Genomic DNA, 136,979 nt, shown 5'->3' on the forward strand with positions numbered 1-136,979 from the left:
CTAAAGGGTATCAAGAGAAGCTTATATTTACCAAAGATTGATGCCAAAGTCTTAGGTTAGATCTAATGGACCAAAGAGGACAACATCACTAAACTTATTGAGAGATTTTTAATAAAAAAATTAAAGCCGAAAAGGTGTGATTGCAAAATGGTATAGTCCTATCCTATGGTCGTTTTGGAACCCGACTCGAGTTGTCTACCGTTGGAATATTCTTTTAAATATGTACTTTTTGGAATTAAATATTTTACTCCATGTTCAATGTTGACATAGCGTAAGCAGATCAATGTGTATTTTAACTTAATGCATGAAATACGTAATTTAGCAGTTACTTCGTATTAGTTACAAAATATCTACATACATATGACATAGAAACAATAGTATTCTTGTGTGTTTAATCAATCAATTATTATTGTATAATCGAATTTTTAAATTTAAATAACTATATTTTAAGTCAAGCGCTGGCATCGTTTGAAATTTAGCTTTATCCATTTCCAAAGACATAATTTATTTGTAGCTACTCTTATAGAGTTTCTATGCATATTAGAATTATCCTTTCACGAAAGGTCCTTCAGTTAGTTACCTACGCAGTAATACATTATTACACATTCTCGGAACTTTTAAACAATGGAAACTAAATCCGTAGTCAAAACGTATATCCTGGTTTCCCTGTTCGACAAAGCCTGTTCTAGTGGACATAAGAAGCTTATTTCCAGCATTCGGTACTAGCAAAACTATATTCGTAGTTTTTAAAACTTGGATTTTATCATAATGTCTTTCGAGAAATTTAATCCTTTTTCTAGAATATCATTTTATTTTACCATATTATTACTTTGAATTGTATTTTGTACATAGAAGTTATTTTTATTATATTCTATGTTAAACTTATTTTTTACTAGCGGCCGCCCGCGACTTCGTACGCGTGGATCCCGTTTTACCCCCTTCATTTTCTTCATTTCGCAGTTTAGATCTTTTCATACAAATGTTTTTTCCCGCTAACTCCCGTTCCCGTGGGAATTTTGCAATATCCTGTTGTAACTAAGCTTTAAATTTACTAAGATACCGCATGCCAAATTTTGAGCGACATACTTAAGCGGTTTTGATTTTTTCATACAAATGTTTTTTCCCACAACTCCCGTTCCCGTGGGAATTTATCCTGTTGCCAAAATACCTGCATGCCAAATTTCAAGCGTCTAACTTAAGCGGTTTAGATTTTTCATACAAAAGGATTTTCCCCCTAATTCCCGTTCCCGTGGGAATTTCGCAATATCCTGTTGTAACTAAGCTTTAAATCTACTAAGATATCTGCATGCCAAATTTCAAGCGTCTAACTTAAGCGGTTTAGATTTTTCATACAAAAGGATTTTCCCGCTAATTCCCGTTCCCGTTGGAATTCCTAAGTATCCTATAACCTGCCCAGGAGTACGAAGAATAATTGTGCCAAGTTTCGTTAAAATCCGTCGAGTAGTTTTTGTTTCTATAAGGAACATACAGACAGACAGACAGACAGACAAAAATTTTACTGGTTGCATTTTTGGCATCAGTATCGATCACTAATCACCCTCTGATAGTTATTTTGAAAATATATTTCATGTACAGAATTGACCTCTCTACAGATTTATTATAGCTAAGTATAGATAAGTACGAGGACATTATGTTATTAGTTTTTTATAAGTACATTATGTTAAACCAGCTAATTGTAAGATTTGTTTGTAAACGATGTCAGTGATTCATAGATAATTTTTAAATGTATCTAAGAAATAGTCATTAAAAATATGTTCGTCGTCACATTGATGTTATTCAACGATTTTAAATGTTTATGCAATATTTGTCGTGTATCCATAGACGCAGACACAATATTAACATAGTATCGGGACATCAATAAAGAATATACTTCTGATGTTGTGTGTTGTATCATTGATTACCCTAAAGAAAATACGATGCAGCAAAAATTTGGCTGAAAATACCAATATCTTCAGGAAGGAGGCTGGCCAGTTGTAGTGTATGTAGGTATCCATCCTTTTTACTCGCGCTGAAATGATGAGCGGACGACGTCGCGGGCACAGCTAGTTCGTTTATAAACATTTTTGTGCCTGACTGTATAGTTAAAAATTGCTTCAAATCAAATTTCACTGACCGGGGGCGTCGACCACGGGTGCGTCGAACACTGGGGGACTCGGCCACGGACCCAATATTATGTGCCAGTGCTGATAGAGTTGTAACCCGAAATCTTAAAATTAATCTTAATTTCGCCAAACAGTATATCTACATCGGATTCGTTGACATGAAAACAGGAGAAATTAAGTCCTCGTTTCCACCTCTGTAACTGTATCTACAGTGAGGTTTAAGAGTGTTCTAATTTAGTAGAATATTTTATTACTTCTGAGAAACAAGTATTGATGAAAGAATGCGTGCGATAAAGTGTTCTAAAGTCAAAGTCAAAATTTCTTTATTTGTTTAGACTAATAAATAGTTCTTACAAATCGTCATTTTGCTCTTAAGGAGCCTCTACATGTCTCATAATCTTTTTACCCTACCAGCGCTTCGAGACCAACATTTGGCAAGTGTTGAGAAGAAGCGCCGCAACAAACTCAGTCACCACTGTCTGCCGGTTAATATAAATAAATAGAAATATCAGTAGTAGGTACATTCGATTCAGGAGCAGTTCACTGAATTTACCATGCATTCTTGTATAGTGTATCTTATAATGGGTATACAAAATTGCGTGGTATATTAAACGAGGTAGTGACGTGCTAATATCTAGACTTACAGATTACATACCTAAATACTAGTAGAAATGACTCGCATACATAAATTGGAATAATTTGGATTGACCAGTCCCCGAAAGCAGCGCCTGTTCACAGACATGACGAGTGAACCAGCCATCGCTTCACTCGACCATATTAGAGGGAATGTAACGACCCGCCTCACTACGCCTTCTACTGAAGAACCCTACCTACATTTACTTACATAAGAGATGAATAAAAGAGTCCAATTCAAGCATTATTTTCTATCTTTTCTTGGTTTCTGAAAGTAACAAACCATACCAAAAGAAACATTTTATATAGGTACTCGACAAGGTGTCTTGTCGCAAGATACATAAAGGTAGGTATACTCGTAGGTACGCAACATAGGCTGAGCACAGTCACAGGTAGGATAAACTAACTTAATTGTAAAAAGTGGCGGTTCTATTTATAATTGATTTAGTGAATTTTCGAATACAGCTAGTATTCATTGAAAATTATGTACTCGTATTATCGTTAGTTTAGGAGTTCTTAAAACATCATTAAAAGGTAATACGATCTCAATAGATTTAAGGCAGCCCTTTGACCCGAAATTTATAAGTACCTAGGACGAGACACTAATCCGATCGGGACTTTCCTTGTTACCGTACACCTCATCCGCTGTAATTAGTATTTGTAATAAATGTTTGAATCCGTTTCTAAGCAGCTTCATTTAAAAGCAACTTAAGTACTTCTAGTACTATCCTCCTTCCTACTATCCTACAATCCTACTACATAATATTATAAATGCGATGTCTGGATGTTTGTTACTCTTTCACGCAAAAACTATTGAACGGATTTTGAGGAAACTACAGTAATATTGTTTATTACCCAAAATAACTTTATAGGCTATAATTTATGACGATCTGTGATAAAATACATTTCACGCCGATGTTTAAAAGTTATTGTAATCTTGAACTATGAGTGTAAGTCACTAGCAGACTAATTTATCTACTTGTAGTTTTATAAATCTTTTAATGATCAAGAAATTTTTTAAATAATAAAGAATCGTGGTTTCATAGGAATGGCTCGATCCACTTTATATTTTTGTACTATACTGAACGATCGAAATGGAGTCCCTAATTGGAAAATTTAATCATTTTAAAAATTAATTAATAAATTGTTTCTACGTACACAAGGCCAGTTGAAAATTATGTTTGGGTATAAATATTAACATATTAATATAAAAATTTACAAAGAATTGATTAGCCATAACAGTGATGGTAGCGTTGCTGTTATATTCTCTCACCCACTCCTATCCTTGGAATAAGTATACTATTATATTATTAATGTACACTCGGGAAATTTACATATCTGTTAGACTCATAACAGCCTTTATACTTAATAACGACTCACAAAACGTTCTCAAACGTAATAATATTGTCGTCTTTTATCTTTCTACTGTGAAAATATGTGTCACAAGACAACAAGACAAATAAAATAAGCATTTATTTTATGGCAGCTATTTTAAACAAGTACCTACTTGTGTATAAAATACTTTTTCAGTTCAGACAGGTTTACTTAATAGATAACATTCAGAGGACTGCGTTATGAAGAAATTCGAAATAAATTCAAGGAAACTCCTAAGTATCTCAGGACATAATGTTTCGCATTGAATTGAATCCAATGTTTAGCATTGAATTGAAATAATACGAAGTTGTAATCTATGCTTGACTTTTGATTTAATTTTAACCGCCGCCGTTCTTGAGTACGAGCAATTATTATTACATATTATTTGAGAAAACAAGATTCTTTTCAGGGAAGGGAAATATTAAAAGTAAAAGCAAACTCCGGATAGGATAACAGCTGTTAGGTCAGCTAGGTATAGATAAAGAATAGGTACAAATTCTTGTAATTATGTCAAGTTTTTCCGCTATTAGTTTTCGAAGGATTAATCAATTTCATATACTTAACTATACTATAATGTAACTATGTATTACGAAGATTTATGATGGATTCACCAAATTGTAGCAAAATAGGTTAGCACTTACTATCAATTTATAAGCAGACTAGACAAAAGTAATAATACGTCTTGCATAAAACAAGTTACATCTTTTGGAAAATATTTTTTTAGGTGAGCCCTTCCTACCTCCCCGCCTCTTGAAAATAAATAATAAATAAGTATCCTTGGACATTCTTACACTGCACTTCTAGTCCCAAACTAAGCAAAGCTTGTACTATGGGTACTACGACAACGGATATAAACATACTTAAATACTTTTTTTTTTGTAAATACATACTTATTATACATAGAAAACACCCAGTCCAATACAAACAAATATGTTCAGGCACACAAATGTTTGTACTGTGCGGGAATCGAACCCGCTACCTCCGGAATAGTAGTCCGTTTCGAACCACTACACCAAACGGCCAATACTTTTAATATGTTTGAATTTCATCCATAAAATTTGGCGTTAATGTTTGGTGAAAGCAGCATCAAATAGCGTATTAAGGCCCGGCACGATCTTACTCCAAAACCTAATCCTCGTGCCAACTACGGATTCACGCCTCTTCTAGCCTATCTTACCGTCCGTATTAAGAATTTTAAGTGGATCATTATAAGAAGCACTGCGCCTTATGGGATATAGTGGATTTTTAAAAGGTAAAAATAAAGTATCATCTTTCGACCGACAAAGATAATTTTTTTTAGCACAAAGTTAGACACGCATTCTTTAACTTTTCTTTCTAAAAGTTAAATATAAACTGTTTAGAATAGAATAGAAAAAATACAAAACTAGGTAGGTTTTCCTTATTGTTTTTGTAAACAATTCCTTTTTTCTTTTCGTTAGGGTCTTTGAATTTGATGTGCGATAGCTTTAAAATAACTGGGCACGATATTGAAAATTCCAAAAACATCAGGTTTGTAGAGTGCTCGTTTTATAGAACAGTGGGAATAGCATAACAAACAGCGGACCCATGTAAATAAAAACAGAACAATCATTGTTGTGCCCTCCGAAAACGGAACTGCAATGGTATTTTTCAAACGATCGTAGTATCTCTAATAGTACAATGGAGTTGGCAGGAGCAAAACAGCTTTATTTTATACTATTTAGAGCTTTAAAAATCAGTAAAAAATGAGATGTAGGACATTGTCTTCTAAAAATACTTATTATTATTAATATAATTAAATAATATCAGTAAGTAGTATTGACTTAGCAATTTTATTACGATTACTTAAATACATAGGTAATCCCATGACATTATGAGTAAAATCAGACAAAAACACATTACCTACCTATTGAACACTTTTGAGTGATATTTAAATATAGCTCGTAGGTACAACTCATATAGTAAAAGTATAGTAAAATTACATTCTTCTTGACGATAAAGGACATAAGTAAAAGTACACGTAAATGATAAACATTATGATGAGGTAGGCTGTACTCCTTACGTGGAAACAAAATTCTCACAATAAAATTACGCTATAACTCTTTAGAAGATTATAATAATTTGCAGTAATTTGATATGCAGATTTATGAATCACGTATTTTGCAACAATTTGATATCCAGAAATAGAGTTACATTATGATCATGTTAATTAAAGGTTGTTGCGTGGTTGGTTTCCTGCTGGTTAAGTCTTTATTTTCAATGTACGAGTATGTTACGATACGATACGATACGATACGATACGATACGATAATGCAGCTAACTCTGCCAGGACGAGGCCTACTCCGTTCAAAGTAACACGTTATTTTAAAGCTAATAATATAGAGAAATCTTCTTTGACAGGAAAGCCATAGGGGTTCGACGACATGACTCAACTGAACCAACGCTTGTCGTGCCCTACGAAGCACAGAATCATTGTATTTTTGAACTCAAGTTTCAATTTATTATGTTTGACTCCTGGAAATCAAACACAGTCTAGGACTCCAAATCGGTCTTTCTAACCACCACCACCACGGAGGTGTTCGTCGCATAATTTTATGTTACGTATTTATTTATTTAACACACAAGAAGATGCTATGTATAGGTACGAGTATCTTGGTTCACTTTTTCACTTTCCCTTCTCTGCTCCTTCCCTTGGATCACTTTCCCTTCTGCAGATATCTTCCTATTATAAAAATAAGGTGTTTCAGGTAGTACCTAAATAAAAAAAAATATTTAGAGGAACAATATCAAAATACATATATTAACATTATTAGACCTAGCCAGATATATCTGAAGCAAATATTATTCTCCTTGAATTGTGACGTCTTTGCTATAACTGGAAAAAGCAAAAGCAATTTTGGTCTTACTTTTGTCGCTGAAGAAAACTATACAGGTATACGGTATAAGGAATTGAATTAGTGGCAGACTGAGGACGTTCTAGGGACAGAGGTAGGTAACCTGGTAATTGCAAGTCTTTACCAATTTACCATTTTACAGATAATACATCCTATTACAAGTATAAGTATACGTCATGTATTTCAGGCGTAACGGGTGTAACATACTTAAAGGCACTGGGTCTCTATCAGAAGGAACTCTAGGGGTGGAATCTTCATTGGCGTGGGTTAACGGGCAAGGAGATAATATCTTGGATGGTTGACAACCACTTTTCCTACAATTTAACGTTCCACCAAACTCAACACGCTCTCCAAGATAACCTCGCAGCCGCCTGCTCACACTTGACATGACACAACTGATTGACAGTTATCTTTTTCTGCGCATCAGTCGGGTGTTACGTTTAGGAATCACAAACCTTCCGCTCTACAGATTTATACAGATAACATAATATTAAGATTGGTATAGCCTGACCAGGAACATAAAAACCCTGGCATAGAGGCGCGTCAATTGCATTTGATAGTGCAACACTGAGTACAGTCGTACCTGTGTTAAATTAATAGGCTAACTTTATGTATCAGGAATCAGGATTCAGGATTACGGGCTAATTTGATATTTTCATAAATTAACGAAAAAATATTAATATAGGTAACCTGGTTTAAATAAATTAAATGAAACCATCAATCGAGTTAGTAGGATTTATTTTATTATTCATCAATAATCAAATTCAGAACTTGAATATTCAACTGCAATGTCTGCTCATGAACGCTTCAAACTCGGTACTTCTTTCCCAATTCCATAAAATTCAACACTTAGAAAGTGACAAAAAACTTTAAAATAGTTAGTTGAAATAAACCACAGCTAATTTTCATAGTGGACTGTACTATACGATAAACATGTCAGTCAATTTGACAACCTTTGTCGAAAACATTATTCAATGAAAATATTGTCCGAACCCTTAGTATTTCTCTTCGACAAATACTTTAACACATTGTATAAAAATATACACACTCAGCAGTTGAAAATCTCAACAATCCAAAACAGAATAAGTTTCATACATAGGTAAAACTTTCAGCAACAGAAACAATAATCACCATAATTATTATATTGATGCAACATGCAATTAGTACCTAATGAGTTATCAATTGTTAATTAATAAAGTTAATTAATAGTTAGTAGGTAGTTGTTGATAAATTGAAACGCAAGTTGACATGTATGAAACGGTTAACATGAAATTAGTTGAAGTTTAATAATTATGAAGTTAGAGTATAGTTAATTAAACTATATGAAGTTAGAAGTAGAATAAGAACAATAGTACAATTTTATAAATATACAAATACACTGACACAGGAAATCAATTTGAACAGTGCACTATAATGTTCAATGTTTTAACGTAGTAATGAGAGTCAAACAGTGGGAGGTTATGATTGTGGTACTTGCGTGACTGCGGTGCTGATGGACTGTCTTTGGTTGTACTTCACTTGGTTACTTACTGAGATGGTAGTACTTGTTAGAGTTCAGTTGTTAAGTATTAAGCACACTAAACACGGTTTCACGCACAAATCACACAATACACCCATGCACGATGGACGACGAAGAAGCAGGCATGCGAGTGGCGTCAGGTCAGGGGCGAGGTAGTAGCTCGTTGTGTAGATGCCGCGAAGCGTAACCGGGATGATTTGTGTTCGGGATCTTGATGATGATAATCCGGGATCCGTTTGGAACGTACGGTGGTCACCAGTTTGGGGATTTATGAGGCGGCTTTCCCCGAGCCGAATTAAACTCCGGTTAGTGTTACACACGGCGTGTATTAAAGAAGTTGGTAGCAGGTATATACAGTATTTTACACAACGGTGTCACGTACAAGTGACTTTATGATGTTGACACTAGTTTACGAGGCGTATGCACAAGTGCTTTACGAATAGTTTTTGTATTTACAATTTGTAAGACAACGTTAGCGTCGTTGGTTCTGAAAAAGCGCCAAAACCAAGTGTCGTTCGGAAAAGGTCATCTGTCAAAGTCAGGTTTTGACAGCTATGTTTGTGGTGCGTTCGGAAATCTAAAATAATCGAACGCCACACAAGTGTTTTTTTTTTTTTATGCAGGACAAGGCAGGTATATGACAGATGTAGTCTAGGATGGTACATAGGTATCTGCCCTGTAAGTGCCTATTCACTCTCGCCTTGAAAAGGCCCGGATTATAGTGTTCAGGAAAGACAGCAGCAAGCAGCAAATTCCCTTATAAAAGAGTCATCGAAACGCTTAGTGCGAGCTGGTGGAATGTTTTTACATTTATAACCTTTGCATGAATACTCGTGAAGTTAACACTTTCCCTGTGAGAGACTAGAATACCTCTACAAGAGCTTTGCAATCGGAAACAGGAGCCTAATAGCTCCTGTTGCTAGTGGACTAATGTCCACTTTGTCCAGCCTTACTACTCAGGTACATACTTACATTAACTAAATACACTGGACCGCAAAGAAAAAGGTTCTGTTAGAAAATCTTCTTTATCTTCAAAAGTAACCTAATAATATAAATTAAACAAATAACCTTATAAACAAAACATACTGGAAAAATACATTTTTATTTATTTTACATTTATTAACCCGGCGTCAATGACGCTGGGTCATATTGACCCGAGGCATTTTCAAACGTTCATAATTTTTTTTTGTGTCCATTTTGTGGTTCGAGCGTTCGTATAGCTGGAGATAGAACCTCCCTAAGTCCATTCCGTTAGTTAACTCATTGTGACTCCGCTTGCGTAGCGAGATACACAGGCTTCAAATAAAAACGGGTCATTATGACCCGGCGTCATCGGTGGCGCGGTGATTTTGTGACTTACTTTTATTCGCTTATTTTGTGTTTAATGCTAGCTTATGTTGTTCTTTTTTAAGTTTTAGTCAAAATGTCTCTGTTAAATGACCCAGCAAGGATGAAGCGTTGCTAGAAGAGTCGGATTCCGAGATTGAAGAATTTCAGGCTGTAATAGCCAGAACTTAGAAATGGCAACAAATGCAACAATTGTGAAAAAGACGCAAGTAATGTGGACTCAGTCTTCGGATAATCTCGAACTTGCATTAGTACGACGCCGGCAAGTGCGTCATGTCACATTTACATGCCCAGACCATTTGATTACATACTGCACCAGTTGCAGCAGTTCCATGACTCTGAATGATGAAGTAGAAGACTGATCTCATTGTATTTGCATATAAAAAGTTGATTTTATCTCTTTTTCACTATATAACATTGTTGATTCCTATTAATACTAAAAATCTTTACCAAAAACAAAAAATATAGACTCAAATGTGTTTCTATACATGATTTTTTCATGTTTTGTTTAAAAATTCATAAAAAATTATTCATTTCATGTATTCGTTTTGTTTTTGTTTTATTAGCTCAGTAAAAAACCCTACATTCATAGACAGTAATTAAATTTAAGATTACTTGTAACATTTCCTGAAAAATGATCGATGAAATGTGGGTCAATATGACCCAGGGTCATCGTCTTTGCAATTATTTTCACGTCATTGGCGCCGGGTTAAAAATGAAAAGCTGAAATTATTTTGCTCTTTATTTCATATAGCTACGTAGCATACTTTTGAAGATATTGGAGATTTTCTAACCGACCCTCTTTCTTTGCAGTTCAGTTTTAAGGATGTGCCAATCTTGCAAAGTCTTGCACGATGCAAGATTGGCACATCCTGTGCCAATCTTGTATCGTGATTCGTGAAACATTCCATCAATACTGATATTCCACCTCCTTCCCTCAAATAAATACCAGCTGCACTTACTAATGCGAACTCACGCCCTAACACGCTCACAATCTATGTCTCGGAACGTGAGTAAAATCCCAAACCACTTAGGCAAACCCGTGAAAAACGCTGAGGCACGCTTTCATTCCTTCAACGTGATACTAAATTTCATTTAAGCAGTTATTAAGTATACCTATCCTCGAGTAACTATAGCTGATGATTAAAATTTCTGCTGATGATTAGGAATGTATTGCGTAAGTACTTACCTATTTCGAAAGACTTTGTTGCATAAAATAGGTAATTCATTCTTGGGGAAATGTATTACCATATTTAACAAAATACCACACAACCTTGTCGAATTGCCAATAAACAAATTTAAGATACATATAAAAAATAGGTACCCTTATGTCCAAAGGGTACTACAAGGTTCGAGACTATATTGATGACAAGGATGCGTGGTCAGTTCAGTCTGCACATATTTGATGTACTTAAATTTGGCTATTCTTATCGTTAGATAATTCCTGGCAATAAGTGGTGACTGGGTTTGTTCCGGCGTTTCTTCTCAGCACTTGCCATATGTTTGTCTCAAAGCGCTGGTAGGGCCCAAAAGATAAGGAGACATGTAAAGTGCCCCATAAGGGCTACCTTTTCTTTTTTATTATTTACATTTTGACGTTCATAAGTGCCACTTGTGGTCTAAACTGAATAAATATTTTTGATTTTGTTCAAATATGTAGTTCGTGACCATAGCTNTAAGCGTAGGCGCAACATGTGTCAATTGCACTCTCTTGCCGCTCATATCTATGGTGCGCCCCTCCCGGTCCAGAATTAGCGGCGCCGGGCCACTGCCCGTGTTTGCTAAAGCGCCACCTGGTGACAGAAACACATAGAATATACTTTGGTATTACGTATTACTAAATTTAACTAAAGTCAAACAAGAGACTGATGCCCGTTTTCACCATCAATCTCTAATTTTTAAGTGACCCCTAAGAAAACAAAATGCCTGTTATGTGTTACCATAGGGGTCACTTAAAAATTTGGGATTGATGGTGAAAACGGGCATGAGACCGCGACCGTTACTTCACTTAAGGCTGATTTACACGTGTTAAGTAGATAAGTAGGTAACTTAATTTTAAGTGATTAATTGCGTGTAAACACATAATTAAGTAGTAAGTTGCAAGTTAAAATCTAGTTGTCAACTAAATTTTAAGAAGCTAGTACTGTTTACATCCAATTTAATCGCTTAAAATTATGTTACCTACAGACCTACTTAACTACTTAATACATGTAAATCAGCATTTAGGTCTATGTCTACTGTCTCGCTCGCGAACTAACGCTTATAGCATTATAGATCGTTTCATCCACGAAGACGCGCCCCACCATTCTTCGTTAATGTTTGAGTGTTATCGGTACACGCTAAATGCTCCATGAGTGCACACGCACACTACAGTAATGCCTTACGGATTGCTCGGACCACACTCCCCGCACCCCGCGCGACCGGGACCAGACATTGCTGGGGCGCGGCCTAGTCGATGAAACAATCTATACCTAAAGTCGGTCGCTTGTTGTTGATGTTGACCTTAGTTTTAATATCTTTTAGGACAAAAAGGATTAATTTCTGTACTGTATGTGAAGATACATACCAGCTAGTTTCCTCTGTATCCTGGCCTGCAGTTCAGCTATCTTCCTCTGCTTTTCAAGCTCTTCAGCCGATATTGGAGTCACTGAAAAAAATTCCAATGGTTACAATCTTTGCTTTATCATCAGGTCATTTAGTGCCCACTGCAAGAAAATAACCCTCTCTGATCTAATTCACAAGGTGAACCGACGACCTTATATGGTGCTGGATGCAGGCCGCTACCAACCGATGTGGAAGTCATTGGGGGAGGCCTATGTTCAGCAGTGGACGTCCTGTGGCTGAAATGACGACGATGAAGGGAGTATAACCGTAACGTAAACCCTCGCCTGAGTTGACAGCTCGCGAAAGGCGATACGGTGTTGATCCCTTTCAGAGTTGATAAGCTCCTTTACGATCACAGACTGGAATATATCATAGGCTTACCTATGATATATTCCACTTGTTGAACTACACATAGACAGACTAAATAACTTGATAGTAATTATAAATAAATTGTGGGATACGAAGGATCGACCACAATAAGGAAGTTAAGGTGTTAGTGCTTACTTCCGAGCGGGTGTTGTGCTTGAGGACCAAGGTCCAATTTACACCATTTCCGACACCGCGAGGCAGGATTGTACGCGCGGTGGTGTATGCCATAGTGAAGTCGTAACAGCGCCATCTATTGGTACACTAGTTAGTAGTGGCGTATCGTAGATGTCGCCACAGAAATAGTATGTAGTTATGAGGGGTCAAAAGTGGCTCCAAATCGTTCGTGTAATATTAACACAGTGCTGCTCGCCAGTTCTGTTACTTGAACTTGGCTTGTCACGCTACTGCGTGTCTATATCCAAAAGACAGGACTACCTAGTTTGGGGACTACTAAAGCCCAGTCTGTGAGCACGTAGAATTTTGTCCAATGACCCCAAGCGCGTCGCACTCGCACACTCACTGCGGGCGCCCGTCGCACAGTCGCGACAGCAACATAATTACGCGCGAGCGATAAGGATGGGTAGCTTGGGGTCATTGGACAAAATTCTACGTGCTCCAGACCGCGCTTTAGTAAGTCAACTGAAATCCTATTAGTATACCTACGTAACTAAAGTGTATTTTTTTTTAAATATTCTTTATTCTTATATGACAGTAGCATGGCTTACCAGGTTTAGAATAAAGCATGGGTTTAATAACGCTCGGCGGTGGGATGGCGTTCTGCTGTTGCATCTGAACCTTAATCTGCTGCGCGGTCTGCGCCGCGGTCGTCACGTTCTGTTTCTCGCCTTTAAGCGCGACGAGCGCGCGTTTACGCTCTTCGATCTCTTTTTGTGCGTTGGCCATCATTAGCTGGAAGGAAACTGGATATTAATGGAGTTTCTTTTCATTTATAGCTCAGAGGTGGAATTTTGTAAAGCAATCGTTATCATTTGTTCTTGGTAATCGGTATCAAGTTCTTGAGTGGCGACCACGAGCTGGAAGACGTAGCGTGGGCAGGCCTCCCACTAGGTGGACCGACGATCTGGTGAAGGTCGCGGGAAGTACCTGGATGCAAGCGGCGCAGGACCGGTCTTTGTGGAAATCCTTGGGGGAGGCCTTTGTCCAGCAGTGGACGTCTTTCGGCTGAAACGAACGAACGAACGAACGTTATCATTTGACAGTTCATTACGTACGATTATTCTGTCAAACGCTTTGTTTAACTGACTTTAGTTAGTTAGTTAGTTTTGCAGGGCAATCGAATACCGCACTTAGCCTCATGATTGGGCCATTGTGCGCGATTTGTGGTTTATCTTCCTACTCCAACCACCCCAGATCCCCCCAGAAGGCGAGCAGCCCGTCTAGGCTGCTGCAGGCCTCCTGTAGCGACGATGGTGATCGAAGAAATTGAGCCCGTTGTTCTTCCACGCTACTGCACTCCATGAGCACATGCTGCGGTGTTTCCTCTGCCTCCATGCACCCCCTGCATTAACTGACTTTATCGTACGTTATGAACTGTCAAATGATTACGATTGCTTTACACAATTCCACCTCTGATTGGGGCCTTTCAGTTATTACGTAAGACGATTTAGAGGAGGAGGGGGGTCGACCATGTCTTATTTTTTCTTAAAAGAAAGCTCCTTCCTTTCTTTTAAGAAAAATTAAGACATGGTCTTGATAGATCTTACGTAAGATCACAAAAATGCGCAAAGTTAATATAATACTTTGAAAAAGCGCTGGCAACCGCGAGAATGCAGAATTTTCCTTGGATGCGTATAGGTGAACGATTTCTATTTCCATGGCAAAGGACTTTTTCTTTTCCGTCTCAACAAAATCAAATTAAAGACAGCGTTTAGCAATGTTTTAGGAACAATAAATAAGTAAAAGGATAAACTAACCTTGATCCTGTCAGCGCTTAACACAGCAATCTTAGACCCAACGGTCTCTCCTTCCGGCAAAGCCGCTGGCAGCGGTAACGTCTCAATACCGTTCCCTATTTTTTTATCTTTTTCCTTGTCTTTCTCCTCATGCCTATCCTTGTCTCTGTCTTCATGCTTGTCTCTATCATCATGACGGTCTTTCTCTTTGTCATCGTGTCTGGATTTCTTCGAGTCCTTCTCACGTTCAGGCTCGTGTTTTCGTTTGTGACTTTTTGACGATGAGACTAGTTCTTGAGCGAGTGCGAGCACTTTGTCGGCTAGTTTGCTCGCTTTCTTCGAGTCGATGTGAGAGGATATCTTGTCTATAATCTTGCGACGCTCATAGCTATAAATAAGTTAAATAAAATTAACACTTTTGTTAGCAATTTTAAATATTACAAGGAGACAAACTGATTCAAAACATATTTGTTATAATAACGCTTTTTAATTTTTAGTTGTAAGTATAGTGTTCTGCCTTTTCAATATTAAATTAGCAGTGAAATCTTTTAGGCTTATTAAGTAAAACTTATTTTCATATGCTATCTGTACTAAACTGCTATCATAACTGCTATGTTTTTCAATTACAGAAAATAAATAAATTTACACATGCATTTGGTTTGAAACATTTCTATCTAGATTACTGGTATTAATTTTTAACACATACAAATATATTTATTTCAATATATAAATAAGATTAGCATGGGTTACCTACACTGTACACATTATTTGTCATTTGTTTGAAATAGTCATAGCTGGGCACCGTTAATCAAATAGTTAACTTCGTTAATCGTTAAACCGTTAATAAAAAAATTAACTTCGTTAAACGTTAAAACGTTACATTTAGTAAGATTTAACGCAAGTTAACGTTAATCGTTAATCCGTTAACACCATGTTTAAAACGAAAAAGTAATTATATGCAAGGTTCAAATCATTTCGAAAGCAAATCAGCTTTTATGGTATAACGTAAGCCTAACTTTTACGGTGGCTTTTTCTGTATATTTGTTACGGTTAATGTGATGAATTGAAAATTATGAATAATCTCCGGTTATTATGAATAATTACCGACAGGCGAAGTGAAAGTGATATTCATTCATCGATTATCAGTGATTATTTCATAATGTATCCTTAGTACCAACGAATATCATAAAATAGAACACCGGCTCGTGTACAGCGCTCATGTACAGCCTCACACTTTAAACGTTTTGATATCATATTTTAATATAATTTGGCAAAATGAGTTTGGACTGTTTCTTGCGTAACATTACCATAATGCCTATAACACATTGTTTTGATTTAAAGTGAATAATAGGTTAAAGTGCGGCGGGGGTGGCCCTAGCCGCCTATTTAATTTTATACACACATAAATGATCTCATATTAATCACATTTACCAAATCATGTGGTAATTATTCATAATAACCGGCGATTATTCATAATTTTCACATTTATCACTTTAACCGTAACATATTCAATAGACTGTAATTCTTCTTACGTTATAGGTACCATAAATTCTGATTTTTATGTATAATATTTGGGCAATGATTAGAAGTTCATCAGCCGCACAGTTTTGACAGTTCCAACTCCTTGCCAGACAGTTTTTTTAGGATAGGTGCCAAAGCAACGATGACCCAAACTTCATAATCCACCAACATTCTAACCTGTATTGGGAGCATACGCTGACAAATTTTCAGCTTTTATAAAATGACGTAGGTCTGGCCTTCACCAGCTCTTAGTCTATAGTATCTCAATCTCAGAGCCTTGGTTTAATTACAATACAATTTAGCACCAAAGTGCTCGAAAAGACAAATCCAACGAACCCAAATTAGATGCGATGCCGCTGTTTCATTTAGGAGTTCCTATGCCCACCTCCTGACTCCATCATCAGACCAGCTTAATGGTACCATAACATTGCATTTTCATCGTACTTACATAAGTGTACCAAAATTCAGCTCTATCGGTTGAGAACTGGTCTTAAAATCAGTTGCAAGATTTGTCCCACACATACTAACAAACCCAAACTAAACTGTTGGCTTTAAAAATCTAGTAAAATTCGTAAAGATACTGCTTTTCATGAACTTTCAAGGAAAACTGTAGCGGTTAAGATACATCAGTTAGATTAAGAGTAATAGTCATTTAACTCATGTATTATAAAATTCCTTAACTAGTGAAAATTCCTTAGAAGAAAATATTAAAAGTGACTTTAGATGAAGTAATTGCTTGCTTCTGAAATATATTGTGTTAATGACGGACAACTACGGAACCCTACACTGCGCGTGGCACGACACGCACTTGGCTAATTTTTATTCTAGTGTTTTTCAGCGTGCCTGCTGTATCTTTTTGGTAAATAGTAGGTACTGGATTAACGATTAACGGACTTAGGATAATTTAACGGAAGTTAACGAGTCCGTTAACATTTTTTAAAGTTAACTTAAAAGTTAATCCGTTAATAGAAATGTTAACTTCGTTAATTAACGATTAACGGATTAACGAGTTAATGCCCAGCTATGTTCGTGACACCAAAGTGGCCAAATACAACACTAAGCCTGAGTTGCACCACCTAACCTTGACCATACCTATGACGATAACCGGTGTTTTTGTATGGAGTTTGACAGATTTTTAACGTTTGTCAAAGTTAAAGTAAGATGGTGCAACTTAGCCTAAGAACCATATTCCAATTGTAACAAAAACGTGTTGCGAACTTTTTGGCTACTTTGGGTGTCACAAGTTATTTAACGCTAACTTTACTAGAGTCAATTCTAATTCAAGTTTAATTGGTAAAAAAGGGTCGCTATGAATTACAATTTCCTGAACCTAATATCATGTGCTTCTAGATAATTAGCTAGCTTATTTAATAAATAATGTTATCTCCCATTGTCAACAGCTGTCATCGAGCGCCAAGATTGACCGGTGGTTCTCTCTTCTGCCCTCCAACGCACCCGCTCTCTCCAGGCCAGAGAGCGGGTTCGTGTCGGGGGTCGACGACGCCGCCGACGCCGCCACGTGGGCCGAGGTCCGAAGATTCCTCCTCCAGCTCGGCACCAAGAAGAAAAGACGCTTCCTCCCCATCCGGTTCACTAGGAAAAAAACTATCACCAACAAACACACTTTACTATAATGATCAAAGTAGATAATACGTGGGCGCTGTTCAATTATATTTGGACCAATTTTTTTCTTTGAAGATTAGGACTTTGAGCGTTTTTGTTGGATCGGATAGATGATTGACAGACCAATTCTTCTAACGTTTGACTTTGAGCTGCGACAATTTATGGGCTAATTCTTATATAAAGGGAATTTATTCAGTCACCACATTTACTAGGAAATCCGAATACTTATAAAATGACTACAGACAGATACAAATATTGGTGTATTCGAAAGTATATAACGACATCAGAAGGCGAGCATGACAAGTAGGTACTCATACGAGTACGTACTAGTACCTACTAGTAACAAAATGATTCTAAATTTAGTTTTCCGGTGTTCAATCCGAGGATGAAGCCAATAATAAATTCACACCATATCGTTCAGTTAGTAGTCGTTTAAGCGAAGTCGGTGTATCAACTTCGCTTGAACGGACACTCTCGGGCATGACTTGAATGTCTTTCCCATTATTACTCGACTATGTGTACCACACTACGTTACTAAACAGCTGTACAAGGAGTCAAGGACATACCTAAATAAAATTAGTGTAATCATTCAAACCCATGTCAACAGTCAGTATTGCTTTGTAAAACTTTTTAAAACTGCCTAATATTTGGTTTCGTTTTCGGTTTTTTTTAAACTTTTACAGACTTTTCACTGATTTTAGCTCTAAAAACTAAAATCTTCAAAAGTTATAATGCCAAGCAAGTGAAATTGATTTGGTACTTCTAATCTAAGTTGATAATTGTATTAATATTCGGCATGTGCAAATATTATGTTGACAGTCGATAGGTATTTTAGGATTTCAACATTATGACTGAACAGGTGGCCATTGACTAGTAAGTAAATGAAATAAAGTAAAAGTTAATTGGTATGTTTAGCATTGTGATTTTAGGGCACCAACTTGATGAGACTAAATTAAATCAATCTTTTTGGTTGAGACAGCGCCCCTATTTTGACTGTAGTGCAATTCTGTAATGTCAAATTTAGTTTAAATGGTAGGTACATAATGTATTCTTGAATAATTTTAATGGAATTAGGATATAAATTGAGCTGTTTACGTTTAAGGGTTCATTTGTTGTTGACCTTTTACAGAAATAACACTAAAATCTCGTTAATTAAATACAATATGAAAACGGTTTTCCTTGAAATTTAAAGACATTCATCTAATTTTCTACTCGATGAGATTTTCGTTCGTCACCAAAGACGGCAAACCAGTTTATCACCAAGGGACCCTTATAGAACAAGTTTTCGTATGATCTTATATATCACGTATGTAGAGTAAATAAGTATCTAATTCAAAATTATATTTGCTTGTGGTGTGTAATATTATGAATGCATTTATTTTCTCGATATTTTAGTGACATTACTTATTATTATGTAGCTGAAAATGTATTGTTGTAAGTTGTTTATGATGTTCAATTGTTCATTATGAAGTAGAGAGATCAATTTATTTCTATCAGCATAGGTGTGTGCTATGCTAACACTAAGTTTAAACATCTACATCTCTTTGAAAAGTGTAGGATAAAAATGAATCTAAGCAGTAAAGCTTAAAAAGTTAGCTGTCGTGTTTTATTTTGTTATTTAAATCTAATGTTGATTAAGAACACAAATTCAATGCATTTCTAAGCTATATTTAACTATAAACGCGGACCAATATCGCGATCTAGTTATAAGTTTGTTTAGTAGTTCTAAGTTACAATTACATACAGCGACCAAATATTTTAACGAAAATATTTAAACTGGTCTAATAAAACCTCTGCTTGGGGTTAATTAGTGATAAGTAGGTACTTAATTTTACACACTTAAGTATACAGGGTGGAAACGATAAGTGATCTCACTCGATTTTTTCTAAACTATACAAGATATCAAAAAACTAGTTACAGATCCTGAAAGAGCTTCATGAGCTCTATACAACGGTACTAATATTAGGTTACATAATAAACTGGATCTATCCGAAAATTCAATGTTTCCAGTTTCCATACATTTGGTAAAATCACATTATTTTAAAAACTACACATGATATCGTAAAACTGATAACTGATTCTAAAAGTGCTTTACAAGCTCTATCCAATGGTATCAATAATAGGTTACAGAATAAACTGGATCTATCCAAAAATTCAATGTTTCCTTCTTCCATGCATTTAGTACTACCACAGTCATGACATTCATCTCTTGACAATATTGTAGCAAGTAAAGCCTAAAACCATTGTTTTCTATAATTATGTTTAAATAAGAATACAATTTAAGAGTTGATTTTAAGAGTTTATTATTAAATAAAAAAAATACACTTCTAATATTGTTTGTCTGGCATACATTTAGTATGGAAGCTGGAAACATTTAATTTTCAGATAGATTCAGTTTATTCTGTAACCTATTATTGGTACCGTTTTAAAGAGCTCATTAAGCACTTTCAGGATCAGTAACCAGTTTTTCAATATCTTGTATAGTTTAGAAATAATTGAGTGAGATCACTTAACGTTTCCACCCTGTATAGTTTAATACTATTTGAGGAACATCAATTGCGTCTAACTAACAATCAGATTCAAGTAAAATGAGCTAATGGTTTAACTGTGATTTTTAAACCAATGGTTTTTCCCTGCATTCTCCCAATTCATAACTCGTTAACATAGCTGGGCACCGTTAATCAAATAGTTAACTTCGTTAATCGTTAAATCGTTAATAAAAAAAATTAACTTCGTTAAACGTTAAAACGTTACATTTAGTAAGATTTAACGCAAGTTAACGTTAATCGTTAATCCGTTAACACATGTTTAAAACGAAAAAAGTAATTGTATGCAAGGTTCAAATCATTTCGAAAGCAAATCAGCTTTTATGGTATAACGTAAGTCTAACTTTTACGGTGGCTTTTTCTTTATATTCAATGGACTGTAATTCTACTTACGTTATAGGTACCATAAATTCAGATTTTTATGTATAATATTTGGGCAATGATTAGAAGTTCATCAGCCACACAGTTTTGACAGTTCCAACTCCTTGCCAGACAGTTTATTTAGGATAGCTGCCAAAACAACGATGACCCAAACTTCATAATCCACCAAGATTCTAACCTGTATTGGGAGCATACGCTGACAAACTTTCAGCTTTTATAAAATGGCGTAGGTCTGGCCTTCACCAGCTCTTAGTCTATAGTATCTCAATCTCAGAGCCTTGGTTTAATTACAATACAATTTAGCACCAAAGTGCTCGAAAAGACAAATCCAACAAACCCAAACTCGATAAGTTTCCACCGTTTCGTTTAGGAATTCCTATGGCCACTTCCTGACTCCATCATCAGGACCCTGGACATCACCTAGTACTAAAGTGCTCGAAAAGACAAATCCAACGAACCCAAATTAGATGCGATGCCGCCGTTTCATTTAGGAGTTCCTATGCCCACCTCCTGACTCCATCATCAGACCAGCTTCCTAACATTGCATTTTCATCGTACTTACATAAGTGTACCAAATTTCAGCTCTATCGGTTGAGAACTGGTCTTATTTGTCCCACACATACTAACAAGTGAAGTCAATATAAAGCTTGTAAATAAATAAAAAAATTGCATTTTTATATCGTTTCGTTCTGGTTCCAAAAACTGTTGTTTTGGGTTCTGGAAGTTCTGGAAGATCGAACATACCAGAACGCGTTTTTAGGGTTCCGTAGTCCTGACAAGTTTCGATATGTCTATCTGTCTATCCGAGGTTTTGCTTGGAAACTATTGTCACTTGAGAGCTGTAATTTTGTGGAGGTATGTATATCTTCTTCTTTTCGTGTCGAGAACAAACCTACACAGTGTCAGCCCAAAACTCCGTATGTATATTAATCACGCCGACACGTGCAAACCTCTTCAGTGAGTGTTCTTTTGCGCTTTCTAGATTTGCTGATGGTATCGACGTTAGAGGTCTTCCAATAAGAAAGTGCCCCGGAGTTAGGGAAAGGAGGTCATTGGGAGATGATGATAGAGGATACAAAGGACGACTGTTTAATATCGACTCTATTTGGGCAAACAAGGTTGTGATTTCCTCAAATGTGAGGTGACTATTACCGATTACACGTTTTGCATGATATTTTGCAGCTTTTACCCCGGCCTCCCAGATGCCGCCAAAGTGAGGAGCGTAAGTTGGAGTAAAAATGAATTTAATACCTTCTTGACTTGCAAAGCCAGATAGAGGCTAATGTTGGCATTTCATCTAGCGTGGTTCGAAACTCCTCCCATTTCAAAAGCGTTTGACCATCCAACTTGGAAGTCATCATGTATATGATCAGTGTATCCCACTTGTCCGTTGGCTGGCCTAGGCTGCTCAACGCGCGCAAATTTTTTGTTACGTGATCAACCAAAAAACGTAAAGATTTTTCTGATTCTGTATTTTGTTTATGTATGTTAAATAGTGAACCAAGATGCTGATTTATTAGAAATCTTTTGTTATTGTAGCGGTCGCNACCGTGCCCCCAGATTTGTTCCTATATCTCAGATAAAAGGTATTTCACTAAATTACCGTATTCTCTCAAGTTTTATCTCAATCATATCTAATTTAGTAGTAGGTAGCTAATTAAAAAGTGAGCCTCAGTTAAGTATTTAATGGAGTAGATAAGTGCCATAATTGTTCATTAGTTTCTCTTCAGACAAAGCTTGGGTGCTAAGCTCAATTGCGTAAGGTATTCTAGACATTTCTAATAAACCCCTAATTTATTACAACTGGTAGATGTTAACTTGCAATAACTAGTATACATGGTGACTTTGAAATCGTTGGCATCCTTTTAATATAAGACTCTGCTCATGATACATAGTACATTCCCCAAATATGAGACAAATCCAACGAGATTTTTGTCATTATATTTACTATGTATTCGTATTAGTGTGCTCTTATAGAGTTTAAAACTTTTGCACAGTCAACAGCACCTCAGCCTATACATTTTATTGCAAAATAACACTTAATACATCGAAATAAGATGCTACAGCATTAAAATTGTTGTGTTGTCGTCTGTACACGATTTTAAACATTAAAATTTTAACTCATTGGATTTGTCTCCTATTTGGGGAATGTACTATGTATTATGAGTAGAGTTTTATTTCAAAAGGAAGCCAACGATTTCAAAGTCACCCTGTATACATATAAACTATGTATTTCGTACTTCTTGTTTCCTATACATAGTATCGTAATCATTATCATATAACCTACATTAAATAAGACGCAGCTTTCAATAATTGCATTAATATGTGCATTTTTTTTAATTTTGCCATTCTACGGTAATAAATAAAGGAATTAATAAGTGGAATAGTTTGATGACGAACTATGAAACCTAGAAAGGAAACCTACCTAGCAACTGGGTCTCATTTGTACATTTTCTGATTGTCATTGAAGATTTACATGCTGTTGAGTTTAATCAAACTCAAGATAAATCATTTACAACTGCAAGTAATTATTTTATTATTTTATTTTATTTATTTATATTAGGGAAACAAACAATTTTGATATACAATTATAATAAGGTATTATCAAATATCCGTTTTAAAATTATCATCAGCATGTATGTAGGTACTGTTCCTTCAGATCTCAAGTAGAAATTCAAAATCTCTTATTGAATACCTAGGTACCTTTGTACTTAGTCACCTTTGTTTGACTACTTAAACTTTACTTATAACTCCCACACAAAGAATCACTTTCACAGCAATGTGGCATTGTTAATTAACTATAATTATATAGAGAGACAATTTTATTCATTTGGACTAAAAGTTACTTTAGTTAAGAGATGTCTCTATTAAGTATCTATTACCTAAAATTATATTCTACTTAAAATTTAATTTGGAAAAGCTTTTAAGGACTGACTGATTTAATTATATTTTTGTGTTCCGTAGAATACTATTACGAGTTGCGTAAGATAAGTCTAGTTTCATAATTTGTATTAACTACTGCATTAATATGTGAATAAACTTTTATTCTTAACTTGTTTTTGTTGATTAATTCCTTAACCTGTTTTAGTGTAAGCGCTACACAAATGAGGTAAGCATAACATATTAGTCATCATCAATCCCAATCCTAAGGCATAAATATGGTAGGTATTTTGCTCGTTTGTCTCTGACAAGAAAAGGTTTCAGGAATTACCTATACTAACGTAAAACAAATAAGTAAATAGTGCAAATAAATGTACACTTGTCTTAAAATGAAAGCTTTACCTATCAATGCAATTAAATAACAACGAAACTATTTTTACTTTAAAATTCTTACTCTGAAGTAGGTACCTACTTACTTCACGCTAATCATTATTATCATGAAATGTTTGCGGTTTTCAAGGTTTGACGACAAGAAAAAAGAAACGAGAGAGATATCCAAAATCTTTCAAATATCGAATCTCGTGTTGCACTTTTTCATTTTACTTACTTATGAATCTACTCGTACCTACTTACTTACATTTTGGAGGATATCTATGCAAATATTAAAGTGAAATAACTTTTTTGTTCAGGATTAAGATTAACAGCTTTTAAGAGTTAAATCAACAAAATCTACCAAGGTAGAGCAAAAAATCCAATGCTAAAAAGTTAAAAAAATATTTTAAAACATGTTTTCTCAAGTGGATGAGTAGACTTCACGTAGATGATGATAGATGATCAGATTTGATACCCTTTAGTTGAAAATAGAATGATGTAAGCAGGTCCCAGAAAATGGATTCATTTAACTGGATTATCTATAAAGGTGAAGGTAAAGTTGTTAGTAAAATATACGTATGAATCCTGTTAAGATGGACTTTACGCAACCGTTAAATATAAGTCGTCTATTCATATTGTAGGACTCCGCTAGGCCTTGAGAACCTGTCAGTAAATGTTTATAACTCGGAATTATAATTGGTAATACACGTAGAGCAAACAACGTCCACATGTAACCTCGCGCGAACAAAATGTTTGGTTTCCACATTTTGATCACGGTTTTTAAAGAGAGAGATTTAGAAGCAATTTATGTATTTAATATGAATTCTACATCTGGTATTTTGTGGTTTATCCAAAGACCAGCTCAGAACCCGCCCTTAGTTCTTTATTCAATGCAGTAAAATAATATATTTTATCATGCTGATACTATCAACAACTCCAATATTATAGGATAGCCTTAAAGCTTTTATTTCTCTGCAGAACACGAGCCAAGCCCCGTCACAGCCATTTTAGCTGTTTAAAGAACCTATTTTTCTTAAAAAAAGAACTTATTTCTCTTAAAAAAAGAACCTACGCAAACGCAAATATTCAAAGACTGCTCGCCACAAACTGCTTTGTTGACGTTGAATTTTTGGAAGCAGCAAGCAGCTGGCTTTGCTGCTTAGCTTTTGCTTGATTGTAAGAGCTCTATGTTTGATTGTTGTGAAATCAGCATTCAGTTGTAAGAATTTGTTTATAATTTTGAGAAAGGTTATTTAGAAAAATCTTTCAGGAACTCGCGTCGCCTTGACCACCTCACGCTCTATAGATGATTTAGCGTCGGGGATTTAATACAACAAAGTTAGTTTATTCGCTATATTCCATGAACAAAACTTGGACTGTTCAAATTAGTCGTATGTACCTACTCGTACATTAAGCAGTCATCATAACAAATTGGCTAATAGGTTACATTGTTAGCAACCATTTCGTGGAAGGACGAAATATTTATTACACAGCAATTTGAGCGCCAACTGAACAAAAAATGAGCTTGTTTGTCAGGATTCAATTATTTTTCTTATTGTTTGCTCTTGTCGTCTATAATTACCACTTATTTGCTGTTTGCTTGGAAACTGTAGGTTCTTATATATATAAAGTAATTCATAGTGGGCTGTTAACTGGAGGTCACATTTTTCAGTCCAATAGGCAACTGATGATGTGGTAGAGCAAAATAATGTATTAGTTCTTGCAAGTCGCACGAAGGCGAGTGAGCTATACTTGTGTATATGTACGTGTACAGGCACATAACGATAGTGTAATGTCTGTCAAAACTTTTGAGAAACGAACTGTAGGGAGCCACCACACATGTAAGGCTCACTCGCCTTAGCTTCGCCTTCGTGGATTGCAACAACTATACACAAAATGGTTCTCTTTAAGTTACACGAATATTTACCTTGATCACCCTCTCACCCATAAGAATAACCATTGTCACCACAATGGTTATTCTTATTTATAAAAAAATATAAACAGAACCTTTGCGAATTTCATATGAATTTCTTTTGTTATTACCTCTAAGTCAGATGAAATCTTCCATTAGCCTCTCATGAATCAGGGTCAATAATTCAATATCAATATAGGGTCTTCTCTTGCAGCTGATGATGATATATGTAGTTATAAAACATCATTTACCTATTGCTAATCTGTCCCATAAAGAAATGGAAAGTTGGAAACCTATGTATGAGTAGGTAAGGTATCTAAATGTACCTATGTAAGCCTATATAAAAATCGTTATGGTACTTATGTAAGTAGGTATAATTTCATTTATAATAGGCACTTATTAATTTAGTGCTATCCATACGCTTCAAGCAAAAAATATAATATTGTTTACAGAAAAAATAGACTCAAAAGGTTATGATTGTGATATTTTGAGCCATGAATAAGCCATCTTGCCTGAGTCAGAAAAAGATGCTTGACCCCTATGTCCTCATTCGTTTAAGCCATTATATTCGTTAAAGATGACGTAAGTAAATAGCTGCATTTATATAGCGAAAGTTGATCGTGAGTATTGGGACCATGGGCATGTTAGTGTGCGCGAGATTTGATTCAGAAATGTTGCCAGACCAGAGAATCTTAGAAGGTACTATTTGTGTAAGGAAATTAGTGTACACAGAGATTATTACAGTTATCTACCATCAACATACTCGTACCAGTCCAACATAATGAGGATTAACCCAGCATATGCAATAGATAGTCTGTAAGAACTAGTTACTCCTAGATATTTAATATAGGAAAATTATCCATATTATCCCTGGATAATTTTCCTATATTATATATCTAGGAGTAACTAGTAAGCCGTCATTAATGAAAACCTTAGGCAAGCATCTTAGAAATGCAAAAATAATTTTGACTAATGCAAAACCTACGCGATACACCATGAAAACTATGCTCGTAACAAGTGCCCTAAACATATCAAAGCAAATAATAACTCTAGGCAAATGTAAAGAAAATTACGTCCCGCTGTTTGACGATGTCTTTAATAAAATTGTAGCGCTGTATATGAAAGAAATGCTCTCTTGATGAAAAGTAAAATATAGAAATGAAATAACTTTTAAAAATTAAATTTTTGTGACCAACGTGGACATAATATGTGACGTTATAGATTAGAAAATTACCATTCAAGATTGGCTCATGTTCAAAAATCCACGTCACTACCGACCGATCATTCATGTAAGTAGTACGACAGGTATTCTGGCAATACCGTTCTCCACATCAGTTTCCCGCCGCTGAATCAACAGCGCACACGCATGCGGGCACGCACGGCTACATCGAAAAAGTACATGCGTGGAACGCTCCGCCAACCGCGCTTTTACCGTTCCAAACTACATATGTGTTCAATAATCCCCATTGTGTATTCAACAAAGCTGGTTTAAAGTGAGTACTTAGCTGCATGCGAGTTTATTATCACTTATTTATAATCGAGATAGAGTTCAACAAGTTCAAAATATCCTTATTGACGTTCGCGACCGTCTTGACCTAGTATAAATGCAGAAAGATAAGTGCGATGTGTATCATATTACATTTTATTAATGTATGTCATACTTACCTACCTAGTACGTAGAGTGGTACTTATAGAAATGAAGGTAAGTTCCTGTTTAAAAATAGGAGGTAATCGATAAATTGAACTGAATTTTGGTTGTCAATTGTTACTCGATAACGTAAAAAACATATTTGGGTATTTCTCAAATCGTTTTTTATTTAGTAAGTCCAACATATCTCACACAATTCATCAATTTAATTACCTTATATTAGGTTCTACTCTTTATCCAATTGGTTAATATTGTTGAGGTATTTGTGTACAACCTTATTATAATAACATCCAGCACGCAGGTGTTCTAAAGCATTTGAACATTATACATATAGATTATTCTATAATATCAATAACACGAGACAAAACGTTTGCTTCGGTACCTGAGTAGGTTATTATAGATGACAATAGAAGCAATTTGTCGATATGTGTATTACTAAACCTGCAGTATTGTGGAATAATAGCCTACATAGGTATTATGTTACATTGTCGTGTGTGACAACTACATACGTGTTAGTTACGGTAGATAACTGTCTACCTGTCGATTAAGCAAGAAAAATTGCACGTTTCAAATTATCTAAGTAAAATAATTTCACTCCGTCAGTTATCCACGACACGTGACTATCATGCACACATGCATATTAAAAACATACGGGTCGAATTGAGAACCTCCTCCTTTTTTTGAAGTCGGTTGAAATGTATGTTGAAAACTCACATTTGATATGGCTGACTTCTCAAATGAATTCGTTCATATTTACAATAAGTGCTTTGCAGCTTTCTTTCATATGAAAATAAATGTACTTATGTAAATATTTAGCCCCGATACATGGAAAACCTCATTCGTAGTCCCTGTTAGTAGAAAATTTCTAGGCTTGAGTTGCACCACCTTAGCTTTAACCGTAACTATAGCTTCGTGTCACAAGAGCACTTCCCTTTGAGTGACGTCATCAGCAAAGCCATACATCATCACCCACCCATGTTCCTTTCACGTTAGAACCATGAATCTTGATGACTTTGGCCTTAGTCGTATTTCAGTAGTTCCCTGCCTACACTCACGGGGTTAAGTCATGGAATGCAAATAGCATCAGTATTTAATTTTTCGCCCTCAACACCCCAGAACACGAGGCTGGTGACGCAAATTAATTAACAATTTAATCTCATTATGAATTGGCTTTGAACTTACGAACTTAGACAATACATGATGATACTGATTGCTAAATTGATATTATAATAAAACCAGTCATCTACTCAAAAATTTTAACATATAACAGTTAAACTATCAGTCACAAAGCTTGACTGTTACAGTTTATTATTATGTGTTTCAGAAAGAGTTTGCTAAAAATCTAGCACTCAATTACCTTATTAATTTGTATAATAGCGTTAAAAATGCAAGCTCCCATATCTCAATTATATTTAGTTTTAACTAAGTACCTATTGCAAATAAAAACAGATTGCAAGGACAGCATCATCGATAAAGATAAAATCGATCGATAAGTAACGAATATAGTGACAAATTAACAAAAAGTTGATAGATTACAGCCATCCATTACGATAAAACTTAAGTGGATCGATGATGATAGATTTGACATGAAGATTCATCTGAGATTTTATTAGTCATGCAACTGTTCACGCATATAATCTAACATAACAAAGACAACGCCTACACATGTTATCAATATTGGTCCGAAATTTTCATTTATCACCTTAATTTTCCAACTTTACTAATAACATAGTATTGACCTTTTTCATTCTACCTTAGCATTAATAATTTAAAATAAAGGATCAGGTGGGTAACATTCATATTAATACGGTAAAGTAACTTAGGATCTACAACAAAACGAAACACAAAACTTTTAAAGTCTTTTTTTTTTCATGACATCACAAATCACATGACAAATCTTTGTTTTCGATTGCATCGAGTTTAGTGCATTTATTATTAATAAATACTGGCCACAAGTAGGTGTAAACTGTAGGTACTATCTTAAAATACGCTTCTAATATTTTGTTTTGGTTTTATGAGTAGGTAGGTCTTTTAGGTCTATTGTATCTGTATATACTTTTAGATGCCGTAAATTTTTTTAGTAAGTAATTGGAAATCATGACGTTACTAAAAGCCCAGAGATGCATTAAAATGCAGTCGATAAAAAATGAATTTGTATCTTTTTTTATTTGCTTCCGCTTCCGGCTAATGTTTATTTCAATTCGAATGCAGTGATAGGATTTTATTTTATGGTTTATTTATAATTATACAGGGTGTTTCTTGTAAGGTGTCAAGCCGAAGGCAGGTGATAGGTGAGGACTAGACCTATCGATTTCACCCCCATGTATGTTTTACGATTTTTCATAGTTTAGAAGTTATCTTTAATTTTGTGATTTTTTCAAATTGTATGACCTAGTAGGCTTTAAATTTTTTNTGTATAGTTCATTTATGTATTTTAATTTGCTCGTAATGTCTTCACTCTCGTAATAAAATTGAAACTTCAGGGAGTAAAGTAGTTAATTGATTGATTAGTTAATTATAAACGCGACAGTGCTCAACCAGAAGTAATGCGGATGTGCGACTCATTGTCACATCACAACACAACAGATGGTCCGATGGTGAACACAGTAATTACTAAAAGAAGCCATGGCAGGGGCCAATTTGTGTCGTAAATGTACTTACCTACCCGATTATGCCTTTAAGTAGACTCTAGATAGATCCATTCATTAACGTCTGTTTTGAAAAATACCCACAAAAAATCGACTTACATTATGGGTACTTTAATTTTCAACCGACTTCAAAAAAAGGAGGAGGTTCTCAATTCGAGCCGTATGTTTTTTTTTCTATGTTTGTTACGCGATAACTCCGCCAATTATTATGAACCGATTTGAACAAATCTTTTTTCGGCGTATAGGTAATACCTCAAGGGTGGTCCCATTTAAATTTAATAATAAAAAAAACAACCCCCAAGGTTGGAAAATTGGGGATGAACTTTTTATACGCAATATCTCCGCCGATTATAAACCAATTTGAACGATTATTTTTTTGTTGAATAGGTATTATCAAAAGGGTAGTTTCATGCGAATTTGAAGAAAATATTTCACCCCCAAGGGTGGAAAATTGGGGATGAACTTTTTTATACGCAATATCTCCGCCGATTATGAACCAATTTGAACGATTATTTTTTTGTTGAATAGGTATTATTTGTGTTCACGCATTTGTAGTCGGTTTTTTTTTAAGTTATATCTAGATTTATATAAAGTCAATTTATTGAGAGCCTTGACATTAACTTTAGTTTTTATTTTTCAGCGCTATCACTCTGGCCCCCATAAACAAAAAACCAGCTGCCGGTTCCTCGGCCAAACTTGGGACCGGCAGTATAGGGAAATCTACTTCTGCAATAAGCAAAACTTCAAGCATGGGCAGTGGAGGCAAAAGTAGCAACATGATGGGCTCCAGCGGCAAGAGTGGAATGGGAACCACCGGAAAAAGTAATGTTTTTATGTCTTCAAGTCCGAAAAAAGAAACTCCAGTCATAACTAGCAGCAAAAGTATGAATGTCTTTGCATCAAACGCAAAACCCAGTAACATGGACACTGCAAAAGCTGGCAGTATGTATGGAACAACTGGCAAAAATGCCAACCTCTTTGGATCCAGTGGAAAAAATTCAAGCCCCTACGGAGGTGACAAAATTACTAAAGCAACAGGCTCAAGTGAAAAAAGTAGCAATTCATTGCTAACTAGTGCAAAAAAGACAAATATGTTAGGATCAGATGATAAAAACAATAAACCCAAGAATTTTAGCGGGACTTCCGTCAGCCCAAGCCGAGATTATCCTTCTTTTATTAACCCGAAAGACAATAAATCAAAAACTACTTTTGGAATCATATGGATACCAACCAGGAAAAATAAGAAAAAGGATTTAGTTTTTAACTCACATAAATATGAACGCTACAAAGAAAAGTCACCATCGATGTATTCTTAGTAAGTATTTATCTGGGGGCACGGCAGTGCCCCCACCAAGTCGAGCGAAAAAGCGGCACGGCCGTACCATCCTTTTCTCGAAGCAATTCAGGCCATTTTCGACCCCCTGTATCATCGTTGTGGATAAAACTAGAAGACTGAATTTTCAGTATCTATGCAGGCATTGTAAAGACACGGTATATTTCAAATTTCATTCAATTTGAACCAGTAGTTTAAGAATTATAACGGGTCAAAGTTTCTTAATTTTGTCACTCACTGACTGACTGACTGACTGACTCACCGATCATCAAAATTCTAAGGCACTTCTAGCAGACTTAGAAGCTTCAAAGGATAGTGCCAGGGTCTGGACCAAATGTTGCCCAGAATCAACCTATAGTGCATTTTGTTCCTCAGACCTATACTAATGTGTAAACTGAAGCGCACTGAAATCTATCCCTGGAGTTAAGAGAAAAAAAGAGTTTTGTTTTGAATTATTTACTTACAAAATATCATCGATGTATACGTACTACGCATTAGATTTCGCGATTATGGCATTAAATAACACTCGCTTTGTTGAACTTAACCATAATGCATCCGTAGTATCCGTACACGTTACTTTAGTGCGATTTAGACATTCTTTATAAACGATCTAGCGCTGTTTTAATTGTTTGGTAAGTTGAAAAAATTCATTATTTCCAAAATGAAGCAAGAAGTTTTAGTTTTCTATACTTGCGAAAAATCAATTTATTGGTGTATTACAATCGATTATTGAAGTTATACCTACAAGGTGGACCGACGACATCGTAAAGGTAGCAGGGAAGCGCTGGACGCAGACCGCTGCCAATCGATCAACATGGAAAGCATTGGGGGAGGCCTATGTTCAGCAGTGGACGTCATATGGCTGAAATGATGATGATGATGATGATTGAAGTTATTGTAAGCTAAAACTTCTTGCTCCATGTTGGAAATAATTAATTTTTGTCAAGTAACCAAACTAATGCAACAGCGCTTGATCGCTTATAAAGAATGTCCAAGTCGCACTAAAGTAAGGTCACAGAATAAGTAATAGTAGTAAGGTGTACGGATGCAGTATGGTTAAGTTCAACGTAGCAAGTGTTATTTAATGCCACAATTGCGAAATCTTATGCGTAGTACGTATACATCGATGATATTTTGTATGTAAATAATTCAAAACAAAAATCTTTTTTTCTCCTAACTCCAGGGATAGATTTCAGTGCGCTTCGGTTTACAAATTAGTATTGGCCTGAGGAACAAAATGCACTATGGTTTCATTCTGGGCAGCACTTGGTCCAACTTCCATACATGAATTGGCACTGTCCTTTGGAATATAAGTAGTGTTTGGTGTATGAATCAAGGAAAAACTAAAATATTTGGGGGCACGGTAGTGCAACCGCTAAGTCAAGCAAAATTTTTCAATTTCGGTCCAGTTTTATAAATTTATAACTACTTACTTTAAACTTACTTCAATAACTTTGTAATACCATATAAATATAAAGGCGCACGGTAGTGTCCCCGCCAAGTCGAGTAAAATATTTAAATTTCGGTCCAGTTTTCTAGATACATAACTGCTGTCTACAAAATACAAAAAGAAATGAGATCCCATCAAAAACAATACTTGTCAAAAAAAACAAGTCTCGCAACTCAGTTGTTCTACGGTAAAAAGTTGCGAGATCCATGTAATTATTACATTTACCGTAGAACAACTGAGTTGCGAGACTTGATTTTTTGGACAAGTATTGTTTTTGATGTCAAAAAAAAATGAAAAAACAAGTCTCGCAACTCAGTTGTTCTACGGTAAAAAGTTGTGAGATCCATGTAATTATTACATTTACCGTAGAAGAACTGAGTTGCGAGACTTGGTTTTTTTGACAAGTATTGTTTTTGATGGGATTTATTTTAACTGTTCTGAATTTCTGATCTCATACTTTAATACTTACCTAAGTAATAGGTACTTTGTAGACAACGAACGTCTAGTGGTATTTATTTCTATCTATTTCTTAATTTAAATCCAACAAAGTACATACATAATGTAGTGTGTAAGGATCGGTAACTAAAAATATTAGCGTGGGATACTTTAATGTTTAATAAGGTAGAAAGAAATCTTTGCTGCCGCGATTCAGGTTTGTAGGGCTGGAGGCGTGCTAGATAGAGTAACTTGTATCAGCGCCATCTTTTGAGTGAAACTTGCCATCAGTTTATAGTTACGAGTCGATAGGTGTCTCTACTTATTGTATGTAGTAGTTTATCAATTCATTTATTAAATTGCGCGGGAAACTAAAATTAATACGATGTATGAGCACCTCTAAAGCTGTAAGCAATATTAGATGCTAAAAAAAAGTAACTAAAATCTGGAGTCAATGTCAGTTGAGTTTCCGAACGAATATTCAAAGCAGGATGCCAAGAGCAATATGTCGTTTGAGCAAGCGAGATGCAAATATGGCAAACCCCGCGATCAGTCTGATTACTGTCATGTCAAAAAAAGAAAACAAGTAGTCAAGGAGGTGACATCATAAAAGCTGTCGTGAAGCTTTGTGTTGTGATGCATTTTTACTGTTTTTGAATAAATTTACCTCAGTATTCATTCTCAAACGTGAATTTGATTACTTAAATATTTGAACCAAGTCTCATATGTATCTAAATCTAGTGTTTTTGTTCTCATTACTGAGATCGGAGGGTATTTAAGTTGACAAAACTTGAAAAAACTTTTTGGTCACTTAATGTTTTTTACTTCAAGATGCAAGACAACAATAATTTTGAAACAATCATCAGCACATGGCGACGTTTGTCTGGAGAAAGAACTGAATCTCCCATATTAGCAAGGTGAAATTTCTTAATAACCAGCAGCAAAAGAAAATGAAATGTTGCATTTTATCGCCCATTGTTTACATTGTGTAGCTACGCGTATTGAGTTCAGAACGAAATAGGATCCCTCACTGCAACGTTTGGCATTTCGTGTTGTTAAGCCTTGAAAGTATTTCGTGTTCGTAAATCAATCTTAATTTAATATTTCAGCATGTCTGGTGATTCTCCTGCTTACCAACCACAAAAGAAGAAAGAAGAAGAAACAGATTTATTGGTACCTGAGCGCCCTAAAGTGACAACAGTGGCAGTAAACACAGGAATAACTGCAGCCAGTATTGATATTGCATCAGATGGCTCCGGGCCTGTACAACCTGAAGAAAAGCAAGAATTTATCAAACACAACCCAGAAGAAACAAAGGTAGAAACTTTGTCACTTATTTACTCTTTGATTACATATTGAATTTGAAAAGTAAAAATATGTATTAACATTTTTTTTACTTGGAAAAATGGTGAAATATTGCTTTGTTTTTTGTGAGTCATAGCCTGTATTGTTTTAGTATCTTATAAACTAATTAAGAATCCTGATAGTGCGATTGTATCAATATGCAATTTCTGAGTAATAACTGCTGATAGCAAAATTAACTGTTCCTAAAATTTTTGAACTCTGACCCTATTTTTATTCTGGTTTTACATCTCATCATTATTCTATGTAACAAAAAAATTTTTATTTGTTTTTAATACAGGAAGCTGCTGGTGACACAAATGATAGATCAAGCAAGGAGGACTGCGAGTACTTGGAAAATAATGAAAACATGGCAAAACCACCAGACAACAAATGGGATAAAGACAAACAAGTTGACAGGGTTGATAGCGTATACTTAAGAGCACCACCTCCACACAAGGTTCATTCCACTGCAACCACAAACGAAGAAGAAGATTGTGGTATCAAATGTCTTTATTATACTCTGCAATGCTGCGACTGTGTATTACAGTAAGATGCCATAGAAGGTTGACTGTGACATGTAAAGTGTTTTCAATAGTGTACAAAAAACATAAATATTTTAAAGTTAAACAGCTTTACTGACTTAGCTATTATCCAAATGTTGTTCTTGCTTTCAAACTTCCAAACAGTGGCGTAACTATACCATCTGAGGCCCATGACAAATTCTGTGCACGGGGCCCTTGGCATATCAAGGGTTATTTTTCAAGGACCATCGTGAGGGGGATGGGTACGATTAGGGCCTTGGGCCGGGGCTGCCTCAGGTCAGGATCCTGTGGCATTTTGCCAGCTCTGCCACCCTATAGTTACATCACTGCTCCCGCCCTTTAGGCAAGTTTGAAAGAGAACAATATTGTAGCAATCAAACAATCACTTTAATACTTACTTTATATCACTAATTCAGTTTTGTGAAGACAGTCAACCTCTCCTTAACCACTCAAGAGTTATGATTGATAGAAGCTTATTATGTAGCTATAATTAACAAATGTACCTATTGCAAAGCCATTGTAGCAATCAAACAATCACTTGAATACTTACTTTATATCACTAATTCAGTTTTGTGAAGACAGTCAACCTCTCCTTAACCACTCAACATGTATGATTGATAGAAGCGTAATATGTAGCTATAATTAACTAATGTATTGCAAAGCCATGGCAGCTGCTTTTTAGTTTTATTGATAAATTGCCATTATTTTCTATCATATTTAAGGATAAACTATCAATTTAAGATAGTTACTTTATGGTTTATAAACGAATTTAGCATTAATGTAGATTTCTACTTGCAACATTTACCTCTTGATTGTTTTGTTATTTTTATATCCACAGAATTAATGGCTAGTAAGGCAGGCAAATGTAGTTGGTTATACAAAAAGACAGTACATTACTATTGAATCAACTGTGTAACTTTTGATTGCACCATTAAAATTTTTGTGCGTAGTGGCATTGAAAACCTTTTTGTATAGACATTCCACGTTTATTACTTATTTTCTTCATGAGATGATTATTTGGCACAAAAATGAAACTATTACCTCAATAAAATAGACAAGTTCTAAAATGAAATTAATATCGGAAAAAGAAGTTATTTATCTAATTTCTAATACATTGTGTATTCTTAGTATTTGTGGAATATTTATGAAATATTTGTCGAAGATAAACACTAATTTCATCATTTTCAATTATTGTCATTATTACGGAATGGTGCTCAAAGATAAATGCCTTAAATTTGTCATTGGTAAGATGCCTCCCAATATAACTTGCTAAATCTTTACTTGCTGTAAATCCACTACGTTTTTTAAAATAATTTACATGTTTTTGTCTATAAAATTTATTTACATAAGACTTATTGCGTGACCAGTCTCCGTCCAGAGACTTTGTATTTTGGTAAGAAATGTAGATGTATTTTTTTATAAAAAGATCTGTACACAGTTTGTACTTTATTAAATAAAAAAATTCATAAAACAGTGTTATTTTATTTATCTACAGGGTGTTAGGTAAATGGGTATATGAGCCGACACAAGCCCATGTTAACATGGTCATATAAATGGTATGGTGAAGTCAGAAAATTGATATCTTCATTTTAATTATTTTAATTTTCATACAAATCGGATTTGATGAATTTTTTTTTGTATGAAAATTAAAAAACATAAAATGATGATATGAAATTTCTGACTTCACCATACCATTTATATGCCCATGTTAACATGGGCTAGTGTCGGCTCATATACCCATTTACCTAACACCTGTAGACTGCTTGAATGGTTTAGTGAAATGTGTATCCAAGAACAGATAAGAATAGATTAAGGGCCACATTTCTCTTGGACCAAAAAGTTAAGTATACCTTGATTTTTTAGAATCCAGCAGAGATGTAAACAAACATTTTCATACACAATTACACCATAATCACTTACGTGTTCATAATATCATACACATTATTTAACAAGCCCATGAAACCAACTTTATTTTCAGGTTTATACAAGTTTGAAATCAATCTTTGAAACAAATTATTTTAGCAAAATACGTGGACGATGAAAATTTGTGAGACTTGTCAAATTGACTTGACGTTTAAAATCATGTGTTATCTCCATATTGTCTATGACTTGTCTCTGACACATCAGTGCTGTAACCTGTGAGTCATAGACAATAATCTGTAAATTTAATCGATATTANTGATGTGAAGATAGTATTATAGTGCCGTACCTACCTATAATTATTTTCTATATTCATTATAGATTTTTTTATAATATTATAGATACCTAGGCTAGGTGACAAGCAATGTTTGCCACTTAGTGCGGTGGGACCATGGTTAAAATAAATTACCCGTAGACCCACTGGCAAACACTGTTCAGAACGGTCATGGGACAACGGGTAAAAAAAATTACCCGTGGACCCACCAGGGGGACATGTTGGGGGGACCACGGGTAAACGCCGGCATTAATGAAATTACACTTTAAGCACTACTTCATAACTAAAAAGCTGAATCAATTTTGATGAATTTAGTTGAACGAGTTATTCAAAAATTTGCGAGGTGTGAAGTACCTATACGTTCGGCCGCGCCACTTGATTTCTTTAACTTCTCATTTTTTGCGAATGTAGACTAAAAACGTTATTTTTGGACAATATAATTTTGCCAAATTCATAGCGATTGCTTTAGTGGCGTGGCTACGGAGTATAACACAGAATCAATCCGACAGAAACGGTAAAAGACATGCTAGAAAAATAAAATACCCAAATATTGTGAATTAATATATAATTATTATTTTAAATTGTACATTTAATACAACCAGTATTATACGGCACAACATAAGAGTCGGATTGGAAGTCTTAATAAATAATCTTAAAAAATAATAATTATAGTCGGATAATTCTTCACCGCTTTTTCCTTTCAACTACTATCCACACGATCGCTTCCTAGCGAGTACATCGCCTTAATTGTGCTATTCCAACTTGTATTTGCTTTTATTTTGTGTGATAAACAAATAAGAGTATCCATCTATAATTATTTTACACAAGGCTAATCTAATTTCACAATCTTTTGATTAAATTCAAATTGAAAATATGTATTATTCTTTGTTAATTTAAAAAGGTGTACAAAAATATAAAAATTAAAATCTAATTAATATTTTGAATTTGGGTATTATGACATGATCGAATAAAATATTAAAATTTAAAACAATGAAATTGAAAAATATTCTATTGATGTAGACAATTAATTAAACTACTACTGCCTGCCTATAACGCTAACATTTAAATATCAAATAGAACCTACGTATTTAAGAACCAGTGGCGTAGCTTGGGGGGGGCAGGGGGGGCCATGGCCCCGGGCGGCATATGAAAGGGGGCGGCGGATAAGAAAAAAAAACATTGCATGAACAAGAAAAAAAAGGTCGACTATGTCTACGTTGAGACTAACAAATCTAGCTATACTGGCAATTCAAAATGAGATACAATTTGATATCGACGATTGTGTAAAAGATTTTGCTTTGAAAAAAGCACAAAGAGTACATTTTTTTAAGTAATAGTAACAAAAATATTTAAGGAGCTTACTTACCCCTCTAAAACTTGCGCCACAGATAATCTTTCGTGATTTCTCTTGTTACAAACCGAAATAAAAAAGTGGTTTGTAAATAGTTAAAGCCATCTAAGCTACTTTAAAAACCGTGTATTTATTATATTCTGCAAGTTCGAAATTCAAAATTAGCTAAAATGGTAACTTTTAGAAGTAATTAAATCTGTAACTTGCTGCAAATATCTAATGAATTCAAACAAATTATTTTAAAAAATAGCTTCGATACATATTATACATTTTTCAAACCATTTCTTTTAATTTCGGTCTATAACAAAAGTAATCAAGAAAAAATATGGTGGCGCTGGTTAGCTAGGGTACAACCCTTAATAATATTAAGCACATTGTTATTCCTTCTAAGTTCAATAAGCACTATACAATACAGGGTGTTTCTTATAAGGTGTCAAGCCGAAGGCAGGTGATAGGTGAGGACTAGACCTATCGATTTCACCCCTATGTATGTTGTACGATTTTTCGTAGTTTAGAAGTTATCGTTAATTTTGTGATTTTTTCAAATTTTATGACCTAGTAGGCTTTAAATTTTTTTATCTTTTTTTGGGTTGACTTTTCTCAGATTTCTTTTTTTTGACAGATTCCCTATTAATTGCAGATGTTTGAAAAAAATAATCACCTTCCTATCTTTGATTTTTTATTTACAAAATTTTCGCTAGAAACATAAAAAATATGCTTTTAGCAGAACATTCTAAAATTTTCAACTTAAAAGTTTGAAAAAAAAATGAACTCATACGTCCAAAATAGTTTTAAAAACTGCGCAGTTTTCTAAACTTTCATAATAATACAAAAAAACATGTAACAATACGCCATTTTTTCTGTAATCGCTCCACTAAAGTGGTAAGTCGGAGATTCAATAAAAAAAAATCAAAGGCAAGAGCTTCCTCGTTGTGGATAAAAAAATGTTCTGTTCACTTATTGTCTCTAAATGTGTTCTACGTAACGTAAACTTAGGGGATTGCAAACATTAGTTAGTCCTAAGAAAGTCAAAAACATGTAACGGAATCTCCGACTTACCACTTTAGTGGAGCGATTACAGAAAATAATGGTCTATTNGTTATACACCTAGTGTTACATAATAAAGCTGAGCTATTTAAGAAAATCAAACTTCCTGTGGGTTTCAAGCAATTGCTTCTCTTTAATGTATTTTCCTTCTGAAGCAGTGCGTGGTAGTTTATTTTGACTTTCAACAAATAAGGTGAATAGTGTACCTGAAGTCCATTCAATATAATATTTACACTTTAAAATATTTATAATTAAAATAAAGGGCGGCGGATTTCCGGACGGCCCCGGGCGGCGAAAAGCCACGCTACGCCACTGTTAAGAACACGGAGTACTCAGTAAGGACTCCGCTTAAATGCCTTACTATTGATTAAAATCCAACTGCAAGTCGTCGCTGTATAAATCCATAGAAAAATGAAACTAGTTTTGGTAACTAAAATAATTATCGTCGAAATTTAAACTTATAAAAATGACTAAATAAAAAAGAAGACAGAGTTATATAAAACATTAAATATTATCATACAATGTATTCTTGACATCAATTTACTACAATATTTTTCTAATTTTTTGGTACATTTTATAAATTTCAATTACATTAACATACTACTGATAGTCATGAAAACAATACAATACACATTACACTGAGATATCTGCAATGCAATCTGTTCAAATCTAAGACACCACGCTTCATATAATCAGTTCCGCATTTCCTAATATTACAAATAAGATTCCAAAATCGTTAAATAACGATATTGCACTTACAAATATTACGCATTATTATATAAATGCAAGTAATTTCATTATTACATAATATACACATACTTTATTCTTGAATTCAATGTCAAATTATTAATTAAAACAATAAATATAACAAACAATACATATTAATACTTATTTACATGTCGTCCGTTACCTACTTACAAATTATAATAAACAAATCAATTAAGTAGTGATAGAAGAAAAAATATAAAGCAATATGAATAAGCAACAGGTGGAAATTGTGTAAAGCAATCGTTATCATTTGACAGTTCATAACGTACGATTATTCTGTCAAACGCTTTGTTTAACTGACTTTATCGTACGTTATGAACTGTCAAATGATTACGATTGCTTTACACAATTCCACCTCAGATTTTTAAGATAAAAATAACTCCTTCATTATATCAATAAAAACATAGTTATTTTAAAGTACATTTTACTAAATTTAACTACAGCTCCAGTAAACAAGTGGACGAAATCTTATTTACTTTACATAAACAAAATGTAAGTATTTTCATCAAAGATAAAATCTACTTAAAACTATAAACAACAATTTTGATATCCTCTCCATAAGTAAAACCATAGACTAGGATTATCAAAAACAAAGATGTATAACAAGTCAGTTTTTTATGCTACACGATTACGAACACAAATAAAATTGTATTATTAAAATAAGTATATTGGTTTATACTTTATTCCGCTCGTCAATAATATCGCAAATAAATCAATATGAATATTTTTACGAGACTAAATAAGTCTCAAAAGTAGGTTTTTCTTAAAAAGAGATATGGCTCGCTCTTTGGAACGAATAATTTAATACAAAATGGCGAGGCATCACCTTCGTATACAGATTTAAATTAATCATTTTATATTTACACTAGCAATATGCTTAAAAATGTATAATTTTATCGTCCTTGTATCGCAATCTTTACATTAAATTAGAAAACATACTGAATCCATTAAACGATTTGGCCGTTCACTAAAATTATTTGTGGTAATAAATTATAACATATTTAAGTAACTCAATTACGCACTACGCACAGGTACGCATTAAACCTTTCAAACGAATAATTATATTACGGAGTCATCAAGAGAAGTTACTGTGGGTGGACCATAAATACTGATTGTTTCCTACTAATTTATTGATTACATTTGAAGGAACAACAGATATGACAACTAGCTGTTTCTATAAAATATTTAAAATTAAGTAAAAACCAGACCAAAAGTTTTAACTTTTGATTTGTAAATAAATAAGATCTGAAATACCAGTACGAAAATGCAATACAAAGCTAAAACGGACTTCACATAACGTACATTAATTGTACTAAGTACAATAGTTACCACTACTTAATGTATTCCCAAGGCTCTTGCCACTTAGATTAAAATTTGTTTCACTTGAAAATAAATTGTCGTAGTACGACTAAATAGACGTAGCGTATGCCTCAGTATGGCCAATATAATTAAGCCAGATTGAATTGATTGTTAAGTTCGAGGGTTTTTAATTGGTATTTCATCAATGTCAAATTAATAATATTATGTATTGACTGAAGTCAAAGTCAAAGTTCAACTAGAACAAATACAAACATCAAGTGAAGCCATTAGCTTAGGCTTAACATATCTAGTCTGTGGTGACGAAGGCACTACGTCACGCAGTCGAAAGATTAAATTGCACACACTACACACCAATAGGTATAGTTTAAAACATAGTTCAGTCATTTCAGTCATCTAATTTTTGTGTATTGGCAGAGGATGTGCTTCAGAGTTGATGACGTACTTATTTAAGTCAATTATGTACCTGTCGTCGCTAAATAGTAAGTACAGGTATTTAAGCGTTTCAGAAAGGAAGAAGGTCTCCATCATGTCTCGCTGTAAAGGTTTCTCGGATTTCACGTTGGCCAGCGATGTGTAACCGTTGGGCACCTTCGCATATTTTTCTAAGCTCTGAAATGATAATGAAAACAGTGGATTAATTTATTATTTACATGTATAAATCGCAATAGGCTAGATGACAAAATTTCAATTATTTGTCCGTCACACAGATAATTAGAAAATATTAGACTCATATTTTTTATTTTCTTTCATAATTAAATAATAACAGTGTTACATCGAGTTGAAATGGCGCGATACGTCACACTTGAGTAGAATTTTTACTCAAAAGTGACGTCACGCGACATTTCAACTCATAATACTGTAATTATTCGATTATGGAAAAAAATGAGTCTAATATTTTGTAATTATCTGTCTGACGGACTAAATAGAATTTCGATTTCATTACCCAGTCATCATCCTTATTTTCAAATAATAAAGAAAATTCGTCTGACCTGGAAAATTTGCCATCCCCAATCCTGGAATGTGGTGTTTCCAGTAATCTGGTACATATACCAAAGACTCTCGACGAACTCAGGACGCAGTAAGTTGTGGGAGTCAGCCGTTTTCGTATACATATCGTCAGTAGCACTCGCCTGAAATAAATAGACAGTTTAAAAATTTATTAAAGTTAGTGTTTTCCTTACGTCAAACTTGAGTGAGACTTAGGCCGGGTTGCACCATCTAATTTTAACCTCAACTATAACAATACCTTACCTGGTGCTTTTTTGTATTGAGTGAGCAATTTTTGACATTTCTTATAGTAAAGTAAGATGGGGCAGGCCAACATGTCAAACTCCACACAAAAAGATTGGTTAAAGATAAGGTGGTGCAGTTGAGGCTTAGGATGTCCTTCATAAATGTCCTTCACAAACCGCGTCGTGAGTTGTGCATTAATTTTTACATAAGTGTCTGCATTCTACAGAAGCTGCGGGCCCGCAACCGCCGCGGGCGCGGGTGAAAACTCGCCATGAGTTCATAGCCTAAAATGTCAACACCTAAAGGAAGATCCTCTATTAAGGTCTATGCCTGCAAATCCTGAAGTTAATACTAACCAGGTTGAAATGTGTTATCTCCGGAGCCAGGAAGCTGGGATGCGCCGCGTACGTCAGGTAGCAGGTGTAGAGGAGTTCCTCCGCCATCTTCATGTGCCAGTCGGGCAGGCCGTTAGCGTGGCCCAGCGCCAGCGTGCCTGGTAAAAAACACGTCAGGTGGTCCATCTTTGGATTGAATGACTGTAACAAAAAATTATGCTGGGCTAATGGCAGTTTGGGGCTGAAAAGACGTAGTGTGGGCAGAGGGCATGAACATTTTAGTTCTTGAAAGTTTCCGCTAGGGGCACTGCACAATCCGTCATACATTTAATATCTTTTTTTTTACGCGCTCACTAGTGAGGACGTTTATGTAAACTCACACTAAGCCCTCAGGTGTCCCACCCACTAGCTAGATGGACGCGATACTGTCGCGCTTCTCTTGCGATGCAAACACGATGCACAAAATTAATCCGATACGGTCACGCGTTAGCATCGATACAAACGCGATGCTGTAGCGTGTTAGTAGCGCGTTGGCATCGCTTCTGTAGCGCGTTGCAAATGCGACTAACGCGCTCGTTTACGAAAAGCGCGACAGCATCACCACTAAGCTTTCACATTAGGGCGTTAGAAGCGCGACAGCAGCGTTTTTATAATGCGAAGGCATGCATCCACTGTCACATAGTATGAAATTTTCGGAAGCGCCTCTGTCGCGCTGCTAAATCGCCTAAATGTGAAAGCGCTCTTAAAGTCGCCGTGGGCGAGGGGTCAGTACCATACTAATTGAGTAATACTTTAAAGACGCCTCACCTCTGACCCGGCCGATAGCTCGCCAATAAACAAGTGTTTATTAGGCGACGACCGCTTAGCAAGAAATTCGCGAACGCCCTCTATCGCAGTCATGTAGTCGTCCAACAAACTGAAAAGAAACAATGTCTTGAGACGTTGGTGCTATATTAAACACATTTGTTTGCGAACAAACAGTCGAAACCAGCAAAGCTAGACAATCGCGCTTGAGCCGCTTGGAATTCGCATAGCTTGCTTATGTACATTTTATATGTATAATAATAAATAATTAAAGAGAACGCACAGCATAGTAAGTTAATTAAAATAACTGAATTCTTGGACAAAATGTCATTTGAGAATACGCAAGTTTAGCACAGCAGTTGGAATTAGTCATTATTATAACCTTGAGTCGGAACAGTTGTATCGTCAATATTAGGGAGATTTCAAAATAATTATTTTCTTCGCGTATCACAATTTTGTACATTACTTTCACCCACAACTTTGTCATATAAGCATTTTGAAATAACCCAGACATTCTTAATATTATTTTCAAGAGGATACCTAAAGATTCCTTCCATATTGTTATCGATTTCTCGAGCAAACTCATCTAGACGCGGGCGAATACACCCGAACGAGCACGAACACGCCCGAACGAGCGCAAACACGTCTATCGAGCGTAATACGCGCAGAAAATACGCTATTCCGAAACCGTCACGGATTTCCACTTACTAATTGATGGTCTTCCCGGTCTGTAGCCACTGCTTGAGTAAGTACTCGTAGTAGCTGTCGCCACGAGCGCCGAGGGTGATGGTGGCGTGGGGCAGGAAGTGGCCGGTGTTCGGGTTTATGAATATCGGCACCAAGCCGTGCTTTTTTGGCAACTGATGGATCTTCTCGGACACTGCTGACGCCGCATCCTGGAGTTCAATTTATATTAGAGATATTGAACTGGCACGATCTTGAACAATCTATTGTTAAGTCGACACTCGACAGTTCATCAGACTACACATTTTTGTTCCAGAATAGCTACATTACAAATCATAACTCGTTTAGCTTGATATCGTAACTCTAAACAAAACTATGTGTACTGTATTGTGCTATGTGTAACTAGCGAGAATAGAGGAGATGCAGAAAGTCTCTCAAGTCATTAAAACATGACCCAATGTAATCCCAACTAATATTATAAATGCGAAAGTAACTCTGTCTGTCTGTCTGTTACGCTTTCCCGCTTAAACCTCGCAACCGATTTTGATGAAATTTGGCATAGAGATGGTTTGAGTCCCGGGAAAGAACATAGGATAGTTTTTATCCCGGTTTTTGTAACAGGGACGCGCGCGATAAAGTTTTTCTGTGACAGACAAAATTCCACGCGGGCGAAGCCGCGGGCGGAAAGCTAGTAATAAATAAATAAATAAAAAGTTAGTGCACTAATATTATAGCCTTTTATCTTCGACATAGATACTTTTTTCTGTACAATTTGAAACTTTGAATGAGATTAAGCCCCAATTTATTATAAACACTTAATATGCAATAAAAAATTTAAAATTGAACATTGAAAAACATTTAAAAGGATCCATTATGAATGGTGAATTCCAAAAGTGTACCTCAAACACAGGATTGCCCGATGCCCTGGACAACTCTCGGAACTCTAACTGAACAGTGGTGACCTCAGCTGTGGTGCTGTAGTGGGACCACTCAGGCGCGTGCGCCATGCGAGTGCCAAGGTTCACGTCGGAATACGGTATACCGGACGGCGAGGAGAACGCCGCCATCAAACGATCGCCTAAATCTTTCTGTAAATATACAATTTTTAAAATTAAAAAGGGATGAGGAACAGAACAAAAATTCACAATGAGGGCTATCGTTTTTATACTTAACAGTTTTAGGCACCACTGACAGAACCTTACTCCACAATAGCGCCATCCTAGTGAATGCAAATGCAATAGTCTTACCACTTGCTTGCCAGTTGGCATCACTGTCTAAGCCACTGGCGAGTAACAGTACCACACTCTACAATGGCGCCAACTGGTGAAGCCAAAAATGCAATAGCCCTCATTACAGAAATCAATGTTAACATACGGCTTTTTCAAGGAACATCTCATCTTGAGTAAAATGATAATTGGTCAGCAATGCACCAAGCACTCGTATAGTAACTTCAAAGAAATTTACATCCTTATTCTTTGTGAAAATCAATTGATCTATAATCCACTGCTTGCCTTCCTCAAATTCTGTAATAAAATGAATAAGTTTTTTTAATCTATCTTAAGTTAGCGTTATAAATCTCTGTATACTCATTAGAAAAATTAACAGATAAGGAGCATATTAAATCCAACAAGCAAACACAAACCTTGCTTAAGTCCCATTATATAAGCTGTGTCAAGTCCATCAACAATAGTCAGACCAAGAGAGAACCAGTCCGAGGCCATGCCTGAAACTGGTTTCAAGTTATCGTGGCCCCATGCATGTTCCTTGTAACCTTTCCAAGCATGTTTAAAACTCTGCACGACTGCCACTTGACGTTCCGTAGTTGGACCTAAAATAAATAATTAACTTTTAAATCAAAACCAGATAGGGTAAACCAGAGAGTGATTGCCCACTGGTAGTGATTGCCCGCTTTAAGAATAATATTGTCAGGTGCTGACTTTGAATCACTCTAGTTAGATTTGAATTTACTAAGTAGATGGCTCCGAGATCAATGTACAGTAGATTTAAAATTTACAATAGGAAACACAAAAAAAAAACAGTTATGGCAGATTTTGTCAAGACGGGTGAAAATGTTACTCAAACAGGTAAAGACTTTAACAATTTTACTAAGGAATTACTTGCCTAAAGGTTAAATTTTTTTTGCAAGTTATTTAATATTCAACTAATGGTGTATAGTCATGATNCTCAATGTGTTTGAAATCTTTAAGTGGGCAATAGCTATACGGTTTACCCTACTTTACGATTAACTAGCTGTGACTGCTTTACAAGTTTGAAAGAAAGAAAATATTTTATTTGGCCCAACATATTAAATTATTACAGTATACAGTTTACAATACTTGCACATTTGTGGAACAAAATGGCATCCGCTCAGCATTGTGTCCTGCTCTGAGGTAGACCCAGAACAGGACGCTGTTATTCTGCGGAGGCCACTTTTTTAACAGAGCGTCACATTGGACGCCATAAACATTGGCATTTTTATTTTAAAATTATATAAACTTATACAAAACTTCAACGATTACATAAATTTAAAGTTCTTATGTGTTCATTTCATATACTTTTAGCCCCAACAGCCATCAGTGTTAAGTGCCCCGCCCACTGCCACTTATGTTTGGCAGTTCTGTGGGCTATTTCAGTTTATGCAGCATAGAAATGTACATTGTAGTATTGACTTACCGGTGAAAGTAGGCCTTTCATTGTGTTCACTTTTTATAATAGTTTTCACGGGTTGAACAATAGCTGCTGGTGCTGCTATTGGTTCTTTGACTAGAGACACATTTTTCACAGGTTCCTAAAACAATTGTATTAGTAAATTAGATAAGCAAATATACATTTTACTGTCTAAATTAAAAATTTCAAACACATTCAAAACAGGAAACATGATAGCTGCTTATCAACTAATTAGAATGCGGCTAGCCAAATTATCACTAAGTACATACAAGGAGACAACAGTAGCGGTGTGAGAGATAAAACATATTTTTAGAATTCATGCATTACAATAATATAAGACACCACTTTGTTTAACTTGGTTTGCTGTCGTCCATACATAAGAACAAAGTACTGAAATTATTAAAAGCATTTAGAACTCACCGGATCCACTTTGTCTTTATCACTTTTATTTACATTTTCATCCCTGAATTTTGAAGAGTATAACAATACTAATACAGTTATAATAATCACAAGTACAGCATAAACTATCGACCTTTGCAGGCGAGACAGTTGATTCCATCGCTGAAATAAAAAAAGAATTGGTCACTGCAGAGTCAATTTCATGGGACTCCAGCCGTGGAATTGTGTAAAGCAATCGTTATCATTTGACAGTTCATAACGTACGATTATTCTGTCAAACGCTTTGTTTAACTGACTTTATCGTACGTTATGAACTGTCAAATGTTTACGATTGCTTTACACAATTCCACCTCAGAAGTGTGAACTTGTATGACAGTGGTAGAGAAGTTTCTCCCTATGTAAGGCAGGCAGGTATGATCCCTGTGCTCACAACTCACAGTACACCAAGTAATGTGACTGGTTTTGTTTATGGTCAATTAATTAGTCTACTGGAATTGGCCATTTGGTGTAGTAGTTTGTAACGGACTATGCCAGTGGTCATGGGTTCAATTCCCGCACAGTACAAACATTTGTTTGAATGAACATATTTGTTTGCATTGGTCTGGTATGGTTTCTATCCACATTATAAATGTATGTCTTTACAAAAAAGTAATTTATCTGCTGACTGGTACCTATAGTACAAGCTTTGCATAGTTTGGGACTTTGGGACTACATTTAAATAAATAAATCTTTGGACAATTTCACACAGCGCCAGCTAGCCCCAAAGTAAGCAACTTAATGCTTGTGTTATGGGTGCTAGCTTAACGGATATACTACTTATATACTTTTTTTTTTTTATAAATACATAAATATTATACATACTCACACCCAGACCCGTCACAGAAATTAAAATTCATCATTTCAATTTCTCTACATGGCGCAGTATTAATTCTTTTTCTTATTTTGTTTAAGGCCAGGTCTGGTACTTATTTAAATTGATATTTTATTTGAACCATATAATCCAATACATGTTTTAGAGTGCAAGGTTATCTTCAAATTCAACTGACACAATTATTAAAGGCTGATATCAGGACTGCAACCCTGTACTCGTAAATAACTATCAAATCACAACAAACACTTACCCTCAAAAATTTCCTATGTGAAGACGCTTGGGTGTGATCTGTGATAAATATTGAAGTATCATGTTTTAAGTTCCACTTCTCCTGCATACTGCCTGGAGTAACTCCATGATGGTGTCTGCCTTCTTTGTAAACAGGGTGCGACTGGGCGAGGGACACCTTCATTTTGAATTCAATGTAATTTATACTTTATTAACCACCCATTTTATTATTCTGAAACACGTCCACAATCTGCTGTGTTATTTATTCAAGTGCTTCTTGTTTACTAAGCTTTTATCTTTTTAGAAAATAGGTAGGTGTGCAAGTGCAAAAAGAAGCAACAAGTAATTTCAGAAAGTGCTTAAATTATTTTAAAGGAGAAATTACGGATAGTTACATGTTATTTTAAGTAAATTTCATGACTTCTTTGATAGGTTTGAATCTTCGATTAATCACCCAAAGCTACTTAAGGACTTGTATATAGAGCAGACTACACATTGTGAGATGAATCATTTATGAGATTAATTGCAGTAAATCTCTATTTAAAAAACTTTGTTAATTTCCCTTAATATCGTTTCGTGTAATGTACCACGTCTGCAGCTTCGATAAAATTTCAAAATGTCTTGATTTTTTTCATTTTAAGACCCAAAATTTAAAGCAATAGCGTTATGTATTAGTATGCAAAATATTTGTTGGTCATCATTTTTAATTTAACGATATTAAACTTACAGATTTTTTTGCAATTTCACAGATTTTTTTCTGAATATTCGGAAAATTTGCAAATCAATTCCAAGCACCCCGTCTTGTCAAAATCAGTCAAAATCTTTACCTTTTTTTTTAAAGTGCAACCATAATGATGTATGATACAAAAATCGATATCTCATTCATTTGAATGAGATATGGGCAATTGTACAATCCGTATGAAAACTGAGTGGCGTAAAATAAATTACGATTATTCGTATCATTTTTGCCATTTTTTAGGGTTCCGTAGTCCAAAAAAGGAACCCTTATAGTTTCGTTATGTCCATCTGTCTGTGTCTGTCTGTCTGAGGTTTTGCTTAGAAACTATTGGCACTAGAGAGCTGTAATTTTGTAGAGGTACGTATATTAATCAGGCCGACAAAACGGTGAAATAAAAATAATAAAAAATGCATTTTTTTAGCCCCTATAAAGGGATGTTATGGATATACGTAACCGTAACCGTAAACGAAACTCGGATATCCGAAATAAAAAATATCCGAAACCGTAACCGATTCAAAAGTTTTGGATAGTTTCGGATGTAGGCAGTTTAAATTGTTTTTTGTTATCATCATCATCATCATTTCAGCCATAGGACGTCCACTGCTGAACATAGGCCTCCCCTAATGCTTTCCACGTTGATCGATTGATGTCGTCAGTCCACCTTGTTGGTGGACGTCCCACGCTGCGTTTTTCGGTACGCGGCCTCCATTCCAGAACCTTGCTGCCCCATCGGCCGTCAGTTCTGCGTACTATATGCCCTGCCTATTGCCACTTTAGCTTGCTAATCCGTCAGGCCATGTCAGCAACTTTAGTTCGTAATTGTTTTTGTATAGCATTTTAATAATAACTTCTCTTTAATTATTAAGTATCTTACGTTTACATTCTGGATACCCCGACAATACTTCTAAAAGATTTACTGAATCGTATTAAGTACAATCTATCACTAGAGTATTACGATAGTAATTGAATAAACTGCGGCACGTCCCTTTAGTTTTTTATGTCGGCAACACTGAATAAAAGTGACGTTTAAAAAAGTTGTTTACGTTTTGACATTTGATTTGTGGAGGTTTTTTTCGCTTCGGTCGCGGTACTCGCGGTAATCTGGACAGGCAGATTACGAATTTCAAAACATAGAGATTCAACAAAACTAAAAAGAATCTTTCAAACTTCTTCCAAAGGTACGCTGCTCGGGCTTTGTGAAATGGTTCTCCATCCTCAATCTTCAGCTTGGTGGCTTTGATTGTAACACTCTTTACTGAATACTTGTGAGCCCCTTGTAAGGTTTACCGCCTTCTCTAATTTGTTCTGGAGTCCGGCGTGAAGTACCTAGGTGTTAAACTAACTGCTGTCTATCTTCGAAGAATCAATTTTTGTCTTTCTTCTGTTAGTTTGTCTCGCATTTTCTGTTAGCTTAATATGCGGTTATTTGTGTCTGTATTCGTTTTGTCTTCGATCGCTGGACGCTGGATTCTAATACGAAAATCAACGAAATACATTTCAATATAGGTAGTTTTGGTTGGTCAAATTTTTGGTTTTAGATGTCATAATTACATATAAAAGTGTAAAACCAATATGAAAGTTCCAGTCAACAGTGTGGCTTATTGTGGATAGAAAAAAAATACAGTTGTTTTTGTCAATTGGTCTGTTTAGGAAAATCTTGTTAGAATAACATAATTATGTGGTTTGTTACATGAATACAAATATGAATAGTAATAATTTCAAATTAAATAGTATTTAAATAAATACTGGTATTGTTCTGACAAAATTACTATGTATAATTATTATTTCAGTAATTCAGTATCTCTTACAACAAAGTCTCATAGTTTGATGACTTTTAGATAATTTTACACAATCTGAAAATTCTGCAATTTTTTGCATGTTGCGCAATAAGTTCAAGTTTATTGAAGTTGCAGATTCATAGGTACTACCGTAAGTGGTCCACATAACTTAAATGTAACTACACAATCTTCGAAATTGGATTGCTTTGTCTCAATTTTTCATGAAAGAAAATGAAAATTGAATATAGAAACTTCAACTTTTGTCATAGGTTGAGTAAATATCTTGATCCGAATGGAAGCAAGACTACTATGGACAATTTTTAATACAAATGATTCATCTTTAAAGTGCCCTATCTAGGGCTCTTTAAATTACTGTACTATAGATTTGCTATTAGGCTTAAATTGTTAAAAATCTAATAAACTGTGAAAAGTTAGACGCTTGTTGAACACTTGTTTATATTGTTATTTATTATGGAAATGCCATTTTGTTTGTGTTTTACTTTTTTGTAATAAGGTCTGTTTTGAACTTGTAAAACAGAAACATAATAACTACCAAAAAAGAGCTGTTAAATAAGTAAGCATAACCTTTAGGAGCCAAATATTAAATATACCAACTTGGCTCCTAAAAGTTATGCTTACTTCTTGGGATTGTGCAAACTCGGATTACTTACACGCATTCAGGATCCAGATGAAAGTATGATTTCCAGCTTGCTGAAAATTAATTATTTGAAAAGATAAAGCTACTTAGTATTTTACCAAAAAAAAGTATTACCAACTAGTTCTAGCGCGCAACTCAGTCAGTGCCTGAGGGAGAGGAGGGGTGGTTTTTGTTACGTCAAATGTCTGCGTGACTTCAGATTTTTATGCTCTGTCATGTCATAATAAAGGGTGTCCAAGGGGAATTTTTATTAAAATACAAACTGGAGATTTTTTTTGAAGATAATGTCGTCTAAATAACGCCCGTTTCGCTCATGGCGCTCTTGCAACTGAACCCTTAAATTTGCAAATTAATTGTGAAATTCCTGCAACTTCAGGGCGGATATTTTCTTGCAGAGCCTGAATCGTTTGAGGATTGTTGTTGTAAACCTTTGATTTGAGATATTCGCAATAGCTGATCAATTGATTTGAAAAAATGCGTCCTCAGTTTCTTCATCGAGAATCTAGTCGTGTGTGTTGTGTCAACATTTTGCTGAAATGGCACTCTGTTTTTGTAGCCGGGATGCAGTTGCGGTAGCAGGAATTCATCGATTATTCGACAATAGTATACCTTAGTATACCTCGGCATTTACCGTTTTGTTGATTCACGCGGATTGACGGACTTGGGCCGCGGCCCGCGGCTAATGTTGATGGGTTCTGGAAGAATCCTGTTGACGACTGTCCCTCCTTGCCTTTGCTTTGGCTCCTACGACGAGATAAGTTGTGTGCTTGGACAATCATTTAAGTAATCGCCGAATATCTATAAATGATTGTGAATTGCTTCAAAGTGATCTTAAACGGTTATGTGAGTATTACTCTCGTAACGGACTTTATTTAAATGTAGACAAATGTAACCTTTACTAGGAAGAAAAAAGTTCTAGAATTTGACTACAAACTTTATGATACATCTTTAAAGAGGGCCACCGAGGTGAGAGATCTTGGTGTTCAACTGGATTGTGGCTTATACTTTGAACCTCATATTAATATAATTATAGCAAAAGCGTATAGATTACTTGGATTTATTTTGCGTCAAAGTACCGATTTTAAAAATGTTAAAACGTTAATTATTTTACTTTATAACTCTTACGTTTGCTATCAGTTAGAGTACCTATGCATCGCCTGTTTGGAACCCGATGTATTCCAAGTGTACATAAATATGTTGGAGGGAATTCAGAATAAGTTTGTAAAACGTTTAAAATACAGGTTTAGGAACTTTGATTCCAATAAAATTGAATCCTTACTAGTTTGCCGAGAGCACAAGGATCAAATATTTTTATTTAAAATACTCAACGGATTAGTTGATTCTCCTTTCTTACTAAGCAGTCTGGCTCTGGGTTTCGGCTTGACACTACTTTTTGGGACACCCTGTATATGTCCAACTGTACTGATTATTATATTTGTATAAGTAGTCTTAAGTTATAGGTTTTGTTAATATCTCTTGTATGTGGCGGGGTATTTCATAAACTTCTTATCTGAATCTGCTTCTATTACCTATGCAGCTATGTGATTTAAATCGGCTACTAATATAAGTCTTTCCAAGTTAAATTTTGGGCTATTCTGAACCAGATGTTCCAAATCAGCATTAGCCTCGTCACAAAAATTGCACGCACTGCTATTAACTTCCTTTATTCGCATAATATCAGATTCTAAAAATATAAGATTATCAAAATAGCAGATTCTCAATATACCTAGCCAAAGTACAATCAAGACAACATTAATTTTTTAAATCAAATTTATTTTTAAATATGAGACAAACATTTATTTAAAACAAAAATTATCCCCACATTTATGTTAATTGTTATTAAATTAGCATTCTTCATATTTGTTTAATGTCGATAACATGTCTAAACATTTTTCTACAGTAATTTTGTTGGAAGTGCAGTCAGATAATTTGTTGCGAATTTGTTTATCTTTTTTTACTTGCTTTCTTGCTCTTTTTTCCCAAGGCAATGATATGAACTTCTTTCTAGTCTTATGCTCTGTATTTCGGCTTCAGCTTTTAATAATTTAATAAATTGAAATGGAGTTGGTTTGGCTGGTATTTTTGTATTTATTCTACGATGACCCTCGACTGCATTTGCTGTTCAATGTATCTCATTGTAGCAGCTAAATGTGTCCTTTTATGTTTTGCAACCAAAGGCTATGGAAATATTAAAAAAAATTTGACAGTTCCGTGTCGGGTATGACAAATATGCTTCAGGAATTAAGTTAAGTGGCGGCAAAGCTAAAAGTGTACACGTATACGTAATTTTGCGGCCTTCTGTAGTTCTATCGTAAGCAATTTTTAGCCAAGCCAAAGAATAGTTAGAATTTTTACTTTATTTTTCTAGTGAATGCCATGGCCTAACCTATCACCCGATTTCGGCTTGACCTCTACTTTCTGGACACCCTGTATAGGTAATACAAATGTATTTTTCACGTTGAGTGTCCAATTTCGGTTATATTGAGAATCTGCTATTTTGAGAATCTGTACTATGCGAATAAAGGCTTTTATACGCTGCAAATCGGAGGGAGATGAGCGAAACCTATTGCCAGTATTGAGAAAATATACGAGTAATGTAATGTGTAATTTTAATTTAGCATATAATGCACATCGCATTACAGTTAGAGATGGGTAGTGGGTAAAAACCCATTTCACCCGATTGGGTTTAAACTGGGTGATTTGGGTAAAAACCCGGTTTTTACCCATTATCACCCATTCTGGTGGGTGAAAACAAAAATAGCGTTTTTTTAAAGTGAGAAGTGGTATTTGTTGCTAAGGGGGCGTTCTAGTGTTACGTAATGCAATCTGGGGGAGAGGAGGTCTTGAAAAACGTTACAATGCGTTACAGTGGCGGAAGGGCGGTTCGATTTCAAGTTTTTAAGCAGAAGTACTTTGTAGTTGGTGTTGTTATTTGTAACTTTATACCGTAATGTCATCAAAGAGAGAGTTTGGCATCTTTGGCATCCCCCCCCCACCCCCCCCTTTCAAATCCTTGCCTTGATCACAAATTATTGATTTAATTGGTCACATCATCATAACGTGATCAATTTTACGATTTGGCCACGATATAATGCATTATAGTGTTAAATTTGATTTATTACTTATTAATCAATGAACTTAAATGAGAAAAATTCAATAAAAATAAAGAAAAGATACCAATTGAAATAATTATAAAATTACTAGCTTTCCGCCCGCGGCTTCGCCCGCGTGGAAATTTGTCTGTCACAGAAAAACTTTATCGCGCGCGTCCCTGTTTCAAAAACCGGGATAAAAACTATCCTATGTTCTTTCCCGGGACTCAAACTATCTCTATGCCAAATTTCATCAAAATCGGTTGCGAGGTTTAAGCGGGAAAGCGTAACAGACAGACAGACAGACAGAGTTACTTTCGCATTTATAATATTAGTTAGGATTAGTTAGGATTTGTTTTCACCCGGTGTAAACACCCACGGGTGGAATGAAACGGGTTTTTATTAGGTTTTTACCCTCATGTGGGTTTTTACCCGGGTGGAAACCCATCTTTAATTACAGTATCTTCTGTATTTCGTTTTCCACCTTGGGAATCTTTTGTATTTCGTTTTTCACCTTGGGAATCTTCTGTCATCCTTATCGTATAAAAAATATTCTTGTTTGTCTTCACTAACAATACACTTGCGCCGTACTCTCGACCAAATAAATGAATATGAATATGAATTTCTCACTCACAATCTTAGTAATATTTCTGTGGTTATTTCATCTTTTACTTCGTCCAAAACCTCGATATTAACAAATATTATGCCATTTTAAATGGTTTAAAATAATTACTTTTTTTGGTAAAATACTGGCTAAATTTAAAACCAAAAATGACAAACTGACATTATTTGACATCGCAAGGATTTCATAAAATTGCCTATTTCAAAACTGATGCAAGCTTTGCTATATTTTTTACAGAAATTATAAGAAGTTTAATTTTAAAAGATATTTGTGGTTAATGCAAGAAATAAATGTCATTGATGCCGCAGTCGGAATTTTGGCCGTTTGCTAAAAATAAAGCTAGCGAAGATGTCGACTATAACGGGGAGGCTTCGTTACTGGTATATTTTAAAACATAATTTACTTAACTATCTTATGCCTCGATAAATATCCTAAACTGCGATTCAATATTTAACTTGATATTCCACTTCTTGCTGTCTAACAAACAGCAAAAACAGTTGGGGGATATGGAAGGTGAGGTCAAGGAGATACAGATGGAGTTGGCAGCCATAAAGCGAGACCGCTTAGATCTTCATCAGAGGAAACAAACTAGGGATCCACTGATGGTTAGTTTTAAATTATTTTATTTGATAAGAATTGCCTTGGGTAAACATCCAGTTCTAACATAAGTTACAACTTACAACATTTATACAACATTTTAATTGAAAGACATTTCACATCGTGTAATCTGTATTTAACTTTCTGACAAGGGACACTTGTTGAATGTTGTTCATCGTATCCATAATGCGTTAACATGAACAAACTAAACATCCTAGTATCTCTTGTAATAACAAAGAGCCGTATTGACTTTATGTCGATAGTTGTAGTATATTCTATTACTGATACTAATTCGCGCCTTCATAGTGTATTGCTGTTTGTTTTCAAGATCATTATACTTGCATAGATCCTTGGTTTGAAGTTTGTCACGATTATGAAAACGGCTTTTGAAGCTCTGGAAACGTATTTTTAAAGCACTTATCGACACAAGCATCCTTTGACCAATTTTGTGTTATACAATGTGAACAAATCCTATTATTGATTGTCGATCGTGCAATATTTTATTACTGCTAGTTGCCTAAGGTTGTTACTTGTCTCAATCCTACGATAATATGTCATTTGACTATGTTTTCCTGTTAACTGATGTTTTCTGCCACAATAACTCCTTTTACAATGTTCGCTGGTGAGCGAATGTCACCATTACCTATCTTGAAGGGCCCGAATTGAAATGCAGAAACACTTAAAAACACTACAATTTAGTTTTACTTCCGCACTCATGACGATAAAATTACACATTTAGTACAGAGCGGTTACAATCATGCCGGGTGGCCAGAGAAAAGAGAGCTCAGAGCAGAGCTACAGTACCACATACAAAATTATTTAAAAATAATCTAATAAAACATGCCGATAGTTGGCGCTCTAGTCGGGTATACTATACTTGGATAAACTAGCGTTTTACAATGTCTTTTATCACTAAAAGTGAAATTCAGTTGACAGTTGTTGAAAGTCAAATATTCGCACAAATGTAAGCATTTGATGGCACAATTTTGTAGTCCTATGTTAATGTATTTCAGAATTCAGAAGAAGCTACAAAAGATACTGTACCATATACTGAAACTAGAATCCCAGAAGAATTAGGGAGGTATCCTGAGGTAAATAAGTAATCTCTACTTGTTTTGGATTGTTCTTTCCTTAGTTCGTTTTAGTCAAATTACGTCCACTACTGAACAAAGCCTTCAAGGATTTTCGTAATCCCCGGTCCAGCGCTGCCCGCACCCAGGTGCTTCCTGCAATCTTCAGCAAAAAATGGTGGTTCTGGTAGTGGACCTCCCAACCTTAATCCTTTTTCAATTGACTGTTTGTCTGTTTTCTTTCAACAATAGCGGGTAATTTTTATGGCACGCTTTGTTTTGTCATCGATGTTTTTGTTAAATTTAAGATTTCGAAACTTCGAGAGGAGCTTATCAGAGCAAAAAATGCTGCCGATGAAGAGAGGTTCCAAAGAGAGAAATATGAAACTAAACTAAAAGATTTGGAACTCAAATTGAACAATATTTGCTGCGCTGAACTTGTAGCTGAGAAAAAGGTATCTTTGCATAGACAATATCCTTTTCTTATTTGAAATGATAACATAATAGGTTCACAAACGAAACGTCAGACTTGAGGTGAAATCATTTAAGGAACTATTTATTGTTACATTTACCAATGTTGTTAGTAACTCTCGTGGGAAGGGCGTAACGGCAAGATTTGTAAACAACGGCATTGTTGTAAGGCACAATGGCAATCACGATGCATAATTAATAAATTGCATGCTGTTCATAATAGGAGCATCGGAAATTTTCCGAGGAGGAGGTCAATGCTATGAAAATACAGATTAGAGACATGAAAGAGGAGATGGAAGAAATGAGAATAACACTTGTCGAAAAAACTGAACAGCTGCAGGAATATCGAGTGAAGGTACTTTTGATGCCTTTATTGATTCAAGTTGTTAAACAAAGATTTGACCCTTTGACTGGTCTTGAAAATATAGTTTGTATTGTATTGTATTTAAACTTTATTTTCATCTATGTAAAGTTCAATATGTGGCAATCATTCAGCCAGTAGGTACCATTAAAAGGTGATATCGTACGTTTAACTGGAAATTATTAATTAAGTTAATAAAATTAAGTAAATTAAAATAATTAAGTTAATAATTCCAAATTGGGAAAAGGTATTTATTTCTACATAGCTTAACCCTCGTATTGATTACAGTATCTTCAAGCACAACAACAGGTAGAGGAATTGAGAAGACAATTGGATGTCATAGAGTATGACAATAAACAAGTTTCAGATCAAATTCAAATTGAAATACAAAAAATGAAGGTATTATCCTGTTAATTTGTTGCTAAATAAGTGAATGTGTCTAAGAACTAGTTCTAATCCTCGAAATTCAGATGCAGTTCCAAGAAAAACTTCAGGAATTGGCTCCTTTACCAGATCTATTGAAAGGCGCCCAGATTCAGTTGCAAGAAGCCAAGCAAATGCAGAGGCTAGCCGAAGATAGCTCCCAGCAATTATCTAACGAGTTGCATCGCGTAAAAGAAAAGGTTACACTCACGATTTTAATTTTCTACATAAATCCGAGAAACATAGGTATCACAGATTTTTCCTATACGTGAACACGTGCGCGTTTGCTGTTGCTGTTACATTGTTTTCAGGAGTAAAACACTCCGAGTATGCGGACAAACTATTTGAAAGTATTCTTGTTATTGTATGAGCAAGTCTACATGTTTACTATCAAATCATTGTTTATAAGAAATAAAATGTAAATGCGTATTGTTATTCACTGAAATTTGCAGCTGGTGGTAGCCGTGAATAATTTAAACCAGGAAAAAGCTGATAGAGTCAAAACACACGACGAAAATAAGGTTTTGAAAGTAACGTTGGATGAGAAACAAAAGGAAGTCGATGATTTATCAAAAAATGTAGATGATTACAAGTAAGTTTTGCTGAGTAGCCTTTCCTCTAATTAGTCCCTTGTGATTTTTATTGGAACTAGTGAAACTTTTTCTTCTCACTAGTTCCTTTGTACCTATTGCTATCAACTGGAGCAAATATTACAATTAAAACTATATTATTTTTAGCTATAACTTAATTATATTTACTAAAATGATGTCAACTATGATTGTAGTGGCTGGCTTGAGTAAAAAAAAACTGTGACGTCTCTTATAAAATTATCATTTTCAATCGATTTCGTTCAAGGTCTGGGTTATCTGTCATTCATGATCATTATCGCCATAGAAGACAGATAAATCGGCATCATCGTATAAAATCTTCTGGGCCATCAGTATGCTCGTTTCATTTTTCAGAACTTTATTAATACCTACTATTCCCGTTTCCTCCTATGAAGCAAAAAGGGAAAGATCTCCCGCTTTGCCCAGCTTTTCTTGAGGTCGTTGGTCCATTGAGCCACTTTGTACTTTACCTCTGCTGAGATGTGGTCTCCACTCGCTAATCTATTTACCCCATTTTTAATCTAATTGGCAACGGCTACTTATGGTCCGCACTGTCTGTGTGCGGTTATTACATTATACAGGGTGTTTGGCGCATCGTGTGCCAAAATGATTTGGCGGATAGAATGGGTCATTTTCTATATTTTCAGCCCCCATAACACGTTCCATGCCAGGCGGCTACTTTTATATTAATTTTTTTAGTAATTTCACCAAAATACCCAAATCGCATCATTTAATTTCGATTTAAAAAAAACTACTAGGCGTAGCCTCAAAGTAAATATTTTGTTTTGATGTGCATTGATGTAGGGTTGCATCAAATTTAAATTTACTGGCAAATATCATCTAGTTTTTTTTTAATTCAACTTTGAAGTTTTCCGAAAAGTTAAAAATGGACTGAACATTTAAGTTTACATGGCTATAAAAAAATAAATAATAGACATAGCGATCTTCGGATTTTATCAAAACTTCTCTAGTCTATCCCCATTCAAATGGTATACTAATCTTGTTGAAATAATAACAACAACTTCACAAATTCCTTAAATTAGTGCATTGACTCTACTCGGACTGATTTGCGAAATTTGTGTTTATAGCCCCTTTTTGTATGAATAGCACGTTAAACACCTAACAGGTAAAAATTATTTATCTTATGCAATGTAAAAACCTTTTCCCTATCGTTTTTCAATGTGGATTTCTTGAATTTAAGGACTAAAATAATTATTTTGATCGTTTATTAATAATTACAAATTTTGTTCAAAATGTCCGCCTCGGCAACGTATACACTCACAACATCTTCTTCTAATTTCGAATGTTGTCGTATGCAGCCACATTTCTCTTTTTATTACTACAAAGGCGTTTTCTATTCGTTGTTGTAGTTCTTCTATTGTTTGAATCCGTTACGTACACCAGTTCTTTAGCTCGTTCCCAGACGTAATAATCTAACGGAATTAGGTCTGGGGAACGTGCAGGCCACTGTATAGGGCCATCTCTTTCAATCCACGAGTAGATAACGCCTTTGTAGTAATAAAAAGAGAAATGTGGCTGCATACGACAACAGTCAAAATTAGAAGATTTCGTGAGTGTATACGTGTTGCCGAGGCGGTCATTTTGAACAAAATTTGTAATAATTAATAAACGATCAAAATAATTATTTTCGCCTTTAATTTCAAGAAATCCACATTGAAAAACGATAGGGAATAGATTTTTACATTGCATAAAATAAGTATTTTTACCTGTTAGGTGTTTAATAACGTGCTATTAACACAAAAAGGGGCTATAAACACAAATTTCGCAAATCAGTCCGAGTAGAGTCAATGCACTAATTTAAGGAATTTGTGAAGTTATTGTTATTATTTAAACAAGATTAGTATACCGTTTGAATGGGGATAAACTAGAGAAGTTTTGATAAAATCCGAAGATCGCTATCTCTTTCATTTATTTTTTTATAGCCATGTAAACTTAAATGTTCAGTCCATTTTTAACTTGTCGGAAAACTTCAAAGCTGATTTAAAAAAAAACTAGATGATATTTGCCAGTAAATTTAGATTTGATGCAACCCTACATCAATGCACATCAAAACAAAATATTTACTTTGAGGCTACGCCTAGTAGTTTTTTTTTAAATCGAAATTAAATGATGCGATTTGGGTATTTTGGTGAAATTACTAAAAAAATTAATATAAAAGTAGCCGCCTGGCATGGAACGTGTTATGGGGGCTGAAAATATAGGAAATGACCCATTCTATCCGCCAAATCATTTTGGCACACGATGCGCCAAACACCCTGTATTACGGTTTTATGCTATAGGTTAGGTACGTTATGTCCTTGGTATACTGTATTGTTGGAGGACCATGTTGATCTTCTGTCGAATGACCTGATTACATTTCCGAATATTTTTTTTGCTAGATAAACAGATATTTATAATATCATAATTATTTGGCTCTTCACTGTACCTATTTCAATTTCTCAGGTCAATCTTATGCCTATCTTCTTACGAAGGCCTTAAAAGGTATGTGGCTCAATGAGAACGCACGTAGGCACACTTATAAATAGGTACTGTATATTATCTCAAATAAAAATATTACAATCAATCAACATCTTATAACTTTACGTCTCTCCACATAACAAGAATCGGTCACGATGGCAAACGCCGTAGACTAATGCAGGGTGCAAGAAGTTCGGTTATACTGATACAGGCCTCATAAAAAAATCTCGCCCGTACCATCCCACTGTCTTAAATAATATTATTATGATTTAAAATTCTTTTACAAGTGAGACTTGTTACGGTTAAAAGTTGATCAATCGAGTCGTTCTAAGCTGGCCTCAATAAACATAATGTAAATTAAAATATAAGTTGTTTATTATATCTCTGATTTAGATTTAAAGTAATTCCATACCTTAGATATGTCGCGCCGAGCTATCAAGTTTATTTAGTGGTAAAGTCCTTAAAGCCTAAGTCTCTTACGTTACAAAATTGCCTGTCGTTTGTGTGTCGGAATGACAAGCAATCTGCACTCTACATTGATATAGCGTAATTGATTTCTGCATTGGGCAGGTGCAAAATACTGCGATTGGAAGAGAAGCTAACTCAACAGGATATCCGATTCAAGGAGAAATCAACGGAGTGCATGACATTACTGAAGGATCTGGACGAGTTGAGAATGGAGAGCAGCCGGTCGTTGAGCCGGTGTAAGGACAGAGCGGACTCCATGAGGCGGTACCTTCAGACACAGATATCTGAGATGGAAAGGCAGCTGATCCAGAGCCGAGCACAGTGCAGAGCATGCCAGAAGGAAAGAGATGAGGTATGTCATATGTGTCGATGCAATAACCCACTCGGTCATTTTGAAAATGACAGTATCAATATCAAATAAGCCGTTTTAGCAGGTAAACAACGATAAATTCTCAATTTAAGGGCTCTATTTTCTGTTTAACTGGTTTAATATACCCATATTCTTATCGGTATTAAGTAGTTATTTTGGATATTTTCTACCTATAGGTAATAATTGTTTTCTTATTAGCATGATTTACGTATAATGTGACAGATTATTTTTACCTCTTCAACCATAGTTATTGGCAGATCGTTAAAGCTTATTGTACGATTATTTATGTTTATTATTTGAGTTTTAGCAATTACCTTTGAAAATGATGTAAATTAGGTACATATTTAAATAACTGCTATCGATACGCCGATAAAACCATATTACCTAGTTTTAGAAGGTATTACATTGTTAAGCTATTAGAGATACGTAAGTTAAAAAAAACGGAATAGTTTCTTAAAGCGCGCATGCATTCTGTGATGTTATGTCGATATAGGTTTTGTCCTGTAGGCCTAAGATGCGCGCCGCGCCATTTTATCGAACTTACGCGATAAGCCCATAATTATGTGTAGGGGAGACCGGGGATAGTTGACTAATTTTTTACTAAATCATACATATTTTTTGTGTTTTCATCCATACAGACAAATGTCAAATCGCATTAATGGATAGAAAAACTATTAAACTAATAAAAAACAACAAAACAGAGTTCATTATTAAATATCATCATCATATTTAAATGCATTTTATAGAACATCAACTCTTAGTCAATCTACCCCGGTTCCGGGGTAGATTGACTATATGCCCGGGGTAAGTAGACCTACGTATCATTAAGCAAGAAATTATGAGAAGAGTCAAGTAATAAAACGCTATTTTCAATTTAATTGAACTCTTTATTCAAAAACAATTATAATCAGGTACATACATCTTTAATAAGTCTTTAAAAAAAGTATCATCTCTTAGTATTTAAACTTTTTAAACTAAAATCTTCTGTCTCATTTTAAATCACATATCACTCTTTATATACAGGTTGTCCCAGATAGGTGAATCAAACTGATAGGGGAAGTAGTTCTACTAATGTACTATCCCTAAAAAATATGAAAAAAAAAAACAAAGCACATAAAGAACCAATTTTTTTTAAGTGAAAATCAATAAACTTTGCCTAAGTATCTGGCCATAATTGCTGAGTTTGGAGTTTATTTGTACTTTTTTCTTACCAATATTAATTGTGCATGATCGCTTCGTTTATCTGTAAACAAAATTTTGAAAATAATGACTAGATTTCGAGTTTAGAGCACTTTATTTAAAAAAAAATCCGAACTCAAATTTTTTTTTCATGTTTTTTTGAGATAGTATATTAGTAGAGCTACCTCCCCTAGCAGTTTGATTCACCCATTCTGTGACACCTTGTATAGTACTTTTACGTTTTCGAGTATTTCTTCTATTATTTTCTAAACGTGGCGCCGCGGAAACGGTCTTATTTCTTCATCGTTTAGTCGTCCGTTTATAGATCCTCATCGTGCTGTAGCAATAAAAAGAATGTATGTATTAAGAATCGAATAAATAGATAATTTTAAAGATATTTTAAACTCAAAATGTTATTGGGGTTGGTTTATTCAACCAGCCCCGGAAGAAATTAGTCTACCAACCCCAAACGACATTTTAAGTTTCGATGGCATGGATAACCTACACACTGCCACCTAATAAAGAAATAACACAAAAAATAATATCAATGTGGACTCATAAAACACTCTGACTAATAGGCAAACGGTTAACATAAAATGTGTAGGTACCAAATCAAAAAATTTGCAACACGAAAATATTACTTACATGATATGAAAACAAATCACGGGTCACTACTCGAAAACGGCGTGTGCCGGCGACGCGGTGCTACCGACGCCTAAGCGGAGGGCGGAGAGTGATGCGCGGCTGCGCTGGGATGACGCAATACTCGAACCGTTGGCGAGTTTTTGGCGGTTAGTCTACCTACCCCTATAGGCAACCATCCCCGGTCTCCCCTATCGTCCAAAATCATGGATAAGATTTTATCACGTCGCGCATTCTAGCCCGGCTGGAAGGCATCCACGCTCCAGTATGCTGCGCAGAGGTCGTTACCTTATTACAAGTGTCATTATGTAGTTTTGCGTTTTGTGTTGCTTGGAACCCCTTCGGACAGGTTCGAGGTTATTTAAGTACAGTTCATTTTATTGTCGTTTTATGTTTAGTGAATGTTACGCTCTGTTGGTAAGGTTGTTTTAAATTCCAATATAAGTTAATAATAAAATTTTAATCAATGCAAATATTTATTCTGACATCTGCGTTTTTTAAGTAGGAAACGTAGATTTAATTTAGAACAAAAAAAAAACTACAATAAATCTATTTAGCAGTTATTAATTACCTAGTCAACTACCGGTCCACATAATATAAATAAATTACATCCCAAATCAATAAATCCATACTTGGGCAGTAAGCCTTTGCAAATACTAATATAGACAAGAATATCACCTTGTTACTTGCTACGTATTACCTTGATAGCGATTTTATTTTGTCCTTACTTATTATTTTCTGACGTGTAACAACTCGAACTAAATTGCAAGCAAAATGAAGGCATTTCAAGGTATTGTTATACAGTGTGAGTCACGTTAAAGTGTACATATGAAAATAGATGAAACTAGACCTATTTTTATCGACAAAAAAGAGGTCAAAAAATTTTTGAGATTTTTTTTTAATTTTTTATAGATTTTTTTTCTTCCAATTACTTATTGTAAAGAAAACATAATAACTTTTAAACTAAGCGGTATATCTTGATAAAATAAAAACAGTAATAATGCTAAATAACAGGCAATACTAAAAAAATACATAAAATACACAAAAAAGGCCAACAAATAATAAAAAAATTATACTTTTTGAAAAAAATCCGCTTAAAAATTCGTGTTTTTTTGGTTATTTGATAAATTTCTCTAAAAAATGCCCCTATAACCGGTAGTTTTTATTACTTTGTATTATTCTCTATCGTATTACCTTCGTAAAACGAAAAATCGCATGTCTCTATCCCTATCACAACGTTTGCAATGATCGTTTGAACTAAGCCTCTCCGGGCGCGCCATTCAACGCTTCGTTAACAACAAAACTGAAAATGGCTCTAGATTTGTAATTTTGATAAAGACAAGTTAGATTTCAAATAAAAACAAAAGATTTCGAAGTAAAATAAGCATTTTAGTTAAAATTAGAATTGTCTCTACCTGTAGCGGAGAATAATGTTGTGGCAGGCCTTTGTTCAAACGATCATAACAAATGTTGTGATAGGTATAGAGACATGTTATTTTTGGTTTTACAAAGATAATACGATAGAAAATAATACAAAGTAATAAAAACCACCGGTTATAGGGGCATTTTTTGGAGAAATTTATAAAATAACCAAAAAAACACGAATTTTTAAGCAGTTTTTTTTCAAAAAGTATCATTTTTTATTATTTGTTGGCATTTTTTGTGTATTTTATGTATTTTTTTAGTATCGCCTGTTTTTTAGCATTATTACTGTTTTTATTTTATCAGGATATACCGCTTCGTTTAAAAGTTATTACGTTTTCTTTACAATAAGTAATTCGAAGAAAAAAAATTCTATAAAAAATTTAAAAAAAATCTTAAAAAATTTTTGACCTCTTTTTTGTCGATAAAAATAGGTCTAGTTTCATCTATTTTCATATGTACACTTTAACGTGACTCACACTGTATTTGATCTTATAAATTATGCTAATGCAAATTATATTAAAAACTAAAGGTTAGTTTTTAATATAATATTCTCTGCGGGTATATTCACGTAACTCCGTCCAGAATGTTGCTAAAATTAAGTGACCTAATAACCAGTTTTAATAAATTTTATTTCCAAAAATTACTACTATTTATATTTGTCAAAAAAGTATTATTCAGTCACTTAATACAGCTAGCGACAGAAATAGGCAAATTATGGTGCTGATCCTACTGCATCTTCCTAAGGCTCTAACCTAAGGCCTTCCCAACTAAAATGGTCACGTCAATTTGTTTATAGATTCGCCAACGGATGCAGATACAGATAAATAATCTTCAAGAAAACTTTGAACTGGTGGAAATTCGGCTGCGGGCACTCCAGAACCAGGTGTCTTCCCTCAAGAACAGCTACACAGTGATACTAGCTGACGAGGACGACGCGGCTGACTTCAATAAAATTGCGACTAGTTCAACAAATTGAGTTTCAAGTGATCATTATTATTAAAGTTTTATTTTATACCTGCTGAATTATTCTTACATAAAAAGATTCTTTTATTTATCATAAACACTACTTTTTACTATTCAGGCTTACATGAAAATTAATGGGCAGTTTTCCCAGCTTGTGCATAATAATGTTGCAGTAGTAAGGTAGGTACATAAATGTGGATAGAGCTTTCCCGTTCTTGGGTAGAGAGCACAAAATTACAATTTCTTAAAAAAAATAGGAATATAAGAAAAATATTAATTGAGCAATAAGTTAATTTTATTTTAGTAAATACGATTTAGACACTTATTTTTTTCGTGAATGTTTGTCGTTGTAGATGTTTTTCTATAGATTTTCCGCCAAGAAATTAGTGTTGGTGTTTGTTGTCAGTTAGTGGATTTTCGTTAGTCACCTCTTTCTTATCAGTTTTTTAATGTTTTCCTGGTTAAAGCTAGGACATCATTGCCGATTCCCAGAAATAGATTTATCAATTTCAATTGTTTCGGTGTTCAATTGTTTTTCCCATGTCAAGGGTTCTTTGATTATCATTTATTTTGTTTGTTGAATGTTCACAGTCATGATTTTTATGTTGATGAACGTTTCGAAGAATTTTCATTACTGAAATTAATTGATGTAGTCTTACAGTTTTGTTGCTGGATGGGTACATTAATGTCGATCGCAAAATTATTCTGCTCGTTCTGAGGGCATTTTCTGCATATCGTTGGGTATATCAAATTACCTACAATCTTCTATAAAGACTAAAGGCAACCTCGTTTTGGTTCTGTTAAAATTGACCATAATGCAACGGCAACGAATAATTCACCAAATTAAGAATACGGAATAAATTCGTTCCATTTCAGTCGAAACATAAATGTATAATATTATTAGATAAGCTGTGTTGATAAACGATAACCAATTTGAAATAATAAATTAATTCGTCTGGCTGAGGTTTCGAAAAAACTTTATTAATATCAATAAGTACTATAAATGAATGAATTAAATTTAAAAATAAATGTTGTTTTACATTTTTCTCCAGTTTTTCAAAGTGCTTGAATGAAATTGATCCTACTTATAATTGTTGTCATTGTCTGTGTGTGATTTGTGTCGAGCCTACGTAAGTTGTGTACTGGATATCATGGTGTTTTCCGTTCAAGGGTTTCTGCGATGGTTTTTACGTCTGTTGGCTACGTAGTAGTACAGCGAAAGGATTCCTTGTGAATTACTCTTTATGCATAGTATGAAATTACTATTACCAAGTTTGCCCACTTGTCTTCCCCAAATTCTGATATAATACATACTTAATTGGGTACATCTATAAGTAAAAACAAAATAATTTGCAGAACTCTTGTTAAAAGCGAAATGTATGGTTTTGTGAAAGTATGAAACAATACTAGTATAGTCGGATGATGAAAAAATAAAATTAGCAAAATAATCATTTACAACTTATGGTAATTGTCTCCGATCGTCTGTTACTAAGAATTCCTGCAGAAACTACAAATCGTAGCTACCTACTAGATGGATGGTTGAACTTTGGTGTCATAAATTTGATGTTAATTCTGTGAATATTTACTGATGATGAATACAATCAAGTCGTAGGATAATTTTATTATCTACCTACATACCTATACTTTTTCAATATTTAATTAAGTTAGACCTTGGTACAAATCTCTTATTATTCACTTTATTAAATGGTTTATAAATCTAATTAATAGGTGCTTGCGCCACCTATTGTAATCCACGATACAATGAAATATGTAGATCGTTAGAAAAATAAGAACCAAGATTTTTTTACGAGCAAATGCCTCACAATTCCCTTTCAATATCCTACTTCCTACTAGTATTATAAATGCAAAAGTTTGGATGGATCTCTGGATGTTTGTTGACTCTTTCACGCAAAAACTACTGAACGGATTTCGATGAAACTTTAAAAAAATATTGACTAACCCAGAATAACATATAGGCTATAATATGTGACAAACTAAACACGCGGGTGAAGCCGCGGGCGAAAAGCTAGTTAATTCATAATTTAATGTACTCATACTCATCCTTTTCGTAAATTAAAAAGACGATGTAAATTCCTACATAATAAGCTGAGTCCACTTTGTCACGGAATTTAAGCTGATCTAATATTACGTCTGCCTATGCCCGAGTTTTTAATGAGGCGCAACAGCGGACAGGTATGACCTTGTTGACGTTCCTCGGATTCCTGTGGCTAAATACCTGCTTAGCAAAAGATATGTAGTGGCCAAACTATAAATAAATAAATAACTTGCAATCTTAGCTACACAGGCCATGCGCCCGCGCCCTTGCCAGGTGAGGCCGAGCCTCTCGGCTTGCCTCGTTTAATGTCAACGCACAAGTCCGACCTTTTTATTTTAATAAAACATACTATACTTCATTGTTAATATGCGTTTTTGCTTGTTTTAATTATACGCGCGACTTTGCTCCATATCCGATAAACCAGTTCTTTGTTAATTATTATTCACAAAGTTTTTACGGCAACCGCAACACTAATTATATCGAAACAAAGGACTTTTTGTGACAATATTAATTTGAGACTCATTAATTATAGTTAACTAGCTTTCCGCCCGCGGCTTCGCCCGCGTGGAATTTTGTCTGTCACAGAAAAACTTTATCGCGCGCGTCCCTGTTTCAAAAACCGGGATAAAAACTATCCTATGTTCTTTCCCGGGACTCAAACTATCTCTATGCCAAATTTCATCAAAATCGGTTGCGAGGTTTAAGCGGGAAAGCGTAACAGACAGACAGACAGACAGACAGACAGACAGAGTTACTTTCGCATTTATAATATTAGTTGGGATTATTCGGGAAGTATCCGAAACACCTTAAAAATATGTCTAAAATGTAGATCAGGAGCAAACTTTTTTAGTGTTATGATTTAATTAAATGGATATTGCTTTTAAAGTCGATTAGTAGACGGGCAACTGTATATTTCACAATCCTATTATGTAAGAATTGATCATATTCCTCTGAGACTGGGGCAAATCTTATTACAGGTGCGCGCCGTCGTCCCGGCTCCCTCTGCTGATTGGTTCCAATCTTTATTTCATTTTATTCTTTAAATTACTTTAAAAGTATTCCAAGAAAAGGCTTCTTACTTGAATATTGCGGCTTTAGATGCTCAGTCAATTTAATATGCTACATAACTACCAATGTTATTATACCTACTAAGACGATATTCTAAAAATAGTATGAATATCGTCTAGAGTATTTTGGTCGAATTTTAATATTATTTGGCGTAGTATAAACAGGTCAATTAGGAAATAAAACTTCGTAATACACTCAAACACATATTTATTGTTTGATTTTTTGCTTTTTGGTGCTCCATTTTCATTTCTTGTGTTTTTAAATTATAAATAATACTAGTAGTTAAGGTCTCGCAAAAGCCGCACTGCCTCCGTAAATGGGCAATCGGGAGGCTTGTGCAGTTTCCCAAGCCCGGGCAATGAACTCGGCAATAAATAATACAATAAGGTACAAAAAGGTTTTCAACGTAGTTCCATCAGATGGTTTCCACACTCTCAAACACACCATACACACACCAACAATAGTCTTAATTCTATAATATCACTAGCTATACAGAATGCGGCGAGGCCGCGTGCACTGAACCATGTGTACTAAGTAAGGTATTCACTCGAAATGCGAGCTCTTGAGCTTCTTGACGGCGTTGGTGAGATGTAGCATCTCTGTGTTCAGCTGCCAGATGAGAGTCTCCAGCTTGTCCACGGAGTCGAGCACCTCCACTCGCTCGGTGTGAGGGTTGAAGCGCACCTCGAATGGTCGAGACATGGTAGATACCCAGCGTCTGTAAACAGAAGAAACATTAATTTCTGGTTTAGAAGTTTCATAAATGCATTCAACAAAATCTTTAAAATATATAGGTATTGTTTTGTTAAATGGAACACACCGTACCTGAATTTATCTTTGGCATCTTCGAAGCTTTCGGCAACGTAATAGATTGGCTGGTACTCTTGGTCTTGGTAGGGCTGAATCGAAGTGGAGGCAGGGTCGAAAGGCCTGTGCTCAGGCTTGTCACTGAGGGCGTGGAGCAGTTCACCAATGGAAGAGAGCACAGCCGCACCATACACTTTCAGTTGTTGGTTCTCCTTGCAGAGACCGAATTCAACGGTAAACCAGTAAACCTGTGCAAAGAAAATATTCAATGGATATCGTTCGTACAGTCATTTACATATATAAGTTGATATATGAATGAGTTCGCATGAGCTGGGCCCAATATTAAATACATACACAACTTCGCATTGCAATGATTCTTATACATTCAATTGCCATTATTTAAAAACATTAACTTACGGTAGACAGCTTTTCGATCTCAGCATCAGAAGCGCCTAGTGATGCCAAACCAATTTCTTGTGAGAATTGGGCGAAGCTGGGGTCTGCCAAAAGTGGGATGTGCCCAAGAAGCTCATGGATACAATCTCTGGAAAAGAAAAAAGAAAATTAAGACTCAAAATTGTCCACTAAGTTTACTACAGCCCGTTAAAACTGCTTTTTAGCAAAATATTGGTCTCTAGTAAAACTAGCTTGAAACTCGATAAAATATCCTTTGACGTTTAAAACTTTGTGCAGAAACGCAATAACTTTGAGCAAATTTTAGCGGGGCATTTAACTACGTTACAGCTCCATCAACCGGACGGGTCTTGTCCGCTCCCGGATGTTAAAGCAAATTGTTATAGATAGCTAGAAGGAAGTAAGTGAACAAAATAAGAGGAAGTATATTTAAACTGGTAACATAATTAGGGCCGTTCCACATAAACCATGATTCGACCTAATTCACATATGATTCAACAAGGACATATTGCGTAATATTTCCGTCAAGAGAACAGACAAGGTGAAGTAAATAGAAATTTTAATCGTTAATTTTGATCAGGCTTGTATATTTTTGATTCTGACGTCATGTTTTATTTTATTTAATACTAGCTTTCCGCCCGCGGCTTCGCCCTGGGTTATCCCGGAAATTATTCGAATTTTTCTCGCCGTAAAAACCGTCCTTGGACTTTAGCGAACGTTAAAAAAAAGAATTGGTAAAATTGGTCCAGGCGTTGTTGAGTGATGCGCTTACCAACACATTTTGCGATTCATTTTTATATAATACAATGAAATTTAATCTACAAAATAAATTACTATTTAAAGATAGAAGTTATACGTACGGTTCAGGGGTGTGGAACGGAGAGTTGGCGTGGCGTACGTATTGTGTAGACTGGAATACACGGAAGGCCAAGGAAGCGAGGAAGTCACGGGCGGTCAGCAGACCAGCCGCGGGACGCAGAGTGAAGCCAGTGTGCTTGCGCAAGAAGTTGCTCACATCTTCCAGTTGCGGAATTCTATGGGGCACAAAGATATCAGCCTCTTGAAGTTTTTCAAATGCTGCCTTGTACTCCCTGCAAGCGTGTTTAGGCATCAGATCGACCACGGAGTTGAACACTCGCTGCCAGGTAGCGTTCTCGCTGTCCTTGTAGGTGATCGATGGGATCGGGTCACCATACTTGTAAGCGAAAGCAATTTCTGCAATCTGTTTCCTGCGCTCCCTGTAATCTTTATCCGCGAAACCAGGGTGGTTCATGTCTAATTCAGGTTCGAATTTGGTCATAAGATGGTTGCAGTTGTCGAGATCAGAGGCATGGCGGGGGAACCACGGGGTCTTGCTGGAGATGTTGTTATCGGACATGAGGTTGACTCCGGCAAAAGCAGTTGACTGACGAAGAGATCTGATGAGTTGCAGCAGGTTGACGCGGGACATGCTGACTTTAACGAGCGCGTCGAATTGGACGTCAGCGAGTTGTGACGGACGCGTTTCCAGGTGCTGAACGGAACCCTTGTAGTTGTCGATGGTCTTGAGGATGCGGGCTAGAGATCCCATGCCGTCGCGCATGCGGAGCAGCAGAGCAGCCTGCTGGACGGCCTGCTCAGCCTCCGGGGACTCGCTAGCAGCGTTCTGCAGGATAACCTCCTCTTCGGTTAGAGTGTAATCTGCATAAACAAAAATCAAAATTAGTCAAAAATCTTAAAATTACCAAAATAGTACCTGTGTTTAAAATATCTTTGGACTTCAGACAAATATTTATACGCATTATACTGACCCTCATCATTAGAAGCATCGTCTCCTACGTCAGCATCAGCTATAAAAATAAAAAATAAAAATAAAATGAAAATAAATTCACAAAGAAACAAAAATCAAAATCAAAATTATTTAAATTTACCAAGCTGACCGTTCTTCGTTTCGTCTTGCTGAGTGCCATCTTCAACAGTTGGTGAGTTATCGCCGTTTCCAATGTAAACTCCATCTTGGTTGAATTCGGAGTCCAAGCCAGAGTCTAAATTAAATAAAATAAACAAACAATAAACAACAAAAAAAAAACAAATAAAAACAACTAAAAATAAATTGGTTTTGCTCTAAATTGAAATCAAAAGGGCTCTTGATCAGTCATCGTTTTAACGAGAGGATAACCGCGCAGATAATTTAACCGCTGTAGAACCTTTCTATGGATATGTCAAGTACTTTGACTATAAGTGCCTTCAGGTTATTCGATTGCATGTAAACGCATTCGGAAAGTAAGTAATTACCTACTCGCGGGATACGTAAGTGTCGTAGTTCTATTGTATAAAATATTCTACGATGAATATTTACAAAAACTGGTTTACAGGAAAACCATTGTTTTGAATTTAGGTAGCGTTATCCTACCTGTTCTTATTATCAATAATGATGCTATGTCCACTGGTACTCACCATTGGCGCGGGCGCGAGCCTCTTCTAGAACGCTCTGCTTGGTCTGTTTGACTACTAGTGTTTCGAAGCGTGCATCGTCTACGAGGGAACGGCGGCGAGATGGGTAGCCGTTCTGTCAAAAAGAAAAAAATAATTTAGGAAGGCGTCATGTGAAATAAATAAGTTAGAGCAGCTATGCTTGGACTATCCACGCTTTCCTCTGACGTCATTACTCGAGTCAGCTGTCTATGGCGCATCCCTATGGGTTTTTGCGTGTCGCGTAACTCAGCGTAAAACCCCGACATTTATTTGTTTGTTCTCCTATGCTAATTTTATTAGGTAGGTAAATCTTACTACTGGTTACCTTTATTATATTAACTTATCTCTAATACCATGAAAAAGACAAAGGTTCACTATGTTTTATCAATATTTTTATAATAGCCAAGCGATTTGCAATTTAAATAGAATTCAATATTTGTGCGCCCAGAGGTCATTTGATCCGCCACGCTGAACACAAAGGGATGGCTAAAAATAGATTCTCTAAATCCTTATAAATATAAAGCGGTCACATCGCATTATATTTCATGTGCGAGTAGGAATTGCTTTTACGAAGTTCCTAAGCTTATTTCCTGCGACGGGCGTAAAGTGCTGCCATTATCCCCCCGTTCCCGTCCGGAAACTCCATCTTGTGATGGAAATCTCACAAAGGAACACCAGTTTCTGGACGAATGAGCTCGAAAGGCCAATTATAAGTTCCAACTTAAAGCTGACGCACTATCTGGCACTCGTTTTAAGTCTTTAGCTGGCTTAGGTAATAGCTTAAACTTAAATCAAGAGTTATTTCTCAAAAGGTTCTTTACTCGTAAATCTATCGATTGTCGACTGCAGTGTTTCATTACAACGTGTATTCGGTAGGTTAAACTCTTTCAGTTTATAATTAGAGCAATTTGTTTCAATTACTCGTGATTACACAAAGTGGCGAGTAACATAACATTTATATTCGTAATAAACGCATTGTTATCGTATTGGTCGGATTGTCTACCGTATTGTCTGAGCAGCGGTTCCGTCGCGAGCGAGGTGCGTCAGAGGCGCGGGCGTAAGGCCTAGCATTTTCCACTAGAACGGCCGCGCTGGCCTATGTGTGTCAAGGGTTGCACTAATCACCTTTGATTGTTACTGAGCCCCTGTAACGTAGCCTAGCACATAATTGCACCTGAAAACTTTAACGCGCGTGCAAAATAAATTTCGCGACCGTCAACAGAATTGCGGAAACGCCAGTCGTATTGTGAAGTTAAAGGTCCGCCTAACTGGAGCGGGCAGGACTCGGAATCCGGTTAATATAGCCTTGGTTTGTCCGAGTGGCCACTTCACCGTTCCAATCGGTCGGCAGATAATTAAGCGGGGCCGAGAACCGCCAACTGACCTGTGTCCACCCTACAATTATCTAAACCAAGAACGCCAATTTGATTGACTAATTCATCATCACTAGCCGTCAACATGTCTACAACTAATCAAGCCATTAATGAATGACTTAAACATATCTTAATTTATTTGTTACATAAACTACAATGTCACCGACAGCGTCAGATTGGTGAGCAAGACGTGGATAGAACGACCGCGGCGAAGAATCTGTTGGTCAAGGGCATAATTCAACCTCGAATTAGTTTTAAGCAAATTTGGCGCGGGTCCTTTGTTTTTGCACGTTGCTATAACTGATTAAAACGGAACTAATCGGCGTAAAAACGAATTAACTGTTTTTTGTTTGCTCGATAAAGGATTTGAATGAAGGTGACTGTCGTAATTCGTTACCTCTATGTGCACTTGCTCGTATATGCATGTTAAAGTGCTGCGATCGTGTCACATGATTGAATTTTAACGATCTTAGCTCATTGCAGTAGGCTGGTGAGCGTCGCACCTCCATGCATTCCGACCTTCGATGGTCAAGGAAATACAATCATTCATCCGCCAATTATAAAATACATGATAATTATAACACGTAAGTTTAAACCGGGCTATCGCACAGCATTGTGTGTTAAAAACACATTAAACAAACAAAAGCATCGCAGTTCAGAATAGGTACATCTTAAATCAACTACACATTAACAATTTAAATTAGAATTTATACAAATACTTGTAAAATTCGCAACAATCGCTCAAGCTTCGTGACCACGAACCATTGGAAACTGCCATGGAAACGAAACTGCCATAGTTAATGCAAAAACAAATTAATTGAGATGAGGTAACGATTACGAGTTGCACCTTGAATATTGACAATGGTAATTAATCTCGAATAAGACAATGATGAGACCGTTAACGGAATATTTTTCTGGGGCGACTGAACTATTTAATACGCGAATTGCATTTTCGCCGGGGAATCTCCGGTAGCAAACAATGAGTTTATATCATTTTACGGTAATTGTTGCGCGAGTTGTTGCGCAATTTGTCACACGACGATTGTGATATTGTCGAGAAAGCGAGCACGGTGTCACTTAATTGTGAATTAATTACGCGGCGGAATAATGACATTACGGGTGTCTCGCGCTGCGCCCGACGGCGACCCGCCGAACTCACCAGATTTGGGCAATTAACCCGAACGTACAGTGAAAACATTTAAATTCTTTAACCAACTGGTATCATCTCTGTACAACGCTTTCACGCGATTTCTTCGGCTGCCTTCAACTCGGAGGTTTTGTCTCTTTAAGTGTAAACAATGTGATTGTCAGTGGAGCGTTTAAAATTGCTGTCGGTAATTTGTTGATAATTATGATAAACGCGTCTGTTTTATTAGCCGCCTATTGTTACCTTATTCGTACAAGGCCGATGGGATTTGACAAGCAACAAGTAGGCAATTGCGATTACGGAGATGACGTGCGACTCCGGGAGGTCGTGCTGCTGCACTTAACGAAACTTTAAGTTTCGCTTCAGTTTACTCTACATTCAATTTGACTAATGCATTCACTACTTCCTAGGTCATGTCGTAATTGCACGATAGTTATTATCTATCTTAACAATCAGCAGTTAACTAAAATTAATCATTATTTACGTTAGTTACCGAGCTTATTAAATCCGTTATGTTGTATTAAAATATTTATTTTTTTAATTATGTTGTCATCATTATTAATTTACTCAAATCAATATTGTTATTCAAAACAATGTGTTTTTAAGAAATCTAAAACGTGCAATTATAATATTGAACAGGTAAATAGTGAACTCGAAGTCGTTTTAAGGTGAGACTTTTTGTAATAACAACAATTTAAACTAATTGCTTTTATGGGCGGTCATTTAGATAATTATGAAGATTTATGATGTAAACAAACTTTGTTGTTGTTAGGCATTTAAAACTTTGAATTTACCGCCAATAAAAACTTTTGAAAACTTATCCCGTAATGGTAAGCAATAGGCGCAGGGTCCTGGAGGATCCAGGGGGAATCCTGCGAAAGCAGCACTCCTCACCTCGATGCTGTAGGACTTCTTGATGGCGAACATTTCGCGGTTCTTCTGGGCAGCTGCGACGGCCATATCGAGCTTCGAACACACCACTGGGTACTGCCTGAACTGAAGTTCACTGCGCGTTTAGCTAGCGTAAGTCTGCGAGAGCTTTTTGTCCCGACCACCGGCTGTAGCCTGTCTGTCTGCGACTGAAGCTGTCGGACTACTAAGGCTAACTAAACTTTGGATTGCAAACAGACCAATGCATGATGACCGTTCGTAAGAACAGTTTAAATAGTGTTAGGCGCGCGCCTCCCACCCCGCGGCGCCTTTCGTCGCGCATGCGTCACGCCGCGCCCCGCGCGCCGCGGCCCTCCTGCCTCCTGCGGCGCGGCAACCCTTAGCACCCTCAACGCCTACTCCACACCATCACCACTATGGAACATAACTCGCATTTAATTGACGAATCTCTAGAGTTAATTTAATAGCCCAACATACCGTTATTGAGATAGCTATGGAATTTACAATAATAATGATCAATCTCGGTAAAAAGGTATTGAATTTGCTTGAAATTCGCAGGTACTTTGAATCATGGTATGGAGGAAAGTTTCAGAAAATTGGGCTTTACAGTTGTTAATATTCTAATATTTTTGTGACATCTTTAAATTAATACTCAGATTATGGTCACTTAACGGTTCGTTAGTTTTTGTCATCGCCTTCGCTCTTAATTTTAAATGTCTATCTGTAAGTTGCCTGGAAAATATGGCTTTTAGCGACAAGGCCGCCTAAATTATGCTGCTCCAATTTATTGACATTGTAAATTTTTACACTTAAATTAACTTGAATGTATTTGGATCAGATAGATTTCATAGCGAAAGGGTAAATTGAAATGGATTTACGTATTTACGTTTGATGTTGATGGCAACCTCATCATAGGCTATTAATCTCTCTAAGGTCAGATTATCAAAATCTGTGATTTGTAATTTATTGTAGAGTTCAGATAGTGATGAATAGAGAATGATTTCCTTTAAAATATAATAATACTGTTGTTCCATAAAGTTATTGTTTTGTTTCATAATTGATAAAAAGCGGGAGTAAGGATACTACATAATTATATACTTCCTTGTATGTCATTGTTTCTGGATTTTCTAGTGGTTTTTTTATTAGTTCATGATTTAATTTTAGATTATAGGTACTCGTAAACTATATTGGGATATTGTATTGATAGATACCGAAATTGACATAACGCGTCTTTTCATTAATATTAAAAAAAATGTTCTTCTTACATTGTCTGGAAGGTATCACTTTTATGATAATAATTATCGTCCTATTCCTATTGCATTCCAATTTGTTGGGTCCTCTTATGTAATTGCTTATGCTTAGTGCTGTAAATCTATATAAATAAAAATGAATTGTTGTTCGTTAGTCTGATTAAAACTCGAGAACGGCTGGGCCGATTGAGCTGATTTTGGTTTTAAAATGTTTGTCGTAGTTAAGGGTAGGTCTAAACGGTGAGCAAATAAGGAAAAATTGCGATGGCTTACTTATTGCCTTTAAGGCGGAACAGAGTTCGCGGGGTTAGCTAGTAGTAAATAAAATCGAGTATCGACTCCATTAAAATTAATAGGTGGGTAAACTTACTTAACCCATCTTCATAAAGAGCAATTATTTTTCTGTTCTAAATGAAATCTCAGAATAAATTGTATAAAATTTAATAAGAGTTGTTGGCAGCGTTTGTCCGTCGTCCTTGCTGGCCTGTTTGGCTTATCTCAGAAACTACTGTAAGAATTTTGACACTGCTTTCACTACAAGACCGATTCGCGAGTATTGCACGTGCTCTACAAAGTGCTATACTCGCGCAAAGCCAGGGCCGGTTGCTAGTCTCATAAGACTTTACTACCAATAAATCACAAGATCCGTCATTATTTCCTTCATACTTAATACATATTCAATGATTCGATATCATATATTGGATCATGCAGTGCAAATTAGAAACATGAGTCTTCTGTCAACATCAACTTAACTATAACTCGATGATTTTAAACCAAATAAGGTTATTTATACATAACTAGGAAGTGATTAAGTTTTGTACGATTGTATAGCTTCCAAAGCGTTTATTATTTCCTGAAGATATATTTTTATACTAAAGCAGATGAAAACAATAACATTGCGCAATTTATTCAATTGCACAACATAAGATTAAATGGACTAGGTTTATTCTACTTAATATTGACTAATTAAGATAAGGTCAAGTTTACTCTTTCACAGTTACTAGCCAAATAAAGAAGTAATATATGCATCGGACGTCACACTAACATCCCCCGACTCTAATTGGCAGCTTAATTATTATTCTCCACGACTAATATGGCGATGTATCGATAACTTTTAAATGATAATAATATACTTAGTAAGTCAATGAAATACAAGTCCACAGTTAATCGTTAATTTACTTCCTATAAAATTCGCAATATATAAATTTAAAGCCGGACATTGCTTTGTCGTGTCGTGTTACGGATCCTTGGCGTGGGTCCGGCATTATCTCAGGAAGTGAATTACTTCACTTAGCTCTACTTGTGTAGGACATTAATACAATATTCTTAACATACCTGTCAACAATGTCAAAGAATACTAATTTACGATACTACAACGTTAAATCATAAGTGACAAGTCACTGGTTTGCAAGGTATATCATTGATTGCTAGCACCATGCCGTTAGAAAAATGTGCGTTAATTGCTTACTCGTAGTTAGGTTAGGTTAGGAACTGGGAAACCCATTTTGGTTTTATTTCAACCCTTAATTTTCCATATTTCATTGATCATTTATTTACTAACGCAATGTGAGGCATTATGCTAAGTCATCATACGTCATATCAGGTTAGTTTCTGAGGGTGACCTCAGAATAGTTTCTGAGGTTTCAGGTTAGTACCTGATATGACGTATGATGACTTGGCAGTGATGCCAGAAATCAACAGCTTATCACAGAATTTTAAATGATACGTTAACTTGTTTCTGATTGGCTGACTGAAAAACCGAGGATAAGTGACTGTCTAACATGAAGTGATTTCGAAATAGGCATACGTTTTTTTTTTCAATTTGACATTGAGTTTGGGAATCCCTTTAAGGACAAAAAATATTCTAGATAATTCTGACAATTCGGTCGTTACTCACCGTACTTACCGGCTCTATGTCCGTATTAATTACGTAATAGTAGGCAGTACCCAATAGGTACAAATGTATTACCCAGCTAATTAATATTCGTCGTGACAAATTGATTTACAAGTAAGGCAGCTTAATGAGACACAATCCGATTTTTACATCGTTGGATTTTACATCCGTACTAATCTCTACTTAATATAAAAAGCAATAATTATGACGTTGATGTAGGGAAATATTCAAGTACGCGCCTACTCTATCGCGGGCCATGTTATGTATTTATTAAATTAAATGTTTATCATCTAAATGAATTAAAATAACTAATTAGGTTTTTTTGAACTTTAAGACATAAATTAAGTATTAATTATTCTGCAATATCTAGACAATAATTATAGTGGTCCCCTAATTTTAGCCTATTGTTTATTTCCTTAAACGAATAAAAAACCGGTTTTATACTATATCCTGTCATTTGAGATACCGGTTTCGATGATAGGTAAGTATATACAACTAAACTCACATCTGAATTAACTCCTGCATATTTAAATATCCAATACGACCATATTAAGGTGTTTTAATAACTGAATTAGTATTAATTAAATACCAGTCAATATAAAAGATACAGTCGACTTAACTTAAAAATGTGGTTTTCTAACTTCCTATTGCCTCCTTGGTTTGTCAATATATTTGAACGTCATCTGAACTGTCGCAACTTCTTTCATCAGTCGTCATGTGTTTTGATTAGAAGATGTAGAGTCAAAGAATATTAAATGCGATTTCGTTCGCTAATTAGAATTCTAAAAGTTCAAAAATGTTTACGCCTCCTGGCCTATATCATCAAAAAATACCTTTGTTCCCTTTTTTTCTGTGTACGTTTTCTGTGTTTTCTGCAACTCGTCATCAAATAAAAGCATTACATCTTTTAAGGTTCTATCTAAAGTCTCCAAAGATTTTTTATGTGCCATCGTGCTTTCATTCCAAACAATCAATTTACATTGCTTCAAAACCTTTGCCATTGCAGAGCTCTTCGAAATGTTGCAGGTAGGAGTTTCATTGCTTTGCATCGTCGTCGTCGTCGTTTCAGCCGAAAGTCGTCCACTGCTGGACAAAGGCTTCCCCCAAGGATTTCCACAAAGACCGGTCCTGCGCCGCTTGCATCCAGGTTCTTTGACCACGACCTACTTTGCATATTTAATGGAAATTTTAGTGCTGAATGGGCTGTTCGATCACCTTCAAGCAAAGTTGCTACGATTCCCGACGAAGTGAGTGCAAGTGCAATTGTAATTTGTGAGCAAATTGTTGCTTATATCAATGAAATTAAAAAAGTTTTTCCATTATTTTGTCCATTATGTTAGTTCATTTGTTTTTACTTTGTGGCCAAATTCACGTACGGCCAAGAGTACAGCAGTTAAAATTTATTTTCCACTGTACCATCAAGGGAACAGCCAAGGGTACACAGGAAAAAAGGGCTTGATGCTGATTGGGTTATGTTACATGATATTAGTCCAATTTTTAATGATGATTTCAAATCTGTGATTGAAATATCTGTATCAGCTCTGGTTAAAAAAATATGACACTTGGGTCTTTTTGTAAAAAAACACTCTTTTTTTAGAGATGATCCTATTTTATGAAGTTGTTAAGTTGAAAAAACTTTCTTTTATTTGACTTCCTTGCTGATGCTGAAGGCAGACAGCTCTTCTGAATGATTCAACAGCAGTCAGCCATCATGTGTGCATTCCAGTGGCCCTGATAGCGTCCCTCTATCGTACGAAGGCCCTGGTGGATTTGCTCGCCATGTTCTTCACTTAGATCCTTAAGAGTTGTGATAAAATTGTTCAGGTGATTGCGAAGAGAGTGTAATTCGATGTTTATATTACATCCAACCAAAAAAACATGTTTGTAAGTGACTCATACGTTGTTCGATGTGTAAAGAATAGTAAGATTTTTTCGGATTTTCCAAAAAAAAAATTAAAATGCCAAAATAACTCATTCCATGTCTTTTCGGAAGACTTGAAGATCCTAAATCTCTAAAACGATCGTTTAAACCATCTTGGCTACATGGTTTTGAAAATTTCGGGTCACATTCAAAGTCTCTACCACACTGACAGTTTTCGCCTCAAAATCCTCATGTGAAGTATCAACATGAGGTTCAGGTGACTTCTTAGGGTTGAAAAGACGTCTACATGCCAAACGTATGCAAGGAATTACTATTTAGTTCAATATTTTTTGGTTAATACCATTTTTGTTCAAAAATAAAAATAACAGTCGTCGCGATGGTTCAAGGGTTCCTTTCAGATCATAGCGGTTTCGTACCTAAATCTACACATATTCTTATTTGTTTATAAACGTAAAAACTCAACGCATCTTTTCCACGCCTTTTGCGGAATTCAAGACTTATCTTTCATTTCCACTGGGTCCCCAAACAATTTTTTTTAAGCCAATTTTACGAACTTTGTCACATTTAAACGGATTATTTAAACATATCCTCTCCGCAAATGAAACAAAATTGATTTAGATAATTCACACAAACACTTCTTAATGCTACCATATTAAATTATACAAAGAAAACATAGTATTTTTTGAACTGTCGGCGAATTAAGACTGAAATTTAGCAATTTTTGAGTGAAAGCTATAACACGTAAACAAGAGCTGCTACGAAAAAATGGACGGCAGATTCAGAATCAGCGACGTCAAATTAGTAAACATCATGTAATGAAAGTCAATCATCAGCCAAAAGTTGCAATTTTGTTGTGCAGTGTTATAGATGGAAATCCGTGGAACACAATTTCTGACTTCGGGACTTTATTTAGACTAGTTAGGAGCTGAACATAGCAAAAATCCCCGCTCTTAGCCCTTGAGCCGGCGGGGAGAGGGGGGCTTAAAGGTACCACTTTTCGGTTTTTCGCTTAATCCTCGGAAACTATGCGTCCTAGTGACATGACTACTATGAACCAAAAAAAGCTTAGTACCTACTGTGACTGCCCCTTTTCCTTGTATTCTCCTGCACGACTACGTTGCCTAGCCGTATGCCTGGTCTAAGGTTCGACGCCAAAAATCAACAACAACAAGTTCATATTAAAACGCTGAAGAGTTTTTTGTTTGTTTGTTTGAACGCGCTAATCTCAAGAATTACTACTTTGATTGAAATAATTATTTTTGTGTTGAATAGCTCATAAATTGAGGAAGGCTATAGGATATATACAATCACTCTACGACTAATAGAGGCGAAGCGGTAAAGAAAAATGTTGCAAGCACGGAAAATAGTATTTAAACTATTTTCACGCGTACGAAGTTGATTTTGTGGCGTCAAACCTTGGACCAGGCATATGGCTAAGCAATGCAATCGTACAGGAGGATACAAGGAAGAGGGGCAGCCACATTAGGTAACACAGAGTCGTTCAGGAGAGTGCCAGGAAGAGGTGCAGCAACCGCAGTTAAGGAACGTCTGGGACGAACAAGGATAGGCGCATCCAGCTCGTAAGCCTTGGTAGGATTACACTGGTTGAGGCGCTCCTTTTCAAGACTTGGAAGCCTGCGGGTAACGACCCATTGGACGTGGAGAGGGTCATTAATTATACACATATTTTCTACTTTGCCGAACATTTGCACGAGAACGGTTTGTCCAAAACATATGAATTTGGTCTTATTTAATGCAGGATTAAATGCCCTTTAACCGTTAGGAAGACCACTTTTTGATAGGGTAAGTCCTTTACGCGGTATAACCGGAAAACCGAAAAAGCGCCCCTTTCGGGGGCCCCCACCACTTAAGCACAACTCCGTCGAAGTCGAAAACCTAGGAGAGTCTTGATGGGCAACCAATGAAGCCATTAAAGCAATAAAATCTTTTGTATTTCCGATTTAAAATCTAATTCTACTGGCCTAGTAGCCTGTACCAAAATAATTATGTGGGTAATAGGAGGAAAAAAATAAGTATTCTGCTCTAAGTCACGGGAGGTAACTACTTTAATTCGTTAACCTTTAACTCGTTACTTAAACGTGGCATTAAGTAGGCATTTCTGAATTAAATCACGAAGAGGCTTTTAACAGGAATAGTTTGCTTTACAATGAAAAATAATTACGTCTCACCTTGATTTTGATTATAAAAGGTAATTAATGTTCTTAGTTGATATTTAACTTGGCAACAATTTTCAACAAAAAAAAAGTATTTTAGACTAAAAGTTTTATTGCAAAACACTTATAAAGGCTTGATTAGAAAAATATCCTACTTATATTATAAATGCGAAAGTTTGGGTGTCTGAATGGATATTTGTTACTCTTTCACGCTAAAACTACTGAACGGATTTTGATGAAACTTGCTTTAACCCAGAATAACATAGGCTATTATTTATGACGATCTGTGACAAACTAAATTTCACGCGGGTGAAGCCGCGGGCAAAAGCTAGTATGATATAATTTTTTCGGCTACTTATATTTTCTGTTATAGTTTAATCTTAATTATAAGGCTCCCCTTTATCTGGCAGACTCTTGTTACGCAGAAATTCATTTGGCATAATATTCTTTAACCGAATATTTATAAGGCATAAACATTCATAAGATATCTTCAACAGTGGATTTTACAAAATACAAAAAGTATACAATAACGTATCAATTTATCTAAAACCGATCGTTAATATCATCAGGAAAATGTATAATGAACAGTTCCTATAATTTTATCCTTGTGAATCTTTTTACCTGTAACTCATCTAATTATGCAATGAAAATTGTAAACGATGTCACAAAACCGCAGTCTATCACGAGGTTGACGTTTCAATGAGTCGTAAGGTAAATCACAGAAACCAAGATCAATGACACACAATTTGACGGCAGCAGCCATGCAGGCTCGTACGTCACGAGCCGATTGGGTTTACCGTTGATGGTGACAATAAAATTTACATAAACAACAAACCTAACATTTAGCAGAGTGGCGCACGCAGTTCTAAGATTACGTACGCCTATGACGCAGTCCGCGCCAAGGCGGGGAAATTATTTTTTTTTGTGATACACATTACGTAATATGATTTAAGTATATTACGCCAAATGTTTGTATAAGAAATCTGATTACTACGTCATCTTGAAGCTTCGCAGAAAAAAATGTTTTAAGAAGTACATTCAATTTTATATGTATTTAAAAACTAAGAATTATCGTACCTATAAATTCTGTGCTCGTACGGCTATAACTCGGCTCAGACCTGCATACACTTACATTGTATTAAACATTTTGTAAATATCTGTCAAATACAACAAGAGATAAAATTTTATGATCGGCATCCATTAGGTCATTCATTATTATAGACAATTAATATCTAATAGTACCGTTTGAGACATTAAAAAACGAATAAAGTTAACTGATTGTCTAATGTCTTATGCCTTAAAAATCCTATTAATCAATCATTCTGCGGACAGACGCCGACTTAACGATGCTATCTAAATTCTAATTCTTTATCTAAATCTTTTCAAAAGCATTGATGCGAGTTACTACTTATACATATACTATGTTTACTACTAGTCCCTTTTAGGGAAAGATAATACAATTCTAAATTGAATATTATGTAACACTAGCGGCCGCCCGCGACTTCCTTCGCGTGGATCCCGTTTTACCCCCTTCATCTATCTTACGCGGTTTAGACTTTTTCATACAAATGTTTTTTTCCGCTAACTCCCGTTCCCGTGGGAATTTTGCAATATCCTGTTGTAACTAAGCTTTAAGTTTACTTAGGTACCGGCATGCCAAATTTCAAGCGTCTAACTTAAGCGGTTTAAATTTTTCATACAAAAGGATTTTCCCGCTAATTCCCGTTCCCTTGGGAATTTCGGGAATTATTTTCTTAGTGCACCTCTACGGTACCTAAGCTACGTCCTTTCCAAATTTCAAGTGCCTACGTTTAGCCGTTTAGGCTGTGTGTTGATATGTCAGTCAGTCAGTTTCTCCTTTTATATAATATTTAGATATCTAAATTCTAGAGTTCTAGTTGGGCCAACTTATGTATGCCCAGGCTTTCCATAAATAAGAAATAAGTTACGTTTATTTATATTGCCATCAATTTCTGGAAATCACAATTTTATTGGACTCTCAGTGATGATTATGTACCACCTGAATCCTACATTTACCTATGTTTTACAAATAAATGATTTGATTTGATTTGTTAAAACAGTATTAGGTTGGGATAGATAAAATGATAGAATAAAAAGTAACGGCAGAAGTCGGCATCATTTGACGCTTCAAAATCATTAGTCGCTCAAAGATTGTGTTACTAATCAATTAAAACTTCTTCGTGAGTTGGGGAAGCCTGATTTTCGCCTATTTATTAGTCGCCTTTTACTGTATCCACGGAAATACTGTAATACATAAAATATGTTAATAAGGTAAAGTTTTTCATGCATAGCAAATTGTAGGCTTTAAGGAAAACGATACCATTAAGGTAACTCAATTTGTGAGATATTTGCAGGGAACTTACCTGCATTTATTTCGTAATGACAGCAAGTGCGTCAAAAATGCTAAGATACCTATCGTTAAATAGTGTATAAGTAATTGTTCGTAAAATGCCAGTGTATGCGGCGTACCTTGGAAGATTTGCGCTTGGGTATTTCCACAAATAGGTTTTAATGATGGACCCCGAAGTCATCCGTTCAGAGGAACCATTAAGGATTCCTCGTTTGTCTAGTCATTCTACAGTTTTAGGTTTAATTGGTCTTGCACTTTTGTATTTAATTTGTGAGGACTAACCTTTAAACATTCCTTTTTATAATTTCTACAAATAATCTTTCACCCTATCAGACCCTTCATCTTTCCCTGCTATCTAAATTTTCTGACCATGCCCATTAGTCTTCAATTCAATGAGGATTTTGGGTGCATGTTATTAGTTATTACTAGCTATTAGGTTTAAACATAATGAGATGTGCGCAATTTTGTTCCATACTTCATACAAACATTCTACATAATTTGTAAAAATGTTACTTAGGTACTTAAAACATTTTGAACGGTGGTTTTTCCGCGCACGATCCGTAATGTTTAGAAAGACTTACCGTAGAAAGTGGTCATGTGCGCGCGGGAATTCCCTATGTGGGAGGTGGAGGAAAACAGTAATGTTTCGTCTGGCCGAGTACCAAATTAATGGGGATGACGTCTTTGCAATGACGTCGTTGTGATTCACCAGAAAGTTTACAAACTGATTTGAACCCGTTGTTGTTGATTTTTTGTGAACGTTTACTTGGAACCTGACCTTGTTTCGGAAATAGGAAATTTTCGCGAAGAGGAAGACTTGTCTGCGCTCGTTATTCCTATATTTTCCTTGATGTAAGGGCCTCACTATTGATTTGTGTCTAATGTATTGGTCTTGGTTGAGTTTTCTCATATAAATTATAATTTTAACACACGACACTCTTTTGCAGTTATCAACTGAGACATCTTTGTCAATCATGTCTCTCTACATTGCACCGTGTTCTCCAGCTCGAGCACGACGATTTTTTTTGTCAATTTTCTTAAGGATTCCGTTTTCTGCTTCACTGGTGATACGGTGTCGGCCAGTTTTCTTCAAGCAAGAAGTATTTCCATTCTTCTTATAGTACTGAATGATAGATTGCACTGTAGATCTGGGCAGTGTCGAGATTTGGTAACTTGATTTGCCCGCCTCAATCCTACAAACTATTCCCTTTCGGTTGTTTTTTATAATATCACTGATATAATATAGGTAAGTCATTACGTGATATTTAAAAAACTCGTTGGGTATTTGCAATCATTTAATTAGTAGGTTTATTATCAGGAACTCTATAAAATAATATTTAGTTAGGGTCAGTGTTTTTCAGATTGAGGTAGCTTCCACTGTGAGTCATTGCACCGCCTCAGACGCAGCGACGCGACGCGTGTCTCAGGCGCCGCTACGCGACAGTCTTACATAGGTTTGGTTCCGTGATAAATATTGGTCATTACAAATTAATGTATTTTTGTTACTTCTATCGTTGAGTGTTCTTGTGTGTGCGTGAAGTGTGAATCTTGTATATCTTGACCTTTAACATCTTCATTTGTTATACGTTGGTTATAGCTTGAGTGATTTTAGAAACATGTGATACTAAATATATTAAACGTAGATGAACAAATAGGGCTTTAACGGTTGTCAGCTCAAATAGGGCTGTGCGGAGACTTAGTCCATTTGATAAAGTACTTACTTAGTAGTAACATCGCATTATTATGAAAATCTCTTTGGGCATGAGGCGTCGATTATAAACTGTTTTGTTTTCGATTAATAAAATATCGATTTATAAAAAAATTCACCATCATTTAATTTTTGGAACGGTTTATTCTTTCAAATAAGTTCGTTTTCACGTACATAGTCATTCCCTTTTTAGGGTTCCGTTATGTCCGTCAGTCTGTCTGTCCGTCCGAGGTTTTGCTTGGAAACTATTGGACTAGAGAGCTCTAATTTTGTGGAGGTATGTATATTAGTCACGCCGTCAGTGATAGATTAAAATTTTGAAAAAAAAAAGGGTAGCTCCCCTACATGTAAAGTGGGGATGATTTTTTTTTCATCTTCTACTATCGTGTGGGGTATCGTTGGATGTTTCTTTTAAAATGGTTTTTTATACTTTTTTTTGATTTAGGGATCCGTTTGCAAAATATTAAAGTTTAAAGTGCCAATTTTTATTCAAGTAGGGCGTCCCCCCCTCTAAACTAAAATTTTGGCTTGAAAAATCTGGAAAAATTCATAATAATGGTGCTGTTTATGAACTTTCAGGGAAAACTATAACGGTTAAGATAGATCAGTTAGTTTACTCTTAAGTCGTTTATCTCATGTATTATCAAATTTCATATACATATAATGAAAATATTAAAAGTTACTTTAGATAAAGTAATTGCTTGCTTCTGAAATATATCATGGTAACGACGGACTACTACGGACGGAACCCTACACAGCGCGTGGCACGACACGCACTTGGCTAATTTTTATTTAACTAGAGGTTTTTTATTGCTGGCCCACCGAATGACAAAATATACACCTTCAGGCAGCCCTATCGATAGGGAAAATCCAAGTTATGCACCAGTTTAGTATACGAGTATGTCATTAACGACCATATTGACTGGTTTTAAACGGTTATGTTGATTCATTAGATCATTTATAGTGACTACTGATAACAGTTATACAATTCTTATGGTAATTTACGCATATGATAGATTTTTAAATTACAATGAGTACCTACTTTTTTCTAATTAAAAATTAAATATTATTCCGTACTTATTGAAAAGTACCCTGAATCAACAAAATAATATTACGAATATGCTCAGAGTAGTTCTGAACTTCTCTTGCGTTCTAATGCTTCAACCACACCAACGCGTGCAGATCGCCATCGCCGGCGCGATCAAAGGCGAATGACAGATCGCGCGATCCATGACAGTTCACGCGACCTGTCATTTCCCTATTATCGCGCCGTGTGCCTGCAGAATATTTGATGTTTGGTTCGATACAAAGATTTGTATTTGTTCGTACCCATAAGCCTGAAATGTCAAATACAGTCGGTGTAGTGAAGTGAATTCAGTTTTTCAAATGTGCATTTTCATTGTTCGTGGAAAGTGACACGGCAACAATATTTAAGTCATTAGCTACGCACGCTTTTTGTAACAAATTATCGTAACGAAATTGAAGTTCACGAGGTCAAGAGCAACAAAGTTAAGGGTACAGCAGACGTGCTATTTTTGCAAAACCTGAACGACTGTTTTTATCAATTACATGCTCTGGTTTTTGCTTAAAAATGACTAAGCGTTGAGCGTTTTGATGTATTTTTTAATATTATTTGTGATCGTAATTCGTCGGAATAAGTACTTTACTCGTACCAACGAAAAGTTTGTTTACTGTGATTGTTTGTACACGCGTAAACAGGTGGTAAATAGGTGGTACATTATGCTTAATTTTAAATCTGTACGTGCGTGGCCTGTTGTATGGATATTCTAAAAGATGTTCTATTTTCTCTAATAAAAATAACACTCTTTTTTGATAACCTGTACCTTGTGAAAAAGTATTTATGTATCGTCATATTTAGAATATAATAGAATTCTTTTATTCAGCATATAACAGGTGCATACATGTTTAACTTTATTAAGGCATGCTGAAAAGGCGCCCGCTCAGTAAAAATCGTGGCATGACAAGTCGTCAAGTCACGAAGCTGGTTTTCTGGACTTTTTGACTTCGGCGGTGGCGGCGTCGGCGGCGTGACCTTTTATTCATTATTATTTTTAAATCTGCTTGTTTAGAATCTGTCGTCAAGACTTATCAGGTGATTTGCAATTGGTTGGAGTTTGACCCGGTAGAGCCACATGAGTGACATGCGATCATTATTGTTGACTGAGTGAACTTCGTCTATTTCCAGGTTTTCATGGATTTCCCAAATGCGAGCGTCCAAATGCGCCGATAAAAATTACCCTTAACAGGTATTTTTGAGTTCTTTGGAGGCACATAGAGGTTAGAGGACGCATTTTTTCCCCGAAAAAAAAAAGGTAAATAATCATTAATGCAAATCGTCCATTCATAGCTTTAATTAGGAATCTTTTTGGACACAGCAGACTTTATTTAATTAGGCAAAGTAATGCACGCAAAATAATCAGTTACTAATGTTAACAATATTTTAAAGGTAACAGAAGTATCTCAAGGTTGCATTGTAAAAATTTATTGTTTTGTATTAAGGTACCATTATGCAAATGATTTTGCAAGTAATTATTACTAACTTCATTGCATCTATAATATAAAAAATATTGTAATATTTCTACTATTTTAAATCATTTTGATTTACTTCAAATATTTTTACATAGTTGAACAGTTGTAATAGTCCTACATGTTTATTATGTGTGTAGGGTGTGTCACCATGTTTCCTGCCGACCTCGCATACTCTTCCTTCTAAGACTATGTGGTTATTTGGAATTTTCACAGCTGTGTCATATATACCATTACCGTCAAACAAAGGTTGATATTAAGCTAATATAACTTTATTAATCAGATTATTGTGGGTATGAACGTTCATCGCCATCAATAAAAGAAGAAGAAGAAGAACTGTCTGCCCGTCTGTCAAGGCAGTTTTCTTATAAAGTAATTACTATCCTGTCAAAACAGAATCTACTTTTAGAAATGTCGTCTACTTCATTAGAGATTACTTCTCAGGCAGTGAATAGAAACACTTATCTCCCTCTCTTAACTTGGAGGCCGTACAATTTTGAAAACATGAGGTTGGTCTCTTGTTTACAGAAAATGATGGCGAAATTAGTGTGTGCGCCTACCTACTAAGATTTTTTTTTTATTTGCTTAAACCTCTAGGAGATTTTGCAAATAACTTTTTCTTGGGAGTGTAACTCGCATTGGGTCCATTTTTCAGCCCTTGCAAATTAACCACTAAGTGCATATTATTATTTAAAATTATGAAAAAAGGTAATTAAAATTAATCATTTCAATTTCTACCCGGCCGGGAATCGAAACCTCTCGGCATACTTAGTAGTCCGTTCCGAACCATTACATCAAACGGCCGAAAAGTTGTGTGTGATAAGTATATTACTGGAAGTGGAAAGGTATTTATTTATTTATTTAGGTATGATAGACCTTATTTAACTGTGCATATATTTCCGGCTCTTTTTAACTGCACGTAGCCAATGGTGTCATCGCCATAACTCTATCTTCCTGATCTAAAAGTAAACATATTTTTTGCAATAAAAATTGATGGCTTGATTTCCAAATCCAACCTCACAAACAAACCACAGTCCACAACCATACACCAGAGTCCATAATCTATCTAATGCTTACTTACCTCTGCATTTTTACACCACGGACTTCAGCTGCCATGTAGTCATTATTTGTCAAGAAATATTCAGCCACCATGAAACTATCAATAATAGGAAAAGATTATTGGATTGAGCTTTTTCAAATCCTTCCTCCATCTTTGCAGAAATTCCTCTTTATAAAGGGTGTTTTTTTTTAGAGGTATACAACTTTAAATTGCTTACACTGTTTCTAGTGACAGTTAATTTGATAGTTGGTGGTACATTTGTGGTCAGTATGTTTTGGCATTTCATAATTAAATAGTATTACTTCGGAACAACGCTTGCAAATTATGCAAAAATATATTTTGAAAATCATGGTTCAGTTTTCCATACAAACGCTATTACGGTCGACGTAATTTTCGTAACTTTTTATTCCTCAGATGAATGATATCGACGTGGAAGAGCTATGGTTTCAACATGATGGTGTTACCATCCAACCAGCACGCGACACATTCAATTTATTGCGGGAAACATTCGATGAGCGCATAATTTCACGTAATGGATCTTTGAATTTGCCTCCACAATCGTTCTTGGTAATCGTAATTGGTGATCTCACACACACCTATGGATTATTTTCTCTGGGAATATATGAAGTCCACTACTGAGCAGTCAATGTCAACATTCATCGCGTTATTTTCGATGTATGGCCCCAGTTGCTCGAAAAAGAAATTGAAAATTGGACATCTCAATTAAGTACGCTACATTTGAGCCAACCGTGACGCCCCTAGGCCCGAAATCATTTTGAAGCATAAATGGCATAAGAACATCTTTTAAACAAAACCAATACCATGTAAATCAAACATATTTTGACATATTTTATTTCATTTTAAAGTTGTACACCTCTAAAAAAACACCCTATATTAAATTTGTTCAACACTGAACCGTCCCAGCAATGGGATGACGGCGCTACTATCAATACTGGGTTACTTTTCTGATTTTTGCCACTTGACATTTCAGAAATTTAATGTATTGTATAGGCCTATTAAACAAAATGCATAGGTACCTAAAAGCAACAATGTTGATATATGGTGTGATCAGCCAAGGTTAGCTAACTGCAGTTATTTAATCCATAATGCATGAATACAGAAATATGCACTGCACTGCAAACTCATTATGATTCTTTGCAATTGTACTCTATTATATATTTATCAAAGATATCGATACATGCGTTAATAACCATGTAGTTCGGTATGTAAATGTAATTAAATATTGTTCTAACGTCTTACAACACACCTAATTTAATTATTGTTAATTACGGGTATCTACGTAAAAAGGCCAGTAATAACTTACTTATCTTACTACCGGTTAACATGACAAGACATCTAATAGATGACAATATGTTTTGCATAATATAAAGACTGCTAATAGTCCTATCCCATGGTGGTACAGCTTTCTTTTTTTAATTCTATTTTCCCAAAATCTGTATTATTTGGGAATAAGCTATTTGGGCCATACTTAAAATGAAGGACTAAGTTACCCAGATTGATTGTAGTACTCGTTCATAATTGTCCGAGTCAATCTTGTCGCGAGAGTTTTGGCAATAGCAGTAAAGTGATGATGTAACCCAGTTTATCTCCGCAGTTTTAAAGTATATTCATGACAGCTTGAAGGGTCTTTTATAAGTTGATATTGAAATATACCTACAAATGAAAAACGTTACATTTATGGGAATTCCAAACCTAAAAATTAGATTGATCCAAGTGAGCGTGATGATGCATTTCATATGTGTGTCTGTGTGTGTTTATAGCCAATGTGGGTCAATAACCCATTGCGAGGAGAGCTCGATCTGTCTGCGGGACAAGGAAGTGAACTCAATGGCCGAAAGCGTGGGTAATTCTCAAATCGCACAATGTATCGTATGTGCACTATCCGTGGTATTTGTAAATGGTTGGCGACTTTTGTCTATACTTCGCAGTTCTGTACGATTTTTTGCATTCGTATATTTCGTAGTATCCTCCTACTTGTTGTTGCAGATAGCTGGTTTGGAGCGTGCCAACTCGGAAATTAAACCCACTAATGGGAAATAAGTGAATTTATTTCTTAAATGCGCTGATTGGTAAGGAAATAAGGCGCTAAGACAGCAGCAGCTATCGAAATAATAATAATACAAAAAAAAGATATAAAATATATTATACAACTACTACTAAATAATAATAAAGGTAGTAAGTAGATCTATGGGTTCCTAATACCCCAGTCATCTACCAGTAATCCAAAATGTTAATCATTAATGTGACTGATAGTTGTATCATTAAGATATAATTATTTCATGTGTTGTTTAAATGTTTGGCACAAGGAAATAACAAGTGAAATTGTTTGTGCTGACTCACTTCATTTACTCTTGTATGTAAATGCTTCAGTCTAACTTTGCGGTTTGGAATAAACCTGTAAAGCGTATGGAATAGTACCGTGATATACTTGTTATAAATGTGTTTTGCTATCGTCTTGCTATCTTTTATATGCGTCAATATAAATTCTTGTCAACCTTTTAAAAAAGATGACTGACACTCTTATTTATAGTCAAGACATTACTTGTTATTTAGCAATTACCAAACGCTGAACGGACGACACTGAAGTGTCCCATATTTATGAAAACAGGAAGGCGAAAAACGCTGAAGGGCAAAAATTTAGATGTTTCAGAATCGTTTGACTTTACCTGTATAATTGCTTCAATGTTAGGTATGATTTTATTCAGCCTAAAAGTTTTGNCCTCATAAAAACTCCTTAGAAGAATAAAAATATGAAAAGTGACTTGAGATGAAGTAATTGCTTCCTTCTGAAATATATTGTAGTAACGACGGACAACTACGAACCCTACACTGCGCGTAGCACGACACGCACTTGGACATTTTTTTTTAATTTTTTTTTCGTAAAATTTTATTTTTACCCAGTTTTACATTCGTGATTATTTACGAATCTTAGCTAGGTAATCTGGGTTCATAAGAATATTCTTTTTAACTCTTCTAGTGGATCGGCAGTTAGATTAATTAACTCGCAAATAAAATATCTATTTTTTCCTATACGATTTTATGAAAATTGATTTATTTTGCACAGTTGGTACACATAAGTTACTTAAACAATGAAATTAGGAACTATTACTTGGTCAGGTATTTTAACTTTTGACAGTTCTTACGTATTTTATTAATTAAGTATAAAACATGCACCCTTCAAGGGCATAGCAAGATGCAGATAGTTATTATCTGTATAAAATTTATAAATACAAATAAAATTAAATCTTCGTAACCACATTAATTTTATTATAAGAACTTATAATGTTCTACTTCATTATGTCTGCTAAATTATTCCAAGATTCTTTAACAATGCTTACCTAGTAACCTTGATCGTGAACACTTAACATAGATTTTTAAAGGGATAATTAATATTTTACAATAATAAACAATTCGCTGCGATACTTATGTTCTTTATGGTTGGTATTTAAATAGATAATTTCATTTGTATTTGTGTCACGGAGCTTATTATTATAGAAAATTGGAATCATTACGTTTAATAATAAAATACTTAGTTTAAATTATAATACTTATGTGGTGATATTGACTTTGCATGCAGTTTCACACTCTTTTTGGTTGGTTACAAAATTATTTAATATAAAGTAGCTTAGACAAATCCGTAAAACCCTCCCTTATAGGAGTGTGTGTGGAACTGTGGAGTGTGGACTTAAATCACGTACTAACTAGTCCAGTCATTAAAGCATTATAGAGGGAAATGCGTGGAACACAATTTCTGACTTAGGGACTTTTTAGACTAGTTAGGAGGTGAACATGAAAAGTCCCCGCCCTTAGCCCTTGAGCCGGCGGGGAGAGGGGTTTTTCGGATTTTCGCTTAATCCTCGGAAACTATGCGTCCTAGTGACATGATTACTATGAACCGAAAAAAGCTTATTAACGCTACATGTACGAGTATACTGCTTATCAGCAGAACTTGTAAGCTTATGATAAAGAAATTAGTAGGACGAGTATGTCTACTTACTAAGATTTAACGTTTAATTGATGTCAAACATCGACGTAAAGTAAAGTTGCGTAGACTGAAAATGTTTTATAGCTATAATAGCTCTTGCCCGCGACACTATTAAAAGTACTGTCTACTTTAAATGTTTCATTCACTTAGACACCGATTTATAAACACTTGAGTTTAGTATCAGTAGATGTTCATAAATCGTACAGTATAGTGGTCAATTTACGCCACGATTTCTCTGCCTAGAGTCGACCTTGAACTCCAGACTGTGGCCTACCTAACAGGTTTAACAGACATTATCCCTAGGAATCATCAAATATAAAGTCAATAAATGGAATAAACACGACGTTTTTTAAGTTTTTTCAGAATTCATCCACTAAAAGTGAAAAATTTGGGGCTATTTCCAACTTTAAAGCCCTCTGAACACGTGGTCCGATTGCTTTGACCGATTAATCGGACCTTATGAACTTTTTTTCCTGTTGGTTCAATTAAGGAGTCGGACTATCAAGACTGTTCTTAAGAAAACATGGTCTGACATTTAACTTCCCAACCTATTTCATTAACTCAACACTTTTTAATTGCATTTTCTTAATTGAAAACCTATAACAGACCTATTCCTTTTAGTTGAACTTTCAGGAAAAAAAATCCATAAAGTTTTCATAATTTTTCTAGAAATTTGAAATAAACGGAATATATTTTCCTAAAAATTCAACTATAATAAATCTATTGAATATTTTTGATTGATTATTTGGATCAATCTTAGTACTAAGTAGTTGGAAAACAAATTAATGAATGTTGGGAAAACAAATAAATACCTACATAACCTATACAACATTTAGGAAATGTTTATAAAAAAATATTCCGTTTATTTCAATTCAGTTGAACTTTGAGTTTAACTAAAAGGAGGTAGTTTTACATTGAATGAAACAATCTTTAATTACATTTATTTATACCTTTACATATTTGTATTAATTTATTCAAATTAACATTAATTTAAATTTATTATTATTTTAAATAGTGAACCTTTCTATGCCAAGCGTTCTAGAATAAGGTATGTTTTTTATCCACAACGAGGAAGCTCTTGTTATATTATTATGATCCAAGAGCATCGCATTGGTAGTTAAAATGAAATTGTCACGAGAAATAGTTTCCATGGATCGATTTTGTTGCATACCACCCTTAATTTATTTCAAGTCCGATTAGTCGGACAAAGCAGTCGGACCACGTGTACAGAGGTCTTCAAAGTGGATAGTACTTTTATTTAATCGAGTGTTCTGTGCCTTAGTAAATAATTCTTTTTCTTCTACCTTCTTGGCAGAGTGGTCGTGGTCGTCTTACCTGGTATGGTGACAAGCTTCACAAAGAAGCATTGCAGCCTTTCTTGAGCACTCGTGGGATTGACCATTGAGTGCGGTTTTGACCTGATCGGCCCAGCGCATGGGCGACCTGCCGCGCGCTCCTGTGCCTTCAACGTTCCCCTGCACGACAAGTCGTTCACAAAATGTATCGTCTCCACGACGTGTTATATGGCCAAAGAAATACATACCTCCATTCTCAATTTTCAGGAGACCAAAGCAGCGTTCAATACAATTTCTTTCCTGAACGTAACCTGGCTGCGCATTGAGTACGTACGTAATGAGTCTTTAGCCAAGCTATAAAGGGACATCCAGGATCTCCTATAAAAATACATAGTAAATGAATTTTAAATTATTTGGTTACTTACCAAATGTCTTCGCCATTGCGGTAAAGAGCACGCATAATAGCTTCACTAAACTTGAAGCCCACATGAACGAATAGGTGGCTCCACCGTATTTTGGATTTATATTCAGAGTTTTGAGGTCAGCATTTTTCTTTCGGAATCGAGAAAGAGACATGTTAGCCCGTGCAGAAGGTATATTTTATGCAAAACAATTTTTCTCTTTTTCTTCCAAGTTTGGTTTATTGCATCCACAACCGCACGTATGTATCGGCTAGTGGTTTGCTGCTTTAAATATGCAGCGATAACTACAAGCCATAAGAACCCGTGGAATAAAAACTTAGCGCCAAAGAACCTACAAGATAGTTTCAACTACTTTCTTACAACTTCCTTTTAAAATTAATGACTTTTACTCAGTCATATTAAATTACATCCTAATGGGTATAATTATCCATATAGGTATTACTGGTATTACTCCACAATTCCAGGGAAATTATTTTATTTCCTCGCAATGAGTGTTCCTGTCAAAAAGCGACGAGAGCTGCTGAAATTGTTGCTTAAACAAAAGCTCTGGCTTATCATCAAATTTAAAATACACCTATATTATGTATCTTCATTTAAGAATGCCAAATCGGACCGCGCCGATGTCCGAGGATGGTATAAGATAAAGCCCGGTCTGTGAGCACGTAGAATTTTGTCCAATGACCCCAAGTTACCCATCCTTATCGCTCGCGCGTAATTATATTGCTGTCGCGACTGTGCGACGGGCGCCCACAGTGAGTGTGCGAGCGCGACAGCAACATAATTACGCGCGAGCGATAAGGATGGGTAGCTTGGGGTCATTGGACAAAATTATACGTGCTCGCAGACCAGACTTTATAACAGCTACCTTAATCTAAAGAACTAAAACTAAGGCGCTCCGGCTGGTGTCAGCTTTCGTGGAGCCGAGTCAGCCGCAGACGCCGGCGGCCGCTACACCGGGCGAGGTGGCCTGCCGCTGTTGGCAATACTCTGAACCTTGCTCACTCAGATAATGTTTTAAGATACAAGAGTAAAAGACAGTAGTAGGTAATACTTCTTTTTTACAAACTAAAAAATCAAACAAAGAAGGTTTTACATGCAAACCTGATTAACATTGAGCCTGTATTTTTTTTGGTCAACTCCTTTTATTAAATTATATTATTAAACTCCTAAAAACATTAAACATAAAAAGTGGTATTTTTCATTTTTGTCTTGTCGATTTTATAAGCAATTGGAGCGGAGTGCCTGTACACGTCACCAAATTGCATTATTTCCGAGTTCCGCTTGCGCCGGCCGCTCAGCCAGCTGCGTGGCTGGCTCGCATAAATCAGATTTGTAGGGTTGCTGCTACTCTTCTAACATAAGTCATTTCTCACAATTTGTAACAAGAATGTCCAACTTTACCTACTAGTTACTAAGTTCCACTTGAAAAGAGTTCACTTAACATGGTGCCTTCAAAACCTATTTAAGCACTCCTATTGGCTTAGCTACCCAAAGTGTGTCTTGGCCTCCGATAGATGTCGCCATTTACTTTCATCTTGTGCGGTTTCACGCCAGTCGCTAGCTTTAAGCTCGAAAATCTGCGTCTACTAAGAGCGTACATCACCCCAGCGGTATCGGGAGCAACCCACCGGACTTTCTCTCTTGTTAACTTCAGAACAAAATCTTTGATAAGTAAATTAATTTCTCAATAAGTAAATATTCTCATAATCAGTCATACATATAAAGTCATGCTCCAGAACCTTAAACTATTTTTAGAATATTACAATTTCGTATTGGTCTTTTTACTAATATTTTCAATGTTTATTTTGGTTTCATAGAAAAAGTGTAATTTTTTGGCTTATGTTTTTCCACATTGCATCATTTTCAATAACAATAATGAAGCTTTTTTTATATAAACATTAAATAGAAAAAGAAAGACAGCAAGCAAAGACAAGATAACAACAATCAGCCAACCCTTTATCGAATAGAGGCCGGACAGAGCTCAGAGATTATGATAGCGATATTAGCACAAACGTCTCAGAGTAATAACCTCACGGCTGTAACGCCGGCTTTACGACCTTGACTGGTCGGCCAGATAATGTCCTGCAAGCTTTTGCATTTGTTGTCGAAAATAGTAGCCGTGCTATTTATTATTGACCTTATTCAATTCATAGAAAATACTCGTATTTGTATTAAATTAATGAATTACATGATCGTTAAAAATTAACAAGTGTCCACTGCCATGACGAGTCGGTCCTCGGCGTCGGAGGATTTCTCACACCACTCCTCACCCTCGAAGCGATCAACCTGTTAATTCGTATTCGTTCGTTTCAGCCGAAAGATGTCCACTGCTGGACAAAGGCCTCCCCAAGGATTTCTACAAAGGCCGGTCCTGCGCCGCTCGCATCCAGATCGTCGGTCTCACGCTACGTCTTCCGGCTCATGGCCTGTATTTTCGTATTCAAAACCTGAATTTATTGTTTCATTGGAGTACCAATACAAGTAGAACGTCAAATCCTTCCTTCCTTCTGAGTATTGTTCTCTGACATAATTATGTATAAATTATATTTAATTATATTAATACCTATGAAATAATCATCGTTTTGTGCGCCCTTTCGACGTTACTGCAGATTGATCCTTGACAAATTCGTTCTTGTTTACGGATATTTTTTTTATATTCAATTTGTTCTTGCAGCACGTAGTACCTACTTGTTGCAGCAGTCACATAGAACGACCGAGCAGATTCTTGCTTCATGAAACTTGTGAATGGTGCAATATACTCCAACGCAACATACTCAATTCATGTTACAGTTCTACAATATTTTCGTCAGTCCTCAGGCTGCGGATGTTGTGTAATTGGTTACCAGGGCCAGTCAGTTGTCGTTAGTGGTGGTAGCTGTTTCACCTTTGGGGATTCTTAGTAACCCCCGATCCTTCGTCGCCCTGACCGCAACCGTAGCCAGGAACAACGGAGCTACCGGAGAAATGGCGCCTGGTTTTACTCGCAGCTCTATCGTTTACTATAGGGGGGACTTGTGAGCGCAGTTTTTTATATGTTTCACACACAGACGCTGCTACCCATCTCATGCTACAGGAATTGGCGGTGGGGTATTAAAATTACTCATAGCTAATTCTAGTTCCCCATCTAAAAAATATTTATGTGTCACAATAAAATTATCTAGTCTGTGTCTAATTTTAGTACGAAATATATTTTTAAGATCTTAAAATAATCTTCCGCGGCAAGAAGAGGGAGCTTTCCATTTTAAAAAATACTCGTAGGTTACATAATGTTCGACCACAGAGGCAATTTATACAATAGTCTTTCAAATAGGGCTATAAACATGTTCCTCTGGTTGTTCAGATAAATATTTTTATCGAACTCTTATTTTAAACAATATTAACAGAAGCAGATTCTAAGGTTCTTCATTCGGTTCTTCTGCTGTACCTACTTTATTTCGTCTTCTTATTCCTTCGAGCTCCAGATCGTGTCTATCGACTCCTTAAATAAAGTCTATACAGATTTCTTATCATCGGTTCGGGAAATAGCGATAGCAGTTTTAAGATTGTTAACATAGGAATTTATTACGAGTATCATGAGGTATTTTTACTCGTACTTGCGGCTTCCGCTTATCGTCGCGGCGCGGCAACAATGACTTGATAGTTTCCGGATAAAGAGATATGATTATTATCTTGATTTCCTACTTGGGGCATTGGCAGTTTAATTTAATAATTATCAATACTGTTTATCTCATATAACTTAAAAAGTATTTTTAATAGGAAAATTCTAAAGAACGGTGATCGTTGGTAAAGAACTAAGTAGGTAGTTATGCATCCGTCAGCNCTAGGTATACAAATAAACGAAAAACCGGCCAAGTGCGAGTCGGTCTCGCGGAGCGAGGGTTTAGTTTAGACACAGAGGTCCTGGGTTCGATTAGCCTAACGGCTAATCTGGAAATGAGTTAAAAAATCTAAAATTAAAACTTGTACAGACACATCAAACTTAACACTGTGGCATCTTATTTCGATGTAGTAGGTGTTATTTTGCAACAAAAATGTATAGTCTGATGTGCTGTTAACTGTACAATCGTTTTGAACTCTTTAAGAGCACACTAATACAAATAAATAGTAAAATTATGACAAAAAACTCAATGGATTTGTGTCATATTCAGGGAATGTACTATGTAGAGTCTTATTTTAAAAGGATGCTCTTTCCTATTTTCAACTTTGCGACCTCGTATGATTGCCGCTCGCGCTGCCATAATATTAGAAAAGTGCTGCCTAGTAGCAGTTTAATATTTCCTTTCGGATTAATTTTTTGATAAAACATTCTTAGGGAAACTAAAACTAGAGAAAATGTCCTATTTATTATTGATGTCTACATAACCTTTTTGTGAAATCAATTTTGTCGTGGGAGTGGCGCAAAGTATGCTTCAATATGCGTTTTGACAAAGAACAAACGTAAGTGGCGCGATTTTTTATCGTGGTGTCCCCTGAAGACCTAATCCAAAGCATCATCATCATTTCAGTCGTAGGAAGATCACTGTTAATAGGCTTCCCCAAATGATTTCCAGATTAACCTTTTGGCTAATCGAACCCAGGACCTCTGTGTCTAAACCCTTGGTCCGCGATATCATTTTTCATTACTCCCGGAAAAGTTTCCAGGTAAAACTACCAAATGACTGGACTATAAATAAAACGTAACGGATTTTGAAAGATCAAAAATGAAAAGGCTGTAAAAGCAGTCGATAAAAACTAAATAAGCATAAAATGTGCAAATGCCATTTTCAATGAGTCATCCTAATCGTGAATCGAAAAAGCAAATGAGGTAAATATTGCGCCTTGACCCTAGCAACTGCAACCGAGTAGAGTGATCATCATTAACAGGAACTTGATATTAAAGTCATGGCATACGCAAAATCGTCACAAAAGACAAAGTATATAACAACATACCTATATTGGTAAATCCTAAGTAGTTATACATCCGTCTATGCAAATCCGATGAAATGACAAAAAAAATATTCGAAGATCCACCGGTGTAGCTTAATCGGCATAATCTGTAGTAGGGTGCCTGATTGTAGGTATTTTAATACTGAATAGAATTAGACAAGTCATTTCAATAACTCTTAAATATTATAATTATTTGTTATTGTATTTTATTTTGATCGTCATTCCTATGAAATTAAATCACCAAACCAACTTAAATTAACTTTGTTTCTTATGGTACCTGTTGTTACTAGTTTTTGTACATTGTCTGCTTTTATATCTCAGCTAAGACAATTATTTGAAAGACAAAAAAGTGTGACCGAAACAAGTTTTACTTAACAGTTTTTTACACATTACGATACTTTTTCTTCACTTCAAGGTCAAATCCACTGCCACTCGCACAACATCAAAAGTATACTAGAATAATCTACAATGTAATTTTGCAAATTATAATTTGGTGGATATGGAAAACGTCGAAGTTGTTTAACTATAAATTACTGATAAGAAAACGTCTAATTCGTTATTTGAATAACAACATACTAGTATCACTGTATTAGATAGACTGCATTATGGGTTCTAGATATAATTTAATTTTGTACTGTCATTTCTGCAATAATGAGTTAGAGTGCTTATCACTCTTTAAAATGTGAGTGAGTAGGTACTATTAATACTTTCAACATAGAGGACAATATACTCTCCGGCCTATTGTTGTTTCTTTATTTGATTTCTCTCCTACCCAGTACCTTACTGTCCACTCTTTAGTACCCAAGGTTCTTCAAATATAGTACTCTAATTTTTTGGTAATTTGTTTTGAAATATATGTACTCGTATAGTAAACACTTGACTTGTAACCTTCTGGTGCATATGGTCCATAGTGGCATTACGTCTACAGTATCATTTCGTCCATAGTATCAAAACGACCAGTATAATCTCGTCTAGTTCATCAAAATTTGATGTAATTATACCATTTAATGGGCCATAGTGTCAATTCGTCCAAAACATCAATTCGTCTGGCTATACATATATGTATACTTACTATAGATTATACTTCAAAATCACTTTATTAATTTATGTAAAAAAAATAGCTGACTAAATCTAGCTAAAATTCTAGTGAATGAAAAAAAAGTCGCTTACATTTTCTTCTAAAAATAAAAACAGGTAATAAATTATTACTAAGTCTTATACAGGATGGTGGATAAATCCATGAAATCAGGAAAATGGTATTATTACGCGGGCGAGCTATCGGTCAGTCCCCCAGCTCTCCCGGGGCGGCGGCCACATGTGCTCGGTGGTATAGCGGGGTACGGGGTACGCGGGGGTAGTTTTAGGAGACGATTGAACAAGGTTTTCTACTAATACCTAAAGTAATAGAATTATTTTTATATTTTTCTTGTAATTACTTTCATGTGTACTACCACCCCTGAGATGGGCGTTGTTTTACAAAACCACACCATGTATGGCCACGGTCCAGTCCTATTAAAAATTCGTTATATTTTTTATCAAAACTAATATCTTTAATTCGTATTTTTTTTCGCAAAGCCCAAAATAAAATTCTTTTACATTTGGTAATCGTAGTGTTTAGCTTCTTTCATTAAATATTTGATAAAGAGGAAGATAAGTATTAGGAGAACGCGGTATTCGGCTATTAATTCTCCTGTGCCAGCCACCCCTCTAGACTCTAGACTCTAGACAATAAGTAGTGCGATTAAATGGCCAGTAGTGTAAAAAGTTTTTACTCAAACTATACGAAAAACTAGACGTAATGAAATGATACTATGGACGAAATGATACTGTAGACGTAATGATACTATGGACGAAATGATACTTAATGCCACTATGGACCTTACACTTACACACCAGAAGGACTTGTAACACCTCGTCTTGTATCAGTTCCTTCAGTGTTTTTCCTTTAATCGGTTTTTTATCTACTAAAGATAAAACAAACATTTTCTTCGATATCCAGCTCATCTTCCTAAAATAAAAATAAAATCGTTCATTTCCTGAAAACTTTTCGCAGTGAATGCCATTGCTCTTTAATCACTTGCTGGAGTTACAATCCTCTCCATGTTTTCGCGCGGGTTTTTTAGGATAGGTACATATGGTTAGCAAGAACGAAGGATCTATTGATGTTACAATATCGAAAGCTTCCTGGTTGGCTTTCTCAAATTCTGCCCTGTTAGTTCTATTTGATCTTCTGATGTAGCAGCAAACGTTTCTTGGTGTACAATAAATCTACATCCTTGCTAAATAATAAATAGCACTACACTGGGTTCGGAGAATGGGCTACCCAATGCATCCGGCATTGAGTAAGAATTCCCCCTGCACCCACTGTTGGGTACCTATCGTTGGGTGCAGGGGTCTTGAGGGGCCCATACCCGTAAGGGGTAGGACTCCTAATGGTAGGACACAGCGATGTTTTTTTTTATTGTTATGTATAACAGCTTGCCGCAAAACTGGCGTTTTAGTCTTACTTTACCTGTGTACTGTGTAGCCACTACTAAAGCCATTGGAATTAACTTCACCACCAGCACCCACTTTTCCCCTTTTTCATCTCCACATTTAGCTACGAAGATTTAATAGACCTGTATCGGTCATTACCAAAGTAATCAACATGAAACTTCACCACGTGGGGTAGTAATAATTAACTAAACTGATTTTTGTGGACTGTTGGAACACTATTAGCTATTAGTAATCACCACGCAGAAATTCTAAGGAGCTCAAGCACATCGCCAACCTGAGGTCGCTTTAGCAGACCAAGGTTAAAGTCAAGGTTCCATACAATGTCCGATTGGCGTGGCGTGTTCAGGCGTGTGGACACTTGGAAAACGTGGGCAGCAATGGCAAAAGTGAAAGCTCTTTCACCAGTTGGAGGCAATATTACAATATTTTTGATGCTGAATAAATATAACGAAGGTTAACAAGTTGTGTATTTTTTAGATAGGTTAATTTATTTGAGCAGCTTTTTTACATGATCACCATCAATCAACTGACATAAGTACATTTTGTTTTATCAAAATGATCTTTGTCGATAGAATATTACATTATAATAATATTGAACGGGCCAAGCAACGGTGACAAATTGACTATTATACTACACTAGCTTTCCGCCTGCGGCTTCGCCCGCGTGGAATTTTGTCTGTCACAGAAAAACTTTATCGCGCGCGTCCCTGTTTCAAAAACCGGGATAAAAACTATCCTATGTTCTTTCCCGGGACTCAAACTATCTCTATGCCAAATTTCATCAAAATCGGTTGCGAGGTTTAAGCGGGAAAGCGTAACAGACAGACAGACAGACAGACAGACAGAGTTACTTTTGCATTTATAATATTAGTTGGGATTAGTGTTGAAAGGCTTGTACAAAAGCACCACAATGTCGGTTCGTCTCCAGAATCAGGACTCGAAACCTATCCAGTTGCAGCGAGGGGTGAGACAGGGTGACGTCATATCTCCGAAACTGTTGTTCACCCCCGCAATAAAAGATGTATTGTTTTTTTGCCACTTATGCACTAGAGCCGATTCTGCATAACCAATGGCGAGTACTTACATCACCTTCGATTCGCGGACTACTAGCTGAGACCATGGAAGATTTAGCCATAATGCTCGATGGCCTCAGTAGAGCCTCTCAAAAAGTCTCAAAATGAAAATGGACAAGACAAAAATCATGTCAAATCTCCATGCTGCAGCCACTCTTCTGAAAATTGGAGACTCTACATTCGAAGTTGACAATTATGTGTACCTGGGACAAACAGTTCAGTTAGGTTGGTCCAACTTTGAGAAAGAGGTCAGTCGTCGAATTCAGCTCGGCTGGGGGCAGTGTTCGGGATGCGTCGCGATACTAACGAATAATATTGCATAGATAATCTTAGAGAAGAAGTATTTATATTGCACATAAAATAAATGTTTACCTTAACTGGTAACGGTGTCATTAATCACCAGTACTGTCACATTTACATTTTCAATCAAATAAAGCCCTAAAGTTAGGTATTTTGATAAACATTGTAAACATTGATCTTCCTGCCAGCGCTATTAATTACAGGAAGATGCTCAGTTGTGTCTTTGTGAATTTTCGGGGTCTGTTTTTTGTTTACGATCTAGACTGTAGGTGGTTTTGAGATTGTATACAATTTTATTTGTTTTTGGTTATGTTGGTTTGTTGGTCCTAGATGGTGTCCATTTCGGTAAAGTTTTTACAGATGTAAGTCAAAAGGTATTTGTTGTTGTAATTTAGACAAAGAATTTTGTCCTTTTTGTCGTTTCAAATCATTTTTTTATCTGAGTGGGCTTTTGTGTATTTTTCCATACAAAGCGATATTTTTTTAGGTAAAGAATAAACGCCTAATTATTATTATACTCGTAAATAATAATGAGTATTAAAATCTAAGAATGGGGTTTGATGAGCTGTTGAAAGACCTTGTCTGTGTTTTATTTCAATAACCTCTGGGACCTCTTTTATTTGGTCAAGGATTTATAAAATATGTAGGTATGTCTATCTAGTACTAATAGGGTAAACCACCCAATCATTGGCACTCTACCAATTTATTGGCATGCTCCAGTTTTTTAAGAAAATTAAGGTTTTTTGTAGCCAAACCTTATATTTTTTAGTAGAAATTGTACAGTAATATCATTTATTACTCAACTGGCTACACACGTTTTTTATTTTTTCAAACATCGCGGCGCATCAACCATTTGTTTGACAAACCGCGACCTGTGCGAAAAAAACAATCGAAATATTCGTTTTTTACTAAGGTAAGAGCTATCATAATCTTTTAAAAAAATGCAAATCTATTTTGTTGTCCCTATACATAATCATTTTGTCTTATTATTGAATATATTAACTGCCTTTTTAAAACATTATTTTATAATTTAACCGCCAACTTTTAATTATTTGTGGTGTGCCAACATTTGGTATGCGTAAAATCTGTTTATCCATTTTATTGGCACACATGCCAATAAAAGGGTATTTAAAATAATTTGAGTTTATTAAAAATTATACCTTGTTTGTCTCAAAATTTAGTTTAAATTGCATTTAAAATATTTTTTAACGTTTTGGATACACCAATCCAAATGTTGGCCCACTGCCAATTATATAAAATCCATTTATTGGCACGGGTGTCAAACATTGGTTAAAAAGGTGCCAATAAAAAATATTATCTTTTCAGCCACTTTCAAAGCCTTTAAAGTCTTATTCCACTAATCCCCGTTGACAATTCCCGTCAACGGGGATTAGTGAACTTTTTGTTCATTAATTCCCGTTAACGCCAATGGAGTTTACGATGGGGATTAATGAACTAAAAAGTTAATTAATCCCCAGTACGTTAAAAATAAAATACTCATGTAAGAATCAGGTACCTTCTATTTATTACTAGATAAGAACTCACTTATTATTTTTATTATCAAATTAAATTAAATTTAAGACTGATTACAATACTTAAAAAACCTGATTAACCAAAAGCAATATTGAATCGTTATTCCCCATTCATCATTTAAAAGAAGATGGAAACGATTACATACAAATTTGGGCCAAGTTGAACAAGATAAAAATGGTGTAAATTAATAGCTTTGTAATCAGGCTTCAATTTAATTTAATTTGATTATAAAAATAATCAATAAGTGAGTTCTTAACCAATAATAAATAGAAGGTACATGATTCATACATTAGTATTTTATTTTTAACGTAGTTTTCTGAATAAAGAAAAATAAAATAAACTAAAAAGTTCATTAATCCCCATTATAAGCTCCATTGGCGTTAGCGGGGATTAATGAATAAAAAGTCCACTAATCCCCGGGATTAGTGGAATAAGACTTTGAGAGTGGTACCACGGTCTACTATACAATTCAGATTGAAACATCCTGATCATCGCTCCAAGCCCGGTCCGTTCACAATTTTAACTGACGAGGAAGAACAGCTTTTTGTTGAGTGGATAAAATAAAAATCAGTAGCAAAAAAGTATTTCCGAAGAGAAAAGAAGATTTGATAAAAGTGTTTATGGAAAGTTTAAAACCATATTTAAATATAAGCGTTTGAACTGATATGGTATGTTCCTATACAAATAAAAGTTACTTATTCTTATAACAAAGGATTTTATTTTGTTTATTTCTATCATGAATCTCTTTAAAACCTCTACATAAGACCTAGCAGCTATTTTTCAGTCTTGCGAGAACAGTGCCAATAATAGGTAATTATCACTGCCAATAAAAGGTTTGGCTATGCCAACAACTGGTATTTTGAGGTATTTTTTTAAAAGGTACACTATATTGAATAAATGATTTAATTTATTAATGATAAGTACTTTATAATATTCTGCAAAGATTGAAAGACCAATATAAATGTTTTTTTCTTTGATAAAACATATTTTTACATGCAAATTTTACCGGTTTTGTGAAGTAGCTGCTTAAAGTGCCAATAATTGGGTGGTTTACCCTATTACATTTTCCTTAAACCATCAGAATATTATATCTAAACGTTAAAAATTAGTTAAAGAATACGAAAAGAGTCAATATAAAAACTACCGTAGGTACTCGGAAAAAGAGTAACAAAAAGTCTGTTTATATGAAAGATCAATGACTCGGGTATACGGCAGTGCTTCTCAGTGTATCTTTTGACTACAGAAAGTTTTTACTGACTTGATATGAATGGTATTTATTAATATTATGAAGATGAAGAATTTGTTTGATTGAACGCGCTAATCTTAGGATTTGATCCGATTTGTAAAATTATTTTTGTGTATAGCCAGTTTATCGAGGAAGGCTTTAGTTAGGCTATAATAACATCACTCTTCTGCCAATGGGGGCGGAGCAGTAAAGATAAATGCTTACAACGGGAAATATTATTTAAATCATTACCATGCGAACAAGGTCTCGGGTACAGCTAGTTATGTAATAAATTCACTCATCGTCATCAACGCATAAATGTATTCAAAACAAGGATGTTCTTAGAATTTAACCGGGGAATTGATGACGCGGTTTTAGGTGATAGAAAAGCAAATGTCAAAATAAATTAATATTAAAATAAGTAATTACTAACAACATTACGTGGATTAAAATACTAGAGCCAACAGTTATTGCCATAAATAATAAATTAATCTTGCCTTCCATATACAGGATCCATCTTTATTTTCTCAAGTAGTACCGACCTTCTTCGCTGCTGTGTAATGATTTTATCTCCAGTTTCATTTCTAGACGAACCTGCTTGTGATCCACCTGCATGTGCAGGTCACACCTGAAATTTGCTCCTTCTATCTCCTCCAGTGTTTGATCTACAGAAACACCTGAAAGTTGGTTTTGGCAACCAAGTTGTACACAAATCCCCCCTCTTTTAAGTGTTTACTAATTTCAGGGTAAAAGTCAGCCAGATAAAACATGTCTGGCATAGTTAAGCGACATTTTTTGCTTGTAGTTAATTTTGTTCAATGAAAAACAACAGGGAATTATTTCTTGAATACATGCCATGTAAAGAAGCCAGCTAAAACACTGAGAAACCTGTTTAATAGTTTTATCTTCTCAGCCAATGACAGTAATACAGATTGACATAGCCTCCCAATAAGCGACACAAAGCACGATATTATAATGTATATCCTACGTTGTACACCCGATAACTATCAGTTATCGCTTGAGGACGAATAGATTAAGCTTTACATAGTATACTATGTAGATACATAGATAAAGAGATTTACGGTTTGTTTTGAGGATTTCCAGACCGCGACCGACAAGTCAGACCGCGACGTCGCAGTAACGGCGGTCGTTAAAGTGACACGGTCATTGCGTTAAAGTTTGTTATGCTTTTGCAATTTAGTTTTCATTGTTATTATGTTATATAACTCATAATTTACTTTTAATGGGGCATTTTTTGTTTATGAAAAGATGATTGCCTTATTACTTCATTGTCCGTCTCAGATAGGATGTCAGTGTGACGGTCACCAGTTAAGTATGTGTTTTTGAGATGTTGGCATTCTGAGCATAAACGGTGTAGATTGGTACTGAAAAATAATTGTAATGTATTTTTGAGCTATTAATAAATACATAAAATATGTAATTCCTTTGCCTTAAAAAAAGTATCAAGATGACTGCTGCACGAATGCAAATGTCTATTGATATTTTGTCCCAAATAGAAAATTTAAAATCTGTACATGCCTGTTGTTTAAATATTCTAATAGATGTTCTATTTTCTCGAATAAAAATAACACACTCACTTGTGATAACCTATGTATACCTTGTAAAGAAAGTCTTTATCGTTATGTTATTATGTAGTGAAGTAATCCTGTCCTTCACGATAAAATAAATTTAAAAAAAAATTCCTTTTTGCTGAATAGTCCGCACGATTTGCAATAAAACTGTCACTTAACACTTAGGTGGCCTATCTTGAAGTGATATAAGATGAGACCTTGCGTGTCCCTTTGGTATGGGAGAAAACAAAATTCCTGTTAGGTGTTACCTAATTTTTTCCCTTAATCCCTTCAAAAATAGGGATTGACGGTGAACACAGGCATCAGTGATTGGAAATCTTTTTTGCCGGTACCACGGGCTTTCTAATGTTATTTATTACACTAGAAAAAATATTCCCCCTCAGAATACCGACTGCTTCAGTAATAACGAAACCTAAGAAAGAAAAGAAGAAAAAAATTAAGACTGTATTTTATTAAACACAGAAACGACCATATAGATCAAAGATTTTCTTCTGACACAATCATGGTGCCCTAACAATATTGGTGTTATTTGAAAGCCCAATAAATATCCTTAAAGAAAAACACATTAAATTTCTTACTAAATGATTAACATCTATATACAGGGTGTCCCAAAAACAATGGATAACCCTGTAACCATCGATAGGCCTCGCCATGGTCTCCCTAACGTCCAATTTTGACCCCAGTAAAAATATCACCGTTTTCAAGATTTTTAAGTTTTTGTGCATTTTTAGAAAATTGCCACCTGCGATTACTTTTTCTCATGCCATTTCTACAAATGAGGATTCTTTTCAATCTAGTTTTTTTCCTTATCACAAGGGATAGTTGGGCTATCAAAAGAAAAGATTAAATTTCAACAAACTAGTTTAAAAGTATGAAAATTTTAAGAAATTGCAGAGAAGAAGGAAAAATGACATTAGGAACTTTTTGCCCCACTTTTCGAAAAGTAGCGGACACAAACGAAACCTATCACAGATGATACATACTAATATCTAATGAATTTCCGTGCATTTTTTTTTTCTCACTTATATGGGAATATTGAGAAAATGAAGTTTTAGTATTTTATTTTATTTTACATTTAGGTAACATTTTTGACGACCTCCGTGGCGGAGAGGCGCACACACCGGTTTTCAAGGTGTGCCGGGCCAATCCTGAGGTCCCGGGCTCGATTTCCGGCCGGGACAATATAGAAAACGATCTTTTCACATTGTCTCTGGTTTGGGTGTGTTGTGGTTCGTCGTTCCCGATTTCCATAACACAAATGCGTTAGCTACTTATTTTGGGTTGTAGTAATATATGAGATGTTGTCTAATATTAATTTAAGTATTTATAATATTTTATTTATTTATATCATTTTATTTATATTTTTTATTTATTTATATTATTTTATTTACTTTTATTGGTTACTCTGCAATGCCAAACAACATAAAATGTAAAAATATCAAATCATTTTAGACAAATATAATTTCAACTTAGACTCGTCATATCTCAGAATTCCCATATCTCACAACATAGCGCTTTAAGTGAATATACCTACAAGTATAAAGCTTTGAAATAAAATACGTTTCATCTTTGTCCGCCGTGGGGCATTTTCTCATATTTTAAAGTTCCCAATGTCCTTTATTNAAGGTGCTGGATGCAGGCCGCTACCAAGCGGTCATTATGAAAATTATTGGGGTACAGGCCTATGTTCAGCAGTGGACGTCCTATGGCTGAAATGATGATGATGATGATGATAAAATGTTGCTTTAATAAAATTCCTACGCTAAAAATTATCCATTTGTATTTAATGCCACTATGCAGTCCTAGTTTAACTATTACGAGAAAAACTCATTTTTGCAGTTTTCATACTAGTTGCTATTCAAGTAGCCATAAGATAAAAATAATACAGAATACATAGGCTTGTGATACCTTTTTAGAATTTCAATTAACCAAGGAAGTTTTTAAGGTAATGGGCACGATGGTCTTCCTACATTATTTTTAAACGACGGCTGATCAAAAGTGCAAGACAATGAATAAATTTTTCCTTCTTCTCTGCAATTTCTTAAAATTTTCATACTTTTAAACTAGTTTGTTGAACTTTTATCTTTTCTTTTGATAGCCCAACTATCCCTTGTGATAAGGAAAAAAACTAGATTGAAAAGAATCCTCATTTGTAGAAATGGCATGAGAAAAAGTAATCGCAGGTGGCAATTTTCTAAAAATGCACAAAATCTTAAAAATCTTGAAAACGGTGATATATTTACTGGGGTCAAAATTGGACGTTAGGGAGACCATGGCGAGGCCTATGGATGGTTACAGGGTTATCCATTGTTTTTGGGACACCTTGTATATAAAAGAAAGTCGTGTTAGTTACTCCACTTATAACTCAAGAACGGCTGAACCGATTTAGCTGAAAATTGTCAGGGAGGTAGTTTAGAGCCAGGAGAAGGACATAGGATACTTTTTATCCGGTTCGAAATAAAAAAAGTCTTCTTATTTATTGCCATTAAGGCGGAACAAAGTTCGCCGGGTCAGCTAGTATACCATAAATGTGACTTGAAAAAGGACTTTGGGCTCACCTCTGGGATCAATTTTTTCAATTTTTATGGTTATAAAACCAAATTATGTTCTCACGTGTCCTCTTTAACAGATGGATAGCGATTAATCCCAACTTAACAGTTTTATAGCCATAAAAATTGGCTCAAGCGTAACTACTTATTTTTTGAAAAAGTGACTCTGGATCCTAAAGACACATTTTTGGGGTAAAAACCTTTCCTTTGATGAAATGAAGTTTAGAACTAGGCTTTTAAATGGTGCCATTATTGCTGGGAAGTGGGGATGCATTACGTTTGAAAGTGCTTGTCGCGGGAGGTGCGATTTATTTGATGTCGAGTTATTTGGGAATTTATTCGCTTGTATAAATTGTGTCTTAATAATTCTAATACGTTGCAATGCTTAACCAATTTATTATTGATTCATGGAAATAAGTGTTTTGGGGAACTGATCTAGTAAAAATGCTAATATTTTAGAAAGGAAGTAATTATCACTGAACTGATTAAGGAAAGATAGAGAGCCCTAACCATGGTAGTCGAATCGAAGTCATTAGTATGACCAACGTCCAACGTGTTATATCATTTGAAGCATTGGCCGAGTGCCGTCGCCCGCACAGTCGAGCCAATGCCGAAGGTGAAAGTCAAGGCCACTGTGATCTAACAGATACCATGCATTATATAACAAACCAATCGTAACTTGTGCTATACCGATTGCGATGTTTCAGCGGCTTGTATCTTGTGTAAATTCCGATTTAAATTATTATTTTTTTGCAAAATGAACAGATTGATTGCTATTATTATACCATTTACTTATCTCAATTTAAAACTTAATTTTATAAAATTTTCTACAACGCTATTTTTAGTATACTAAATAAAATCACAAAAAACTTTAAAAAACTAGTTCATCCGCTAGTAGTGGGGCCGAGGCACCTACGGACAATGCGTGCCGTGCTGAGGATCACCGCCTTTTGTATCAGATCCTTGAGCCAACCATCTAGCGAGAGCTTCTTTAGATGTTGGTCGAAGCTCTTACCTATTATTATTATTGTTACTTATTTGCATGCTATATTTTAATGGCTAAGTAGGAAGAGGTCTTATTATAATCTCAAAAAACATGGCCATTGTGTACATACCCTATTTAAAGCACAAGCAGTCGACATACTGACGACTACATATTCTTCTGATTAAATTCGTTGCAGGTTCCAACAAGACGATTAGGTATCCACGAGGAATTACTCAATAATTTCTGATGCGATTTCATTTAGCGACAAAGCGGTTAATCCTGGCAATATAGGAGTTGCGATAGGGAACCGAGAAATTAGATTAGTCCGTTATAGCATTTTGTCGTCATTTATGTATGGTTAATCGTTTTTCGTATTGTATTGTTATACGATTCAATAAGGCTAGTTGCAATATTGACATTAGGTTCACAAACCAGGCAAAATTATCTGACAGTTAACAAACTTAGGTTTTCAGTAAGTATTATATGATATGAATATGAACTATTTTAACTATTGGCTTAATCGTCTGATGATAACTCTGTCAATCAATATGATTCACGCAAGCTAACTTAAATAAATTTCATATTAATCTATACGAGTAGGTATGTTTAGGACCAATAATGTCGTAGATTTTTTAATCTAATTGAAATCTTTTTTGAACCTCACCAAATAGCCAATTGGTTTAAGACGTTAAAAAGCCGCCCCTCACATCTAACGGCTCGACGATGTGGATGCTGCTAAGACGGTTAACAGTTTTCATAATCAAAATAATTATGTTCAAAGTTCAGTCTCAATCTCGTGTCGAAATCATTAACTAATGGTATTTCCGTACACACAAATAAAATCTTTACGCGTCAAATAATGTGGTAATGAACATAATGATGATTTTTTTATGCTGGCTGTAAAAATTGAGCTCATGAATCTTTTCTAATATCGTTAATTGGAGGCAAAGTTTTAGTCCAACACATCTAGGGCTAAGTTTGTAATATTGGCATTGGGGTGAATAAAATAATGGTTACAAATAATAATCTCTAGCCAGCAGAGACTTAATTTTCAAATTGCATCAATACGAGTAAAATATTTATCATAGGTATAACCACAGTATATATATGAGCTAAAGCAGTACGGAAGCTTAGCCCTTTCGGCGAGTTAAATACCTACACTTCAACTGAGTGTTAGGGTTGGCACTATTAATCTTTATAAAATTAATAAGGTTCTTACTTACTTATTTATTATAACGTTTATTTAGGTTTTTTTATATCAAATAACTAATGGAATAAGTACTTACTAAGTACTTAACAAAAAAATAAAACGTTAATTAGGTTCTAATAATGATCGAATACATAATCGAATAAATTGATTAAGTACTATTAGAGGCCGGTAGAAGATCTATTCTCATAAATAAAATACCGGATACTTACTTTCACATACCTATTGCCTCATTTTAAATACAGTTCATCACTTAGTATAAAAGCGTGCGGAGCAAATTACTTTATCAAATAGAACACATTGTTAAAAAGCGTAATTACGTAATTTAAAAAGAACTATTACAAAATCATAAATGTAAGCACTTTACTTAAAAAGTAATATTTAATCATTTTTACAATTCAGAATTATTACGAAGTTGAAAGTTCTGGTTTTGAAGATGCCGAGTTCAAGCAGCCGTATACTACGTAATACACATACACTCGTAGCATGTTTTTAAAAATACAGCGGACAGTGCATGCAATAAAATTATTATTTAAAACACAACGCGCGCGACACTCGCGACGGATGGACTGCGAGGTTCGCTTAGAGCTCGTGTAAAGCGTGCGTCTGTGTGCGTGAGTCTGATTTCGAGCGTTTGTATGAAGCTTCCGTACTGTTTGATTTATCTACTGTGGTATAACGAAACTATAAGTAGAAAACGAACGAAATGGCAAGGCTTCCTCTAATAATTTTACCGTTCTCTTCAGTAGGTGTAGACCACAGATCATGGTGTAGACTGTAATTTTAAATCCCACCAAAAACATTCTGTAAAAAACTAGCCAAGTCTCGGTGGAGCTGCTTGTTTATCTCTAAAAAGTAATGAAATCTAGACAAAGTCGTGCCAAGTCTATGGTTCCTTACTGCGATTTCTTTATTATTATAGTTAATGTTGTGTGACTTGGCCGTTGAAGGGTACAAAACGAGGTGCTCCATGACACAATTGCACCAATCGGTCGCTAGAACCGCTACCTACCGCGCCACTTGGAAAACGTTGATTCAACAATAACCAATCAATTGTAGGTTTAATAAAGCTGCGTATTTCAATAATACTTATGTAATTATCTTAATAAAGATTGTTCAACGGCCCAGTCACACAACATTAACTATAATAATAAAGAAATCGCAGTAAGGAACCATAGACTTGGCACGACTTTGTCTAGATTTCATTACTTTTTAGAGATAAACAAGCAGCTCCACCGAGACTTGGCTAGTTTTTTACAGAATGTTTTTGGTGGGATTTAAAATTACAGTCTACACCATGATCTGTGGTCTACACCTACTGAAGAGAACGGTAAAATTATTAGAGGAAGCCTTGCCATTTCGTTCGTTTTCTACTTATAGTTTCGTTATACCACAGTAGATAAATCAAACAGTACGGAAGCTTCATACAAACGCTCGAAATCAGACTCACGCACACAGACGCACGCTTTACACGAGCTCTAAGCGAACCTCGCAGTCCATCCGTCGCGAGTGTCGCGCGCGTTGTGTTTTAAATAATAATTTTATTGCATGCACTGTCCGCTGTATTTTTAAAAACATGCTACGAGTGTATGTGTATTACGTAGTATACGGCTGCTTGAACTCGGCATCTTCAAAACCAGAACTTTCAACTTCGTAATAATTCTGAATTGTAAAAATGATTAAATATTACTTTTTAAGTAAAGTGCTTACATTTATGATTTTGTAATAGTTCTTTTTAAATTACGTAATTACGCTTTTTAACAATGTGTTCTATTTGATAAAGTAATTTGCTCCGCACGCTTTTATACTAAGTGATGAACTGTATTTAAAATGAGGCAATAGGTATGNTGCAGATCGTTCCAAATAGTCCATCGAACATAAGAAATCAGTATTATTTATTAATATTCTTATTTATGGACCAACAAAGTTTACTTAATAAATTAATTAAAATCTTTTTTTATGCTCAAAATAGGATTTTTTTTTGTTCTTTCCTCACTTTCTCCACTCTGAACTTCATGTTACGACTTCTTTGACCATTGAAACATTACCTTGAGTGTTCACAGCAGCTTATACAAACAATTTTGGGTATCCACGGCTTGAATACAACCACAATTTCCGACTTAAAGTAAGAAAAATAAGCACTTTTAATAAAATCTTGCCAGAATTTTCGAACTTTTTAACTGTGTACACACAACAAATGTAACAAAAATACATTTTGATTGTTGAGATAACTTCTTGGCAATGCAGACATGATATTAAAATAAATGTATTTATAAAAATTTACCGATAACACTACAAACTGTGCAACCAAAGTACCGATTAAAGCTAAATTTTAAAACTGAGGGTAGATCCAAAACTACACGTAGGAAATAAAAAAGAAAAATATTTTTATTATTACTAATACACACCTAATAATAAACTATCATCAGAATCTCGGCACCATTTTCATTTTGATTTTTTGTTGACCTGTGTTATCAGTGAGTGAGTGTCGTAAATACGAAACTTTGCTTTCGCTTAACTTCGGAACTAAATGACCTACAGGCTTGAAATTTTGGATTTGAAGTATGTGATTATAGCTTACTAGATGACGAAAATTTCTGCGTTGTTGTCTTATCCAGAGGTTCTCAAATAGGGGCCTGAAAATGCGGCGAAATGGTTCCAGTAAAGGATGGTACGGCAGTGTTTGCTTCGCGCTCGACTTGGCGGGGGCACTGCCGTGCCCCCAGATTGTAATTTCGCTTGATCATATAGCTACTATTGAGTTTCATCAGGATCGACTCCACTTGCTAATTAATTATTATTACAATACTAGGTAATGGAAGTACCTACATAATCATCTAAATTATTGATCGTAGAATTCTGAAAAAAACATTATAAATATTTTCTCCAATTACTGAGGCAACATAAAATTAGAAATTACTAAATCACATATAATTACATTCTGATACAAATAATTCAGATTGCTATCGTTGCATGGACTGAAAAGTGTAACCTTGTTCTCTTTGTCTCAAATCAGGGCAAACGGATCAAGGCGAATATGTGCAAGTTGCGCGGAGCCTCCGTCACGCAGGCGCAGCAATTGGCCGACAGTGGACATTAATACAAATAATAATCTATTGTTTTACTTAACTCGCAGTTGAAGTCGGTCGTTTATTGCATCAACGGCGTAAGCTACTGAATAATGCCAATGTTAAGAGCGCGGTGGTCGTGCTTCGTGCTCGTACGGACGATGGCCAGGAGGACGCCTCGTGCCCACTTTACTGGGGCGAGGCTTTACCGCATAAAAAATCGAGTCATGCACGTAGCGGGCATTTGATGCACATTCAGGCTAAGGTCTCGAGGCATTAGGCTTGCCCCTGCGGTCGTCCGTCGTATTGCTCTCCGACTCTGACAACGTCTAATCAGCTCTTAATAGCCCACGATACATAAGTTTTATGCACGAGCGAAACCGTGAGTCATGTACGTTATGTACGAATAGTAGCTATCTACCGACCGCAGTTAACTAGTTAAATCGGCCAATTAATTCAACTTTTAATCGGCGTTTATTGATTTTCTCAAAATAAGTTACCGTGTACTGGCCACATTGTTATTAAACACAAAGTTTAAAAAATATGGCTAAATGACTTGATGGCGAATATGTTGAAATATTAAATCTGGATAGGAATAATACACTTCCTTCTATTGACGTTTTATAAATACATTGTGCTCTGCCAGTATAGTGGCTGCGAGGCGTGCGGCCAGTAGAGCACCCTGTAGCTCGAGACTTGGCATCGAGACTGCCTTAAGTGGAGTAACGCGTGCTTTAGCTGCTATGAAAGATAATTTATTTCACCATTTGAATCCAAATCTTGCTGAAAAAAATCTAAATACTCAAAAAGACATTTAAATATCGTAATACACACATTTAGGCTGGAAATCATATTTCTGTTCATGCTTCGAAACTGCCTTATTATGTTCTCGTTTCAAACCATAATTATAATTCAGCTTTAATAGTCCAGTCAATAAAGCATTATAGATGGAAAACTGTAGAACACAATTTCTGACTTCAGGACTTTATTTAGACTAGTTAGGAGGTGAACATAGCAAAAGTCCCCGCCCTTAGCCCTTGNACACTGTATTGTCCCCATTTCAATGTGTCCTTGCTCACGTTTGATTTTGTCGGATTGCTGACCTTTTTCCCGATCCAACCCTGTATAAATGCTCTCAGGAGAGGAAATGTTAAATCACTGTTTCTCTGGGCACAGTCCAGTTGATGAGTAACAGCTGACAGATCTGCCGGAACACAATTATTAAATTTGCCCCACCAATGGTGAAATACATCAGGTTTCTTTATTGTTTCCAGTGGGATCTGCCAGTGACGCAACCCATTTTTGAAGTTTGTCCATTTTTTGAGAGCCCAGCTGTCTCTGAATTTATTTGCTTTAAGAAATTTGAGAAACTCGTCTATCTCATCTGAAATCAGGGGGGAGTTTAGTGAATAATCAACGTTCACTAGGCAGGTCAATTTAGAATTCTGACCTGTTTCTAAATACTCTTTTGAAAACAGTGAAAACTCGGTGTCTGACAAGTAGTCAGACCAGTAATCTTGTACACAGCTCTTGTTCATTTGTTTTTCTTAAAGACATTACAAGATCACACTTACTAAAGGATTAGTGCCTTCTCTTCCTGCGCCTGGGCTCAGCCTCCTCCTCGTCCGAGCTGTCCTCATCCCTATTCCGAAATTTCTGCAAAGATTGTGAGTTCTGAGTGAATGAAATATTAGAAGGTATAGAGTATAGAGCTTCTCATAACGTACCTCGTCGAGGTTACTCGTACGAATGGCATTATTTCGGATAGCGGGAACTCCACCATAGGTTTTGTCAATCTAAACCTGAATGTAAAGTCAGCGTCGTCTAGGCTCTGCATGTAATTCACTCTTTTTAACAATCTGCGTGAGCTTTTGAAGGTTGTTCATCGCTCGAACTCAATACGAGGATGAGGTCTTCCAAATCACTACCACTGCTGTCACTGCTGCTGCTGGATAGTGAGAACGCCATCTTAACACAAATTCTCTTACAACAACAAAATCCTATACGTAAACACTGAACAGCGTCCAATACTTTTATTGATTAGTGATATTTTTGTTACAAATCTGACAAAGAAGAAATTCTTCTTTAAAGGCCGGCAACGCACCTGTAACGCCCCTGAGACTGCGGGTGTCTATGGGCGACGGTAATCACTATAGGAAACCACAGAACTGTCATGTTCATACAGAGGGTCTATCAGAATCCTGATCTGCCGCTCCATGAATAAATTGCAAGCACTGATTGCAATCTCTAGTCGTGGATACATTATTGGAAAGCAGGTAACACATATCCAGATGGAAATATGACAGTTGACGGATGGATTTAACGAAAGATTTATGGGAATCGGGCGTAAGACGATACGGACGGTCTTTGCGAGTTTCACAGGGCGTCGCTGGACATAACGTTTGGTTAAAAGAACATCAACTACCTTAACGTTTGTTCTTTGCGCGGGTGGGTGGCCACAACGAAGCCACGTGGCCAGCACCGGAGCTGCTCGTACAATGTTAAAGTTTGTTGAAAGTGACGATGTAGGTAGAGCGGTGAGGAATTACGTAGGGTAGTATTCGATAGTGAAACGCTGCCAGAAATGGTTGGCCAGACGCTGTGCCTTCCAAACTCGATGATCCGGTGCTTGGATTTTGACAGGTCTTGGTCTTAAGGGGTTACGAGATTGTTAGAAGGGGTGTCAATTAATTAAAAGTGAGTGCTTCTTCTGCGTCAGGATCTGCAGACACGTGAATCAGAGGGTTAGAGTTCGTGTTCTGCTCCGGATCTACAGCTTCCACCAAGCGAACAGCACCAGCTTCTTGAGCAGTGCTGCTCAGCGCTGCGCTAAGCCTTGCGAAGTTTTCGCTGGAAAAGAAATGCGCCTTGGGATGATCATTGTATTTCTTGAAATAAAAAAAGAAAAACTAATCAGCGACACGCCCATCAAATCGGGAAACGTCACATAATTTTGCTGAAATTAATCAAAATCAACAAGATAAATGTGGAAATGAAATGTTTAGTTAGTCGACCGTTTTTATCGACAAAGCTTCATGATCTTATTTAATGATGATTTTGTTAGTGTGTTCCTGCGTTGTTTAATTGGATTTGCCTTCAGATAACCATCAATCTTGGTGCGCTGAAGCGTACCATGGCCCTTCTTTCGGATTATTTTTTAGTTCGGATATTATATACATACATAATATAGATACATAACACTCATAGTATTTTAAATTTAAGTTACACAATAATTAAATAATTTTCCGCTTAAATAATGCTACATATAAGAATAGGAACTGTCTCTATCATATAATTACTAACTTATACAAAAAAGATGATAATTCTAGTTATGGAAAGACAAAGTAATATTTTTATTAAGTAAATTATTCTGATTCCCACTTGGCTACGGCCAGGAGATGAGCTCGATCTGCAATAATCATTTAATAATTCGACAAATAATGAAAGCATTATGTATCGAACCAAAATTACTTAACACACCTCAAAAATATTAACTCTTTCAGAAAATTGTTTAATTATGATTAAGATTTTTTTAAATTTTGGTAGGAGCAGGTTTTTATTTTTGCTGGATACGAGTGGCGTGTGTCACATATATTACAGGTGTCTTTTTTAAGAGGTTTACAACGTAAATTGGAATTTTTGTAAAATATACGTTTAAATGTTGAAAAAGCAACTGCATTTTCAGTGGTAGACCGTGGACACTGTTGACTGATCTATTTTTTTTTTAGGAAAGTTGAAGATAGAGGCATTGACTATGATGTAGAAAAAGATGGACATTCTTCTTCTTTGGAAAATTAATATAAAACTTCAGATTGCTTGGAAATACTACAAGAAAATAAGAAGGTCGCCCTAAAAAGGGACGTAAAAGAAAGTTTGAAGAACACACTCTCAACCAGAGAAAAGAAATAAAATCCGGCAATTTACCTTACTATGGTAAAAACTAACTAATGGAATCGAAAACATTTTAGGTTTATGCTTGTTCTTGTAAAAAAAATGCTTTTCTCTTGTGCCGATGGGAAAAAAAAGAAGGGTTAAAATAGATAAAAAAATACTTTAGTTTTTATTAGATCAAGACAAAAAATAACTGAGTTTTGTGTCGTTTTACCATATTTGAATTCCAAGATACCTACTAATGATTCCTAAAGAACCGTTGTCATAACAATCGATTTGACATTGACATGACAGAGGTACGAGGCGATAAATTGCAGTCTACTCGTAATTGGTATCATAAGGAAAATGTAAACATAAGCCTCCTACTTGTAAAATTCTATTGATTCTTAGCGTCATTTTTTACCTTTTTTGACAGGTATTTCAACACAGATATTTATTTTATAAGTGTCCCCCCCCCCCTTTAATAATAAAAAGTTACACCTATGTAGTATGAACACTGGATTAAAATTAAATTTTCATACTAAATGACAACTTAAGCCAGAGTTCAATTAGGGCCTCCTTTTGCGAAGATGTAATATCACAGANTTTCCGAGGATTAAGCGAAAAACCGAAAAGTGGTACCTTTAAACCCCCTCTCCCCGCCGGCTCAAGGGCTAAGGGCGGGGACTTTTGCTATGTTCACCACCTAACTAGGCTAAATAAAGTCCCGAGGACAGAAATTGTGTTCCACGGATTTCTCTCTACACCGTCGTTAAGGCATTCATTGACTGGACTATAACATGTTCTGAAACTTTGCAAAGTAGACTTTCAACATGGGTTTTAATTTTTTCTTCTAGAATTCATGCTTTGAATCCCATCAACAAATACTGCCGAACCGACAGTGCCGGTCGCTTATGTGTGTAAACAAGATTTTCACGCACGATGAATCCCATACGAGATAACGATCTTACTTTTGCCATCATCCCGACAAATACCTAAAGGTTCAAGTAGGTATTGCCACCATTACGATTGTATGCGTACATGTGTGCAGTCTATTGCACCTAGCACGCGAGGGAACCCAGCAACCATATAAAAATTTTTTGCGCTATTTTGATGCATGAAAATATTTATTTATTTATCGTATAGCTTCTAGACCGCTGAACTCGCGGTCGCGCACTATTCTGGATGCGGCTGTAACGGATACTCCCACAAAGTCAGCTACTGATAACACAGCATTGTGCCTGGCGCGTAGAAGCGCAAAGACATCAGTAGCTGATGCAGTGGGGAAATTGATGTCCAGACCAATCATAGGTCGTAGCCCCTAGGTGCCCCCACATGCGGCGTAGTACCGGAGGATGCAGGGACTGTGGCAGGCGCAGTCACAGGAGCCGTGAGCCCGGCCATCCGGGCTTCTTGTAGGTTCTTGACCCGTATCTCAAGGTTGTTTTGTCTCTCTATGACTTTGTTGACCACATCTGTAAGTGAGGATACCATGTTCTTAGTTTGCTCTGTATTGTGCTGCACGGCAACAAGCAATGTGTGTATGCTTGCAAGCATCTTCCTTGTACCATCCCCGCTTAATGATTCGTCATCAGATTCTACTTCTCGGGATGTGCTTTCCTTTGGTCTTTTCTCCGGGGGTTTCCTTGTTTTGCCTCTGGTTGTAATTCCTCCTTTGCCCTGTGGCATAGTGGTTGGGGCGCCTGCAACCCCAGTGACTGTGAGTCCGGTTTTGTCGGTGGGTAGTGTTAATGGGTAGTCGTCTTCGTAATCCATGATTTCTCAAACATAAGTGGTAACAGCTTGTTGGGTTCCAACACTAAAACTCATTCATTCTTTCATTCGTTCGATCTTGTGACGTATGTATTTGAGCGCCTTTCGCGCCCAGTAGCGTTTCGTACTCCGGCCATTACACTTGTGATTGTGTGTATTAAACTGTGCAGACCTGGCAATAAACTTAATTAGTGAAACCACGGCCTTTCAATCAACACCTACAACAACTATAACAACTTCGCTGCCCTACATGGTCCTTCGAGCCGGATCAATATTGATATGTCTCTTATAACTGACACTCTCAAACTTTCCTCTCTCTCTGCTTCTCTAATATGATCATTGAATCTGGGATCCTTGGGAATCCGGGGAAGATATTGGTGGGCAAGATCTGAGAGTGTAAGATTGCAGATCGGTTCTATTAACTTTAAAGCATCATATGACATATTACCTCCTATTTCTAAGCATTTGTCACCTAATCTATATAATTTACTCATTGCCAGGTGAGACTGAGGAGTAAAACTCTGATCTACTCTATTTTGCATGGCCAATAACGTATGAAATCTGGCAATGTAGGTATCTTTTATCATCAATAACATGTTTCGACCTAAAATATGTCCATATTTCCTCAGGTAAATAAATCCATCTGACACCAATATGCTTCCAAAATTTCTTGACTTGAATATAGTGTTTTGTCCACACTTAATCGGCGTAATATCAAATTCTTTGAATTCATTAGCAATTGCTCGTCGTTCCTCATCATTAACAGAGTTTAAGAGTAAGGTGACAACATGAAGTTCGTAACTATACAGTGTGAGTCACGTTAAAGTGTACATATGAAAATAGATTAAACTAGACCTATTTTTATCGACAAAAAAGAGGTCAAAAAATTTTTGAGATTTTTTTTTAATTTTTTATAGAATTTTTTTTCTTCCAATTACTTATTGTAAAGAAAACGTGATAACTTTTAAACTAAGCGGTATATCCTGATAAAATAAAAACAGTAATAATGATAAATAACAGGCAATACTAAAAAAATACATAAAATACACAAAAAAGGCCAACAAATAATAAAAAATGATACTTTTTGAAAAAAATCTGCGTTTAAATTCGTGTTTTTTTGGTTATTTGATAAATTTCTCCAAAAAATGCCCCTTTAACCGGTGGTTTTTATTACTTTGTATTATTTTCTATCGTATTAATTTTGTAAAACCAAAAATCGCATGTCCCTATCCCTATCACAACATTTGCTATGATCGTTTGAACAAAGGCCTGCCACAACATTATTCTCCGCTACAGGTAGAGACAATTTTAATTTTAACTAAAATGCTTATTTTACTTCGAAATCTTTTGTTTTTATTTGAAATCTAACTTGTATTTATCAAAATTACAAATCTAGAGCCATTTTCANAATTCAATGCATTTTTTCCCCGAAAAAAAAAAGGGTGTAACATGGGTACATGTCCTCGTGTTGGACAATAAAGGTAAGCTTTTGTTAAGAAGTGAACTGTATTCAACTGATATAGTAAATATTAGATATGACAGTAAATAGTGTCAGTACCGATGAATATCGGTTATTTAATAAAACACCAAGCTCACCACTTAGGTATTTAATTAACAAAAAAAAAACCAAACAAAACAAATGAATAAAAAAGGCAACTAATTATGAACTAACATTCAAGGACATCATTATGGAGTTTTTCTCATCATCAATTTTTTTCAAATAGCTCATGAATAATATTGTTTTATTGTTTACGTTGGTCTGGACGATTGTAAACGGCATTCTGAAAATATTTTTAACAACAGACTCAGAGTTTTAACTGCCTCTGTGGTCTAGTGGTAAAGGGAAAACCACCTGCTACAGACGCCGTAGTCCCGGGTTCGATTTCCAGTGGGGGAAGATATTTCTGTTCGGTTTGGTTGGTGGTAGGACTTGTTCTAAGTCCGCCTGGTTAGCTACCACCATCTTACCTAAGTCAGTCGCCATAACAACAATGTTAACAGCATTGTTGTGTTCCGGCAGTTAGAGGTGAGATAGCCAGTTCTCCGTGGTTGAAGGTTCCGGATGAAGCTCGCTTCCACCTTCGGCCTGATCATCACGTACCATCAATCAGGTGAGATACAGGCTAAGAGCTTACTCGTTGTGGATAAAAAAAAGAGTTTAACACTTCAACAACCCTTCGGTCGAATCGAGTTCAGGTGGTATAAGGGCTTAAGACGGACGTTTGTCGTTCGTTTGCAAGACCGCACACTCTGTTGATTGACTGTCATTTTTAAACCAACGCAGTTGTCATACAATTTTCAGTGTGTGGTCCTGCAAACGGACGAAACGTCTAATTTGAAAAAGCTCTAATACTGGTTGCACCCGGCCAATAGGTTGTAAATTATTTAAGAATAAAGAACAGACCAAGAATAATCTTTGGTCTGTCTTCCACGGTCCACCCGCTGGCCTCGTTTCAATGTCTTCAAATGATAATGCAGATAGTAGACCATCTTCTACTGAAGTAATTATCGTGGAGGAGTCGATAGTAATTTTGCTGGAAGGAGCGGTATAATTTGTCTCATTCATCACTTTGTAGATTTTGTACTTCGGTAAGCTCAAAATTGGCAATGATCGGGAATATGGTCATCTTCAGTACACTGTAGCTTTTTCTATATATGGATGGTTTTATACAACTACGGTTAAGATTGTTGCAATAACCAAGTTTGTACTGAATTACATGTTCGTACCCGCTAAAAACATAGAACTTTATTATTATTCAATCACAATCACGTATTCATGAGATGCATTGTTGTCTATAAAATCGTTACACAATAAAATATTTAATGTCAATTATTATTTGCTGTGGGAATATTCATTAATAGATCGTGCTATAAATAAAATGATGTTATTAGATGTGTAACTGTTCAACTTAAAAAACTTGCTCAGTGAAACCATTACAGAGGGAATTTTTTACTCTACGTAATATTATTATGTCGTACAGTGAACAACCTTCAAGGAGGTAAATTAGTCAGCAGATGTAGGTATTACAGGTCAAATATAACCTTAAGTAGGCAAATGCGTGACTGGACATGTCAAGATCATCTCAAACACGAAACACTGCTGTTAACGCCTGTCTCATTCATTTTCTCACTCCACTTATACCATAAACTGAAAAAAATATGCTATGTTCGTGTAAGGACGGAATAATATCATGATCATTTTAAATTAGACATTAGTTTTTTTTTGCGTGTGATCCCTCTATAATCATTTTTGCTAAATTTAATTTATACAACAGCCCAATTAAGTCACAGTTATTATCTAATCGTTTGCTAGTGATATACACACTTGTTTCCGCATATTTCAGGGCCAAGGTCGATTCATACAAATCGCAAAATGAATTGATTGCTTTATAGCTGCAAGTCAATTTTAATGTAATAACAGAGATGGCATGTAATTATGCACTTAAGACAAACGCAAACAATAGGCAGACGTAACATTTTCAACACTATTAACTTACAAATAAAGTGGTTGAATATTACCCAATTTATTCCCGAGGGGGATATGAGATTAAATGAGATATTAAGAGCCATTTTACATTTTCGTGCGAATTTCTAAGATTTCGGAAGCATGAATTACTATCTTAAGCAACACCCAGAGATTATTTATTAACTGCGAAAGATAGGTCAATCCTTGTTGTTGACCATTAATGTAACGGATTTACTAAAACTCTTTTGCTTAATTCGCAGTGCCCCATCTCCCACAACCATTTTACGGAAAAATTGCCGCCGACTCATTTTCAAAGTCCTGTATCTATATTTATGCTCGTATAATAAACTTAAAAATATATAGTAATCATCGGACATATATTCTTGTAGTCCAATAATCAAACGGATTCTTGAATTTCATTACCGTTATTGAGTAAAATCTAAAAATAATTTAGCAAATTTTTAAGATTTACGTCACATTTTGATCGTAATTTTTGGTTTAAATACACAGCAATAACAGCAATAAAAGTATCCCAGAATAAAGAATATTCATTGGAGAATTGATTTCAACAGTTATTGTTTAAATATTAGTAACCACTTTGTCAAAATATTGATGTGAATAACAGTATAAATTACAATGCGCAAGCCGACATCGATTAGTTTTTTTTTTTCATGTTATAGAATTAATTAAGTACCAAGAGTCGATCCAATTATCAAGGGTCAGAATTTAAATTAGTCAATGCTATGTTTTGCCATGAAATCTCCTATTGTGCCAGGTCTTGTATCTGCCTCAATCAGCTCCTTTTGCATTCCCCTGATGGTCTCCTTCATAAAGTCTGTTAGTATCCAATCCCTAGATGCCAGGAACTTTGCCCACTTGACGGGAGAGTTGCTACGTATAGTCTCTCCATCTTTTTCGGTGTCTGAGCTTGATCCTGCAACTTGGATTGGTTCTCCACTTGCAGTGAACTGTAATGCTTGGACATGATTCCTCTTATGCACATAGGCTACCCAAAAGACATTGGCCACTGTGCCGGCTATGCCATATTCGAGATTCATCCTTGCATTTCGAGATCGCTCCAACCCGAGGAGTGCTCCTACTCCATGTACAAAGTAAAAGTATGATGGATTTACAACAGTGGAGTAAGCGGACTTCTTTACTAACCCTAGGTCTGATTGATAAGGAAAGTAAGAGTCACTGATAGCGGCTTCTTCTCCAGTTTTGCTCATTCTGATGATGTCCAGGGCTATCGGTTCATATGTTATCCAGGCCGGGGCATCCTCCAGAACCTCCGATCCAATGACACTTAGAAAGAACCTAACTGAGAGCAAAGAAGCGCAGTCTTTGTACCGGGAAGAGATGGTTCCAACTCTTGCACTCATCATCGGAGATTTGGGAAACTGATGGAGAAACATATCAATACCCGCTATCATCTTCAGAAAATTCGTATCAGTTAACCAATTCCCTACGAGAGCAATTAAGGCATCTGGACGAGGCATGTCGTCTGGGATTCCTATTGCCTGTGACATAATTCTGTCAGAGACCTGTGCAACATAACCTTGATCTATTATCATTCCCAACCGGTACACACTGCAAAATAGCACCAAAAGGGCTAGGTCAGGTGCCTCTACTTGTCCCCCTGCGACTGCATCTGGGGGGACTGCAGAGTCTCTGAGAACTACATCAAACAGATCCCAAACTGTGACTTTTTGATTTGCCTCTGCTATTGTGATCCCAAATGATGTCCATTTAGAGGATGATTCTTCCTCCATTTGGTGAAGCAGATAATACACAAACTCTTTCCCAGCATCTAGATTAGGATTTGAAGTTTTAAGACTATGGACAAAAGCACATCTGGCTGCATGGATAGACTTGTAAATTGATTTAATAATTAATTGAGGCTTATTTTTAGTAATAAAAAACTTTGATGGATATTCAGTCTCCAATCCGGAAGATGGAGCTTGAACATCAATAGCAGCTTTACTCTTAATAAATTTTAAGGCACTCATGATCACAGAAGCCCACACTCGGCTTCGTCGGCACGCGCACCGACGATCGCCAAACGGCTAGAGTACCTTCTGTACTCGCCACTCTGCCCGGTGAAGCTGGAAAAGCTCCTCAAGCTACCAGCGCGCGTCCCTTCAAAAAAAAAAAAGACATCGATTAGTATGGCGCGAGCGCCCGTCAAGGCAGGACCTGTGTCATTTTTCCCGCCATGACGTTTACGTGCGTTCGTGTCGTGAAGCGGTGATTGATACGGCGACCAAATATTTTTGATACTATGTCGAGAGGTCCCTGTTTCGAGTCGGCCGTTTGGTGTAGTGGTTCGAAACGGACTAATATGCCGAGATGTCCCGGGTTCGATTCCCGGCTGAGCAGAAATTGAAATGATGAATTATAATTTCTTTGACGGGTCTGGGTCTTTAATAAATAAATTATAAAAAGTATGTAAGTAGTATATCCAATAAGCTGGCTAGCACCTTTAACACAAGCATATTAGTTGCTTACTTTGGGACTAGATGGCGCTGTAAAATTGTCCAAAGATTTGTTTATTTATTTATCCGCTTGAGTTTTGTGAAGAAGAAAAAGAAGCGTTGTATCGAGAGAGTTTTGTTGTTAAATCTATACTCATAAAAGAGGAAAGATTTGATTATTTGTTTGTTTGAAGGCAATAGGCTACGAAAAAAAAATCTTTCACTATTAGAATCCTAAATGTTTTCTATGTAGGTTATAAAATATTTTCAAAAACTTTAGTCAAAATCTTAGATAATTTGACGTTTTAATAAATATTTTATTGTTTTCAATACGATTTCTTTACTAGTTTTTAGAAATTCTACGATTTAATTAAAGTGTTTATATTTTATGCATTATTTATTAACTTCTAAAATATATTCTCTATTGATAGATGACGCTTCGTATTTTATTAAAATTATTACCTGACGAGGTTAAAAAGGTGTAGAATGTTATTTTGGATTTAAATTGCTTCCATAGAGATATAGAGAGATGCTAAGTAATGCGCTGAGTTCGAAACTCAGTGTCGCTTTGTGGTGTCGCATTATAAATTCACAAACACAAAGATATCAAAATTATGTACTCATTATCCACTGCGATATCAGTATTCAACGTTCGAATAACCTTTAGTAGTATGCAAGCAATGTAAACTGTTTACATTATGCCGACGCTCCTGTCATCATTGCTTTCACAAGCAATATATTCTGTTTTTGGGCATTGTAGCAAACGCACCACGATTAAAAGACGATTGGTGGCTTCCTGCTACACCTGGATCAAACCGTAGAAGGCTTGCCGGTAAAAAGGGATCGATGTTCTGTACGAGCAGTACGCAATGACAAAATACTATGCACTCACGTACCTTGAGCAGATCGTTGACAGTTCCACCTCGAGTATGGGCATCAGCAGTTGGGAATTCCTTGGTTTCTAGCACATTTGGGCGTGTAGATGATGAGGTAAGTTGAGATCACATGGGAGGGTGACTAGCACACGCGTCGACGGGCCCGTTAGAATACGAATAGAATATGGCGATGTGACCGGTGCGGCCTCCAAAGCGTGACTGCCCTCAAGTTGTCAATAAAAATCCAACTCGAAGGACGGAGCGCATAAGCAGCCTAGTTTGACTGCGTTTTGTCACTACATTGATACTTATGCAGAGACATCGATACCCGCGATTATTATGAAAATTAAACGAAAAGTTACGATGACGGAACATCCCGCCCACCAAAATATCTATGGTATTTTCTGGTTAATAACTAACGCTAAGAATGATAAACGATATATACGATAAACTATTGATAAAACTAAAACTAAGTTTACGAAAAAACGATATGATACGAATACGATACGAGATTGAAATTAAGTTAGGCCTCGATTGGCAGAGGGCATAACTTAACCAATGGACGCTGAATCAAGTTATTGGTTGCAGTTTTAACCATGGCGATTCTAACGATTCCGTCAGCTCCAGCAATGAGCTGCTGTACCCTACCGAGGGTCCAGTGTAACGGCGCTCGATTGTCATCCTTAATGATGACCATCGATCCTACCTACAGCGCGCGACAACTCTAAGTTGCAAATCAGTCAGGGCCGCCACGCGCCTGTGTACACACGCGTACATAAACACGCTCGGTCGATAATCGTCGCAATCAAGGTTTATTGTTCCAACAGCACTGTTTTTCCTCTTTACAATGGAAAATCGTATATTTAGAAATAATAATTAACTGTAGTAATTTAATTAATTAAAAATAACAGGAATTACAAACAAATGTGTTACAGAAAATAACTTATCTACGTAATCCACATATTGATATATGAAACCATGTAATATAGAGCGAGGCAATTATAATTTTAGCTAATAAAAACATTAACTTTACTTCACCGTGTCTTGTTTCCGTCACTACACCTTTTAAAACGTTTGTCCAATTTCGAATTATCGCAACACTGAAGTTATTAATAGGTACTTTGGAGATGGTACAATACATATACAAACACCACTAGATTAACGTTTACCAATCGTAAATACAATAAATGCTTCTTAAAATTAAGTTTTTATTTATTTTACTTTGCTTATACAACCCTGACGCTTGAGCTGCGAGGTAGATACATTCTGATCACAAAAAAATTGCGCTCTTGTGAGCGTAGTATTACAATGCGATTTCGAATGCACCAGGTTCGTTGGAAATTTTGCATTATTATTATTACCGTTAAAATGTCGGCATCTGATCAATTGCGATTTCTGATGGTACTATTATGTATTCTGTGCTAATACTGCTGTACTGTACTGTAAAGTTTCATCAAAATCTGTTCAGTAGTGTTTGCGTGAAAGAGTAAAGGTCTACCAGAATCTCATGGCAAACAAAAATATTGGAAAAGTGTGTTTTTCATATGGCAATTGTCTATGGTTTAATTATCACCTGTCAATGAAAATTATGAAATCTGTCAGCCGCTGCAAAAATTTTGTAATCTCTTCTTGACTATTTTGTTATTTTTGTGAAAAACTCGAAAAAGCTCAAGCAAGTCATATTGTTTTCAATGTGAATTGTAAAATAAGGCATAATTAAAAGTCAATCTTTGATTCTAAAGCGCGTCGTCGAGTTAACAGTAAGTTGGAATGAAATGTTTTGATGCATTTAGTTTATTACCCAACTGCGTCAGAAGGAGGGTCATGTTTTTTTTTATATTATTCTTACTAATAGCTGCTTTATTGGGTTTTTCAGGTATATCTCACAAATTGGTGCAGAGGAATGGTCAAAATTTTATGACCATGTAAAGAAAATTGAAAAAGATTTCATCAAGCAAGATTGACTAATGGAGAAGTTTCCTTTTTTTTTTCTTTTAAATAAACTTGAAATAAATATAAGTAAAACTAATAATAATTGTAAAAGAATCATGAAAATATCTCTACAAATAAATAAGTTACAGGGCCCTAAAGTTGCGCATAACTATTCACGCCATTTTAATCGTTGTATTCACGACAGTCATTCGGAGTACAAACAGTAAATCACCCCTGATCCAGTGCTGTTGACAGATCCATTTTTTTAAATCTAGCAGTTTTTAATTTTTCAGCTAGGGTCACTCAAGATTCTTTCTTAGTAAAATTTTGTAACCTTTTTTTTAAAATATCCCAGACCTGGCCATTTATACAAAAAGAACGGCACCGCCTATGTTTCAATTCCACGCGAAAATGTGTAGGTAATTTAAATAATTAATTTCCCATTTGATCGATTTAAAAAAAAACTTCACCGTCTTTTTAGTTTTGGTATATATTTTAATCCCATTCAGAGAAATATAGTGTTCTTAACATCAGGAAACTTCTCCATTGAAATGCTGGAAGAGCAATTTATTTACAATACCTCTTTATCTTGATCATCTATTGAAGAACAAGAAATGCAAGTGGAGTTCTTAGAATCGTTTTCTAGTTCTGAATAAAGTGATAAGTTAAAAGTATGTATGATGCATAATAAAATTAGTTACTTAAATTAATATACGATTTATTTATTTTTCAAGACTTTTTCCTACGTTAAAAACCCGATGTATAACAACATTCTTCATACACATACCTACCTAAAATGTATATTCGTACTTCATGTTCATTAATAATAAAGTCATAAAAGTAAAAAATTAAACAGTATCAAGATCGTTTATTCCAATTTCCCCAGTATTGCTCTCAACAAAGTTTATTTTCCCTATTTGCCATGAGATTCTGGTACACCTATAACATAATCCTGACATCCACACAAACTTTCGTATTTATAATATTAGTAAGACTAGTAAGAAGTAACATAGTAAGATTAATTATTTTAGTTATTTGTTTAATAACAATAATATTTATTTATTTATTTCTTAGTTCTGTCTGATAATGGATCTTGAGGAGTTGCAATGGCCACCTCCATTGCAACTCCGTAACAAAACAATAGAACCCTGTGGAGTTTGGGCTTGTGTAATTGACGAATATTTCGTCCCTAAATGATATCCAGAGTCCAATGATGGAGCTGTAAGGGGGCAGATTTTTTTTTCACTATGTTGACTGTCTTTATTTTGTACTTAATATAATATTTTACATATTATACCTATTCGTGTTTCATTATTAATCGAATTATAAAAATCTTTAAAAGACTAAATAAACTCTATTAAAATTTTAAAATAATTTATCAAGTTTATTAACCGTATTCTACCTTAAAATTAATTACTTATATCAAGTCTTAATACAGTCACGGTTCAAGATTTTTTTGTCCATTTCGGCGTTTTTTTTACTCTTTTGTTCGTTGCGTTGACAGTTTTCAGCTTAATTCGCGCGGAATATTTTTGTGAAATGGCTCTTAGACATAGTAATTTGCAATGCATAAAATAGTGGTGATAGGAACTTCTATTACGTATTTTAAAGTTAAGCAATGATGCACTTTAGTTATGAATGATTTGTTAAAAACAGCAGGATATTGGATACCTATGCTTGAAAGATACATTGAAATTCAAGATAAGACCGTTTCTAAGAGTTAGTTTCTAGTGTTGGTCTTCATTTAATAATAAATAGGTAAAAATCCTTTAAAAATATCAATAACATAAAATTTTAATTTCCTATCTACGTGATCAAAGAACCGTTTCCAGGAACAAAACCAGCGACCTTACTGATGCAACGGTTCCAGAGCTTGGTTCTGGCGCAATAGCCGGAATCGGTGGCGACAGATCAGGAAACATTGTATATTAACCTTCAGCGGAAAAGTTCGTTAGGCAAATTCTGTAAAGTACCTTAACTGCCATGGTCAAACAAAACCGATGCGCCAAAATTGAAGCATACAACATTATTTTGTTATGCAATACAAGTATGGTTTATTTAGCCTTTACCTAATTGGAATCTTTGTCATTTTATTGTTGCTCAATGCATTCCCGATAGTTCTCCTAACAAGGCGCTACCATGCTACTTCTATGAAAGGTGAAGCACAAAGAAAGCACCACTGAATTTTGGTGGCAAAATCCTTGATTTCGCCCGTTTTACACCTCACGTCGTACTCATGGTCACTTCCTATTACATTGAAACCCCAACCAGGGGTTCCTAATAACAATCAATAGGTATTCCACGTAAACCAACAGAAACGAAAATTACAGCCATATGCATAGTCGATTCCTTAAAAATTCCCTTGAAATCAGTGTGTTCAGTTACGGTGTTTGAGGATTGAAAATTGAGATTTGTGTTATTGGTACTTTATGCTAAATTCAAAAGTGGCAAGAGTACATTTACTTATTATTGTATCTTTTCTAAATCGAAATCTTCGGAATTCCTCATCGTCAAAATAAATAAAGGTAGTTATTACAATCATGTAAATTATTCAATATGCTAGTAAAACTTAAAATAACCTCAGAAATAACGTGGAAAGCGCTGTTAAAAAACTTTGAGGAGACCTCAAGGAGGTCGCGACGTACTTTGAGTTTGCCAGTTCATTACTCGACTCGACTGATGAATTTGCTCATGTCGAGGAAAGTTTTTTCAGTTCTGCATACAGACTTTATCTTCCCTACATCTTATTTCTGTAGGAAATGGCATTTGGATGTCTTGTTCTGTGATAACCGCTAATAACAGATTCAAATGGTAGAATACCAAATATATCTAAAATGTATCGAAATGGTAATTACTTTTCACGTAGACCACAGACTAATAGTAACAGCTAATTCTACGTATGACTTGAACCTACCAGTTAAGTAGGCATAGATTGCGGCATGGTCTTATGAACTGTTACTTAGGTAATTTGTGGCAAGTCTTATTCTCGTTTGGTTGCAAAATAAGCTGATTTTCCTTCCTTCTAAATATAAAATTACCTACGTTAGCAAAACGTGTAACCAAAACAGTTTGGGGACTTTTTCAAAGAATGAAAAAATGTTTATTGGCAGTTAGTACATATCATTTTCTCCATGTTTTTGGGGTGAAACAGCGGTGGGTTTCATACGGAATTTTTCAACAGCAGACTACTTGACTAATTAAAAAATATTAAAACGTACTTTCTCTACATCTTCTAAAATTCCCGTAGATTCGTAAATTAATTCAAACACATTTCTTGTATGAAACATTTTAAAGCTAAAGCTGCAATAGAAATACACTCGCGAGCAAAACTATGGAATCACTTACATGAAGTTGTTTCCACGCGATCTTGTGTACTAACGTATTTGTTAGTAACAAAAAAAGTGGCCATTGGCAACCATTTTAAAGATTAAACTTTTACCTTTAAATTGATATCAAATTCATTTAAATCACACCAGTATTTAAAAAGATATCGCGGCTGATGTGAAGAAGTAAGGAAAAGACATGTCGCACCCTTAATAATGAATGGGCACAATTCCAAAATTCCGTTTTTGGGAAAAGCC

The 136,979-nt window shown here is 35.6% G+C and overlaps 5 protein-coding genes across 7 annotated transcripts; 2 read left to right on the forward strand and 3 right to left on the reverse strand.

Annotated features, from left to right (window-relative positions):
- Positions 1 to 10,117: 10,117 nt before the first annotated feature.
- LOC114361186 (U4/U6 small nuclear ribonucleoprotein Prp3-like) lies at positions 10,118 to 17,861 on the reverse strand. Its single transcript, XM_028316154.1, has 6 exons — positions 17,701 to 17,861; positions 14,777 to 15,143; positions 13,568 to 13,751; positions 12,436 to 12,516; positions 11,538 to 11,662; positions 10,118 to 10,207 (listed from the first exon to the last, which is right to left on the reverse strand). The coding sequence occupies exons 1-6, from the start codon at positions 17,859 to 17,861 to the stop codon at positions 10,118 to 10,120; spliced, it is 1,008 nt and encodes a 335-aa protein (XP_028171955.1).
- A 9,434-nt stretch (positions 17,862 to 27,295) lies between these two features.
- On the forward strand, positions 27,296 to 36,551 carry LOC114361192 (uncharacterized). Its single transcript, XM_028316168.1, has 4 exons — positions 27,296 to 27,483; positions 30,927 to 31,601; positions 34,614 to 34,821; positions 35,147 to 36,551. The coding sequence occupies exons 2-4, from the start codon at positions 31,036 to 31,038 to the stop codon at positions 35,396 to 35,398; spliced, it is 1,026 nt and encodes a 341-aa protein (XP_028171969.1). The 5' UTR covers positions 27,296 to 27,483; positions 30,927 to 31,035; the 3' UTR covers positions 35,399 to 36,551.
- A 4,533-nt stretch (positions 36,552 to 41,084) lies between these two features.
- Positions 41,085 to 50,123, reverse strand: alpha-Man-Ib (alpha-Mannosidase class I b). 2 transcript variants are annotated; one of them, XM_028316171.1, is made up of 12 exons: positions 50,019 to 50,123; positions 49,314 to 49,523; positions 48,214 to 48,354; positions 47,800 to 47,914; positions 46,769 to 46,954; positions 46,501 to 46,649; positions 46,026 to 46,214; positions 45,151 to 45,338; positions 44,446 to 44,554; positions 43,660 to 43,839; positions 43,060 to 43,200; positions 41,085 to 42,679 (listed from the first exon to the last, which is right to left on the reverse strand). In XM_028316171.1, the coding sequence occupies exons 2-12, from the start codon at positions 49,473 to 49,475 to the stop codon at positions 42,464 to 42,466; spliced, it is 1,776 nt and encodes a 591-aa protein (XP_028171972.1). In that variant the 5' UTR covers positions 49,476 to 49,523; positions 50,019 to 50,123; the 3' UTR covers positions 41,085 to 42,463. The 2 variants fall into 2 exon arrangements, with proteins under 2 accessions (XP_028171972.1, XP_028171971.1); XM_028316170.1 differs by lacking the exon at positions 50,019 to 50,123 and adding an exon at positions 49,687 to 49,892 and having other exon boundaries at positions 42,464 to 42,679.
- A 6,261-nt stretch (positions 50,124 to 56,384) lies between these two features.
- On the forward strand, positions 56,385 to 67,297 carry LOC114361183 (putative protein tag-278). The gene is made up of 10 exons (XM_028316150.1): positions 56,385 to 56,560; positions 56,669 to 56,785; positions 57,791 to 57,868; positions 58,156 to 58,302; positions 58,542 to 58,673; positions 58,968 to 59,078; positions 59,150 to 59,302; positions 59,555 to 59,694; positions 62,759 to 63,008; positions 67,069 to 67,297. Exons 1-10 carry the CDS (start codon positions 56,471 to 56,473, stop codon positions 67,246 to 67,248), a joined length of 1,398 nt encoding a protein of 465 aa, XP_028171951.1. The 5' UTR covers positions 56,385 to 56,470; the 3' UTR covers positions 67,249 to 67,297.
- Positions 67,298 to 70,622: 3,325 nt separating this feature from the next.
- ple (tyrosine hydroxylase ple) lies at positions 70,623 to 77,706 on the reverse strand. Of its 2 annotated transcripts, none has more exons than XM_028316156.1 (8): positions 77,449 to 77,706; positions 74,017 to 74,128; positions 73,500 to 73,604; positions 73,371 to 73,409; positions 72,441 to 73,260; positions 71,584 to 71,710; positions 71,185 to 71,414; positions 70,623 to 71,077 (listed from the first exon to the last, which is right to left on the reverse strand). In XM_028316156.1, the coding sequence occupies exons 1-8, from the start codon at positions 77,512 to 77,514 to the stop codon at positions 70,903 to 70,905; spliced, it is 1,674 nt and encodes a 557-aa protein (XP_028171957.1). In that variant the 5' UTR covers positions 77,515 to 77,706; the 3' UTR covers positions 70,623 to 70,902. The 2 variants fall into 2 exon arrangements, with proteins under 2 accessions (XP_028171957.1, XP_028171956.1); XM_028316155.1 differs by having other exon boundaries at positions 73,491 to 73,604.
- Positions 77,707 to 136,979: the final 59,273 nt, after the last annotated feature.

The sequence above is a fragment of the Ostrinia furnacalis genome, unplaced genomic scaffold, assembly GCF_004193835.3.
Source record: "Ostrinia furnacalis isolate ACB-3 unplaced genomic scaffold, ASM419383v2 OfSCF5444, whole genome shotgun sequence".
In the NCBI taxonomy this organism is placed as follows: Eukaryota; Metazoa; Arthropoda; class Insecta; order Lepidoptera; family Crambidae; genus Ostrinia; species Ostrinia furnacalis.

Bases quoted from the DNA above. Each gene is read 5' to 3' on its own strand.
- LOC114361192 (XM_028316168.1), top strand. From the start codon at position 31,036: ATGGGCAGTGGAGGCAAAAGTAGCAACATGATGGGCTCCAGCGGCAAG. The intron at 31,602-34,613 runs GTAAGTATTTAT...TTAATATTTCAG, and splicing joins TCACCATCGATGTATTCTTA to CATGTCTGGTGATTCTCCTG. The intron at 34,822-35,146 runs GTAGAAACTTTG...TTTTTAATACAG, and splicing joins ACAACCCAGAAGAAACAAAG to GAAGCTGCTGGTGACACAAA.
- alpha-Man-Ib (XM_028316171.1), bottom strand. From the start codon at position 49,475: ATGAAGGTGTCCCTCGCCCAGTCGCACCCTGTTTACAAAGAAGGCAGA. The intron at 48,355-49,313 runs GTAAGTGTTTGT...TTTTTATTTCAG, and splicing joins CACATAGGAAATTTTTGAGG to CGATGGAATCAACTGTCTCG. The intron at 43,840-44,445 runs GTGAGGCGTCTT...TTTTTGTTACAG, and splicing joins AGCTATCGGCCGGGTCAGAG to TCATTCAATCCAAAGATGGA.
- LOC114361183 (XM_028316150.1), top strand. From the start codon at position 56,471: ATGTCATTGATGCCGCAGTCGGAATTTTGGCCGTTTGCTAAAAATAAA. The intron at 56,561-56,668 runs GTATATTTTAAA...TCTAACAAACAG, and splicing joins ACGGGGAGGCTTCGTTACTG to CAAAAACAGTTGGGGGATAT. The intron at 56,786-57,790 runs GTTAGTTTTAAA...AATGTATTTCAG, and splicing joins AAACTAGGGATCCACTGATG to AATTCAGAAGAAGCTACAAA.
- ple (XM_028316155.1), bottom strand. From the start codon at position 77,514: ATGGCCGTCGCAGCTGCCCAGAAGAACCGCGAAATGTTCGCCATCAAG. The intron at 73,605-74,016 runs GTGAGTACCAGT...TATTTAATTTAG, and splicing joins GGCTCGCGCCCGCGCCAATG to ACTCTGGCTTGGACTCCGAA. The intron at 71,415-71,583 runs GTAAGTTAATGT...TTCTTTGCACAG, and splicing joins AGATCGAAAAGCTGTCTACC to GTTTACTGGTTTACCGTTGA.